This window comes from Bubalus kerabau, chromosome 1 (assembly GCF_029407905.1).
Source record: "Bubalus kerabau isolate K-KA32 ecotype Philippines breed swamp buffalo chromosome 1, PCC_UOA_SB_1v2, whole genome shotgun sequence".
Taxonomy (NCBI): Eukaryota; Metazoa; Chordata; class Mammalia; order Artiodactyla; family Bovidae; genus Bubalus; species Bubalus kerabau.
Window position 1 is genome coordinate 200,677,976 of NC_073624.1, and position 144,179 is coordinate 200,822,154.

At 38.3% G+C, this 144,179-nt stretch overlaps 1 protein-coding gene and 1 pseudogene across 1 annotated transcript; one reads left to right on the plus strand and one right to left on the minus strand.

Annotated features, from left to right (window-relative positions):
- Window positions 1–57,474: 57,474 nt before the first annotated feature.
- LOC129629676 (uncharacterized) lies at window positions 57,475–117,804 on the plus strand. The gene is made up of 5 exons (XM_055549812.1): window positions 57,475–57,830; window positions 58,039–58,185; window positions 102,084–102,197; window positions 116,220–116,278; window positions 117,105–117,804. Exons 1-5 carry the CDS (start codon window positions 57,506–57,508, stop codon window positions 117,147–117,149), a joined length of 690 nt encoding a protein of 229 aa, XP_055405787.1. The 5' UTR covers window positions 57,475–57,505; the 3' UTR covers window positions 117,150–117,804.
- Window positions 117,805–131,720: 13,916 nt separating this feature from the next.
- On the minus strand, window positions 131,721–134,511 carry LOC129625737 (PRELI domain containing protein 3B-like; annotated as a pseudogene).
- Between the last annotated feature and the right edge of the window lie 9,668 nt (window positions 134,512–144,179).

Genomic DNA, 144,179 nt, shown 5'->3' on the forward strand with positions numbered 1-144,179 from the left:
TGGCTTCTCCAGAATTTGCTTCTATTCTCATCTCCATTTCCTTGTTTTTGCTGTTGTTCAGTTGCTAAGTCCTGTCCAACTCTTTTCGATCCCATGGACTGCAGCATGCTGGGTTTCCCTGTCCTTCACTGTCTACTGGAGTTTGCTCAAACTCATGTCCATCGAGTCAGTGATGCCATCCAACCATCTCATCCTGTCCCGCCTTTCTCCTTTTACCGTCAGTCTTTCCCAGAATCAGGGTCTTTTACAATGAGTCGGCTCTTTGCATTGCCTCAGTTCAATGAGCCACTCAGACACCGCAGTAGACAGTGCTGGAGTCCCACTCCCATTCCCCCTGCTCACCCGACATTCACCTGCAGGGAGAATGTCCATGGCTTTCTGACTCTGTGCTTGGGGTATTCTTTGATCCTGGGGGTATGCTGTGGCCCCTGACCAGCAGTTCTGGGGAGTTACCTGCCCCATGGCAATCCTGAACCAATGAAGGATAGGAGTTGGAGAAACTACCTCAGCTTTCTTACCCAGCAGGAGGCAACTCTGAGGGAGTGATCTATTCCATCTCTCAGAGGGTCCCCAGTAGAAATATGTTCCAGTTTTCCACAGGGCAACATGACCCTTATTAGCCTTCTTCCTTTCCCTTCTCACATCCCCATGAGCTTCCTACAGTAACTTTCAAAACAAACTCCTTGAATCCAAAGGCTTAGCTCAGTCTTTGTGTCTGGGGAAAATGCTTATTTGTGTACTGTCCGCTCCTTCCTGCTTCTGAGACTGCACTGCTTGTTTGCAGTCTTAAGTCATCATATTCTTATGTGTCAGTCAGGACTCACTCCCTTTACCCCAAATTTGTAGTCAGCATCTCTTCAAGAGTTACTACTGCAGCCCAGGCTCTTCTCTCCTCTGGGATTGCCCTGCCCTTCTGGAGAAATGGCTTTTTCCCATGTCTCTGTTCGACCAGTTTTTCTCTCTCCCACAAAGCAAGAAACAATTTACTTAACCAACTCTTGCTCATCCTTGTTAAACATTCCTTCTTTAGGGAAGTCTTCCTACACACTTTAAAGAGGATGATGCCTCCGCACCTCAGTGGCTCCCATTGCCTCCTGAGTTTCTATTCTATTATGATATGAATTACATTTGTAATTACTTATTGACTCTTTATTCCTAATGGCATTATACACTGCATACTGTTTCTGTTCACTCCTGCAGTTTCAGGATTTAGTACATTTCCCAGCCTCTAACAGACACTAAGTATACAATTACTGAAGAGTATGCAACTGAACCTAAGGAATTGCTTAGCTCAAATCTTCATTTTCTAGAAGATCAGAGCTCCAAAGATATAAAATTAAGGCAGAGAGTGGAACTAGAATTCAGAAACCCTAACTCTCAGTCCAGGGAGTATTAGCATATGCAGTGCTTGCATGCGTGCTCAGTCGTGGCCAACTGTTTGCGACCCCATGGACTGTAGCCCACCAGGCTCCCCTGTACATGGACAACTCCAGGCAAGAATACTGGAGTGGGTTGTCCTGCCCTCCTCCAGGGGATCTTTCTGATCCAGAGATCAAACCCATGTCTCATGTCTCCTGCATTGGCAGGTGGGTTCTTTATCACTGGCGCCACCTGGGAAGCCCAGCATGTAGAGTAGTCCTTCCCATCTGTATGATACGTCCCAAGACCCCAAGTTGGTGCCTAAAACTATGGATAGTACTGAATCCTATATTTACTATGTTTTTTCCTATACATATATACTGATGATAAAGTTTAATTTATAAATTAGGCAGAGTAAAAGAATATCTGAATTGCCAGCATCACTAGTCTTGCATTCAGGGGCCATTATTAAGTAAAATAGAGTCCCTTGAACACAAGCACTCTGATAACCTAGACGGCTCCTTAGGGAGTGGGCAGGATACACTGGACAAAGGATGATTCATGCCTGAGCAGGAGAAAATGGGACAGAGTGAGATTCCATCATGCTACACAGAAAATTCCTGGCAATTTAAAACTTCTAAGTTATTTATTTCTTGAATTTTCCATTTAATATTTTTGGAGCATGGTTGATTGGAGGTAACTGGAACCTTGGAAAATGAAACTGTGTGTTAAGAGGGACTACAGTATGCTACACAATACTTTTTCCTTCCCATTCGATCTGTAACCAACAACCTTCATGTGCAATGTTTTGCAAATGAAGTTTCATGAGATGACGGAGCGAGCGAGGGGGCTTGAAGCCTTGGCTGCCTCCAGTTTCCCTTGTTGGTTTTCTATGCTCCCTGACTCCCTCCTTCCTGGGCCCCACCAACCTCCTTCTTCCTCACCCTGAGGCCCTACCCTGTGATCTCTGTCATCCTTCGTCCCTGACAGGGGCCTGGCTGTAGGTGCAGGAAGGTCGAGGTGGGTGCTTGGAACTTGGTGTCTTAGAGCCAGAATGACACTAACTGTCCCCACCAATACTAGTGGCATCCGCCCTGTGCTGCGTCCACTGGGTGCTGCATCTGGCCACTTGACCGCCCTTCATCCAGGTATGAGTGTCTCCCACCACAGAAGTTTAAAGACCCTTCAGGGTCCCCTGTCTGTTGTAGAAGGGGGAGTCAATGCACCAGAGAGGCATGGAAGGGAGTTGACTTGTCCAGATCTGCCTCCTCCAAGGCACAGCTCTGGGATCTCCTACAGGCCAGCACTTATGCCCCACATCAATGGACAGCCCCATACCTGTGTCACCTGTTAGACACAGGTGGTCTAACACACTAGGTCACACTAGACACAGGCTAGTGTAAACTAGCCCCATAATCCCTGTGCCCCAGGGCACTCTCTGGGCTGGCTGTTACCCTGAAGTGGGCCAGGATCCTCTTTTTTTCCTTCTAGATTTTCTGAGTCTTGCTTGCATCTCTCACTTCTATCAGTCTGAAAGGAGCCATATAACATGAACTGTGTAATTTTGGTGATTCTGCATATAAGTTTAATGCTTTGATATTTGCATTTGAAACTAGCATCACATAATAGAAACAGTAAACATCATGCTCTCATTTAAAATGTTAATTGTTTCTTTACTGAAAATGGCATGAAATAGCAAATAAAAAAGCAAAAGGTTAAATAATCTGTGAAAGAAAGCAAGCTTCTCATGTGCATTAAGAATACTTTTCCTCTGCCTTGTGAACAAGGGTCCCCACATTTTCAGTTGGCATTGGGGCCTACATATTACACAGCCATCCCTTCTATTGCCTCACAAGCCCGTCCCTGCACAATGAGGTGGTACACATTTATCACCTGGTTGGTTTCCACAGAGCTCCTACAACTTGGAATAATTGCCTTCTGTAACAAAATCAGTTCAGGTAAAAAATGAAGCTCTGGTTGTTCTTTGCTGTAGAACACATTACCCTAAAGCCTAATGACTTAAAACAACAACATTTATTTGATCCCTTCTGGCTCTGAGAGCTGACTGCCTTTGACGTGGCTCTTCTCACTTAGGGTCTGCACGTGTTGCAGTGAGACAGTACCTGGTGAAGGCTTTGTCACTCACGTCTCTGGAGATGAGGTTGGATGTTGGCTGGGATTTCAGCTGGAGCTGTGTTCTAGAACAATTAAATATGGTTTCTGTATATGGGCCTGATTCCTCAGAGCATGGTTGCTGAGATGCTTTAGAGAAAGAGAGAGAGAGAAGCAGAAACAGTATTGTCTTTTCTGAGCTGACCCATTCTGGGAGATCACACAGCATCACTTCCTCCTCATTCTATTTATTAGATGTATGGAGGCTGTGATTATTAGAGCAGAGGCCCATATAATAATGTATGGTTCCTAGGACTCACCAGCAGGACTCGGCGACCTCTCAGAGAGGAAAAATTTTGTCACATGGTTGGTGCATAACCAATGGCAGGTACTTTTGTCTTCAAAACTCATTTTCTGATGTTAAATATAAACCAGGGAACACCTTTACCTTTGGTTCTTCAAAGAACACTATTTCTAATATTTGACTTCAAGTGCTGGCTCTATACAAGGCTTCCCTGATGGTTCAGACCGTAAAGAATCTGCCTGCAATGCAGGAGACCTGGGTTTGATCCCTGGGACAGGAAGATCCCTTGGAGAAGGGAATGGCAACCTATTCCAGTATTCTTGCCTGGAAAATTCCATAAATAGAGGAATCTGGTGGTGTACGATCCATGGGGTCATAAAGAGTCAGACACAACTGAGTGAGTAACACTTTCACTTTCTGGCTCAATCTAATATCTAGCTGTTAGCCTTTACTCATGCCATTTAAATTTTCTGAGCAACTGTTTCTACCTAATTTGTTGTGCAAATTAATAATAAAATGTGTGCAAAATCACTTTGTAAAGTGTAGGTAAGAAATTGCAGTTCCATTGACAAACTCGGTGGCAGTTCTAATTAGTTCTATAGACTTGAGTTTTGCTTTTATGGTGAACCATTGATTCTTCATATAGAATTATTACCTTCTGCCCTCTCCTCTCCTTCTCTGTCCCTGCCTGCTTGATTGTTTTTAAGAACAGACTATTGATGATACTCTGTTCTCTTATTATTTACTATATTTATAACTATTCTAGTCATATTACCTTTACCTTAAAACTGTAAGCTCTTGAGTATTTGTGGTTTGGGGAGTGTGGGATGGAAAAGAAAAGCATTAAGAGAGGTAATGATTTTATCCTTAAAAGAGAGCCGAAGAAGGAATCCCAAGTCAGCTTAACTCTGATACCTCTTTACAACATAAATCTGTTTTGATTGATATTGACCTCCTTACAAGTGTCTCTGAATGTAAATTAAATTAGGAAAGTCAGTTTTTCCATTTTACATAAAAATTATTTTTATTCAAGCTCCTCTTTAGAAGAATTTTGAGGCTTTACACACATTTATACATTGGAAATGAGATTCAATACTAACCTTTTCTTCAGCCTCCAGTTTTCGGCTTCTTTCTTTGGTGGCCTTTCATTGGTACTATGTGATATTTCTTGTTCTCTTTACTAAAGCGACAGTTCTGAAAAGAAAGGAAAAAAAATGCATTTAACATAAGTTATGTGGTAACATACATAAAAACGTCCTGCCCAAGTGTTTAAAAATTTGTTCCCAGTATGACGGTACCGTTTGTTGTTTTCAGAAAATAAGACTGAGCTTGCCCTTTTGTATTTTTATTACACACTCACACCTCAGAGACAGTGCAGGTTCGGTTCCAGACCACCACAAATGAGTTGTGTGATATTTTTGGTTTCCCAGTGCATATAGAAGTTATGTTTATACCATATAGTAGTCTGTTAAATATGTAAATAACTATTTCTAAAAGAGTAATGTACATATCTTAATTAAAAAATACTTTATTGCTAAAAAATGCTAAGCCTAGTATTTCTGAGCCTAGTATTTGAGGCTCAGATACTGAGCCTAGTATTTCTGACACATAATATCAAAGATCATTGACCACAGATCACTGACCACAGATCATTATAACAAATAAGATAATAACAAAAATTTTGAAGTATTGCAAGAATTACCAAAGGTGGCACAGAGACACAAAGTGAACAAATGCTGCTGGAAAAAAATGGCACCAATAGACTTGGTTAACACGCAGTTGCCACAAACCCTTACTTTGTGAAAAATGCAAAATCCACAGTGTTCAGTAAAGCCAAGTGAAATTAAAGGTGGAATGTCTGTTTGGGAACCAGTTCCTAAAATAACTGAAGAATTGTCATTTTCATTGAATATAGAACAATGTCATTCTTTTAGAAGTCTGAAAGAAAAGCCCTGAGGAGCTCAAATTTGCTGTCAGCCAGAGATCTCTAAATTTAGCACACAACAGACACACCTGCAGAGCTGATTAACACACAGATTGCTGGGCTCACTTTCCGAGTTTCTGATTCAGCAGTTCAGGGACAGGGCCTGAGAATTTTAATCTCAACAAGTACCCAAGAGACACTGAAGCTGCCTTCTAGAGATTGCATGTTAGGGCCTACTGCCACAGGCTTGCACTGAGAATCACTTCTATGCTTACTTTTGTGGCATCATAAACTGTGAGGCTCTTTTAACAAAAATAATCTATAACAAGAATAGAAAATAGTTTTATTTGAACCAAACTAAGGACTAGCCCATGACTAATACTTTCATGACTGCAGCCATGAAATTAAAATGCTTGCTCCTTGGGAGAAAAGTTATGACCAACCTAGAGAGCATATTAAAAAGCAGGGACATTACTTTGCCAACAAAGTTCCGCCTAGTCAAAGCTATGGTTTTCCCAGTAGTCATGTATGGATGTGCAAGTTGGACTGACTATAAATAAAGTTGAGTGCCAAAGAATTGATTCTTTTGAACTGTGGTGTTGGAGAAGACTCTTGAGAGTCCTTTGGATTGCAAGGAGATCCAACCAGTCCATCTTAAAGGAAATCAGTCCTGAATATTCATTGGAAGGACTGATGCTGAAGCTGAAACTCCAGTACTTTGGCCACCTAATGTGAAGAACTGACTCATTTGAAAAGACCCTGACACTGGGAAAGATTGAAGGCAGGAGGAGTATAGGGACAACAGAGGATGAGATAGTAGGATGGCATCACCGACTCAATGGACATGAGTTTGAGTAAACTCTGGGAGTTGGTGATGGACAGGGAGGCCTGGGCTGCTGCAGTCCATGGGGTTGCAAAGAGTCAGACATGACTGAGTGACTGAACTGAACTGAACTGAAGGACTAGCCCAGAAGCCATCTTCCCAGATTACTCTGAGAAGTTGCTTTGGAGAAGCAGGTTATTCAGCACGGTTTTATATCTTGTCAGAACAAAGAACTTTAAACAAATCAGGGTTACATTATTTCAATGTTTCAAAAAAAAGACCAGCACATACACAGTGAGTCAGGATGGCCTCAGCACTTGGAAAGGGAGTGTTTTATCATCAAAGGAGTACCAGCATTGGTGTCCCAGGAAGGGGAGCATTTAATTTTTCACATGAACATTTTTTTTAACTTCTGTTCAATGTGCTCTTTTCTTAAATAATGAAAGTAGATGTCCAATGTAGTTGTGATGGGCCACGCATAGGCTATTTCAGTTAGCATAAAATTCAAATTAACTCACGTATAAGTCAGACTGACTTCCCAATAGCTCACTATATGAATATCTGCCAGCTCCAAACTTTTGGAAGCCTAAATTTATTATTAAACAAATATAATCTCTAAAGATAATTTGAAGTAAGTTATTTTTTTTTTTATAAGTAGAATTTTGTGTGCTGTTGTTCAGTGCTAAGTTGTGTCCATCTCTTTGCAACCCTGTGAACTGGAGCACACTAGGCTTCCATGTCCTTCACTGTCTCCTGGAGTTTGCTCAAACTCATGTGCATTGAGTCAGTGATGCCATCCAGGCATTTAATTGTTGCCCTCTTCTCCTCTTGCCTGCAATCTTTCCCAAAATCAAGGTCTTTTCCAGTGAGTCAGTTCTTTGCATCAGGTGGTCCAAGTATTGGAGCTTTAGCTTCAGAATCAGTCCTTCTAATGAATATTTAGGTTTGATTTCCTTTAAGATTGTCTGGTTTGATCTCCTTGTTCTCCAAGGGGCTCCCAAGAGTCTTCTCCAGCACCAGAGTTCAAAAGCATCAATTCTTCAGTGCTCATCCTTCTTTATGGTGCAATTCTCACATCCATACATGACTACTGGAAAAACAATACCTTTGACTAGATGAACCTTTGTCAGCAAAGTGATGTCTCTGCTTTTTAATATGCTGTCTAGGTTGGTCATATCTTTTCTTTCAAGGAGCAAGCATCTTTAATTTCATGGCTGCAGTCACTGTCCGCAGTGATTTTGGAGCCCAAGAAAATAAAATAAAAGGAGCTCTCATCTGAATAGTACCTATTTACCATTGCATTTTAAATATTGCCTTTAGTATTCTATAGCATCTAAAATTGCTTTCAAAATATTCAGTAATTTATTCCAAGAATAACTCACTCTGTGGCCACTGAGTCTCAATCCCCTGGGAGAGATACACCAGCACACAGCACAGGTATGGAATTTACAGGTATATTTCTATCATGATGCATTGGCTATAGCTATATGGATTCTGATAGCCATTTGAAAACAAAGCAGACTGAACATGAGGGTTATAATTAAAATATGCCTTTCACACTTCTTGTCCTTAGAGTTCATTCTCAATATAAACTACTCTGACAAAACTGCATCCGAATATTTGAAGCAGTAAAAATTTTAAGGAAGTTTGTCCAGTTACGACAACTGATTAACAGATGGAGCATGAAATTAAAAACAGGAAGTTGGCTTGCTTTTGTAATTCAATTCAGTTCAGTTCAGTTGCTTAGTCTTGTCTGACTCTTTGCAACCCCAAAACCGCAGCACGCCAAGCCTCCCTGTCCAACACCAACTCCCAGAGTTCACCGAAACTCATGTCCATTGAATTGGTGATGCCATACAACCATCTCATCCTCTGTCATCCCCTTCTCCTCTGGCCCTCAATCTTTCCCAACATCAGGGTCTTTCCCAATGAGTCAGCTCTTCACATCAGGTGGCCAAAGTATTGGAGTTTCAGCTTCAACATCAGTCCTTCCAATGAACACTGAGGACTGATCTCCTTTAGGATGGACTGGTTGGATCTCCTTGCAGTCCAAGGGACTCTCAAGAGTCTTCTCCAACACCACAGTTCAAAAGCATCAGTTATTCTGTGCTCAACTTTCTTTATAGTCCAACTCTCATGTCCGTACATGACTACTGGAAAAACCATAACTTTGACTAGACAGATTTTTGTTGACAAAGTAATGTCTCTGCTTTTTAATATTCTGTCTAGGTTGGTCATAACTTTCCTTCCAAGGAGTAAGCATCTTTTAACTTCATGGCTGCAGTCACCATCTGCAGTGATTTTGGAGCCCCCCAAAATAAAGTCTCTCACTGTTTTAATTGTTTCCCCACCTATTTGCCATGAAGTGATGGGACTGGATGCTATGATCTTAGTTTTCTGAATTGAGCTTTGAGCCAACTTTTTCACTCACTTCTTTCACTTTCATCAAGAGGCTCTTTAGTTCTTCTTCACTTTCTGCCATAAGGGTGGTATCATCTGCATATCTGAGGTTATTGATATTTCTCTTGGCAATCTTGACTCCAGCTTGTGCTTCTTCCAGCCGAGCGTTTCTCATGATGTACTCTGCATATAAGTTAAATAAGCAGGATGACAATATACAGCCTTGTATGTTGTACTCCTTTTCCTATTTGGAATCAGTGTGTTGTTCCATGTCCAGTTCTAACTGTTGCTTCCTGACCTTCATACAGGTTTCTCAAGAGGCAGGTCAGGTGGTCTGGTATTCCCATCTCTTTCGGAATTTTCCACAGTTTGTTGTGATCCACACAGTCAAAGGCTTTGCCATAATCAATAAAGCAGAAATAGCTGTTTTCTGGAACTCTCTTGCTTTTTCGATGATCCAGCAGATGTTGGCAATTTGATCTATGGTTCCTCTGCCTTTTCGAAAACCAGCTTGAACATCTGGAAGTTCATGGTTCATGTATTGCTGAAGCCTGGCTTGGAGAATTTTGAGCAGTACTAGTGTGTGAGATGAGTGCAATTGTGCGGTAGTTTGAGCATTCTTTGGCATTGCCTTTCTTTGGGACTGGAATGAAAACTGACCTTTTCCCGTCCTGTGGCCACTGCTGAGTTTGCCAAATTTGCTGCCGTATTGAGTGCAGGACTTTCACACCATCATCTTTTAGGATTTGAAAGAGCTCAACTGGAATTCCATCACCTCCACTAGCTTTGTTCATAGTGATGTTTCCTAAGACTCACTTGACTTCACATTCCAGGATGTCTGGCTCTAGGTCAGTGATCACACCATCGTGATTATCTGGGTCGTGAAGATCTTTTTTGTACAGTTCTTCTGTGCATTCTTGCCACCTCTTTTTAATAGCTTTGCTTCTGTTAGGTCCATACCATTTCTGTCCTTTATCTAGCCCATCTTTGCATGAAATGTTCCCTTGGTATCTCTAATTTTCTTAAAGAGATATCTAGTCTTTCCCATTCTATTGTTTTCCTCTACTTCTTTGCATGAGTCACTGAGGAAGACTTCTTATCTCTCCTTGCTATTCTTTGGAACTCTGCATTCAAATGGGTATATTTTTCCTTTTCTCCTTTGTTTTTCACTTCTCTTCTTTTCACAGCTATTTGTAAGGCCTCCTCAGACAGCCATTTTGCCTTTTTGCATTTCTTTTTCTTGGAGATGGTCTTGTTTCCTGTCTCCTATACAATGTCACGAACTTCCATCCATAGTTCATCAGGTACTCTGTCTATCAGATCTAGTCCCTTAAATCTATTTCTCACTTCCACTGTATAGTTATAAGGGATTTGATTTAGGTCATACCTGAATGGTCTAGTGGTTTTCCCCACTTTCTTCAATTTAAATCTGAATTTGGCAATAAGGAGTTCATGATCTGAGCCACAGTCAGCTCTTTGTCATGTTTTTGCTGACTGTATAAAACTTCTCCATCTTTGGCTACAAAGAATATAATCAATCTGTTTTCAGTGTTGGCCGTCTGGTGATGTCCATGTGTAGAGTCTTCTCTTGTGTTTTTGGAAGAGTGTATTTGCTATGACCAGTGCATTTTCTTGGCAGAACTCTATTAGCCTTTGCCGCGCTTCATTCTGTACTCCAAGGCCAGATTTGCCTGGTCTTGCCTTGCCTGATGTTTCTTGACCTCCTACTTTTGCATTCCAGTCCCCTATAATGAAAAGGACATCTTTTTTGGGTGTTAGTTCTAAAAGATCTTGTAGGTCTTCATAGCATTGTTCAACTTCAGCTTCTTTGGTGTTACTGGTCAGGGCATATACTTGGATTACTGTGATATTGAATGGTGTGCCTTGGAAACAAACAGAGATCATAGTGTGGTTTTTGAGATTGCATCCAAGTACTTCATTTCAGACTCTTGTTGACTATGATGGCTACTCCATTTTTTCTAAGTGATTCCTGCCCACAGTAGTACATGTAATGGTCATCTGAGTTAAATTCACCCATTCCAGTCCATTTTAGTTCAGTGATTCCTAGAATGTTGATGTTCACTCGTGCCATCTCATGTTTGACCACTTGCAATTTGCCTTGATTCATGGACCTAACATTTCAGGTTCCTATGCAATATTGCTCTTTACAGCATCAGACCTTGCTTCTATGACCAGTCACATCCACAACTGGGTGTTGTTTTTGCTTTGGCCTCATCCGTTCATTCTTTCTGGAGTTATTTCTCCACTGATCTCCAGTAGCATATTGAGCACCTACCTACCTGGGGAGTTCCTCTTTCAGTATCTATCATTTTGCCTTTTCATACTGTTCATGGGGTTCTCAAGGCAAGAATACTGAAGTGGTTTGCCATTCCCTTCTCCAGTGGACCACATTCTGTCAGACCTTTCCACCATGACCCACCCATCTTGGGTGGCCCCACATTGCCTGGCTTAGTTTCATTGAGTTAGACAACATTGTGGTCCATGTGATCAGATTGGCTAGGTGTCTATAATTGTGCTTTCAATATGTCTGCCCTCTGATGCCGTCTCTCAGCACCTACCATTTACTTGAGTTTCTCTTACCTTGAACGTGGGATATCTCTTCACGCTGCTCCAGAAAAGTGCAGCCACCACCCCTAACCTTGGACGTGGGGTAACTCCTCTCAGGTGTAATTAAAAATTTGTTAATTTTAAAAATGAAATGCACAGGGCTGGGTTTTGTTTCTTCTCAGAACAGTTCATGTAGAGTAGCTAATCATTCCCAGCCACTTACTGTCTACATTTAGACACATGGTACTTACATCCCCTTTCCTCTCTCCTTAGTACTTTGTATGTATTAACATTTAAACAGTTCTAGTCAATGGACTTCCCAGGTGTTGCTAGTGGTAAAGGACCTGCTGGCCAATGCAGGAGATGTGAGATGTGAGTTAGATCCCTGGGTCTGAAAGATCCAATGGAGATGGGCATGGCAACCCACTCCAGTATTCTTGCCTGGAGAATCCCTTGGACAAAAGAACCTGGTGGGCTACAGTCCGTAGTGTTGCAAATAGTCAGACACAACTGAAGTGACTTACCACACAGGCATTTTGTATATATTAATTGTCTATAATAGTCTATGAGGTAGTAATATTGATCAATATACATATTTTATAGATTAGGAAATAGGCCTAGAGAGGTAAAAAAAATTGTCTAAGCTGCACAGCAGGTAAGTGATGGGGCCAGGATCAGATTTTGACAATCCGACTCCAGAGCCTACTCTCTTCTCCATTAAGCTCTACTGACTTATATGATATGATATCTCTGGTACTTGTCATACATTATGTTTTAGTTTATCGTTTGATTTCTATAAATACATATATTTCTTTTCCAATTAATAGTAAGGTCTTTGAGGGCAATCTAGGCTTCCTATAAAGTGTCAAGCACAACACAGTACATATAACAACAGGCATTTAATAAGTACTTTTCCATGGACTTGGAGAAGGAAATGGCAAACCACTCCAGTATTCTTGCCTGGAAAATCCCATGGATAGAGCAGCCTGGCAGGCTATAGTCCATGGGGTTGCAAAGAGTTGGACACAACTGAGTGACTTTATTTTCTTTCACTTTTCAATGGACTTATTGGTGAAACTACTAATTGCTTAATATTAGAAAATACAAATGTATATTTTCCTATATAGATAAAGTTAGCAATGTGCATTTTCCTTCTTAAAATAGATATATAAAACTTCCATATATACCTATATTAAAGAATATAGTTGTATGAATTCAACTGCTATTGTAACTGAAAGTGGGGGGTTTCTGACTGCTTCTCAAAAAAGTAAGTAGGTAGGCCAGGTTGGTGGAAAGGAAGAGAGGGAGGGGTAAGGCAGGGTGGCAGACTCCTGTCCAAAGGCCAATGCCACCCCCTCCTCCACCCCCAGCACAGTGGGCCAGAGGTTTTATAGACAGAGGGAGGGGCCTATATGCAGAAGCGGCACAACCAGCTTTGGCAGTCATCTTGAAATTGGTCATCAGTGGTCTGATCAGCATCATCCTGATTGTTTCAAGTACAGTTAATCTTCAGTTCCAAAGTTGGTCTGTTTCTATTTCCTTGAGGCCAATTCTCTGAATTGTGGCAGTTTCTGTCACAACTGAGCTTCCCTGGTAGCTGGTAAAGAATCCACCTGCAATGCAGGAGACCTGGTTCAATTCCTGGGTCAGGAAGATGGACTGGAGAAGGAATAGGCCACCCACTTCAGTATTCTTGGGCTTCCCTGGTGGCTCAGATGGTAAAGAATCCACCTGCAATGTTGAAGACCTGGGTTCGATCCTTAGGTTGGGAAGATACCCTGGAGAAGGGAAAGTCTACCCACTCCAGTATTCTTGCCTGGAGAATCCTCATGAACAGAGGAGCCTGATGGGCTGCAGTCCATGGGGCCACAGAGTTGGACACAACTGAATGACTAAGCACAACACATGTCACAGCTACAGTCTGGTCATCAGGTAGTTCATTTCTCTACCTGGTAGGTGTTTCAGTACCTATAAGACAGCTCACAGGATGTGGCTCAGAACACGACCTACTGCCCTTGGGTGGTGGGTGGTTTAGTTGCTAAGTTGTGTCTGACTTTTGAGAACCCATGGACTGTAGCCCCTATGGATGGTAGCCTGCCAAGCTCCTCTGTCCATGGGATTCTGCAGGCAAGAATACTGGAGTGGGTTGCCTTTCCCTTCTTAAGGGGATCTTCTTGACCCAGGGATTGAACCCAGGTCTCTTGCATTGCATGTGAATTCTTTACTGACTGAGTCACCAAGGAAGCCCCCTATGGAGGTACTAAATGTCCTTGACTATGCTTAATGACTACCTTATTATTATTTGGTCTCCTTTGACTATTTTCCTTTGTTTATACATTTTCTCACTTATCTGATTAAACTTATCCTTTGGCTAAAGTTTTTCCACAGAAAAAAGGAAGGCTAAAGACATGAGGAAGTTGTGGGGGTCAGGGGGGCAAGAACCATAGAGTCCTGCTGTGTTTCACTGTGGAAGACATTTCCATTAGCATAATGGTCAGACAGGCTTCAAAATTTGAAATGGAATCAGAAAAGTATTTTAAAGCAAGATACAAGATCAAATTTCATTTCATCCAGTCTCCCTTATTTTACTTATTAAGCAGCAGAGAAAAAGAACTATTCTAGGTCACATATATTTAATAGTTACTGGAAAGAACTAACTCAGGTCTTTTGTTGGTTTAAAAATTGGGCCTTATATGTGGAGGACAAGGAGAGACTAAAGAAAGGCAGACTACTTCAGATTAATAGGTGGCCATTCTAATAAGCAAGGGAATTTACATATGATTCTTGTCTTCACCAACCCGCCAGAATCTATGAAGTTTATATGGATGCCTTAACTGGGTTCAGTCACATATACTATCTGAGTCCTTGAAAACACCTTCCACTGTGGAAACAGTGAACAGAGTATACTTTCCAAAAATGGGGTGAAAGTGAAGTGAAAGTGTGAGTTGCTCAGTTGTGTCTGAGCCTTTGCAACCCCATGGACCATAGCCCACTAGGCTCCTCTGTCCATGGGATTTTTCAGGCCAGAACACTGGAGTGGGTTGCATTTCCTTCTCCAGGGGATCTTCCTGACCCAGGGATCAAACCCGGGTCTCTCACATTGCAGGCAGATTCTTTACTGTCTGAGCCACCAAGGAAGCCCAAAATGGGGTGAGGAGTCTCTCATTGCCTCGGATCAGGTTTTGCATCATCAGGTGGTTACATCCTTTGAAAGACCTCCTTCAACATTTTTCAATTTTAACTGTCTGAGTCTCCCTATCCCATATAATTTATTCTTTTTGGTTTTTAAGATTGTATTTCTCTGGCTTCTCAGGTGGTTCAGTGGTAAAGAATCTGCCTGCCAAACAGCAGATGTAGGTTCGATCCCTGGGTCAGGAAGATCCCCTGGAGAAGGGAATGGCTACTCACTCCATTATTCTTGTCTGGAAAACCCCAGGCATAGTTGGTTCAAATATGGACAGAGGAGCCTGGCAGCCTATAGTCCATGGGGTCACAAAAGAATCTGACACGATTTAGTGACTAAACAAGAACAAACAAAATTTCTCAGGCTAGTGTCAATACATTTTTTTAAATAAGTTTTAACTTTTCCCCCAAAATGTGTTCCTTTTAACAAACAAAACTCCTGCTGCTGCTGCTGGGTCACTTCAGTCGTGTCCGACTCTGTGCAACCCCATAGATGGCAGCCCACCAGGATGCCCTGTCCCTGGGATTCTCCAGGCAAGAACACTGGAGTGGGTTGCCATTTCCTTCTCCAATGCATGCAAGTGAAAAGTGAAAGTGAAGTTGCTCAGTCATGTCCGACCCTCAGCAACCCCATGGACTGCAGCCTTCCAGGCTCCTCCATCCATGGGATTTTCCAGGCAAGAGTACTGGAGTGGGGTGCCATTGCCTTCTTTGAAAAAACTCCTAATCTTTACCAATCTAGATTTTTGAACTTCTCAGTTGGAGATATAGAACCCTTTAAAGTCATTCTTTTAAAATTACATATAGACATTTGTGTAGAAGTAGCTTAGTCCTGTGTATTTGTCTTTGTTGTGTAACAAATTAGTGGCTTAAAACCTTTTGCTGAACTACGTAGTTTTTGCAAGCCTTCCTTGAGCTGGGGCTGTGTGGCGCTGGAGCTGAGCTACTGTGAGGAGATACCCCATGTTCAAGGGCAGAGAATCAAGATTGCTGGGAGAAATATCAATAACCTCAGGTATGCAGATGACACCACCCTTATGGCAGAAAGCGAAGAACTAAAGAGCCTCTTGATGAAATTAAAGAGGAGAGTGAAAAAGTTGGTTTAAAACTCAACATTCAAAAAACTAAGATCATGGCATCTAGTCCCATCAGTTAATGGCAAATAGATGGGGAAACAATGAAAACAGTGAAAGACTTTATTTTTCTGGGCTTCAAAATCGCTGCGGATTGTGACTGCAGCCATGAAAGTAAAAGACGCTTGCTCCTTGGAAGAAAAGCTATGACCAACCTAGACAGCATATTGAAAAACAGAGGCATTACTTTGCCAACAAAGGTCCACCTAGTCAAAGCTATGGTTTTTCCAGTAGTCATGTATGGATGTGAGAGTTGGACTATACAGAAAGCTGAGTGCTGAAGAATTGATGCTTTTGAACTGTGGTGTTGGAGAAAACTCTTGAGAGTCCCGTGGACTGCAAGGTGATCCAACCAGTCCATCCTAAAGAAAATCAGTCCTGAATATTCATTGGAAGGAGTGATGTTGAAGCTGAAACTCCAACACTTTGGTCACCTGATGCGAAGAACTGCCTCATTTGAAAAGACCCTGATGCTGGGAAAGATTGAAGGCAGGAAGAGAAGGGGATGACAGAGGATGAGATGGTTGGATGGCATCACTGACTCAATGGACATGAGTTTGAGTAAACTCTGGGAGTTGGTGATGGACAGGAAGGCCTGGGGTGCTGTAGTCCAAGGGCTTGCAAAGAGTAGGACATGACTGAGTGACTGAACTGAACTGAATTCCAATTTCTTGAGCTGTGTTGCACCCAGCTGGGCTGACTGATTTATCAGTTGTTAATTGTCAGGCCATTTGGGGTGTGGCTGATTCTGGATAACTGGATTCACATGTTTGATTCTTGCCTAACTCTCAGATGGGGTGTAAATATAAGTAGGTCACATGCCTTTTATCAGCCAATAGGCTAATTTAAGTGTCTTCATATGGTGGTGGTAGCAGAAGGCTTTGGGGCATGCAGCAAATGGGCAAGTTTTAACATGCAAGAGGTTTTCTACTCAATGCTTGTGTCATGTGTGTTAGTGTCTTATTTACATGGCAAGTTACATGACCAACCTAGATTCAAGAGGTGGGAAAATGAATTCTGCTTTTTCATATTAATATGATAGGAAGGCTCATTGTAAGCATTGTAATAATCCACTAGAGCCTGTCCTTTGATCACAATTAATTCACTTTCCTCTCACTTTTAAAATAGCTACATGTCCTCTGAAGACTCGTCAAAAGTCTCATTCAGTTCCAGCTTTAGGTAGAAGTCTAGAGCAATATGCCAGCAAATTTGGAAAACTCAGCAGTGGCCACAGGACTGGAAAAGGTCAGTTTTCATTCCAATCCCAAAGAAAGGCAATGCCAAAGAATCCTCAAACTACCGCACAATTGCACTCATCTCACATGCTAGTAAAGTAATGCTCAACATTCTCCAAGCCAGGCTTCAGCAATATGTGAACCGTGAACTTCCAGATGTTCAAGCTGGTTTTAGAAAAGGCAGAGGAACCAGAGATCAAATTGCCAATATCCGCTGGATCATGGAAAAAGCAAGAGAGTTCCAGAAAAACATCCATTTCTGCTTTATTGACTATGCCAAAGCCTTTGACTGTGTGGATCATGATAAACTGTGGAAAATTCTGAAAGAGATGGGAATACCAGACCACCTGATCTGCCTCTTGAGAAATTTGTATGCAGGTCAGGAAGCAACAGTTAGAACTGGACATGGAACAACAGACTGGTTCCAAATAGGACAAGGAGTTCGTCGAGGCTGTATATTGTCACCCTGTTTATTTAACTTATATGCAGAGTACATCATGAGAAACGCTGGACTGGAAGAAACACAAGCTGGAATCCAGATTGCCGGGAGAAATATCAATAACCTCAGATATGCAGATGACACCACCTTTATGGCAGAAAGTGAAGAGGAACTCAAAAGCCTCTTGATGAAAGTGAAAGTGGAGAGTGAAAAAGTTGGCTTAAAGCTCAACATTCAGGAAATGAAGAGCATGGCATCCGGTTCCACCACTTCATGGGAAATAGATGGGGAAACAGTGCAAACAGTGTCAGACTTTATTTTTCTGGGCTCCAAAATCACTGCAGATGGTGACTGCAGCCATGAAATTAAAAGACATTTACTCCTTGGAAGGAAAGTTATGACCAACATAGATAGCATATTCAGAAGCAGAGACATTACTTTGCCAACAGAGGTTCGTCTAGTCAAGGCTATGGTTTTTCCTGTGGTCATGTATGGATGTGAGGGTTGGACTGTGAAGAAGGCTGAGCACTGAAGAATTGATGCTTTTGAACTGTGGTGTTGGAGAAGACTCTTGAGAGTCCCTTGGACTGCAAAGAGATCCAACCAGTCCATTCTGAAGGAGATCAGCCCTGGGATTTCTTTGGAAGGAATGATGCTGAAGCTGAAACTCCAGTACTTTGGCCACCTCATTCAAAGAGTTGACTCATTGGAACAGACTCTGATGCTGGGAGGGATTGGGGGCAGGAGGAGAAGGGGACGACAGATGATGATATGGCTGAATGGCATCACTGACTCGATGGACGTGAGTCTCAGTGAACCCCGGGAGTTGGTGATGGACAGGGAGGCCTGGCATGCTGCGATTCATGGGGTTGCAAAGAGTCATACACGACTGAGCGACTGATCTGATCTGATCTGATCTAGAGCCTCATGATTTAAAAAAGGTCTGAATATGGTTCTTGGATGTGTTTCTTTCACTCCCAGAAACAAAAGAAAAAGGAATTAAAATTACAAGTTGTCTGTCCCCCACATACAATGGTGAGACAAGGATAGATAAAGTAGTTATTAATATAACTGACTTTTCCGCTCAAACAAACGAAGAGAAGGAAGCAGATAGCAGGCACTGATTCTTGCAATTCTGAAATGCCACAGGGGAGATGCTGCTGTGTCTTCTGACTCTCGAGCCAGGGGATATTTTTGTTTTTTTGCCTAGGGCTTAGTTCTCCTTCAGAGAAGGCACTTCCCAATGCAAAATTTCTAAGTTTATTTGTGTGTAGTTTCTTTATCCATTGTTCTCCATGAATCTTGACTCTATCACATGGGCGCTTGCTTCTATCTTCTAAAATCTTGCCTTTTCCACAAAAATTGCTTTGTTTGCAACTGAGTAGCTGTCTTAGTTTACTTCCTCCCATAGAAAATCGACATAAATAGGATTTTTTTGTTGCTGAAATTTTAACAATCTCAATTTCTTTTCATCTAAAATAGTGGCCTTTTTTTTTTTTACTGATATAACTCCCATAAAATTTTTGTGTTTTTTTTTAGATTCTGGTGTACTCTAATCAATGAAATCTAAAATCTCAATTGTTTTTGAAACTGCCTCTCTCTGTAGATTTAATAAACACCTTTTTGGGTGTTAAACTTTTGTGTGTATGGGTGCATGCTTAGTCTCTCAGTTGTGTTTGACTCTTTGTGACCCCATGGGTTGTAGTCTGCCAGGCTCCTCTGTCCATGGGATTCTCCAGGCAAGCATACTAGAATGGGTTACCTTTCCCTTCTCCAGAGGATCTTCCCAACCCAGGGATTGAACCTGGGTCTCCTGCATGGCAGGTGATACTTTACCACCTGAGCCACCAGGGAAGCCCCAGACTTTTGTGTGACCACACCCTTATTACTTTTAGAAGCCTTGTGTAAATCTCAGAAAGGACATTCAGCACTCCTTGAATCTTTCAGGATTTTAACAAAGGCTTTTACAGACACACCCTTGATTTTCTCTTTGTTTTCATTTTATTTTGAAAATATTTTCCTGGTTGGAGATACTGGAAATGAAAATTGGTTTTGCTTTCTGGGCCAAGTCCTACAGCTTTATTTCCCCTTTAAATTTTGCCTGAGAACAGAACAGGTCTCTTTTTAGTTTATCTCTCTCTTGCCATACCTTATCCTAGAAGCTAAAAGAAGCCAGCTGACACTTTGAACGTTTTGCTCGAAAGCTATCTTATCAATGCCAACAAGTTGATCGGATAATTTTCTGCCTAATGTGTCACTACAGGTGACAGTTTTGCCAATTGTTCTTCTGCTTCAGCTTTTACAGCAGTTTCCTCACTGCTTTTCCAGCTTCAATTTACTATCCAGTGCTAAATCCAGTGCCATATTATTTCAGGTTAGTTGATAGCAGAACATCCCTTAAAGGTACCTATTTATACATCATCTAATTTGCTTGTGTAACAAAACCCCAAACCTCAAAACTTACTGCTTGAAAATATAGCCATTTTTTAGCTTAGGATTCTGTGGGTCTGCAGTTTGGGCTGGGTTCGGTGGTGGCTCTTTTGATCTGTGGTGGGCTTGGCTCAACTTGATTGGGTTAGCTTATGCATCTGCTGTTAGTTGGCATATTGGTTGGGGGCTGGCTGATCCAGGATGGATCAGACTTTTTCTAGTGATTGGCTGATATCTGGACAGATAAGCTGGCTGAGTAATGTGTCTCTTGTCATCTAGTAGGCTAACCAAGGCTAATGATGATGACAAGAGATCCCCAAATGGCAAATAGCTAAGCTTCAATGTGCAAAATGCTTTTCAAGTCTCTGCTTATGCCACAATTTGCTAATAACTTACTGTCAAAAGCAATTCACATAGCTCAGCCATACTCATGGATTGGGGAAATAGACTTAGTCTCTTCATTAGATAAATGAAGAATTGTTGTTACTTTAACAATCTACTACACTCTGAAAATATTCTCTATGGCTACAGTCCATTGTCCACAGTCTAATATTTTCAGTGCCTATGGAATTCAAAAGGGAAATGGGACCTGTCTCATATCTACATTTTTGAGGATGCATTTCCTAGAATAAACTTCAATTCTGTTTATTGTATATGTAAAAATAATCTGAATATGAAATAAAATCAATACTTACCTGACGTTTTAAATCTTACTGTTCTATTGATAATCAATGTATGCATTTCCTTGGTAACTATTGAGTTCCTCTCTTTGATTACTAATCTAAATATTTACATAAAACAACACAGGCAAAGCATATACATGATAAACATTGCAGAAAATACTATTATTCCATAGGAAGTCAACTTTTAATAAATATTTATGTGTAAATTTTAGTGTTTGTAGTACATAATGGTATGCTGGCTCATGAATTATCTGCTCTGTCTCCTGGTGTGTTTTCTTGAATTATTGCGGCTTAAAAGGTAAAACTAAATTTTCCAAACTCCTTGAAACTTATGTTCTTCATGTTTATCTGAGGTCTACCAGGCAGATCAACTGTTGAGGTTTGGAAGCCAGAGATACATAGTATTATATCTTGTTGAATTCAGGGAGAGATCACTTGTGGGGAGGATTTTCATTTTTCTTGGATAGATAGAGATGTCTTCAATACCAAAATGCAAATCTGGTTTTTGGATTTGAGTACCAACAAGAAACAAATGGCACACTGTCTATTTACAAAGGAACTAATTGTAAAGGTCTGAATGGTATATAAGAGATCCCAATAAATACAGCAAGAACCCTAGTTTAACAGGAGCAGAGGTGTACCCCAACCCTATCTCAAGGGATTGAGGAAAGGGGCACGGTTGCTGGGATCCAGAGGGAGAGAGAGTTGTATATGGCAAGCTGCCTTGAGGAACGCAGCCATCCAGAGGAAATCTAACAGAACAGGAAGGAACCTACATTATTAATAAGGTTACATACTTTTTATATTGTATGTATACTTATTATGTATGTATTACATACATAATAAGGTTACATACTCGTACATAAAGAGTATGCCATACACACACTCTTTATTCTTTCCAGTAATTCTTTCCAGTCTTCTCCCAGTATCCTCCTGGACTATCCAAGGAAAATAAACAGAGGTCATTAGCTTGTGATGGAGTCTGAAAGACTAGCCTCTTACGGCAGAGGGAAGAGTGAAATAGAGCAGAGTGGATCAGGAAGAGCAAATAAGAACCCACCTGCCAATGCAGGAGACATAAGAAATGTGGGTTGATAATGGTGAATACAGTGGATGTGAGAAATAGATTCAAGGGATTATATATGATAGACACAGTGTCTGAAGAACTATGGATGGAGGTTTGTGACATTGTACAGGAGACAGGGATCAAGACCATCCCCAAGAAAAAGAAATGCAAAAAAGCAAAATGACTGTTTGAGAAAGCCTTACAAATAGCTAAGAAAAGAAAAGTGAAAAGCAAAGGAGAACAAGAAAGATATACCCATTTGAATGTGGAGTTCCAAAGAATAGCCAGGAGAGATAAGAAAGCCTTCATCAGTGATCAATGCAAAGAAATAGAGGAAAACAATAGACTGGGAAAGACTAGAGATCTCTTCAAGAAAATTAGAGATGCCAAGGGAACATTTCATGCAAAGATGGGCTCAATAAAGCACAGAAATGGTATGGACCTAACAGAAGCAGAAGATATTAAGAAGAGGTGATAAGAATACACAGAAGAACTATACAACAAAGATCTTCATGAACCAGATAGTCACGATGGTATGGTTATTCACCTAGAGCCAGACATCCTGGAATGTGAAGTCAAGTGGGCCTTAGAAAGTATCACTACAAACAAAGCTAGTAGAGGTGATGGAATTCCAGTTGAGCTCTTTCAAATCCTAAAAGATGATGGTGTGAAAGTGCTATACTCAACATGCCAGCAAATTTGGCAAACTCAGTAGTGGCCACAGGACTGCAAAAGGTCAGTTTTCATTCCAATCCCAAAGAAAGGCAATGCCAAAGAATGTTCAAACTACCGCACAATTGCACTCATCTCACATGCTCCAAGCCAGGCTTCAACTGTCCATGAACCATGATCTTTTAGATGTTCAAGTTGGTTTCAGAAAAGGCAGAGGAACCAGAGATCAAATTGCCTACACCTACTGGATCATCGAAAAAGCAAGAGAATTCCAGAAAAACATCTACTTCTGCTTTATTGACTATGCCAAAGCCTTTGACTGTGTGGATCACAATAAACTGTGGAAAATTCTGAAAGAGATGGAAATACCAGACCACTGACCTTCCTCCTGAGAAATCTGTATGCAGGTCAGGAAGCAACAGTTAGAACTGGACATGGAACAACAGACTGGTTCCAAATAGGAAAAGGAGTATGACATGTATTTTGTCACCCTGCTTATTTAACTTCTATGCAGAGTACATCATGAGAAACACTGGGCTGGAAGAAGCACATACTGGAATCAAGATTACTGGGAGAAATATCAACAACCTCAGATATGCAGATGACACCACCCTTATGGCAGAAAGTGAAGAAGAACTAAAGAGCCTCTTGATGAAAGTGAAAGAGGAGAGTGAAAGCATTGGCTTAAAGCTCAACATTCAGAAAACGAAGATCATGGCATCTGGTCCCATCAGTTCATGGCAAATAGATGAGGAAACAGTGAGAGACTTTATTTTTTTGGTCTCTAAAATCACTGCAGATAGTGATTGCAGCCATGAAATTAAAAGATGCTTACTCCATGGGAGAAAAGTTATGACCCACTTAGACAACATATTAAAAAGCAGAGACATTACTTTGTCAACAAAGGTCCATCTAGTCAAAACTATGTTTTTTCTAGTAGTCATATATGGATATGAGATTTGGACTATAAAGAAAGCTGAATGCCAGAGAACTGATACTTTTGAACGTGGTGTTGGAGAAGACTCTTGAGAGTCCCTTGGACTGCAAGGTGATCCAACCAGTCTATCCTAAAGAAAATCAGTCCTGAGTATTCATTGGAAGGACTGATACTGAAGATGAAACTCCAATTCTTTGGACATCTGATGCAAAGAACTGACTCATTTGAAAAGACCCTGTTGCTGGGAAAGATTGAAAGTGAGAGGTGAAGAGGATGACAGATGATGAGATGGTTGGATGGCATCACTGACTCAATGGACATGAGTTTGAGTAAACTCTGGGAGTTTGTGATGGACAGGGAGGCCTGGTGTGCTGTGGTCCACGGGGTTGCAAAGAGTCAGACAGGACTGAGTCATGAACTGAACTGAAAGGATGAAATATTAAAATTAAATATACTTATAAAATATTATTTAAAATGACCAATGTGTTTAAGTAAATCTTGGAAAATGTCCAAAAAAATGCCTCCTATAAAATTTCAGACTTGAGGAATCCTTGAAGTGTATCTGTGAACTCAAAGTTAACATTCCTTGTTCTGAAGAACCATGAATAAATGACATAATTAGATATATATGAAGGTTGTAGTTACAATATTCAATGCTACTACCCTTGGCTATACCAATGATAGTTATTGTAAAGAGGCACTCAGTTTGTCCAATATGAGCTGGCATATTTTGTGGCACTTATCCTAGTGAGAAAGTACCTTGATCTAGGGGTTTATCAGCCTATATATAGGAGTCTCTCTATATATATGGAGTTTGCTAATGGAAACTGAGATGCCTCTAAAATTGTGAAATAAAAGAACTGATCATTTTCTTCTGAGTTTATAAAAATTTGAGAAGTGCATGACTTTGCATCAGAAACTATAATTTGCTTTTACTTAAGTTTTGAGCTCAGCAAGTCACATATTTCCTAAAGTTTATTTGAAGCAAGATAGCATATCTGGTAAAATTTATATTTAAAATTAGGGAAACTATATTGAGTATGAGCTATTAAATTTATATTAAATTGTTTTTTACATTTTAAAAGTGAGCAGTAGAAAGAAAATATGTGGTAATGAATATACATACATAATGGCATATTTCGTGTACATTTGAGCATTCTTTTGTCACTTATAAATCAGCTTTCAGCAACATGTCTTCAATAACATAAATGCAAAATATCTGCTATTTTAAGTAATCTTAAGGCAAGTAATAGGATATGTGGTGCATATAACTGTTTTTCCCCTTCCCCCTCCATGATCCACCATCTGGGCTTTCAAGTAGACTTTAGGTGGTTGAATAGGCTTTTGCTCTGCATCTTCTGTTTAAGTTGTTAAGCGAAGTCACTCAGTCGTGTCCAACTCTTTGTGACCTCATGGACTTCAGCCCACCAGGCTCCTCCGTCCATGGAATTTTCCAGGCAAGAGTACTGGAGTGGATTGCCATTTCCTTCTCCAGTGGATCTTCTTGATTCAGGTATTGAACCTGGGTCTGCTACATTGCAGGCAGATGCTTTACCTTCTGAGGCACCAGGGAAACTCTGCATCTTCTGTTTACTTCTGTTTAAATTGTTGATCTGTTGAGAATCAAGACGAGTAAAGATGAAGTGAACTAAAAAATGAAAAATAGTAGAACTGTGCATTGAAAAATGATGTTTTCTGGACTAGAAACTAAAACACAAATTACAGGAGCAAGGGGGATATGTAAGGAATATAATTATTTGATAGGTGGTAATAGTGTCATAATAGTGCCTCCCACTATGTTGACAAGAGATATTATTTTTGCTTTATCAGAACAGCCAAGTTGTCATTTTTAAAAAAATAATCTTTTATCATAAACTTCTGAATTGGCCAAACTGTTGATTTATTATTCTCTGTTTAGCTGCACTGATCTTCCCACATTATAACTTCTTTTGGAAATTAAACAAATTTTCGTTAGCTAATGACTTCTTTTATATGTATGTTTGAAAACCTTAGGTTAGATGCACTTTATAAAAGAAGGAAAATGGAAGGGCAAATTAGTTGGACTTTGAAACTAACTTGTTAATTAAATTCTTCATCACCATCAATATGCACTTGAGAGACTGAATACAGAAGTGAAAGTGAAATTCATTCAGTGGTGTCTGACTCTTTGTGACCCCATGGACTATACAGTCCATGGAATTCTCTAGGCCAGAATACTGGAGTGGGTAGCCCTTCCCTTCTCCAGGGGATCTTCTCAACCCAGGGATCTAACCCCGGTCTCCTGCATTGCAGGCAGATTCTTTACCAACTAAGCTATCAGGGAAGCCCTGAATATATAAGTAGGCAATGTATAAAAATAGATCTCTAACCCACAATTTGCAGCAATCAGTTAGAAAGCTAAACAACAACCCCTATAATAATGAGCAACCAACCAACCAACCAGTTCTTGATCAATAATTGACAGCCTCCCTAATTTTTACCCCTGCTTCCAACTTAGGATCAACTGGAGAGAGCCAATCAATCACAAAGCATGCCCCACTTTTAATTAGTCCACTTATAGCTTCCCCCTGCCAATAGCCTCCAGTTAGGGCATACCTGAAACTGTCCCTTTTCCTACTATAAAGCTATTCTTTTTTCCTCCCTGTCTTTAGGTGGCTGCCAAACACAAGTGATTGTAGGTGGTGGGGTGAATTCCTTTCCATACCAAACAATATTGTAATTTGTGTAATCTTTAATTATTTCCATGTTTATTAAGGTTTTCCTTTCTTGGCACTCTGAGAATACATCTTCATTGACTCTCATCATTATAGAGAGAAATAATCTGCTTACCTACCTTCCCCATGAGCATGAGATACCCTACAAGGAAGTGTGTCTCCCAATGCCTGACAATGTCTATTATGTAGTGTTTTTCTAGTGCTCAGTCTCTCAGTTGTGTCTGATTCTTTGCTACCCCAGGGACTATAGCTTGCCGTACTCCTCTGTCTATGAGATTTCCCAAGCAAGAATACTGGAATGGGTTGTCATTTTCTCTTCCAGGAGATCTTCTCCACCCAGGGATCAAACCTGTGTCTCCTGCATTGACAGTGGATTCTTTACTATTGAGCCATCTGGGAATCCCTCTAATTAAATATTAGGTTCTCAGAAATGCTTATCCATTTACTTGTTGAATGGATGGTATTAATAGCAGGAAACCAAGTGCTATAATGTAAGGACTCTAATCTCAAAACACTTAAAATTCTCATTATTTTTCCAGGTAAAGCTTGCATATGCAACTTTTGATGATACCCAAAGATAATTGGCTAATTTCCGAAGACAAGATAGCATCTTATTGGATTTGAGGACTGCTATTTGGATACAGTGTTTTTACTAGCCTCATAAAATTTCATGACTCATTAGACCATTTTACTCTTGCTCAGTTTTAGATCAACATCCTATTTAGTAGTTTCATTTAGGTTTGCTCTTAATGGAAATTTATTCCTGCCAGCCCTTTAAAATCCTAGTGTTTTGAAATTGCAGGTTTAGAACCATATCTATTCTGTTCTCTTCTCTTTTGTAAGGTAGTTTTATGCTAGAATTTATTTATAAATGACTTTAAGTGAAAGAAGTTGATCAACATTTTCAGGAAAGATATTATTCCTTGAAACTGCTTCTTCTGTATTCTTTCTTTGAGGATGTTCTGTTTCTATTCTGTCCATAGCAATAAACCACAGAGGAGCAAAGCAAACATTTTCTTTGGCTGTGTTCATTCTTCTCCTCTGCCTAAAAATATTTTTCTCCCAATTTCTTGTCTATTGAAAATACCGCTTTTTAAAAATTTTCTTTCCCAACCTCCCTACTTCCTGTTATTCTTCAAATATATTTGAGCACTTACTATTTGGTGATGCAGGAATGAACAAGACAGATCCAATCCTTGTCATTCTGAAACTTCTATCAGAATGGAAAAACATTCACAATAAGTTGACAAATACAACAGCTAAAAATTGTGGAAATTTTTAATTAAATAAACAGGATAATGCAATAGACAGGATCTGAGAATTGGTTGTGATAGTTCTTGAAAGAGTGTAAGAGAAAGCCTTTTAGAGGTATAGATATTTAAGATAAAAACACTTTTCCCTTTTTATTTTTCTTATTCATCAGTTTCAAATAATACTTTTCAAAATACAAGGTTCATAGATTATTTTAAATTTTCTAAAATTCACATATTATGACTTGACTATTGCAGGATGTGAGCCACAGAGGGAAACACTACCTGTTTTCTTCCTTCTTGAGAGAGCTATTATATGGTCATTATTTAACCAATGATTTTTTAAAATTGTTTTTTAAGTACAGTTATAGAACATTGCCTACCTCAGTAGACTGGATACTTTTGTTTCCTCAACTGAAGAAAAGCAAAATCAAACCTTTCCTATAGTGGGCCATGTGAGCAATTTAGGCTTTCTAAGAAGCCTAAATCATGGTCTGCTACAGCTGTCCAAGTCTGCTGTTGTAGGATGAAAACAGCCATAGGCGATATGTAAATGAATAAGGACGACTGTACTACAATAACCATTTAATTACAAAAACAGGTAGCAGGTCATATTTGGCCCTCAGGCTCTAGTTTGGCAACCCCTCACCTATCTGATGGTGGTTGCATACTTAGTTGCTCAGTCGTGTCCGACTTTCTGTGACCCCATGAACTGTAGCCTGCCAGGCTCCTCTGTCCATGGGATTCTCCAGGAAAGAATACTGAACTGGGTTGTGAGTAAGAGTAATAACTGAGGTAGTGCACTTAAGATACTAATCTCAGTGACTTACCAGTGTTCAGTAAATATGTTCTCACAGATAGTAAAATTATGATTAGCATCATTATAGATATTACAAAGACTATGGATGTCAAATGTTGGGCAAAATTCTTAGCTTGATTTTGTTCTCTCTCTCTGGTTTTTCTCTCATTAAATTTCAGTCATTGATCACTATTGTATCATACAGACTCTCAGCTCAATCTCACTCTTTTGTTTGGCTGTTGTCGGTCAAAAGTTTGTCAAAATTTGAGTCATTTGGGAATCCATCTAAAGATAAAAATAGAAAATAAAGTCCACTAAGTTTTCCTGGTGACTCAGATGGTAAAGAATTTGTCTGCAATTTGGGAGACTTAGGTTCAGTCCCTCGGCTGGGAAGATCCCCTGGAGGAGGGCATGGCAACCCACGGTGGTAGTCTTGCCTGGAGAATCCCACAGACAGAGGAGACTGGTGGGCTACAGTCCATGGAGTCGCAAAGAGTTGGACACGACTGAGCGACTAAGCATAGCAAAGATCCTTCTTAGTCTACCATCCTTCTTAGCCTAAATGACTACAATAGGCAAAATGTGAATCATGTAAAATTTTTTTTTGAAGATAAAAATGACAACACACAAACAAACATATTAAAGTAGAGCAAAAAATGAGTGAAACCATGACAGGAGGTATAGAAGCACCAAAAATTTGAATAACAACTGGATTTTTAAAGAACAACTTTATTCAATTTAAAGCTTACTTGGCATCATCAATAAATGTCTCATACAAAAGAAATGAAAAGAACCATTTTTTATATCTTAGAGAACAAGCCTAGAGGTGAACATATTTATTGAAAACATAAAAATGAATCTCTCCAAAAACAGAGACACAAGTCATATAAGTGAACTCATTTTTTTTAGAAGAAAGCAAAGACTCTGTACAATGTTATACTTGCTTAAATATTAAATGTTTTCTGACTAAAAAATCCAGTTATATTTGAGTTTCTTTTTTGTATTAGCCGATTGAGCAATAGATAAGTGTTGAGGAATTAGTGAGTAGTCTTGAATCACTGTTAACCTAAATATATTTTTACTTGTTTTTATAGTTAATTTTTAATGGCAGATCAATACTTTAAATAATATTAAGGATAATAAATGCCTTCTTGTCTTGTTTGTGATCCCCAAAGGGCAATGCACTATAGTTAGTATCCCTGAAAAGAGTACAGTTTGTAGTCTACCTGGCAATTCTCTGTCCTCTCTGTTCTCTGGGTCCCTTTTTTCTTTATATGTATCAGCTCTTAAAATATATATTGTCCCTGGACACCTTACATTTTCATTGCCTTCATGTATGCCTCTCCTTTAACCTCATCCATACTATGCAGTTTAGAAACAGCCAATTTAAAAACTGCTGCCACAGATTCTTTGAAAGATCCTTTCAAGTTAGGAGAAAAGATTAAAAAACTTTTGCTGTTAAGAAAAACAAACTGCTTAATTAGATTAAGCAGGAGTGTTTCTACCTGTACCAATGTTAGATAGCATCACTGACTCAGTGGACATGGATTTGAGCAAACTCTGGAACACAGTGGTGGATAGAAGAGCCTGGCATGTCACAATCCATGGAGTTGCAAAGAGCTGGGCACAAGTTAGTGATTGAAAAATAACACAACAATTAATTAATGTATTTTGTGTGGCTATATTATTTATTATGAAATGCATTTGAGCTCATTGAAATATTTGATCCAGAGTGTAATAGGTGGTGGGCTTCCCAGGTGGCACTGGTAGTGAAGAACCTACACGCCAAAGCAGGAGACATAAGATGTGGGTTCCATCTCTGGGTGGGAAGATCTCCTGGAGGAGGGCATGGAAACCCACTCTAGTATTCTTGCCTGGAGAATTCGGAAAATGTAAAATATTTTCAGAATTGTTTGAAGATTTTTTTCAGCATGAGATTAAGCAATAGGCCAAATTGAACAGTGCTAAAGTTAGAGAATATACAAAAATTTACTTTTAAAAGATAAAGTTGATATCCTTGTTTATTATTATAAATCCTGGTGAAACAATAACTTATATATAATTATACTTGATTACTTGATATATTTTACAATCATGCATATTCAAAAGCAGAGACATTACTTTGCCAACTAAGGTCCGTCTAGTCAAGGCTATGGTTTTTCCAGTGGTCATGTATGGATGTGAGAGTTGGACTGTGAAGAAGGCTGAGTCCGAAGAATTGATGCTTTTGAACTGTGGTGTTGGAGAAGACTCTTGAGAGTCCCTTCGACTGCAAGGAGATCCAATCAGTCCATTCTAAAGCAGGTCAGTCCTGGGTGTTCTTTGGAAGGAATGATGCTAAAGCTGAAACTCCAGTACTTTGGCCACCTCATGCGATAAGTTGACTCATTGGAAAAGACTCTGATGCTGGGAGGGATTGAGGGCAGGAGGAGAAGGGGATGACAGAGGATGAGATGTCTGGATGGCATCACCGATTTGATGGATGTGAGTTTGAGTGAACTCTGGGAGTTGGTGATGGACAGGGAGGACTGGTGTGCTGCAATTCATGGGGTCGCAAAGAGTCGGACAAGACTGAGGGACTGAACTTAAATAAATTGAAAATTAATTACATAAATTCAGTTGTTCAGTTTACTAAAAATGCTGTGGTTAGTTACATACCTGAAAATAAGTATTTAGCAAGTCTGGATGAAAGTAAATCCACAACTGTTTAGAAAGCACATCAAATTGGACTGGCGGGGAAAATCTTCAGTCTGTAAAAGAGAAGACTTTTCAGCTGGGAGAGGACAGGATTGCTGCTTTCAAGTTAACAATAATAAAAAAAAAGCCTGATACATTGAAGAGGTATCAAAGTTTTAGAGTATAGAATTCTCAGGGGTATAACTGTGATGTGTGAGTTTTTGCAGTAAGACAGAATTCATGAAGTAAATCAGTGGTTCTGAACCTGTTTTGAGTCACTGAGTTGATGGAAGATGTACTTGTCAACAATATGGCAAATATTTATCTAGGATTTCAGGCTTGTAGATTAAGTACTTTGGGGAAGGGGTTTCAATAGATGCCAGATTAAGGATCCCCCTAGAGTAAACGAGAAACCTTTCTAACATATGGAACTGTTGAAAAACTTAATTGTGGACTCTTTCTTTCATTGCTCTTCATTTGATCAGTAGATACAGATAAATTTAAAAAGGTAATATGTTCTATGCATGAGGTTTGTTGAATCCTTCCCTTGAAGCATTTAAGAGTAGGATAACTGAATACCTCCATTTAGGAAAAAGTGCTTGAATATAAATGAATCAATCAGTGAGAATTCATACCAAGAACCATTTGAAATTATTATGGGTACTGAGTGTGCTTTGTATCTAAAACAGTGGAGACAACAGCATTCTAGCATGGATATTGTGTTCATTTGCATTATCTTATCAATTATTTAATTTTAAAGAGAGAGTTCATAAACTCTTCCTATTTAGAGATTTCTCTGAAGATTCTCCCATTTGACTTGCTAGAGAATTTACAAAACCAATATTGGTTTGAGAATGATTTTTTATTGGAGGGAAGAGGATTCAGAACTCCCATCTAATAAAGAGGCAATGCAATTTGCTTAGATACTAGATTAAGCCAACTTTCGCTTGAATTTTTAAATGGTAAAATTGAACGGAGATGCATTATTTAGCATTTTTATCAGTCTACAGTTTTTCATAAAGGTACCTCACACAGGGAAGTAATTACTACCAATTTCTTAGGCATATTCTGAGAGACCACGTTCAGTCAAAATGTAGTCCTTAGACCAGGAGCATCAGCATCACTTGTAAGCTTGTTACACTGCAAATTTATGATTATTGCCTCAACCTTCTCCCTCAGAATCTCTCCTGATGTGAACAAGCAACTATTTTAACAGGTTCTCCAGGAGATATTAATGTATGTTAAGGTTTGAGAACCACTCATATAGTTGAACTTGTATGGGCTTTGGGGTCAGATAAACAGCCTTTTAATTCTGATTTCTCAATTAACTAATTTTGTAAACTATTGAATCTGTCTACTGAGTGACTGGCACCCCACTCCAATATTCTTGCCTGGAAAATCCCATGGACTGAGGAGCCTTGTAGGCTGCAGTCCATGGGGTCACTAAGAGTCGGACCCAACTGAGTGACTTCACTTTCAGTTTTCACTTTCATGCATTGGAGAAGGAAATGGAAACCCACTCCAGAGTTCTTGCCTGGAGAATCCCAGGGACGGGGGAGCCTGGTGGGCTGCCGTCTATGGGGTCGCACAGAGTTGGACACGACTGAAGCGACTTAGCAGCAGTAGCAGCAGCACTGAGTGACTTCACTTTCACTTCTCACTTTCATGCATTGGAGAAGGAAATGGCAACCCACTCCAGCGTTCTTGCCTGGACAATCCCACAGACGGGGAGCCTGGTGGGCTGCCGTCTCTGGGGTCGCAGAGAGTCGGACATGATTGAAATGACTTAGCAGCAGCAGCAGCATACTTGTTTCCTATAAAGAAGGGGTAATAAAATTTTTCAAGGCTGCTAAGAGGATACGTGAAAATGTGTAAAAGTAATAGAATCCTCCCACAGAATAATAGGGTGCACAGTAAATGGCAGATTTTTCATACTGGCGTCATGATATATGCTATTAGTTGACTATTTACCTAGTACCAAGGTAACTGCTCTACATGTATTGACTTACTCGATCCTCATAGCAACCTTATTTGGTATGTATTTTTATCCATTTACAGAGGAAAAAATTGAGGTATAGAATACTGAATTTTCAGCTCAATGAACAACTGAAAACTGAACAAAGTTTAATGTAAAACTCAGTGATAAATATTTGCTTTAACTTTGCAATGGTACTTGTGCTTCTTTTTTGAATCTTAAAAAAAAAAAAATTTGTTATTAAGTGCTGATTTCAAATTAATGTTAACCTGCTCATGTCACTGTCATGTCATCTACACGATGTTTTTTTCTAGTCATTTACTTATGTTTAGCTTAATTTCTGATAGCCTTTCCATGAGATCTAAATCAGTGTCGATGCAGTCAGTTAAATAATATCAGAAATCTGATTGGTTGCTACATTTAATCATTTTTAATATTTGTAATTTGAATAGAACTTCTTTAGTGCATTCTCTATTTTGTGGTGTACGGATTGAACCTAAGATAAATTATCTGTTTTAGGCTTAACCACCATCTTCAATTTCAATATATTTGAATTAGAAAGTTCCCAGACTATTGGGTTCTTTGCTGTCATACTAAAAGGATAATTTATTTTCATGAGAAATATGTCTTAAAATCATGGCCTTTTGATGGAAAAAATGCTAAGTTCAAGGCAAATAAATATGCAAAATATTTCTTCAGGACTGGGTCATGCACTTTTCAAATGAAATGCTCACATGATATTGCTGTGAATTGAAAATTAGTGCCCTCTCACCTGACATAGTTCTGATGGCACTCTGAGCACTTTTAATCAACACTGCTTTCCTGATGGTGAATAGTGAGAGCTCAGTGATTAGGAGTTACTTTTTTATTGATTCCTAATTTTTCCCCACCTCTTGGCTGCAATTTTTGCCAGCTCTGTGGGATATAAACTTGCATTAGTCTCAAATTTTTCTGCAATACAGATAGAAAGATTTAATTACTTCTTTTGTTTTGAGTCTGTGGGAAACTAAAAAAATTTCTAAGAGATCATTCAAAGTTAACTAGGAACTGGTTAAACAAATACATTTTGTGTATTCTCTTGAATGTAGGAACAGTAAAAATGAAAACAAATTTCTAGAAGAAACGACTTCATAATTTCGTGTTCTCAATTAGCAAATTAATTTCTTCTGTTCTTATTTGAAGCAAAACAGCAAACTATCCCATTGTTGTAGTCAAAATTAATATCCTTGTTGCTGATTTAATATTTGATAAGCACTCATTAATTCTTACTGAATGTATGATTCTATTTTTTTTTGCATAATCTTCTAAATAGTATATTTTTATATGCAATTTTGATTTTCACCATATAGGAGATCTTGTTCTTAAGTATTTATCCAAAGACATTACTTTTATCTATAAATTCATTTTTATTGTTGGGTTTTATTCTTTTATGCTTGAAATTGTCTTCCTTTTTAATTTTTAGCTTTTTCAAAGAGAATGATTAAGATGGTATTTACAGGTAGTATTGTTTAACTATGATAATGATGAGCTACACACTGATCTTTTTATATTCTTATGTTTATTTCCATCATTGTCCTTTGGAGTGGGAATATTTTATACAGAATAGTTTGGTAGAATAGCAGGTTAATGTTTGTGATGAACACTTGAAATCAGAAAGCAGAGAGGAAAAGAGAAAGGAAAAAGATGAATTAAAAAATCATAGTATACAATCTGTGTGAGTGACATGGGTGACATGAATGTACTCTGCAGTGCAAACTTTGTGGCCTTATGTTAATCTAATCAAGAAACTATTTCCCTCTGGTACTGTGTCTATTTCAGGTTGTGAAAACAAAATATGAGTCAACAGTGCTGAGCTCTCTTCAGATGTCACCGTTCTAGGCATGTTGTCATCCCATTTAGAGAATAATCTTACCTTGGCATTAGAAACTATAGCTAAGATTTCTACTTACTACAAAAATGACAAAATATGTATCCAAAGCATGCACACTAGAAAGTTCTTCTATCATTACTAAAGTTTGGCTCTTGAAATTAGTGTGTTATAAACATCTTCAGTTCAGTTTAGTTCAGTCACTCAGTCGTGTCCGACTCTTCGCAACCCCATGAATCGCAGGACACCAGGCCTCCCTGTCCATCACCAACTCCCGGAGTTCACTCAAACTCATGTCCATCGAGTCGGTGATGCCATCCAGCCATCTCATCCTCTGTGGTCCCTTTCTCCTCCTGCCCCCAATCCCTCCCAGCATCAGAGTCTTTTCCAATGAGTCAACACTGCGCATGAGGTGGCCAAAGTACTGGAGTTTCAGCTTTAGCATCATTCCCTCCAAAGAAATCCCAGGGCTGATCTCCTTCAGAATGGACTGGTTGGATCTCCTTGCAGTCCAAGGGACTCTCAAGAGTCTTCTCCAACACCACAGTTCAAAAGCATCAATTCTTCGGCGCTCAGCCTTCTTCACAGTCCAACTCTCACATCCATACATGACCACAGGAAAAAACATAGCCTTGACTAGACGGACCTTTGTTGGCAAAGTAATGTCTCTGGTTTTGAATATGCTATCTAGGTTGGTCATAACTTTCCTTCCAAGGAGTAAGCGTCTTTTAATTTCATGGCTGCAGTCACCATCTGCAGTGATTTTGGAGCCCCAAAAAAGAAAGTCTGACACTGTTTCCACTGTTTCCCCATCTATTTCCCATGAAGTGATGGGACTGGATGCCATGATCTTCATTTTCTGAATGCTGAGGTTTAAGCCCACTTTTTCACTCTCCACTTTCACTTTCATCAAGAGCTTTTGAGTTCCTCTTCACTTTCTGCCATAAGGGTGGTGTCATCTGCATATCTGAGGTTATTGATATTTCTCCCGGCAATCTTGATTCCAGCTTGTGTTTCTTCCAGTCCAGCGTTTCTCATGATGTACTCTGCATAGAAGTTAAATAAGCAGGGTGACAATATACAGCCTTGACGAACTCCTTTTCCTATTTGGAACCAGGCTGTTGTTCCATGTCCAGTTCTAACTGTTGCTTCCTGACCTGCATACAGATTTCTCAAGAGGCAGGTCAGGTGGTCTGGTATTCCCATCTCTTTCAGAATTTTCCACAGTTTATTGTGATCCACAGAGTCAAAGGCTTTGGCATAGTCAATAAAGCAGAAATAGATGTTTTTCTGGAACTCTCTTGCTTTTTCCATGATCCAGTGGATATTGGCAATTTGATCTCTGGTTCCTCTGCCTTTTCTAAAACCAGCTTGAACATCAGGAAGTTCACGGTTCACATATTGCTGAAGCCTGGCTTGGAGAATTTTGAGCATTACTTTACTAGCATGTGAGATGAGTGCAATTGTGCTGTAGTTTGAGCATTCTTTGGCATTGCCTTTCTTTGGGATTGGATGAAAACTGACCTTTTCCAGTCCTGTGGTCACTGCTGAGTTTTCCAAATTTGCTGGCATATTGAGTGCAGCACTTTCACAGCATCATCTTTCAGGATTTGAAAGAGCTCAACTGGAATTCCAGCGTCTCCACTAGCTTGACTTCACATTCCAGGATGTCTGGCTCTAGGTCAGTGATCACACCATCGTGATTATATGGGTCATGAAGATCTTTTTTGTACAGTTCTTCTGTGTATTCTTGCCATCTCTTCTTAATATCTTCTGCTTCTGTTAGGTCCATACTGTTTCTGTCCTTTATTGAGTCCGTCTTTGCATGAAATGTTCCCTTGGTATCTCTAATTTTCTTGAAGAGATCTCTAGTCTTTCCCATTCTGTTGTTTTCCTCTATTTCTTTGCATTGATTGCTGAGGAAGGCTTTCTTATCTTTCCTTGCTATTCTTTGGAACTCTGCATTCAGATGCTTATATCTTTCCTTTTCTCCTTTGTTTTTCGCTTCTCTTCTTCTCACAGCTATTTGTAAGGCCTCCCCAGACAGCCATTTTGCTTTTTTGCATTTCTTTTCCATGGGGATGGTCTTGATCCCTGTCTCCTGTACAATGTCACAAACCTCAGTGCATAGTTCATCAGGCACTCTATCTATCAGATCTAGGCCCTTAAATCTATTTCTCACTTCCACTGTATAATCATAAGGGATTTGATTTAGGTCAGACCTGAATGGTCTAGTGGTTTTCCCTATTTTCTTCAATTTAAGTCTGAATTTGGCAATAAGGAGTTCATGGTCTGACCCACAGTCAGCTCCTGGTCTTGTTTTTGTTGACTGTATAGAGCTTCTCCATGTTTGGCTGCAAAGAATATAATCATTCTGATTTCGATGTTGACCATCTGGTGATGTCCATGTGTAGAGTCTTCTCTTGTGTTTTTGGAAGGGGTGTTTGCTATGACCAGTGCATTTTCTTGGCAAAACTCTATTAGTCTTTGCCCTGCTTCATTCCGTATTCCAAGGCCAAATTTGCCTGTTACTCCAGGTGTTTCTTGACTTCCTACTTTTGCATTCCAGTCCCCTATAATGAAAAGGACATCTTTTTTGGGTGTTAGTTCTAAAAGGTCTTATAGGTCTTCATAGAACAGTTCAACTTCAGCTTCTTCAGCATTACTGATTGGGGCATAGACTTGGATTACTGTGATATTAAATGGTTTGCCTTGGAAACAAACAAGATCATTCTGTCCTTTTTGAGATTGCATCCAAGTACTGCATTTCAGACTCTTTTGTTGACCATGATGGCTACTCCTTTTCTTCTGAGGGATTCCTGCCTACAGTAGTAGATATAATGGTCATCTGAGTTAAATTCACCCATTCCAGTCCATTTTAGTTCTCTGATTCCTAGAATGTCAACATTCACTCTTGCCATCTCTTGTTTCACCACTTCCAATTTGCCTTGATTCATGGACCTGACATTCCAGGTTCCTATGCAATATTGCTCTTTACAGCATCAGACCTTGCTTCTATCACCAGTCACATCCACAGCTGGGTATTGTTTTTGCTTTGGCTCCATCCCTTCATTCTTTCTGGAGTTATTTCTCCACTGATCTCCAGTAGCATATTGGGCACCTACTGACCTGGGGAGTTCCCCTTTCAGTATCCTATCATTTTGCCTTTTCATACTGTTCATGGGGTTCTCAAGGCAAGAATACTGAAGTGGTTTGCCATTCCCTTCTCCAGTGGACCACATTCTGTCAGATCTCTCCACCATGACCCGCCCATCTTGGGTTGCCCCATGGGCATGGCTTAGTTTCGTTGAGTTAGACAAGGCTGTGGTCCTAGTGTGATTAGATTGACTAGTTTTCTGTGAGTATGGTTTCAGTATGTCTGCCCTCTGATGCCTTCTTGCAACACCTACCATCTTACTTGGGTTTCTCTTATCTTGGGCGTGGGGTATCTCTCCACGGCTGCTCCAGCAAAGCGCAGCCGCTGCTCCTTACCTTGGAAGAGGGGTATCTCCTCACTGCCGCCCTTCCTGACCTTCAACGTGGGATAGCTCCTCTAGGCCCTCCTGCACCCGCCCAGCCACTGCTCCTTGGACATGGGGTTCGTCCTCCAGGCTGCAGCCCCTGGCCTTGGGTGTGGGGTAGCTCCTCCCGGCCACCGCCCCTGGCCTCGGGCGTGGGGGCATGGGGTAGCTCCTCTCGGCATCTGCCCCTAAACATCTTACTGTTGACTAAATTACAATGAGTTAAAACAACTGATATTGGCTTGAGAGATTAACATTGGGTCTGTTTCTTCAACTTCTGTTTTCCTTCTTTAGTTTGAAAACTCTAAAAATGACTCTGTAATCTTTTATTTATCTATGGGTTAGAATTTTGCTATTTATATACTTAGAGAATATATGACTGACTAATGGGAGTACAAACTGTAAGATTTTAATCTATTATCATGCTTATCTGTTAATTAGGTAAATGTGAAATAATTGAATAGGTCTGGAATTATTGAAAGTAGTTTAGTCTCCACCTTCTTTAAACTGTGTGCAATTTTCCTACATCATTATAAAAGAATACCTTTCAATTTATGCTTTTATCTTTAGACTCAATAATTCTAGATATAATTGAAATCTGTTATTTTTATATCACTGAATTGAAATGAAACTTTTAAAGCAATTAGGCAAATGTTTCTTCTCCAGACAAATAATCCTATTCCTTGTATATCCTTGTGTGGTTCAAGTTAGCTCTGTTTAACTAGTCTTAGAAAATCTGACTTTACTTACTATTGCTGGGTTATTATAAAGGATGCAACTCAGGAACAGCCAGGTGGAGGCAAGGTATGTGGAAAAGGGAGTGTACCACCCTGCTGACATCGTCTTGTGTTCACCAACTTGGAAGCTCTGCAAACCCCATCATTTAGGGGTTTTCGTGGAGGTTTTATTTCATAGGCATAGTTGGTTAAATAATAATGCACCACTGGAAAAAAGAGAAAGTCACTCAGTTGTGACTGACTCTTTGTGATCCCAGGGACTATACAGTCCACGGAATTCTCCAGGCCAGAATACTGGAGTAGGTAGCCTTTCCCTTCACCAGGAGATCTTCCCAACCCAGGGATCAAACCCAGGTTTCCCACATGGCAGGTGGATTTTTTGTTTGTTTCTTTTTTATTTTTTAAAATTAATTTATTTAATTGGAGGATAATTACTTTACAATATTGTGGTGGTTTTTGCCATACATTGACATGAATCAGTCACGCATGTACATGTGTGCCCCCATCCTGAACCCCTCCTCCCACCTCCCTCCCCATCCCATCCCTCTGGGTTGTGCTAGTGCACCGACTTTGAGTGCCCTGTTTCACACACCGAACTTGGATTTGTCATCTGTTTCATATATGGTAATATACATGTTTCAATGCTCTTCTCTCAAATCATCCCACCCTCACCTTCTCCCACAGAGTCCAAAAGTCTGTTCTTTATATCTGTGTCTCTTTTACTGTCTCTCATAAAGGGTCATTGTTACCATCTTTCTAAATTCCATATATATGCACTAATATACTGTATTGGTGTTTTTCTTTCTGACTTACTTCACTCTGTATAATAGATTCCAGTTTCATCCACCTCATTAGAACTGACTCAAATGCATTCTTTTAATAGCTGAGTAGTATAACATTGTGCATATATACCACAACTTTCTTATCCATTTGTCCACCAATGGACATCTAGGTTGCTTCCATGTCCTAGCTATTGTAAACAGTGGTGCAATGAACACTGGGGTACACGTGTCTCTTTCAATTCTGGTTTCCTCAGTGTGTATGCCCAGCAGTGGGATTGCTGGATCATAAGGCAGTTCTATTTCCAGTTTTTTAAAGGAATCTCCACACTGTTCTCCATAGTGGCTGTACTAGTTTGCATTCCCACCAACAGTGTAAGAGGGTTCCCTTTTCCTCCACACTATCTCCAGCATTTATTGTTTGTAGACTTTTTGCTAGCAGCCATTCTGACTGGTGTGAAGATGGTACCTCATTTTGGTTTTGATTTGAATTTCTCTGATAATGAGTGATGTTGAGCATCTTTACATGTGTTTGTTAGCCATCTGCATGTCTTCTTTGGAGAAATGTCTGCTTAGGTCTTTGGCCCATTTTTTGATTGGGTCATTTATTTTTCTGGTATTGAGCAGCATGAGCTGCTTGTATAGTGTTGAGATTAATTCTTTGTCAGTTGTTTCATTTGCTATTATTTCCTCTCATTCTGAAGGCTGTCTTTTCACCTTGCTTATAATTTCCTTAATTGTGCAAAAGCTTTTAAGTTTAATTAGGTCCCAATAGTTTATTTTTGCTTTTATTTCCATTACTCTAGTAGGTGGGTCATAGACGATCTTGCTGTGATTTATGTCAGAGTGTTCTGCCTATGTTTTCCTCTAGGAGTTTTATAGTTTCTGGTCTTACATTTAGATCTTTAATCCATTTTGAGTTTATTTTAGTGTATGGTGTTAGAAAGTGTTCTAGTTTCATTCTTTTACAGGTGGTTGACCAGTTGTCCCAGCACCACTTGTTAAAGAGATTGTCTTTTCTCCATTATATATTCTTGCCCCCTTTGTCAAAGATAATATGTCCATAAGTGCATTGATTTATTTCTGGGCTTTCTATTTTGTTCCATTGATCTGTATTTCTGTCTTTGTGCCAGTACCTTATTGTCTTGATGACTAGCTTTGTAGTATATTCTGAAGTCAAGCAGGTTGATTCCTCCAGTTCCATTCTTCTTTCTCAAGATTGCTTTGGCTATTCAAGGTTTTTTGTGTTTCCATACAAATTATGAAATTACTTGTTCTAGTTCTCTGAAAAATACCATTGGTAGCTTCATAAGGATTGCATTGAATCTATAGATTGCTTTGGGTAGTATACTCGTTTTCACTATATTGATTCTTCTGATCCATTAACATGGTATATTTCTCCATCTATTTGTGTCATCTTTGATTTCTTTCACCAGTGTTTTACTGTTTTCTATATATAGGTATTTTGTTTCTTTAGGTAAATTTATTCCTAAGTATTTTATTCTTTTCATTGCAATGGTAAATGGAATTGTTTCCTTAATTTCTCTTTCTGTTTTCTCATTGTTAGTGTATAGGAATGCAAGGGATTTCTGGTGTTAATTTTATATCCTGCAACTTTACTATATTCATTGATGAGGTCTAGTAATTTTCTGGTGGTGTCTGTAGGGTTTTCTACATAGAGGATCATGTCATCTGCAAACAGTGAGAGTTTTACTTATTCTTTTCCAATCTGGATTCCTTTTATTTCTTTTTCTTCTCTGATTGCTGTGGCTAAAACTTCCAAAATTATGTTGAATAGTTGTGGTGAGAGTGGGCACCCTTGTCTTGTTCCTGATTTTATGGGAAATTCTTTCAGTTTTTGCAGGTGAATTCTTTACCAGCTTAGCCACAAGGGAAGCTCAGGGATATTTGAGTTGGTAGCCTATCCCTTCTGCAGTGGATATTCCTGACCCAGGAATCCAACTGGGGTCTCCTGCATTGCAGGCAGATTCTTTACCATCTGAGTTATCAGGGAAGCCTAGAATGTACCCCTGGTGATAAATAAACCTCCAGTCTCTCTCCCCTCTCAGAGATCAAGGGGTGGGGCTGAAAGGTCCAAGCCTCTAATTATGCCTGGTTTTTCTAGTGACAAGTTACCATCATGAAGCTACCTAGGGGCCCACCAAGAATCCACTCATTAAAATAAAAGATGCTTCTGTCACTCAGGAAATTACAAAGGACTTGAGAGCTCTATGTCAGGAATTAGGGAAAAAGACTAAATACCTGTTTCCCATAATATACCTTCCACAATCAGAAAGTATACAGAGAAAGGTTATTGCTTGTCCAATGCATGTTGAAACTTCCAGAATGCACAAGACTCTTCTTTTTATTGTTGGTTACAAAAATGACAAACAAGTAACTAGTTTTTATTCTAGCTAAGTCCTCTCATCCCTTTTCAATTCCACATTTACAATAGGATGGAAACAAATTCCCTGTTTTTTTGTTTCTTTCACAGCTCTTAACCCATTGTCTTGTATAGAACATATTCCCAAAATATGTTGAATGGATGGGGTCTAAAATAAGCACCATAACAGCTTATTGAGATTCTAATTCCTCATGTTAGAAAAACATTAAAAACAACCATAACAACAATAAATGCTTGAAAAAATTGAATGTCACTTATGCATCAAGAACTATGCTAGGTTTTTATATGCTATCTCTCTAACTCATCAATATTTGGAGATATGCCTTACTTTCTTCCATTCTATATGTGAAGCTCAAACAGTTTAATTGACTTTTTCCATAGCTGAGTTCAAATAAAGGACTATTTGTAACTATTCCTCATGCCAGAAGGTTTAAAAAATGTTGTGTATATATTAAATGAGTTTTTCACAAAGTGAAACAGAGTTGAGAAAGTCACAGCAATATTTTTACTGCCCTACATTCTCATTCCTCAAAAACTTCAGTCCCTCTCACCCCACGGATTACTTCCTTATTGTTCTACATCTGGCTTATTTTTATCAAACCTAAGATTGATGCCGAGGAAGAAAAATGAAAATAGATCTGTGTCATATGGTATCACATTGGAAAGCTGATGTCAATTAATTGAGTATTTTGCTATAAAATTTAAGGACAAAAATGACATTCTCCCTCCTTTTGCAGCTTTGCATTTGAATGTAAAGTAACAAAACATAGAGGTGAATGTATATACAGTACAGATCTATTTCTTGTTCTATTTCTAGAGGCTGCAATCAGTGCCTTCGTGGCATTTTTTTTTTTTTTTTGGCAACAGCTATACTATATGCTTTTATAATAGAAATCATTAAATAATCATTGCAATGTATTTTATTCCTATCATAGCTAGATGAGGACACCCTTTGCATCATTTATTGTTTGGTAGAACCAGAATTTTAACAGTAGACAGTCTGTTGATCAAAGACAATAGCTATTTGAATAAGAGGCATGGGCAAACTCTCCCTAATAAATGTGGTACAACGATATTGACAAAGTTTCAGTCTACAGTCTGACTTGCAGAATCTCTGCATATAGAGAAAAATCACATAGTCTGACAAGCTCTAATGTTTTATACAAAATTCTTTTCTGAGTTTTACTTTGCATGTATCTGATTAGAATTAAATAGCTCTTTCTAGTCAACTGAGAAATCGATATTCAGAACTAATCTGGTATCAAATTTGGCTCCCAGTTTTAATCCTACACTTAATTAAAGCTTCTCATGTATGTCTTATCTCTCATTGTCTTTTTAAAATAATTCTATATAGAAATAATATTCATGAATTAATAATTTCATCATATAATTAAAGGATAATTTGAAGTGATATCAGTTTAATGAAAATACAGAATTTTTTGTGGCGTTAAAGTGGATTTAAAAGTTTCATTATTCGGTTTACTCATCTGGACTTTTGGCAGGTATTCAGTTCCTCCAGCTTTCCAGCTGCTCTGAGGAATACTCATCATCTTGTCTATAACCTCAGAATATCTTCCCAGGTAGTATGACAACGTGAAGTTAAAGGGAACGGAAGGGTTTATGGAAGATTGTATCAGTGTTCCCTCAAATTTACTTCTCCTTTTTCAAAGAAAATTATGATTCCCATTTCTTTTAAAAAATTTTTATTTTATATTGGAGTATCATTGTATGGAGTATATTATGTTAGTTTCAGGTGTACAGCAAAATGATTCAATTATACATATACATGTATCTATTCTTTTTGAAATTCTTTTCCCATTTAGGTTGTTGCAGAATATTGAGCAGAGTTCCCTGTGTTGTACAGTAGGTTCTTGTTGGTTATCTATTTTAAAAAGAGTGGTGTGTATATATTCATCTCAAGCTCACAATTTATCCTTCCCCACAACCTTTCCCCTTTGATAACCATTTGTTTTCTGTTTGTGAGTCTGTTTCTGTTTTGTAAATAAGTTTATTTGTATCATTTTTTTTAGATTCCATATATAAGCAATATCATATGATATTTGTCTTTGTGTGACTCACTTCACTTAATTTGATAATCTCCCTCCAGTCAATTCACATTGCTTCGAATGGCATTATTTCATTCTTTTTAATGGCCAAGTAATATTTTATTGTATATGTGTACCACATCTTCTTTATCCTGTCATTGATGGATGTTTATGCTGTTTCCATGTCTTGGTTATTGTAAACAGTGCTGCAGTGAACAGTGGGGTGCATGGATCTTTTCACATTATTGTTTCCTCTGCATATATGCCCACAAGTGGGATTGATGGATCATATGGTAGCTCTAGTTTTAGTTTCTTAAGGAAACTCCATACTGTTTTCCATAGTGGCTATACCAGTTGGGAATGTAATTGCCAGTATAGAAGGGTTCCCTTTTCTCCAACTTTCTCCAGCATTTGTAGACTTTTTAATGATGGTCATTCTAACCAGTGTGAGGTGATATCTTATTGTGTTTTTGATTTGCTTTTATCTAAGAATCAGTGGTGTTGAGCATCTTTTCATGCGCTTTTTGGCCGAGTGTATGTCTTCTTTGGAGAAATATCTATTTAGATCTTCTACCCATTTTCTGATTGGGTTGTGTGGGGAGAGAGCAAATTAGCCAAGATGGTATGTTCAGGCTCTCTCACCCCACCTTTTATAAATAATGACTGTGTAACAACTGAGATCATTTATAGCACTGTGCATGCACGTCACGAGGTACTCAGTTAGTCATGGGCTACTTTGTACACAGGGTTACTTTGTGTGTACATGTATATGATCACCTAAGAAGCGGTGACATTACTGCTGCGTCATGCCTGCATCTTTTGGGTCAACCATGAGAGGTGAGAAGATAGTGTGTCTGCTGCTATGGCTGCTGCTATAGCCAGGAGAGAATAGAGTCATCTGCAGTTCCTAGAGCTCCTTGAGTTTTCTTCCAGCTTCCCTGCTTGCACCTTGTCTACCATGGGTTCAATGAACAGTGCCCACAGTGAGACACAGTGAGACAACTGGCACTGTTAACAGGATCAGCAATTCAGGTTGTTTGCTGTTTTTTGATATTGAGCTGCATGAGCTGTTTGTAAACAGTTTTGGAGATTAATCCTTTGTTGGTTGCATCATTTGCAAATGTTTTCTTCCATTTTGTGGGTTTCTATGTAACTTATTGTTCTTACTGTGTGAAATAGAGATTCTTATTCTATGGACATTGACCTTTGTCCAGTGGAATGTGGTCAGCAGGTAAATATGCTACATCTAAGCAGACATCTTCAACAGCCATTGTGTCTTATTCCCACCAGTTCTCTTGTGCTTTCCTCCCTGCTTTGGGAATTTGATGTCCCAGGAAGATATGTCATCTTTGGCCTGAATCCTTGAATGACAGAACATGTAGAGCAGAGACCCACAACTGCCAACATGAAAAGTAAAAAGTAAAAGTAAATATTTATTATTATAAGCCATTGAGATTTATAGCTTATTTATTACCATAACACAGCTAACTGATTCAAAATGGTTGTATGTACCTTAGGGAAATTACAAACAGATTGGGTTTATATCAGTAATGAAAACAAGAAAATGGTTAATTCTTTTTAGTGTTTGAAGTAGAGACGTGGGATTAATCTCATTTTAGAGCTACTCCACTGTGAACATGGATTCAAGAGTTATAAGTCCAACCTTCAATTGCAAATATGTAGAAATAATGGTTTATTGTTTAGAAATTCATTATGTTGTGGTATGAACAATGAATAGTTGCTGTTTCAAAGGGATTTGTTTTTCAGTCCCAAAGGCAAACATTTTCAAGTATAATTCCAATCAAATCTAAGAAACTGTCATAGCCTTTTGTTGAGCCAAAATGGAATTTAACTGTATTGAATACTTTAAAATAAGTAGAAACTTAACTGTAGTTTGTAAATCTTTTCTTATGCTTCATTGTATTTCTTTTTTCTAAATTTAATTTGCATGTAGTGATTATCTAGTCTAGTACACCAAAACTAACAAATCCATAACAAAACAGTTATTGAGGTTTAAAACAGTTGTGGAACTATGCATATTTTGCAGTCATTGGAGTTCCCAATCTTACAGTAGCTGTAAAGTAACTTATTTACATAGTTAAAAATAAACACAAACTACTAATATACAAAGAGTGGAAAATGAAAAGTAAAATATTCTATTTAATCCTATAATCTTACTTCTAAGAGGTAATAATCAGTAAACATTTCTATTTTTAGTTCAAGTTTTTGTTCCCCATGCCCATAATTCTAAATATCATTCTTGAACCTTTATTTCTTTCTTGATTTATCAACTTTAGATCTTATCAGTTTACTTGTGATATGGTGAGCCACTAATTTAGATCATAACCACTTTTTCTCAAGCTTTAATGTAAATACACATCCTATGGTGATCTAACAGAAATGTGGATTATAATTAAGTACACTCAGCCTTTTAATCATACTTCTTGCTATTTGGTCAGGTTGGGATGGACTGTTGTCTAAATCTGACAGAAATGGGTTCTTCTGCAACTTCTTGTCAGCTGTCTGTTGAGTTAACGTCATTGTTTCTTGGCTCTCCTATTTCTTTTCTGTTAGATTTTCTGTTTTAATTTTTTTTCTTGGTTTTTACGTCAAATAATTTCTCTTTGTCCCTTTATAGCTTCAAATGTCTTTATTTTGTTTTCAAAATCAAAGCTACTAATACTTTAAGTGTAGAATTTAAGATTTAAAATTTACTGCTTTTGGACTTTTAAAGACATTGCTCTGGTTGCCAGTAATGCTGATGGGAAATTAGGTGCAGAATCATTTTTATACTTTTGAAGGTAAGTTTATTTTTTAGATACTTTTAAAACTTTAAATTTATTCTCAGAGGTCCGAATCATATGAAGAGGAATCTAGGTTTGGGTTGTTTCAGATTCATTATGCTATGCGTTTAACTATTCTTTAGAGGGGAAGACGTAGTTAGGGAGTTAGGGAGTTTGAAATGGATGTGTACACACTGCTTTATTTAAAATGGATAAACGACAAGGTCCTATTGTATAGCATATGGAACTCTGCTCAATGATATGTGGCCGCCTGGATGAAAGGGAACTTTGGGGGAGACTGGAAACCTGTATACGTTTGGCTGAGTTCCTTCATTGTTCACCTAAAACTATCACAATATTGTTAATAGACAGTACCCCAATAGGAAATAAAAAGTTTAAATTACAAAAACCCCCCCCCAAAACCGTTAAATTCTGAAGACTGAGTCTGGCTTTCGGCTATTGCTTCTTAGATGTCTCTTATTCCTGTTTGTTGTCCTCTACTGTACAGTCCAACATCGAAATAGTCTGCCAGTCCAATTCTGTGGATTTCTTTTTGCCTGTTTGTTTTTTCCTGTGAGTGTCTCACAATTTTTAATTGATTTTAGACATAATTGCTATAACTGACTTTGGACATACTGTCATAGTATAGGGCTTCTCTGGTTGCTCAGGTGGTTAAGAGTCCACCTGCAATGTAGGAGACCCAGGTTTGATCCCTGGGTCAGGAAGATCCCCTGGAGAAGGGAATGGCTATCCACTCCAGTATTACAGGAAAGACTCAGTGAAATCATCTTAACGCCTGGCAACGGGCAGGTCTCTTCTACTATACCCTTGGAATAAAAGGTTGAGTCCACATTGCAGGACTTGAGTGAGTCTGGAATTTTTTGTTGCTATGTTTACCCTCAGGGCACAACCAGCTTCAATTGCTCTGGTGTTTCCTCCTGTTTAATCTGGGGTTTGCTGAAAAGTGTGTCTCAATGTTCCCTTGCACGTTCAGCTTTCTTTCAACTGTGCCGCAGTGCAAGTCTCTCTCCATACTTTTCCTCTCCTCCAGCAGTAGACAGATGTTGCACATTCTAGGTGTTTTCTAGGCTGGTGGTGGGGGATGGGGAACAAAGAGTATTGTCTCTTGTCCTGATTCAGCCTGAGTCTTATATATGCCCTGGGTCCTTGGGTGAGGGGTGTGCCCTCTGATCTCCCTCTCTGTCCCCCTGACATCTAATGTATGACTTTTTTATTTTGGAAATGTTGGGCTTTTTTTTTTTTTGTCTTTCTCCATAAGTAGGAGACCCCAGCTGATACGGAATTTGAAATATTCCTTGCCTCTCTCTCTCAGGGTAGGATTTTCCTCTTTTTTTTTTCCTGCAGCCACACTGAGTCTTCTGTGCCCGGGGTGCAGGGCTTTCTTTTATCCTTCAGACAATTCAGGATTCTGTTTCATAGCTGCTGCTGCCGCTGCTAAGTCGCTTAGGTATTGTCCGACTCTGTGCGACCCCAGAGACGGCAGCCCATCAGGCTCCGCCATCCCTGGGATTCTCCAGGCAAGAACACTGGAGTGGGTTGCCATTTCCTTCTCCAGTGCATGAAAGTGAAAAGTGAAAAGTGAAAGTGAAGTCGCTCAGTCGTGTCCGACTCTAGCGATCCCATGGACTGCAGCCTACGAGGCTCCTCCGTCCATGGGATTTTCCAGGCAAAAGTACTGGAGTGGGGTGCCGTTGCCTTCTCCGTCTGTTTCATAGAGAGGGGTCTAATTAGAACTTCAGGCTTCACTCCTACAGACCTGCAGCACCAACAAAGGCTCTCTTTGGTGTTCCACTTTGCCCCCAATCTTTTTCATGAGCCCAAGGTGGAGGTCAATGGAAAGGAGCCTGTGAATGGAAATAAAATCCCTTTGTGTATACAGCTTTCCAGGGTTCAACATGCTCCTGCTAGGCTAGTTCAGGTTTTTGTAATTGTGATGGTTAATCTGATGGGTCGACTCAGCTAGATATGTAAACACAGTGCCTGGATATTTGGTCAGACATTATTCTAAATGTTTCTGTGAAGATGTTTTTGGATGAGAGTGACATGTAACTAGGTGAATCCTCTGTAAATCCAGGTTGCCCTCTGTAATATGGATTAGCCTTATCCAATCAGTTGAAGGCCCAAATAAAACAAAAGTCTTATCTTTTCGAGTAAGAAGGAATTCTGCCTGCAGATGACCTCTGTAATTGAACATCGGCAGCAGCTCTTTCCTGGGTTTCCAGCTTACTGGCCCATCCTATAGATTTCGGGATTGCTAGCCTCCATAACTGCATGAGCCAAATCATTAAATTGTGTGTCTGTCTGTCTCTCTCCAATTAGTTCTGTTTCTCTGGAGATTTCGGACTACTATAGCAATGAAAAACAAATTTTCCTGAATTTTAAAAGTCTTAAACTTTGATGGTGCCTGATTTCTTCTTCCCCTGTTCTGCTACAGGTGAGCAGGAACTCCTGGTTCATCTCTCTGAGGAAAGACCCATCTTCCCTTGGATTTCAGGCTTCTTCATTACCTTGCAAACTCAATTCAAGAAAAATTCTCATTTTTTGAAGTTTATCTAGCATTTTCTAGTTTTTATTGTTGGTACAATGTTCTTTCCAGCTCTCTAAATCCTAGACTTAAAAAGAGCTTTCAGTAATGATTGTCTTTAATCTCTCTTAGCATAAAACTAGAGGTATTTATTTTAATTCCTTTCTGCTCCTTGTTGTTGTTATTCAGTCACTTAGTCATGTCTGGCTCTTTGCAACCCCATGGACTGAAGCACGACAGGCTTCCTTGTCCATCACCAACTCCTGGAACCTACTCACACTCATGTCCATTGAGTCGGTGATGCCAACCAACCATCTCATCCTCTGCTGTCCCCTTCTCCTCCTGCCTTCAATCTTTCCCAGCATGAGGGTCTTTTCCATTGAGTCAGTTCTTCTCATCAGGTGGCCAAAGTATTGGAGTTTCAGCTTCAGCAGTAGTCCTTCCAATGAATATTCAGGACTGATTTCCTTTAGGATGGACTGTCTTCATCAAGCTAAACAATTCCCATTGCTGTGTTAGTCTTTTCTTTTTAGGGCTTGGGTTTGTAATTTTCTGTGGTCTGATTTTTCTACACTTACACTCTCAAGTATATTCTGTCTGCCAGAAAAATTTTCCTTCTTCAATGGCATATTTCCTATTTTTAGATTATATATTTTCTTTTTTATGGTATATCTTCACTATCATCCCAGTGTAATTTTGGGGGTCAATAAAGAAAAATGCTAACAATAAATCCATTATCTTGAACCAGAAGTTTCCTTACAGACTTTTAGCAAAGGATAAATAAAACTACTTTTGGTAAGTGTGATTTCAGTCCTGCTTAAATAATAATATGACAGTCCCTCCTACTATCTGTTTGCTATTCATTCAATAAACATTCGGGGCTTTTTAATTTATAAGGCACTGTCTAAGGTATATGTATTTTTGTTGCTGTTTAGTCCCTATGTTGTGTCAGTCTCTTTGAGACCCTATGGACTGCAGCATGCCAGGCTTCCTTCAGTTCAGTTCAGTTCAGTTGCTCAGTAGTGTCCAACTCTTTGTGACCCCATGAATCGCAGCATGCCAGGACTCCCTGTCCATCACCAACTCCCGGAGTTCACCCAGACTCACGTCCATCGAGTCAGTGATGCCATCCAGCCATCTCATCCTCTGTCGTCCCCTTCTCCTCCTGCCCCCAATCCCTCCTGGCATCAGAGTCTTTTCCGATGAGTCAACTCTTCATATGAGGTGGCCAAAGTACTGGAGTTTCAGCTTTAGCATCATTCCTTCCAAAGAAATCCTAGGGCTGATCTCCTTAAGAATCTACTGGTTGGATCTCCTTGCAGTCCAAGGGACTCTCAAGAGTCTTCTCCAACACCACAGTTCAAAAGCATCAATTCTTCGGTGCTCAGCCTTCTTCACAGTCCAACTCTCACATCCATACATGACCACGGGAAAAACCATAGCCTTGACTAGACGGACATTTGTTGGCAAAGTGATGTCTCTGGTTTTGAATATGCTATCTAGGTTGGTCATAACTTTCCTTCCAAGGAGTAAGCGTCTTTTAATTATCCTTCACCATCTCCTGGATTTTGCTCAAATTAATATCCATTGAGTTGGAGATGACATTCAACCATCTTATCCTCTGTTGCCCCTTTGTCCTCCTGCCCTCAATTTTCCCCAGCATCAGGGTCCTTTTCAATAAGCCAGCTCTTTGCATCCAGTGGCCAGAGTTTTATATGTATAGTGGAGAGCAGACAGATAGAAATTAGCTTATGTTTTATTAGGAAAGTAATTAATTATTGATGATTTAATTACAATTGTAATAGATTCTACAAGAAGAAACTAGTTTGGAATGACAGTATTTAATAAGAAACCTAATCTAATCTGGCAGACAGGAGAGATTTCTTCTATAAAGTAAAATATGAGTTCCACTCTAAAGAAGAATGTGTAAAAATTTTTAAGAAAGCAGAGGCTCAGGAAAAAAAGTATTTTAAACCATAAAAACAGCATTGAATGAGGTCCCCATTGTCCCTGGGATTTAGTGAAATCTACAACCCTCTTCTTTGTAAAGCCTATGATTTCCTTTTTTTTAAAAAAAATTATGTATAAGTGTATGCAATAAATTAATGTCAGGGAGTCAAGAGGTGAGTCCTAAAACCTGCTCTGTTACTGATGAAGTCCTTTATTTTGGGTAAGTTAACTTCATTTTTTGGTGATTTGCTGCCCTATTAAATGGTTTAAATTATTATAGTTGCCATGAGAATTTTGGAGAGAAGATATAATAAAGATATTAATAATAATCAGGAGACATAGAAATGTTTGTATGTTTTTCTTAAACACTACTACAGTTATTTAACTCCATAGAAATAATTCAAAAATAGTATAAAGCTAAAAGTGTGCCAAATATTTTTTGAAATATTGTCCACAATAGCAAAAATATAGAAGTAACCTTAATTTAATAACATAAAGGTAAATTATGTTACATCAAATTAGTGAAAATTATTCAGCTACTGAAACGAATGGCTATATAGAAGCATGGGAAACTATATTCTAAACTAAGTCAAAGCAGCAGATTATATTAATAAGTTTGTATGGGTTTGAATTTGCCAAAGTGAATAAAGTTCTGTTGATGCTGCGGCTTCTAGAATTGTATCTTTTTCTCAAAAGAGTCTTTGATCTGAATATACTCATTTAGAAGGAAAAATGACAGGATAGCTATGAAAAGCATGCCCCTTCTGACTTGGCTTCTGAGGCCTAATAAAACAAAATATGTCAAGATCTCTGAGCTAGAAATGGCAATTTTTCAATGCTCATGGATAACATAATTCTCATGCTCCAAATACAGAAGATGATATAAAATGAGAGATGGTTACCAAATCTCTTTCTGCATGTGTCAAATTCAATCATCTGAAAAACATTCCTTTGGGCCTTGAGCCTATTTGTTTTTATAGATTTCTACTAAAATATAAATGGTCCTGGAAAGAGTAACTCCTTAAGGCATTATTAACTAGCATCTTTGCTGACCCCAGTTGGTTAAGCCCATAATTCTGTGACAAAAAGTTATAAGGAACTCTAGGGTGAAAATGGAAAGAAGCCAAGTTGATAAACAGCAGAGAGTAGGAACTACACTCAGTCTAGTAGAATGCCCAACAAATGTTGTCCCAGTGAATAGTCTTGCCTTAGGATCAGTTTCATATTTGTGTTTGCTTTTGCAAAAACATTAGTACCCATCTACCAATCTAGTATACATCAATTATCTACTTTCTTTTGAACCATGCAACCTGAAGGATATAGGGAGGTATTATATTTTAAAAGAAGTCTAAGTGGGAAATGAAAATCTGGAAAAAACCTTCTAGTAGGAAATCTAAATCCTATTTTAAAAAACCGTAATTATGCTAACAAGGTGGATTAGCAAATATATCACAGTTGTGCCTTATCTTTGGTTTGATGTTTTCAGCAAGCCAAAAATAAAATAAATGGAGACATCATTCATCATATATTTCTGATCATAAAACCAGCAGAAAGGAAGCATGCTTGTTTGACTAGAATCACAGCATCTGATTCAACTGAATGATGAAATATTTCTTGCTCATGGGAGGGAAAATCCATTTTAATTCTTTTCTCAGGCTACTTTTCTTTAAGTGCATGCTAGTGTACTGTCCCCAAGTTCTGTACGTTGGGAGAATTAGCTCTGGCCACTGACTTGCAAGCCACCTCTTGAGTGAGGATATTATAACTGCTGTCCATTTTTGGCTGCCACCCACATACTAAGCCGTTCCATCTCTGAACCAAGCTCGGGCTTTTCTTCCTTGGTCAGCCGGTTGTAAGAGAGGCCTCATGTGGCCTCAGGCATGAGCTGAGGGAGAGTTAGTGGTGCAGCAGTGATGACATGAGGTGTGGGCTACAGGCTCACACAGCGTGCTTGTTACCTCTGGTTCTGCTTCTGCTTAGTCCCATCTTAAGAGAGATGGCCCACTTTTTCATATGACTTGATGGGTCTGAAAATACCAAACTCATGTTGGGCAGATTTGGCAACAAGATCACTTAGTACCACATGGGTAAACTATCTTAGGAGCAAGCCAGGAGGTATTCTTCAAAAGGTGCATAATTTCAGCTACAGGTAGCATGGTTTTGCCCAAGACTTCTAGCACTATCTATTGTGATTTCCTAGGAGTTTTCCTAAGTTCCACGTGAATGTTTTCCCACCACCAAAATCTTTAATACCATAGGTTTTCCAGTTGATTTGCTCAAGTACCTGAGCTGCTTACATTGCAGCCTGACAGCTCAGCAGGGCCTTTCTTGCTATGGGTCCCAAGGCAAGCTGCCTGGCTTTCATGGTTTAAAAACTGAGTTCTAAGAAAATCTTATTTTGGCAGAGCAGATCTTTCTTGGTTGAAGGTTTAACCTTCTTTGAAGTTTGGTTACCCCAGCTATTAAGTGTTGGGCCTGGGCCTCAACTTTCTCTGCCCTCTACAAGAGATTAGCTCTGTGAGCTTCTAAGGAGGCCCTCTGGTATTTCACACTTAACTATTAATCAATGATTAATTACTCAGATTTTCTTTATCTTTTCTCAGAATATCAATTGTTAGTAATAACAACCCAATTGCATAGTCTTATTTTTAGTTGCTGTTACTCCCATATTTCTTAGATGTTTGATACAGGGCTTCCCTGGTGGCTCAGAAGGTAGAGACCCAGGTTCAATCCCTGGAGAAGGGAATGGTTACCCACTCCAACTATTCTTTTCTGGAGAATGTCATGGACAGAGGAGCCTAGTGGGCTATAGTCCATGAGGTTGCAAAGACTCGGATATGACTTAGTGAGTAACACTTTCACTTTCTTTCACCAATTAATGTATTTTCCTCCACTGGAATAACATTCAAATTTATGGCTCTGGAGAGTTTTAACAATTGGACTGCCACTTGTGTCAGAGACTACAGTGCGCCATCTGTAACCAACAGTGGAGATCCCTATCACCAATGAGTAGCAATTGATTTAGTTACCAAACTCTAGCTTAGCTATCTTTTTCTTGGACCACGTCAAGAACTGTTGTAGGTGTGTTCCCTGGGATGCACCCTCTGAGATTCAGTTTTTCTTTTTAAATTTATTTATGATTTATTTGGCTGTGCAGGGTCTTAGTTGTGGCATGGAGGCTCAGCGGTTCCTTTGCGCATGTGGGATCCTAGTTCCCTGACCAGAGTTTGAACCTGTGTCCCCTGCATTGGAAGGCAGATTCTTAACCACTGGACCCCTAGTGAAGTCCCCTGGGATGCAGTTGTAACATACTCTCGCTCAGTCTGTCCAAGATTGGCTTAGCTTTCCTCTATCATTCTTGAATTCCCATCTTTCTGATTGGAAGTTCACAAGTTTTGCTGTGAATTCATTTACCACAGAGAACTCCCAGAAACCTGTGCTAAAAATCTCAGGAAAACCTTTAAAGTACTATAGTAAAAACTAGTTAATTAAAATAATAATTTTGTCCATCCAATGTGGACACATATATACTTCCTCATATACAAATGCTGGAAACGTTTACCTGACTGTGGTTGCCAAATTCATGGTGATTAGAAGCATAAATACAGGCTTTCATTATCAGGATTTCAGAAAGCTGTTAACATTCATAGAAACTCTCCTATTATTATACTTAGGGGAACTTATTATAGACTCTGGCCATATACAGGCAGTGTGGTCAAGTGTTAGGTTCTGTTTATAGTTTAGAAAGTTGTTTTCCTAGAAAAATGACTGAATACCTTTATGGGTATTTTTGGTCTCTAATTATGCAGTAGGGAGCATAATTTATATGCTTACTTATTTCCAAAGAGTAATAACATGACTTATATTACCCATAAAGTATTTGGAGCTTTTAAATGATAAATAGAAAGTATTGTTTGTAAGGATTTTATTTTTTAAGTTTGTTCCACAAGTCTAAGCTAATAGTGATTTAAAATTTTTAGTAAAAATTTAAAAAATAAATTCTTGTGAGGTGCTATTAGTTCCTTTGATTAACCCCACTTCTTGCTTTAAGAGCTCACCTCTTAAATTCATTTAAGATTAAAATGTTAGAAGTCAAAATCTTCATGAAACTATAAACTGATTTGGGTAACAAATCAGTTAAAATGGGTTATTTTATCAAAAGTTGAAAAAAATGTGGTTTATAGATATTTTCTGCAGTACAGAGGCTGTCAAATTTAGAGAAAATCCAGCATGAATACTGAAAATATAAAAATGGTCCAGAACAGAAGTGTGGTGTCAAAATAATAATTTGGTGATACGTCTGCCTTGGGTAATACCAGACTCTCTTATATGTTGCCATTCCTACCATTTGTGGCTCTGAGGTATATTTTCCACAATATCCTTAGAATTGTGCTCCTGTGTTCTTTTTCTTTCCCTATGTGATAACTTTTTTTTTTTTTCTCTCTGGGGATATTTGCAGTTAACCAAAGCATAGGAGTCAATCTAGAGAATGGAGTGAAATATTGGGTGTCAGAGAGCAGTTGGGAGAGTTTGTGAAGGTATTTGGACTTCAGTTCAGTTCAGTTGCTCAGTCGTGTCTGACTTTTTGTGACCCCATGAATCACAGGACCCCAGGCCTCCCTGTCCATCACCAACTCCCAGAGTTCACTCAAACTCATGTCCATCGAGTCAGTGATGCCATTCAGCCATATCATCATCTGTCGTCTCCTTCTCCTCCTGCCCCCAATCCCTCCCAGCATCAGGGTCTTTTCCAATGAGTCAGCTCTTCACATGAGGTGGCCAAAATATTGGAGTTTCAGCTTCAGCATCAGTCTTTCCAACGAACACCCAGGACCGATCTCCTTTAGAATGGACGGGTTGAATCTCCTTGCAGTCCAAGGGACTCTCAAGAGTCTTCTCCAACACCACAGTTCAAAAGCATCAATTCTTCAGCATTCAGCTTTCTTCACAGTCCAACTCTCACATCCATACATGACTACTGGAAAAACCATAGCCTTGACTAGACGTACCTTTGCTGGCAAAGTAATGTCTCTGCTTTTGAATATGCTATCTAGGTTGGTCATAACTTTCCTTCCAAGGAGTAAGTATCTCTTAATTTCATAGATGCAATCACTAACTGCAGTGATTTTGGGGCCCCCAAAAATAAATTCTGACACTGTTTCCACTATTTCCCCATCTATTTCCCACGAAGTGATGGGACCAGATGCCATGATCTTAGTTTTTTGAACGTTGAGCTTTAAGCCAACTTTTTCACTCTCCTCTTTCACTTTCATCAAGAGGCTTTTTAGTTCCTCTTCACTTTCTGCCATAAGGGTGGTGTCATCTGCATTTCTGAGGTTATTGATATTTCTCCCAGCAATCTTGATTCCAGCTTGTGCTTCTTCCAGTCCAGCGTTTCTCATGATGTACTCTGAGTATAAGTTAAATAAGCAGGGTGACAATATACAGCCTTGATGTACTCCATTTCCTATTTGGAACCAGTCTATTGTTCCATGTCCAGTTCTAACTGTTGCTTCTTGACCTGCATATAGGTTTCTCAAGAGGCAAGTCAGGTTCCTCTTTATGGTCCTTTTTTTCTGTCAAGATCCATGAAGGGTCTGAGATTTTACTCTGCTTGCCAGTTAACAAGTTTTCCTGCCACAGTTCATAGATGATGGCAGAAAACATGAGACTCCTAGGTCAGGGACAGATAAACAGTAATGTGGGATGAATGAGCAAATATCAGAAGTAGGCCTGTGGGTGACAAAACAGAAATGTTCAGCCCAGCTGTGGAGGGGGTAAGGGATGAAAGAGTGGCGAGAGAAAAGGTTCCATGCAGAACGAAACCTGTGCAAATGCATGAGTGCACCAGAGAATCTTGGAATGATCAGCTTCAGCTGTCTCCTGATTTTTTTTTAATACTTATTTGTATATGTATTTTTCAAAAGAACGCAATGCACAATACACTGATCTGAAGGTCAAAGACAAAACAAGGAAATTTGGAATCTCTTTCAATAATCATCTCCCTTTTGGGTGTGATAACTTAAGACGCAATGTAGGCATCTTCTGGTTTCTCTAACTTCTATTGTATTAGAATCACTTGGGGCACTTGGTAAAAATAACGTCTTGGGTCCTTCAATGAACCTGTCTCTTTATCAGCTTTCAGGTGATTCCCACACACACACCAGAGTTTGATAATTCCTGCTTTAGAAGATGGCTAGAAATAGCTTAGGCTTAAGTAGTCTCAGGCCAACTCATACACTGTTAACCCCCGACCCGCCAGGGGCAGGCCCAATCTGCCAACCACAGGACAGAGCCTTCCAGACTTCCGTAAGAGGTAGCAGAGTCTTCAGCTTCTCAGAAGAAGGCTTAGTGATCCAAATAAGTCCCTGGCAGTGGTCAGGAGAGCTCAGATTTAATCTTGTGGTCGAAAGACTAATCTTAGACCAGTCCTCTACCCTTCGTATTGGTATTGCTCACTGTCTGCATACTATGGAAAATTACGCATTGTTTGTATGGATGCTGCAGGAAGAACGAGGTTGGTCTCTCAAATTACTGTGTAAAATAAGTTACTTTTGGCCCTAAAGCTCTGACTTCTCAAGTTTGAAGGGGCACAAGTCAAGAACAGGCCCTCTGGGGGACCCTGAATTGTTAGGGAGCAAGCTGGGGTGGAGGAGGGTTGGAGAAGCGCCGGGGGTTGGACTAACTCCCCCGCCACTCCTGGGCTTTCTCTTCCTCACTTCCAGCTCAGGGCACTGCAGCCATAGGCCAGTGCCAGGTGAGAGCCCTGCAGCCCACTGAGTCCAGTGAGGGCATGGAGCATGACTGGGGACTGAGGCATCAGAGGAGGAGGGGCAGCGAGGATGGCCTGGGAAGGAGCTGGCAGCAGGCAGGCAAGTGACCTATTCTTTCATGAATTTTGAGAATTGCCTTGCTAGGCACTGTAACCTGTCAGAAGCAAGATTTAAAAATCAGTGTTGAGCGATGAGTGCTGTAATGCAGTTGGCTCCATGTTCAGATTTGGTGAAGGGAGTTGGTTGATGAGAAGGGGGCAGTTTCTGCCGCCTCCTCTATTTGTTAACTGTGCCGTGACTGAAGCTTGGAGGTTAGTTTCATTTTTAAAGGGTAATGTAGCACTTCAATAGCTATCCTATTATACAGAATCACACTTGAGGGCCAAAAAATAATAATGGTAACTGCTTGAAATCAAATTTTGTTTTCTTCAGAGATTTCTGCTTTTGTATTACACAAAACTTTGAATTTTAATAACAAAATCATCATTCTGCTGAACTTTTTTTTTTTTTAGCATCCTATACTTGACACCCTGCTATCTGTTCTTTAATTTTCCTGGGAGCCATGATCCATATTCATGGCTTAATTTATGGCCTCCCAAATGTTCATGGTTCCCAGCTCCTTAATTCACATTCTTAACTGCTTTTTCAACATATCTATTATAGTTAGTTGTACCAGTGGCACTTAGCATTATAAATATCCCAAACTAGATTTATCTATTCATTAGAAGATGTTCAGCTATGTTATTTATTTAATCTGTTACTGTTATCAGCATGTTACCTAATATTCTTTCATCCATGTACACCTCCCCTCCCCAATACTTTCTTTAATTCATATTCTGTATCGCTGGCTGCCTTGGCAGATTCTCATTTTCTTGCCTATACCACTATGTTGAGAAATTTAAACATGGAAAACATTAAGGAATTAATTAATTATTGTGCTAGTACTCTGAGAGAGGAGATATAATTAGAGGAAAGGCAGGGAGGGGAGTCAGCTGCAGGAAGAGAAGAAGCAGGGGAGAGGCAGGACCAGGTGGTGTTTAGAGGCCTTAGCCTGGTGTCACCAAAGGACTTCTCTGCCACATTGTCAGTAGCTTTGGGAGACAAAGTCCCTTCTAGCCTGGCACAGGGATGTAGAGTGTGATAGTGTCACTATCTTTAGCGATAGGCAGGGTATTATATTGGAATGCAACATCTAAGAGTTTCTACTCTGTCGTCAGCATGTCAATGGATGAGAACAGGGAACATTAACAAAAGGTGGGGATGGTAAAGGAAGAGGTAGCCACATGGATGTTTGTGTAGCACATGTAAGGGCAAGGGATGCATTGTGTTACGTATACAAGGTGGATCGTGAGGGACACCAGGACATTTGAAACAGAGTGGTAGTCTTGGCTACAACCCAGTGATAATACATCCTTAAACAATATGTGGATTAACTGAGTTACTCAGCACATGTTTAGGGACTGACTACTACCATGTGCCAATTGCTTATCTAGGGCCTGTGGAGAGACAGCTATGAACAAGACTGTGTTACAGCCCTTAAGGAGCTGACCTTGGGATGGAGAAGTCTGACAGTAAACTAGTCTTTTCTCTCCAGAATATAATTTCAAGCAGTTGTAAGTGCTATTTTAAAAATGTAGGCAGAGAATGATGTAGAAGAGGGGCTATTTTGTATTTGGTGTTGACAGAAGCCTTCATACAAGGTCATGTTGGCAGATACCTGAATGAACTGTGGAACCAAACCATGCAATGATCTAGGATAAGTAGGTTCCACATAGAATGATTAGAAAGTTCAAAGGATTCTTTGTACCCTGATTCTGTTGAACAGATCAGGATGCTGTTTGAGAGACTGAAAGAAATAACAGGTGTGAGATACCTGGATTTTCTCCTGCCTTTTTGAGAAAAGAAATAACACAGAAAGTTAGGACAATACAGAGGAACTATGCTGCTGCTGCACTTGATTGCTCTCTCAGATTCCTTATTTTCATGTTGTTTCATGTTGTTTCTTCATATGAAAAGCCAAATGCACACTTCGTCACCTACATGGCTAAAGATACATATGTGAGAAGACTTAGTACGGCCTTCCTGTGTGCTCCTATCCCTCAGTGAACATTCATTTTTCATAAATGTTCTCACACCATAATTCAGTGGTTTCATGACTTGTGTGTGCTCTCTACTCTACCCTTCCCTACTCCTAATACTACCAACACAGTGACCTCCTTGAGGGGAGCAGGTACTCACTACTAACCGTTTGTATTATTTTCATTTTGAGTATAGACACACAATAGGATGAGAGCATCTGTGTCTTTGTCATTAGCAGAAATAACATTTTTTTTCCTGCCATATTCCAGTTGTTACAGATACTACAAAATATCATTTATGCTTGTCAGCACTTGGAATTTATGCTCGTTTCTAGACTTACCTCCATAGTTAGTGTATTAAAAATAAATAACTATTTTAAATTTAATTTTTATAGTTGGATAAGTGTATTTCAGAGTAATTGGTTTCCTTGTTATCCTGTGCATTTTATTTTATACATAAAGAAAAATTATTATGAAAAGTGTGTCCAGAGATGTCATCATTCTACCAAAGGAGTCTGTGACATGAAATATGTAAGTTTTTGTTTTACAACTCAGTTGATTTATATAAAAATGATCTAGGTAAACCAGAGACAATATTATTTTCTCATAACAGTTAGGTGATCTCATTAAATCCTCTGGCATGGTGGTAATTACGAATACATTCTGATGACTCTTATTACAAGGCCAGACCATTTGTTTGAGCTAGGATTCAAAGTATATATTTGCTTATTTGACATCTTCATGTCATCTCAAACTCAGATAGCCAAGACTAAGCCTCTAATTTTCCTTTCTGAAATCTGTTTCTGCCTAGTCTTACCTGTTGAGAAATATTCAGCCTATTGCTCAAGCTGGTAATCTGATGTCATTTTTGATTTCTCCTTTCCTATTTCCCCAACATCAAACCCAGGAGAAGGTCCTGTCAGCTCTACCTTCAACTTGAATGCGCTCACTTCCCTCTATCTCCACTCTTTCCACCCTAATCTAGACCTCTGTCACACTTTTTGTCTAGTTTATTGCCATAGCTTCCATATGGGTCTCCAGAGTTCTACTATTTTACTTATGAGGACTCTGAGATACACATGACATTAAGGACTTTCTCCAAGGTCACAAACTAGCTAGTAAGTGATTTAGGTTGGAGGCTAATATATAAAGATACATTGTGCTTGCCGGAGCCTGTATTTTGTGTTGTTAAATGTCTTCTAAATGTGAAGACAAATCTTGTAAGTAACAGGGTATACTTTGAATGTTAACTAATTTTTTTTTTTTTAACATCTCCAAGGTGACTTGTAAACGTAAAGATGTAAATAAATGGCTTATTTAACGCCTCTCATTTTATGACTTTGAATCATTTTAAAATGCTCAGTAAATTGTATTATATTGCATTTTTCCAAATAAGCTTTCACTCCAAATAAAACTATGACCCCAAACACAATCATAAAATCTAAAATTCTACTGTACTCCTCTTAGCTTTTCCTTTGTACAAATATGTGGATTAGAGGGCCCATAAATCCTTTTCATATCTATCTACAGAAACTGTTGGGCAAAAAGTTAAGTTGTCTTTGTTGAAAGAATCCGCCATCAATTAGTTTTCATCAACTTGCAGAGTATAATTGCATTTCCACATGTTTGGACCAAAGACCTTTCATTTTGTGTGATTATTAAATGTGTGTGTGTGTGTGTGTGTGTGAGAATCACTCAGTTGTGTCTGACTCTTTTTGACCCCATAGACTGTAGCCCACCAGGCTCCTCTGTCTATGGAATTCTCCAGGCAAGAAGACTAGAGTGGGTAGCCATTCCCTTCTCCAGGGGATCTTTCTGACCCTGGTGTCTGGCATTGCAGGCAGATTCTTTACTGTCAGAGCCACCAAGAAAGCCCAATTAAGAGTAGAGCTACTCTATTTCACCATCTCTTACAACATGTAAGGAATAAAGACTGTGTAGGTTTGCCATTGTACTTTTACCTGTTTTGGATTTATCTCTTTCATGAATAAGTAAACAGTAGTTACCAAAATGATATCACTGGATGGATGCTCATGGTCATGGTTTCCTGATCAAATAGATATGAAACTCTGTAGAATCTGTTACCTTTTAAATTCATTAAATTCTTGGGCACGTCAACTGCTCTGATATAGTGTTTTTAAATTTAGTTGAACAGAAAATTTCCATGAAAGACACCTGTAAATACTGCTATTTGTTGTTCATTTGCTTAGTTGTGTCCAACTCTTTGCGATCACATGGACTGCAGCAAACTATGCTTCCCTGTCTTTTGTCATCTCCCAGAATTTGCTCAAACTCATGTCCATTGAGTCAGTGATGCCATCCAACCATCTCATCTTCTGTTGTCCCCTTCTCCTCCTGCCTTCAGTCTTTCCCAGCATCATGGTCTTTCCTAGTGAGTTGGCTCTTTGCATCAGGTGACCAAAGTATTGGAGCTTCAACATCAGTCCTCCCAATGATTATTGAGGGTTGATTTCCTTTAGGATTGACTGGCTTGATCTCCTTGCTGTCCAAGGAACTCTCAAGAGTCTTCTCCAGTATACTGCTATAGGCTTGCTGCTGCTAAGTCACTTCAGTTGTATCCGACTCTGTGCAGCCCCATAGACGGCAGCCCACAGGCTCCCCTGGGCCTGGGATTCTCCAGGCAAGAACACTGGGGTGGGTTGCCATTTCCTTTTTCAATGCATGAAAGTGAAAAGTGAAAGTGAAGTCACTCAGTCGTGTCCAACTCTTAAACATTAAAAAAAATTTTTTTTACAAGGTATTGGTTTCTGCCATACAACAATGGAAATCAGCCATAATTATACATATATCCCCTCCCTCTTGATCCTTCCTCCCTTCCCCCATCCCACCCTTCTAGGTCATCACAAAGTACCAGACTGGGCTCCCTGTGTTATATAGCAACTTTTCACCAACTATTCATTTTACACATGATAGTGTCTATACGTTGATGCTTCTTGCTCCATTCCTCCCATTCAGTCCCTCACCAGCTGTGTCCACAAGTCCATTCTCTACACCTGCCTCTCCATTCCTTCCTTGAAAACAGGTTAATAACATTTTTCTAGATTCCATATGTATGTATTAATTTACTATATTTTTTTTTCTGACTTCACCCTATAACAGGCTCTAAGTTCATTTACCTCACTAGAACTGACTCATTTGTGATTTTTTTATGGCTGAGTAATATTCCATTGTACATATAATATGTACCACACATCTTTTATCCATTCATCTGTCGACATCTAGGTTGCTTCCGTGTCCTGATCGTTGTAAATAGTGCTTCAGTGAACATTGTGGTACTCGTCTCTTTTAGAATTCTGGTTTTCTCAGGGTGTATGCCCAGTAGTGGGGCTGCTGGGACATATAGTAGGTTTATTCCTAGTTTTTTTTTTTTAATTTTTTTTATTAATTTTATTTTATTTTTAAACTTTACATAGTTGTATTAGTTTTGCCAAATATCAAAATGAATCCGCCACAGGTATACAGGTGTTCCCCATCCTGAACCCTCCTCCCTCCTCGTTTTTTAAGGAATCTCCATACTGTTTTCCATAATGGCTGTATCACTTTACATTCCTGCCAACAGTGTAGGAGGGTCCTCTTTTCTTCTTATCCTGCCCAGAATTTGTTTGTAGATTTTTCTGATGATGGCTATTTTGACCGGTTTGAGGTCATACCTCATTGTAGTTTTGATTTGCATTTCTCTAATAATGAGTGATGGTGAGCATCTTTTCATGCATTTATTGGCCATCTGTATATTTTCTTTGGAGAAATGTCTGTTTAGTTCTTCTGCCCATTTTTTTGAGTGGCCTTTTTGTTTTTCTGATATTGAGCTGTATGAGCTGCTTTTGTATTCTGGAGATTAATCTTTTGTCAGTTTTGTTTGAAAATATTTTCTTCCATTCTGAGGGTTGTCTTTTAATCTTGTCTATTGTTTTCTTTGTTAATTTGGTCCCATTTGTTTATTTTTGTTTTTATTTCCATTACTTGGGGTAGGGGCGGGACACTAATGGTAAAGAACCTGCCTGCCAGTGCAGGAGACATGAGTTTGATTCCTGGGTGGGGAAGATCCCCTGGAGGAGGGCATGGCAACCCACTCCAGTATTCTTGCCTGGAGAATCCCATGGACAGAGGAACCTGGTGGGCTACAGTCCATGGGGTTGCAGAGAGTTGGACTCAACTGAGTGTCTGAGAACACACACAAGGAGGTGGGTCAAAGAGAATCTTGCTGTGATGCATGTCAAATAGTGTACTGCCTTTGTTTTCCTCTAAGAGTTTTATAGTTTCTGGTCTTACATTTAAGTCTTTAATCCATTTTGAGTTTATTTTTGTGTATGGTGTTTGCTATAGGCTTTTAAAATATGTTTACATATCAGCTTGAGTACTGTATTGTCTTATAAATATGAGAACAGAATTGACCTTAAAATAACCAATGGAAAAGCCTGAGAAATTCCCTGAACTATTGTAGGAGAAATACCCACAACTCTGATTATTCTTACTGTTTGTATTCTCCTTATAGTAGCTGTGAACTCTGGTTTCTATGAAACATGACAGTTACCCATAATTAATTTTATGTGTGTCATAGAAGTATCCTCCCATAAAAATGTAAAGGCAGATTGATTACATGTAGTAAAGATGACCATTCTGCTTCTATTAATATGTGTTAGAGGCCAAGAAATACAGTTCTAAATTGCTAACAATAGTAATTTGTCAATGAAATACTTTGGTTTTCTTCATTTATTATTTGGAGTGATTTTGAGGGAAAGGAAAATGGAAGAGAGTGATATCTGTAAGTCTTGGAACATTTTCAGAGAAAAACATTAGTCCAATTATTGAGTTGAGAATTACAAAGTTTTTAAATGTAAGACTTAAATACGGCCTCAGAAGCATAATTGTTACTTTCCATGTAACTGGATGGTAATAATTTTTAAAGCTCCCCTTTCTGATCGACTACTTTTACCCTTCTATTTGACTTCTGGACATCTTTATCCTGCATTCTTCTAAACTCTTTCTCTATTGACTAGATTATCTAAGTCTCTACTGCAGTATCTTCACATTGGCTCGTCATTTCTTTCCCTGGCTTCCAAGATAAATACCTCCCCAAACTGTGTTATATGCAGGTTGTGTGAAGGACAGCCTTTCTTACTGCAAACACCCAAACTGTGGTATGTCCTTTGGACTCTTCTTATTTCTGTCTACCTTTTTCAGTCCTCAGTAGCTGCACCTGTGCCTGATGAATCAAATATTCAGAAAGCACAAATTGAGAGATGATTATGTTTTTGTAGCTGTTCTGTTGATAAGACTGAGTCTCTGTATGTCATTTGCCACTTATGAAAAGGGTGCTTATATTAGGCAGGTGTTTTGGGTTTGGGTGATTAAATGAATATTATAGCTTCTTGACTTAAACAGAGGTAAACTGGGGAAAGCAAGACCAAACCAGTCAATCCTAAAGGAAATCAACCTTGAATATTCTCTGGAGGGACTGATGCTGAAGCTGAAGCTCCAGTACTTTGGCCACCTGACGTGAAGAGCTGAATCATTGGGAAAGACCTTGATGCTGGGAAAAATTGAAGGCAGGAGTAAAAGTGGACAATAGAGGATGACATGGATGGCATCACCCACTCAATGGACATGATTTTAAATGAACTCTAGGAGATGGTGAAGGACAGAGAATCTGGGCATGCTGCAGTCTGTGGGGTCGCTAGGAGGTCAGACATGACTGAGCAACTGAACAATAGCAGCCAGAAACTGGGGACATTCAGTTATTGTATTAACAGTAGAAACCTTCTCTTATGAGCCACATGACTTGTCTATTTAATTTTAAATTATGTACATTTAATTATGTACAATATATCCTTATAGCATATTTATCTTATACATAGTAATCTGTGCCTCTTAATCCCCTATATCTTGCCCATCCCCTCTTCCCTCTCCCTACTGGTAACCACTCATTTGTTCTCTGTATCTGTGAGTCTATTTCTTTTTTGTTTTATTCACTGGTTTTATTTTTTTTTTTTAGATTGTACATATGAATGACATAGTGTTTGTCTTTCTCTGCCCGACTTCTTTCACTTAGCTTAAGACCCTCGAAGTCCATCCATGTTGTTACAAATGGCAAAATTTCATTCTTTTTTTATAGCTGACTAGTATTCCATTGTGGACTTCCCTGGTGGCAAATGGTAAAAAATCAATCTGCAATGCAGGAGACCTAGATTCAATCCCTGGGTTAGGAAAATCCCCTCTAGAAGGAAATGGCTACCCATTCCAGTATTCTTGCCTGGAGAATTCCTTGGACAGAGAAGCGTGGTGGGCTACAGGCCGTGGGTTGCAGAGTCAGGCATGACTGAATGACTAACACTTTCAGTATTCCATTGTATATGTACACCACATCTTCTTTATCCTTTTGTCTACTGATGTACACTTAGATTGCTTCCATATTTGGCAATTGTAAATATTTGACAGTAAACAGTGAGGTTCATGTATCTTTTCAAATTAGTGTTTTGGCGGTTTTGGGATATATACCTGGTAATGAAATTACTAAGTCATAAGGTAGCTCTTGGAGAAGGAAATCGCAATCTACTCCAGTATTTTAGCCTGAAAAGTCCCATGGACAGAGGAGCTTGGTGGGCTAAAATCCCTGGCGTTGCAGAGAGTCAGATATGACTGAACACACACACATGCATGGTAGCTCTATTTTTAGTTTCTGAGGAAATTCCATACTGTTTTTCACAGTGGCTGTACCAATTTATATTCCCACCAACAGTGTACCAGGGTTTCCTAGATTCTCATTATTAGAACGTTGTAAGGAAGTGTGAGAATTATCAAAGAACAAACCAAAGAAGTATACAGAGACTAGATCATGTTTGGTTTTGTAGATCAAGGTTAAGAGTGGGTTTAAGTGTTAAGGGAAGCTGTTGAAAGATTTTATGTATAAGAATGATAAGATCTTAATTTTAAATGATTATTTAGGTTGATTATTTCATCATAATTATTTCTGGCTTCTGTGTCATATGTAGGCTGAAACAGATTAAGAGTCTATGGCAGCAGTCCTTAGACTATTAGTCCTTAGCTAAGAGTCTATGATGAAGAATCTATGGCAATTTGGAGAAGAGAAGATTTGAGGATTTGGAGTTGACTTTGGATATTTATGTTTTTGTTGTGCTTGTTAGACATCAAAGGTTGATACCAAATTAACCTTTGGATATACAGGACAGAGATCAGGTAAGAGCTTAGGACCAGTGATAAAAATAAAGTTTTTAGTGTGGAGACTGATTTTAAAACTGGAATGAATCTGATCCCAAAGGGAATAAGTGTAAATAAGAGAAGAGATGAGAGATGAAGGTCAAGAATTAAATTCTTGGGTGAAGTCAAGGAGACTATAAAGAAACAGCTGGCAAAGTAGGAGAATCAAGAAAGTGTGGTGTCTAGAAAGTCATTTTAAGAAACAATTTCAAGGGGAAAATAATGACTGTGCTAAAAACACTGAGAGATGGAGGAAGATGAGACAGATAAGTAATTATGGATTTGGCAACATGGAGATCAGTGGTGATCTTTGTAAGAGCTTTTAGTGAAGTGTTGAAGAGGAATAGGACAATAGGGAAGAAGAAGTGCAAAACAATTGTTAATTCTTACAAGATTTTTGCTATTAGTATTTGGAAGTAAGAGAAATGAAGGAGTCACTTGTAAGGCATAAAGTCAAGATTGTTTACTTATTTTGTTAGATAAGCAGTATTTTTTTTTAAATTTTATTTTATTTTTAAACTTTACAATATTGTATTGGTTTTGCCAAATATCGAAATGAATCCGTCACAGGTATACATGTGTTCCCCATCCTGAACCCTCCTCCCTCCCCATACCATCCCTCTGGGTCGTCCCAGTGCACCAGCCCCAAGCATCCAGTATCATGCCTCGAACCTGGACTGGCGACTTGTTTCATATATGATATTATACGTACTTCAATGCCATTCTCCCAAATCCTCCCACCCTCGCCCTCTCCCACAGAGTCCAAAAGACTGTTCTATACATCTGTGTCTCTTTTGCTGTCTCGTATACAGGGTTACCATCTTTCTAAATTCCATATATATGTGTTAGTATACTGTATTGGTGTTTTTCTTTCTGGCTTACTTCACTCTGTATAATAGGCTCCAGTTTCATCCACCTCATTAGAACTGATTCAAATGTATTCTTTTTAATGGCTGAGTAATACTCCATTGTGTATATGTACCATGGCTTTCTTATCCATTCGTCTGCTGATGGACATTTAGGTTGCTTCCATGTCCTGGCTATTATAAACAGTGCTGCGATGAACATTGGGGTACACGTGTCTCTTTCAATTCTGGTTTCCTCAGTGTGTATGCCCAGCAGTGGGATTGCTGGGTCATAAGGCAGTCCTATTTCCAGTTTTTTAAGGAATCTCCACACTGTTCTCCATAGTGGCTGTACTAGTTTGCATTCCCACCAACGGTGTAAGAGGGTTCCCTTTTCTCCACACCCTCTCTAGCATTTATTGCTTGTAGACTTGGATCGCAGCCATTCTGACTGGTGTGAAATGGTACCTCATAGTGGTTTTGATTTGCATTTCTCTGATAATGAGTGATGTTGAGCATCTTTTCATGTGTTTGTTAGCCATCTGTATGTCTTCTTTGGAGAAATGTCTATTTAGTTCTTTGGCCTATTTTTTGATTGGGTCATTTATTTTTCTGGAGTTGAGCTGTAGGAGTTGCTTGTATATTCTCGAGATTAGTTGTTTGCCAGTTGCTTCATTTGCTATTATTTTCTCCCATTCTGAAGGCTGTCTTTTCACCTTGCTTAGAGTTTCCTTTGTTGTGCAGAAGCTTTTAAGTTTAATTAGGTCCCATTTGTCCATTTCTGCTTTTATTTCCAATATTCTGGGAGGTGGGTCATAGAGGATCCTACTGTGATGTATGTTGGAGAGTGTTTTGCCTATGTTCTCCTCTAGGAGTTTTATAATTTCTGGTCTTAAGTTTAGATCTTTAATCCATTTTGAGTTTATCTTTGTGTATGGTGTTAGAAAGTGCTCTAGTTTCATTCTTTTGCAAGTGGTTGACCAGTTTTCCCAGCACCACTTGTTAAAGAGATTGTCTTTAATCCATTGTATATTCTTGCCTCCTTTGTCAAAGATAAGGTGTCCATATGTGCGTGGATTTATTTCTGGGCTTTCTATTTTGTTCCATTGATCTATATTTCTGTCTGTGCCAGTACCATACTGTCTTGATGACTGTGGCTTTGTAGTAGAGCCTGAAGTCAGGTAGGTTGATTCCTCCAGTTCCATTCTTCTTTCTCAAGATCGCTTTGGCTATTCGAGGTTTTTTGTATTTCCATACAAATTGTGAAATTATTTGTTATAGCTCTGTGAAGAATACTGTTGGTAGCTTGATAGGGATAGCATTGAATCTATAAATTGCTTTGGGTAGTATACTCATTTTCACTATATTGATTCTTTCAATCCATGAACACGGTATATTTCTCCATCTATTAGTGTCCTCTTTGATTTCTTTCACCAGTGTTTTATACTTTTCTATATATAGGTCTTTAGTTTCTTTAGGTAGATATATTCCTAAGTATTTTATTCTTTCCGTTGCAATGGTGAATGGAATTGTTTCCTTAATTTCTCTTTCTGTTTTCTCATTATTAGTGTATAGGAATGCAAGGGATTTCTGTGTGTTGATTTAATATCCTGCAACTTTACTATAATCATTGATTAGTTCTAGTAATTTTCTGGTGGAATCTTTAGGGTTTTCTATGTAGAGGATCATGTCATCTGCAAACAGTGAGAGTTTTACTTCTTTTCCAATTTGGATTCCTTTTATTTCTTTTTCTGCTCTGATTGCTGTGGCCAAAACTTCCAAAACTATGTTGAATAGTAATGGTGAAAGTGGGCACCCTTGTCTTCTTCCTGACTTCAGAGGAAATGCTTTCAATTTTCCCCATTGAGGATAATGTTTGCTGTGGGTTTGTCATATATAGCTTTTATTATGTTGAGGCATGTTCCTTCTCTTCCTGCTTTCTGGAGAGTTTTTATCATAAATGGATGTTGAATTTTGTCAAAGGCTTTCTCTGCATCTATTGAGATAATCATATGGTTTTTATTTTTCAATTTGTTAATGTGGTGTATTACATTGATCGATTTGCGGATATTGAAGAATCCTTGCATCCCTGGGATAAAGCCCACTTGGTCATGGTGTATGATCTTTTTAATGTGTTGTTGGATTCTGATTGCTAGAATTTTGTTAAGGATTTTTGCATCTATGTTCATCAGTGATATTGGCCTGTAGTTTTCTTTTTTTGTGGGATCTTTGTCAGGTTTTGGTATTAGGGTGATGGTGGCCTCATAGAATGAGTTTGGAAGTTTACCTTCCTCTGCAATTTTCTGGAAGAGTTTGAGTAGGATAGGTGTTAGCTCTTCTCTAAATTTTTGGTAGAATTCAGCTGTGAAGCCGTCTGGACCTGGGATTTTGTTTGCTGGAGGATTTCTGATTACAGTTTCAAGTTCCGTGCTTGTGATGGGTCTGTTAAGATTTTCTATTTCTTCCTGGTCAAGTTTTGGAAAGTTGTACTTTTCTAAGAATTTGTCCATTTCTTCCACGTTGTCCATTTTATTGGCATATAATTGTTGATAGTAGTCTCTTATGATCCTTTGTATTTCTGTGTTGTCTGTTGTGATCTCTCCATTTTCATTTCTAATTTTATTGATTTGATTTTTCTCCCTTTGTTTCTTGATGAGTCTGGCTAATGGTTTGTCAATTTTATTTATCCTTTCAAAGAACCAGCTTTTGGCTTTGTTGATTTTTGCTATGGTCTCTTTTGTTTCTTTTGCATTTATTTCAGCCCTAATTTTTAAGATTTCTTTCCTTCTACTAACCCTGGGGTTCCTCATGTCTTCCTTTTCTAGTTGCTTTAGGTGTAGAGTTAGGTTATTTATTTGACTTTTTTCCAGTGTCCCACAGGTTTTGGGTTGTTATGTTTTCATGTTCATTCGTTTCTATGGAAATTTTGATTTCTTTTTTGATTTCTTCTGTGATTTGTTGGTTATTCAGCAGCGTGTTGTTCAGCCTCCATATGTTGGAATTTTTAATAGTTTTTATCCTGTAATTGAGATCTAATCTTACTGCATTATGGTCAGAAAAGATGCTTGGAATGATTTCAATTTTTTTGAATTTACCAAGGCTAGCTTTATGGCCCAGGATGTGATCTATCCTGGAGAAGGTTCCATGTGCGCTTGAGAAAAAGGTGAAATTCATTGTTTTGGGATGAAATGTCCTATAGATATCAATTAGGTCTAACTGGTCTATTGTATCATTTAAAGTTTGTGTTTCCTTGTTAATTTTCTGTTTAGGTGATCTATCCATAGGTGTGAGTGGGGTATTAAAGTCTCCCACTATTATTGTGTTATTGTTAATTTCTCCTTTCATACTTGTTAGCATTTGTCTTACATATTGCGGTGCTCCCATGTTGGGTGCATATATATTTATAATTGTTATATCTTCTTCTTGGATTGATCCTTTGATCATTATGTAGTGACCATCTTTGTCTCTTTTCACAGCCTTTGTTTTAAAGTCTATTTTATCTGATATGAGTATTGCTACTTCTGCTTTTTTTTGGTCCCTATTTGCATGGAAAATCTTTTTCCAGCCCTTCACTTTCAGTCTGTATGTGTCCCCTGTTTTGAGGTGGGTCTCTTGTAGACAGCATATATAGGGGTCTTGTTTTTGTATCCATTCAGCCAGTCTTGGTCTTTTGGTTGGGGCATTCAACCCATTTACGTTTAAGGTAATTACTGATAAGTATGATCCCATTGCCATTTACTTTATTGTTTTGGGTTCGAATTTATACACCATTTTTGTGTTTCCTATCTGAGAATATCCTTTAGTATTTGTTGGAGAGCTGGTTTGGTGGTGCTGAATTCTCTCAGCTTTTGCTTGTCTGTAAAGCTTTTGATTTCTCCTTCATATTTGAATGAGATCCTTGCTGGGTACAATAATCTGGGCTGTAGGTTATTTTCTTTCATCACTTTAAGTATGTCTTGCCATTCCCTCCTGGCTTGAAGAGTTTCTATTGAAAGTTCAGCTGTTATCCTTATGGGAATTCCCTTGTGTATTTGTTGTTTTTCCCTTGCTGCTTTTAATATTTGTTCTTTGTTAATTTGATTAATATGTGTCTTGGGGTGTTTTGCCTTGGGTTTATCCTGTTTGGGACTCTCTGGGTTTCTTGGACTTGAGTGATTATTTCCTTCCCCATTTTAGGGATGTTTTTCAACTATTATCTCCTCAAGTATTTTCTCATGGTCTTTCTTTTTGTCTTCTTCTTCTGGGACCCCTATGATTCGAATGTTGTAGCGTTTAATATTGTCCTGGAGGTCTCTGAGATTGTCCTCATTTCTTTTAATTCGTTTTTCTTTTTTCCTCTCTGATTCATTTATTTCTACCATTCTATCTTCTAATTCACTAATCCTGTCTTCTGCCTCTGTTATTCTACTATTTGTTGCCTCCAGAGTGTTTTTGATTTCAATTATTGCATTATTCATTATATATTGACTCTTTTTTATTTCTTCTAAGTCTTTGTTAAACCTTTCTTGCATCTTCTCAATCCTTGTCTCCAGGCTATTTATCTGTGATTCCATTTTGATTTCAAGATTTTGGATCAATTTCACTATCATTATTCGGAATTCTTTATCAGGTAGATTCCCTACCTCTTCCTCTGTTGTTTGGTTTGGTGGGCATTTATCCTGTTCCTTTACTTTCTGGGTAATTCCTCTGTCTCTTCATCTTGTTTAAATTGCAGAGTTTGGGGTGTCCTTTCTGTATTCTGGCAGTTTGTGGAGTTCTCTTTATTGTGGCGTTTCCTCACTGTGTGTGGGTTTGTACAGGTGGCTTGTCAAGGTTTCCTGGTTAGGGAAGCTTGTGTCGGTGTTCTGGTGGGTGGAGCTGGATTTCTTCTCTCTGGAGTGCAATGAAGTGTCCAGTAATGAGTTATGAGATGTCTATGGTTTTGGGGTGACTTTGGGCAGCCTGTATCTTGGAGCTCAGGGCTGTGTTCCTGTGTTGCTGGAGAATTTGCTTGATATGTCTTGCCGTGGAACTTGTTGGCCCTTGTGTGGTGCTTGGTTTCAGTGTAGGTATGGACACGTTTGATGAGCTCCTGTCAATTACTGTTCCCTAGAGTCAGGAGTTCCCTGGAGTCAGGGTTTGGACTTAAGCCTCCTGCTTCCAGTTATCAGTCTTATTTTTACAGTAGTTTCAAAACTTCTCCTATACAGCACCATTGATAAAACATTACAGGGTTTTAATCTATTGCCTGTAGCTTCCAAGGCGGTTCCCTCTGTTATAGCTTCTTCTGTTTGCTGGTCTCTTCAGTGTCTGGTTTCCACCCTCCTTTTGAAGACTTGGGTTGCTTTTCTGGGTGCCTGATGTCCTCTGCTGGCATTCAGAAGTTGTTTTGTGGAATTTACTCGGCGTTTAAATGTTCTTTTGATGATTGTGTGGGGGAGAAAGTGTTCTCTCCGTCCAACTCGTCTGCCATCTTAGCTCCTCCTCCTAGATAAGCAGTATTACAATATGTTTGTATATTGATGGAAATAATCCTATCAATAGGAAAGGTGATGTTGCAGGAGAAAGTAATGAATTGCAGAAGTCCTTGAATAAGCCAGTAAGGATTGGACCTATTGCTAAAGTAGAGAGCTTATTTTTTAAACACTGTGACAGAAGTGAAGACCACCTATGGAAAGATACAGAAATTCTCTTTCAATTGTTTATATTTTATCATTGAGATACTTGGGATTCCCAGGTGGCTCAGTGGTAAAGAATCCTCCTGTAATTCCGGAAGCACAGGTTCAATCCCTGTGTCTGGAAGATCCGCTGGAGGAGGAAATGACAACCCAGTTCAGTGTTCTTGCCTGGGAAATCCCACGGACAGAGAAACCTGGTGGGCTACAACCCATGGGGTTGCAGAGTTGTGCACAACTTAGCAACTGAGCATGCACACACATCGAAATATTTAATAGTGTCTGTTGAGAGGGAGGAGGCTTGGGAAATAGAATGGATAAGAAGAGAGAGTAAATGGTCCACTCTGAGAGAGGCAGTATGGATTGGCTGAAAAAAAAAAATAAGGGAGTGTCAGGGCAGTTTAAACATCTACTCAAATTTCACGGTCTTTAAGTCAGAAAGGTTAGGTGGCTTTGTTCTAGCCACAGGAACAAGATCAAAGTCATCAGAGTCAGAGTTAATCTTAATTGGAGTTTTTCTACTTGAGTTTGAAATACAAAAGAGTAATGGAGATGTTGAGGGTGAATGAGAAGGTAAATAAAATGATTAACCATGGGAAACCTACTTAGGTAAAAAAGAGAATTTGTGTTTCTCCAATGTACTTATTGTAAGCCCCAGGTGGCTCAGTGGTAAAGAGTCTACCTGCCAATGTAGGAGATGCAGAAGACATGGGTCCAGTCTCTGGGTCAGGAAGATCCCCTGGAGGAGGAAATGACAACCCACTCCAGTATTCTTGCCTGAAAAATCCCATGGATGGAGGACAGGCCACAGTCCATGGGGTTGTAAAGAATTGGACTCAACTGAGCAACTGAGCAGTGCAATGCAATGTGTTTAACATAATTTTATAACCTTTAATTTCTTTCTTTTTGTGTAGTGCCCTCTGAAATCAAAAGTAGACATTAATCTTACTAGCAGACAGTGCCTAAATTCAGCTCAGTATCCTCCTGTCCAGTAGACTGAGGACTCTACAATGTGTTGACAAGGTCACTCAGGAAATTCTTACATTCAATAGAGTATAAGAATTATGAAGATGTTTCATGAAATTAGGTTCTTTTAGGAACTATGAAGTGTAGCAGTTTTAGACTGAAAAATACATTTTGATTTTTTTTTAAAATCATGACTCATGAAGGCAACTTGAGCATGCTGAAGAATCTTCCAGCTCAAGGAGATCAATCCACTGGTTCTTAGATGTGTCACATCTAAGCAGGGTGTTATTTCCTGGAGCTTGATTTTCTTTTGATGAAACAAAAAATGTTTGTTCTAGTGAGAGCTGTCAGCCCTGAGTTCTATCATCTGTGAAGCAGTAGGGAGACATAAAAACAGCAGGTTTTTACGTGAGAGGATGTTTGAGGATGAAGTGGTGAAGTTGCCGCTCACTGCAGCACACAGCTGGATCCATGCTGTCACATGCAGGCTTTGCGTTCTGGTCTAGTGTTCGGATGTGGGAGACTTGGTGTGTGTGCGCCTGTGCTCAAATGGGCTACTCCATAGTCCTCCATGTGAAACTTCTGAATGTCATAACAAATTGGTATATTTTGTAACATAAATTGATTAAATACCTTTTGATTCTTTAAAGGATCAACAGCTGTGCTCTTTTATAACTACACAAAAACAATTGTTTTGTTCTATTATTTGAAAAAAGCTAGTAACAAGGCATTTGTCTTTCTCTTAGCTAGTGGCTTAGGAATAGGATGAAGGGAGCAAACTCTAAGTGTTTTATTATAAAGGTGGAAATGTCTTTTCCTAATGACACTTCTTTTTGAAAGGGGATTTTTATAAACTTATTAGTGCCAAATGGAGTGTCCTAAATTGATCTAGAATTAAAAATAGATAGCTATTATATTCAGTTTAATGTATTTTATATTGGAATCATTTATTCAGCCCTTAGAGCAGCCATAAAATTACCCTCAATAAAGCAACATATTGTACCCTCTGTGATATTTTGCCAACAAAAATGCTCATAGAGAATCATTCTTATAACAAAATAATTTCTGAGTTTGTATAGTGGAAATGTTCTCAAACTGTGGCTTCTCCTGACATTGGAATCCCTGAAATTTTATGTATAATGTTGTGTATGTCCATATTTTCAGAAGAGAAAAGCTAAAGCTTTTATCAGATTCTCAAAGAAGTCTCTACCTATTTAAAAATATTAATAAGTATTCTAGTTGTAGAACTAAGAAATTATTTCTTTGGGGATGTCTGGATCTACATACAAGAAATATTATGTTAAGAGAAAACTACCACTACCTAGGACATAATAGACTTTCAATAAATGTTGGCTAAGTTTCCACTGATAATGCTAAGGCAAAAGTTGCTAAATATCATTTTGAAATAAGCTATATCAATACATTGGGAAATAAGAGAGAAATGGAGTTTTGAATAAAGGAATTTTGAAAGCAAGGACATTTTAAATAACAAAACTATATTTAAAAAATACAGAAACATAGAAAGAAACAGAAAGGGAACAATGACTTCTTTCCATTAATCTTAAAATCCTGTTTCCATTTTTGAAATTTGATATTTAATAAATGTATTATTTATGTATCAGTGGGTTTATATTTTTCCAAATTAAGAGTTTAAAGTTGTGATTGTAGACAAGTTTAAAAGGAAGATGCTAGATTATTACCAGGTTAAGTATCATTAAAAAAAGTTTGGACATATAGTGGAAAAAAGGACAGATTTTCAATAAATATTTCTGGATTGATTGGATATTTATAGTTTAAAAGTATCTTTATTCCTGTATTATACTATACACAAAAATCAATTTTGGATGGCTTGCAATCTAAATGCAGAGGGCAAACCACTGAAGATTTATAAGTACACAAGAAAACACTTTCAGGATCCTTTGTAGGCAAGAATTTCTTAAATTAGACACCAAAAAGTGCCCATGATAGAAGAATTTATAAATTGATCTATAGTAAAATTAAACAACTTCTATTTATCAAAAGACAATATTAAGGGACTGATAATACTCAGAATAGGAAAAGATACTTTAATATTGATGACGTTTATCTATAAGGTACTTATAGCCATAATTTTTAAGAAATTATTATGAATTAAAGAGAAAGATGGATGACCCCATAGGAAAATTGACAAAACACTTGAAACAACAAAAATATGGCAAATTAACCCAGGAAAAGTATTCCAGCTCAGTTATCAAAGAAACACTATTTAAACTGCAATGCCATACCACTGTATACCTGGCAGAATGACTAAAAAATAACATGAAGTGTTGATAAGCATGTAAAGCAACTAGAACACTCAATCAACTACTTGAGAGTGAAGATTGATTTAACCAATTTTTTAAACTGATGCATGCATGCTAAGTTGCTTCAGTTCAGTTAAGTTCAGTCACTCAGTCGTGTCTGACTCTGCGACCCCATGAATCACAGCACGCCAGGCCTCCCTGTCCATCACCAACTTCTGGAGTTCACTCAAACTCACATCCATCAAGTCGGTGATGCCATCCAGCCATCTCATCCTCTGTCATCCCCTTCTCCTACTGCCGCCAATCCCTCTCAGCATCAGAGTCTTTTCCAATGAGTCAACTCTTCGCATGAGTTGGCCAAAGTATTGGAGGTTCAGCTTTAGCATCAGTCCTTTCAATGAGCACCCAGGTCCGGTCTCCTTTAGAATGGACTAGTTGGATTTCCTTGCAGTCCAAAGGACTCTCAAGAGTCTTCTCCAACACCACAGTTCAAAAGCATCAATTCTTCAGCATTCAGCTTTCTTCACAGTCCAACTCTCACATTTTGCTTCAGTCATGTCCAACTCTTTGAGACCCTATAGACTGTAGCCTACCAGGCTCTTCTGTCCATGGGAATTCTCCAGGAAAGAATAACGGAGTGGCTTGCCATTTCTTCTTCCAGGGGATCTTCCTGACTCAGGGATTGAAACTGTGAATCTTATGTCTCCTGCATTGGTAAGCAGGTTCTTTACCACTAGTGCCACCTGTTAAGCCCATTTAAACTGGTTTTACTCACTGATTTTGAACATGCATACACTATAACTCAGCACTTCTACTCTTTGACAAACATCCAACAGAAACACATACTTATATTCACTGATAGAATATAAGAATGTTCAGTAAAGCACAATTTGTGATAATCTCAAACTGAAAGCTATCCAGCTAATCATCAATGGGATAATGGATAAATAAGTGATGACATATTCATCCAATGGAATACTATGTATAGAATGAGAATGAATGATCTATAATACAGAATATGGAAGAATCTCATAAACATAATGTTGAAAGAAAAGTCATATACAAAATATGTGCTGTGTGATTCTTTTTATATAAAGTATTAGTTCAGTTGCTCAGTCATGTCCGACTCTTTGCGAACCCATGAATCACAGCATGCCAGGCCCTCCCTGTCCATCACCAACTCCCGGAGTCTACGCAGACCCATGTCCATGGAGTCAGTGGTGCCATCCAGCCCTCTCATCCTCTGTCATTCCCTTCTCCTCCTGACCCCAATCCATCCCAGCATCAGAGTCTTTTCCAATGAGTCAACTCTTCGCATGAGTTGGCCAAAGTATTGGAGGTTCAGCTTTAGCATCATTCCTTCCAATGAACACCCAGGACTGGTCTCCTTTAGAATGGACTGGTTGGATCTCCTTGCAGACCAAGGGACTCTCAAGAGTCTTCTCCAACACCACAGTTCAAAAGCATCAATTCTTCAGCGCTCAGCTTTCTTCACAGTCCAACTCTCACATCCATACATGACCACAGAAAAAACCATAGTCTTGACTAGATGGACCTTTGTTGCCAAAGTAATGACTCTGCTTTTGAATATGCTATCTAGGTTGGTCATAACATTCCTTCCAAGGAGTAAGCGTCTTTTAATTTCATGGCTGCAGTCACCATCTGCAGTGATTTTGGAGCCCCCCAAAATAAAGTCTGGCACTGTTTCCACTGTTTCCCCATCTATTTCCCATGAAGTGATGGGACCAGATGCCATGATCTTCGTTTTCTGAATGTTCAGTTTTAAGCCAACATTTTCACTTTCCTCTTTCACTTTCATCAAGAGGCTTTTTCATTCCTCTTCACTTTCTGCTATAAGAGTGGAGTCATCTGCATATCTGAGGTTATTGATATTTCTCCCAGCAATCTTGATTCCAGCTTGTAGTTCTTCCAGCCCAGCGTTTCTCATGATGTACTCTGCATATAAGTTAAATAAGCAGGGTGACAATACACAGCCTTGACATACTCCTTTTCCTATTTGGAACCAGTCTGTTGTTCCATGTCCAGTTCTAACTGTTGCTTCCTGACCTGCATATAGGTTTCTCAAGAGGCAGGTCAGGTGGTCTGGTATTCCCATCTGCTTCAGAATTTTCCACAGTTTGTTGTGATCCACATAGTCAAAGGCTTTTGCATAGTCAATAAAGCAGAAATAGATGTTTTTCTGGAACTGTTGCTTTTTCAATGATCCAGCAGATGCTGGCAATTTGATCTCTGGTTCCTCTGCCTTTCCTAAAACCAGCTTGAACATCTGTAAATTCACGGTTCACGTATTGTTAAGCCTGGTTTGGAGAATTTTGAGCATTACTTTACTAGCGTGTGAGGTGAGTGCAGTTGTGTGATAGTTTGAGCATTCTTTGGCATTGCCTTTCTTTGGAATTGGAATGAAAACTGACCTTTTCCAGTCCTGTGGCCACTGATGAGTTTTCCAAATATGCTGACATGTTGAGTGCAGCACTTTCACAGCATCATCTTTTAGGATTTGAAATAGCTCAACGGGAATTCCATCACCTTGACTAGCTTTGTTCGTAGTGATGCTTCCTAAGGCCCACTTGATTTCACATTCCAGGATGTTTGGCTCTAGGTGAGTGTGAGTGATCACACTATTGTGATTATCTGGGTCATAAAGATCTTTTTTGTATACTTCTTCTGTGTATTCTTGCCACCTCTTCTTAAAATGTTCTGCTTCTGTTAGGGCCATACCATTTCTGTCCTTTATTGAGCCTATCTTTGCATGAAATTTTCCCTTGATATCTCTAATTTTCTTGAAGAGATCTCTAGTCTTTCCCATTCTATTGTTTTCCTCTATTTCTTTGCATTGATCCCTGAGGAATGCTTTCTTATCTCTCCTTGCTTTTTTTTGGAACTCTGCATTCAGATGCTTATATCTTTCCTTTTCTCCTTTGCTTTTCACTTCTCTTCTTGTCACAGCTATTTGTAAGGTGGTCTCAGACAGGCATTTAGCCTTTTTACTTTTCTTTTTCTTGGTGATGGTCTTGATCCCTGTCTCCTATACAAGGTCATGAACCTCCATCTATAGTTTATCAGGTACTCTGTGTATCAGATCTAGTCCCTTAATCTATTTCTCACTTATAGTGTATAGTCATAAGGGATTTGATTTAGATTTAGGTCATACCTGAATCTTCTAGTGGTTTTCTCTACTTTCTTCAATTTAAGTCTGAATTTGTCAATAAGGAGTTCATGATCTGAGCCACAGTCAGCTCCTGGTCCGATACAACAAAATAATCTATTGTGATAGAAGTCAGCATAGTGGTAAACTTAGAGACAATGATTGGAAGCAGGGCATGAGAGCATCTTCTAGGTGCTGGTCATGGTCTCCTTTTGATCTGGGCATTGCACAAATGCAGGTAATTTGTGAAGGTTCATAGAACACTATGCTGTGCTGTGCTTAGTCGATCAGTTGTGTGCAACCCCATGGATTGTAGCCCACCAGGCTCCTCTGTCGTAGGGAATCTCCAGGCAAGAATACTGGAGTAGATTGCCTTTCCCGTCTCCAAGGGACCTGCCCAACCCAGAGATTGAACCCAGGTCTCCTGATTTTCAGGAGGATTCTTTACCAGCTTAGATACCAGGGAAGCCCAAGAATAATGGTTGGGTAGCCTATCCCTTCTCCTGGGGAACTTCCCGACCCAGGAATTGAATTGAAGTCTCCTGCATTGCAGGCGAATTCTTTACCAGCTGAGCTACCAGGGATACTTTTAAAATATATATATTCTCCAATAAAAAGTAACAAACTAATTCAAAATTACCTGGAAATAAAACTAATACTTAAAAAAAAATTGGTAATTAAAAAATTGAAGAGCTTTGCTAGATTTTAGTACTTTTTACCAGTGAAGAAGGCTGCAGCGTTGGGCAAAGTATAAACGTGCTTTATTATGACCTTCTTTTGCACAGTGGAATAGAGGCCACAATATGTCACAAGGGAAGTTTCCTAGGAAAGACTTCGGTAATGATTTACGCTTCTGCAAACACATTATTTGCTGAAATAAACACTTCAACTGCTCTGAGGATTTGGAGAAACTGTTCATTAAACTGCAAGAGAATGACAAAAGAATTCACTGAACAGAAAATAAATAGCTTGCTATGTAGCTTTTCTCTCTCAAATAACTTGGAGATTAATGAGATTAGATTGCTAAGAATTGCTCTGTTCCTCCCAGCCCAAACCAAATATAAACAAACTAATTGAAAACATCTCATATCTGATGTGTTTGAAAGACTTTTTATTTTTTTGAGTAAGAAAGTAACTTTCAAAATGTGTAGTATATTGAACACTCTTAGAAAAACTACTTGGTAATGGGGTGAGTGGGAATACTTATCCAGAGATGAATTGTGGCTTTATTGATGTAACAACTTGAGGCTAACAGTTTCTAAGAAATGAGCATCAGTATGATTCTTGAGCCCTTAGAAAAAGGTTTTTCTGTGTACTTTACTATCTGTATACTTCTATCTGTGTGGTTCTTTCAGCTAGCCAAGTTTATGCCTATTTACGTAGAACTATTTTATATGAACTGTCTTGGGAAAACCTGACTGAATTTCTTGTTTTGTATTTGTCTGCATGTTAATTGAAGTTTATGCTACTAGTAAAGGAAAGTAATAATATAATAAATATCAATATTCAAGCAGGTAAAAGGAACCAGTTAATGAGAAGATCAAGTGAGTGAGTGAAGTTGCTCAGTCGTGTCCGACTCTTTGCGACCCTGTGGACTGTAGCCCAGAGAAGATCAAATTATGTTATAAATCCTGTTTTTTTTTAACTTAAAGTACTGCAGTTGTCTATTCTAAGGCTTGGCCACTTCCCTTGTAGCTCAGTTGGTAAAGAATCCACCTGCAATGCAGGAGACCCGGGTTCAATTCCTGGATTGGGAAGATCCCTTAGAGATGGAAATGACAACCCACTCCAGCATTCTTACCTGGAGAATCCCATGGACAGAGGAACCTGGAGGGCTACAGTCCATGGGGTCACAAGAATTGGACACAACTTAGCAACTATACCATCTCCACCACCACCCGCCTTCTAAGGCTTAGGCATGAGGAATGAATGACAAAAGTAAGCCTGAGAATTAAGAGATCAGTAGGTAAGGGTCAATAGGAGTAGCACTTGGAGATTTTCTTTAAGAAACTTGGGAAATGCTTTGTTTTAATTCAAAATTTTTGAAGCGTGAATTATTACATGTAACTTTTAACTGCTAGTTTTCTGAAATTTTTCTCTAGAAAGCTCGGAAACCCCTTTAGCATCTTTTAACATTACTGAATAATAAGCCACTGAAAATAATACGTAACGGCTGCTGTTTTGGACAAAACCAGAAACTGAACCAGGAGTGAGCAGAAATAGATAAGCCTGGGAAGAGAATGTGAGTGGGGACCAGAAAACTGCCATTGCAGCTCCTTGTACTTGCCTTCAGCTCATTGAAGAGAACCCCATTCTGAGGTCAAGCGAGAGAGAAGTCTTTTTCACTGGCAGTACAATGAATAATTCTCGAGGAACCCATCTTCATTAGTCTCCTGAGGCTGCTGTCACAAATTACCAGGAACTAGGTGGCTTAAAACAGTAACAGTTTGTTCTCTTACAATTCTTGAGGCCAAAGTCTGATGCTCTAGGGCAGAAAGAAGTCCTTGCTTCTTCCACTTTCTGGTGACCCCATTTTTGGCTTCTTCCATCCATCTTCCTTGCCGTGCGGCCACATCACCCTAGTCTCTGCCTCTGTGGTTACAACACGTCATCCTTTTTTGTGTGTCTTTTCCTCTATGCATCTGTCTCAAAACTCTCTCTCTTTCTTTATATCATTATATCTAGAGCCCACCTGGGTAATCCATGTAAATCTATATATTTAAAAAAAGCATATAGCTTCAAGTTTAGAAGCCAAGTGAAAACAATTTGATTTCTTCTGACTCACATTATAACCAACTCTGGTCCTATTTAGATACCTTTTCATAGTATTCAAAAGTCTGAAATAGTCAAGTCTGCAGACTTAGGCAGGGACTAGGAGGTAAAGTCGTTTGCCCATTTCATGAGAATACCACTGGCAGCTACTTGGTCAGTGGCAAATAAAACAAGGTTATCTGAAGACATGGAATTCCAGTTGAGCTATTTCAAATCCTGAAAGATGATGCTGTGAAAGTGCTGCACTCAACATGCCAACAAATTTGAAAAACTCAGCAGTGGCCACAGAACTGGAAAAGGTCAGTTTTCACTCCAATCCCAAAGAAAGGCAATGCCAAAGAATGCTCAAACTACCACACAATTTCACTCACCTCACACGCTAGTAAAGTAATGCTCAAAATTCTCCAAGCCAGGCTTCAACAGTATGTGAACCGTGAACTTCCAGATGTTCAAGCTGGATTTAGAAAAAGCAGAGAAAACAGAGATCAAATTGTCAACATCTGTTGGATCATTGAAAAAGCAAGAGAGTTCCAGAAAAATATCTACTTCTGCTTTATTGACTATGCCAAAGCCTTTGACTGTGTGGACCACAACAAACTCTGGAAAATTCTGAAAGAGATGGGAATATCAGACCACCTGACCTGCCTCTTGAGAAATCTGTATGCAGGTCAGGAAGCAACAGTTAGAACTGGACATGGAACAGCAGACTGGTTCCAAATAGGAAAAGGAGTATGTCAAGGCTGTATATTGTCACCCTGCTTGTTTAACTTATATGCAGAGTACATCATGAGAAACGCTGGGCTGGAAGAAGCACAAGCCAGAATCAAGATTGCCAGGAGAAATACCAACAACCTCAGATATGCAGATGGCACCACTCTTATGGCAGAAAGTGAAGAACTAAAGAACCTCCTGATGAAAGTAAAAGAGGAGACTGAAAAAGTTGGCTTAAAGCTCAACATTCAGAAAACTAAGATCATGGCATCTGGTCCCATCACTTCATGGCAAATAGATGGGGAAACAGTGGAAACAGTGAGAGACTTTATTATTTTTTTGGGCTCCAAACTCACCGCAGATGTGGTTGCAGCCATGAAATTAAAAGACGCTTTCTCCTTGGAAGAAAAGTTATGACCCACCTAGACAGAGTATTAAAAAGCAGAGACGTTACTTTGTCAAGAAAGGTCTATCTAGTCAAAGCTATGGGTTTTCCATTGGTCATGTATGGATGTGAGAGTTGGACTGTAAGGAAAGCTAATGCCAAAGAATTGATGCTTTTGAACTGTGGTGTTGCAGAAGACTTTTGAGCATCCCTTGGACTGCAAGGAGATCCAGCCAGTCAATCCTAAAGGAAATCAGTCCTGAATCTTCGTTGGAAGGACTGATGCTGAAGCTGAAAATGCAATACTTTGGCCACCTGCTGTGAAGAATTGACTCTTTTGAAAAGACCCTGATGCTGGGAAAGATTGAAGGCAAGAGAAGGGGATGACTAGGATGAGATGGTTGGATGGCATCACTGACTCAACAGACATGAGTTTGAGTAAATTCTGGAGGTTGATGATGGACAGGGAGGCCTGGCATGCTGCAGTCCATGGGGTCTCAAAGAGTCGGACACGACTGAGTGATTGAACTGAACTGAACTGAATCTGAAGGAATAGTACTCAGGACCATGAACTGTTCTTTCTACTTCATGAAACTGAATGATCATGCTAATTGGTTTAAGTAATTTGTTCCTGAAAGGCATTCAGTAAATATTTTCTTTCTTTTTATTTATCAAAAGAAACTAACATATGATATTTTTATGATTAAGATAATTTGATAATAATAAATGACCTTAATAATGATTATAATAATATCATAATAATAATGATTGGAAAAGACAATGATGCTGGGAAAGATGGAAGGCAATAAACGAAGACGGCAGCATAGAATTAAATAGTTGGATGGCATCACCAACTCAACAGACATGAACTTGGGCAAGCTCCACGATATAGTGAGGGACAGGGAGGCCTGGTGTGCAGCAGTCCATGTGGCCACAAAGAGTTGGACACAACTTAGCAACTGAACAACAACAACAAAAATAATGATTAGGATAATGTGATAATAAATGACTTTAATAATACTTAAGGACAAAAGTACAAGTTATGTGTAGTAATAAATGAAATTATAAATTAATTTATAGCACTGTCTCTAAAATGGAAAGTATACTAAGCAAACTTTTCAAAGGCATTTCTATATTTGTCACTTCTCATTTTTAGTTTTCTTATCCATTCAGGCTTTTGCAGTGTAACTTCAAAAGATGCATTACTTTGAAGAAGTTCTTAGATAGTTTTTGTTTTTCCCTTTGTAAGGTCTATTACTAGCCCACTAGGAAAACTAATATGAATTGCTTTGTAAGAATTGCATTGCTCAGAGAAACCATCAATATCTGAACAGAGCATACATTTTCATAATGTTAAATTATGCCATCTATTTTCAGAATTATAGGAACTTGTTACTCCACATAAAAGCACACGTGGTTGTCTTTTCTCATCATGAACAACTTCTTTTGAAATCAGAGATAAAAGTGAAAGTCAAAGTGAATCCTATCTACCCATGGAAGGATTTTGGTGTCCACAAGATGAAAATGGAATCCAGTTAGAAAAATAATGAGAAAATGTGTATGCCAGTGAGAGAGGGGAGAAGAGAAGGAGTGATAGATATACTAAAAGAAAAAGAGAGAGGAACCAGAGCATTATAAATTTGGAGTCCCAAGGAAAGAGTTGTTTAAGGTACTTTTATAAATCATAACCAGTCTGTATATTTTAATGCTTATTTTAAGAGTATCATTTGTAAGTTACTTTTGTAAATAAGTTTAATTTGATTGAGTAAAAGACAATATGATAAATATTGATGTAGATCTGGAAGTATCCTTTGCCTTCCCACCCCACCTTCAACAAACACTCTGAGATGAAGGAAGTAGATTGGTTTTTGAGAATTAAACTTTTATGCAACACTGTAGGTATTAGGAAAAGTATGCCTAAAAGTGTTTTTTATGTCTCCCAAGCTGCAAGACCTGATATAATATCTCAAGGAACATTTTACAGATAGATTGTGTCAGTCTGAAGTGGCTTTGGAGATGAATCAACTAAATATACCTAGAAGAAAAAGTTACAAGAGACACGTGAAGTTTTTAGTCTTCACATTAGCATTGTCCAGGAAAAAGACTTGGCCCACAAATTTTCAATTTGTATTTCCATTTTGTTATTTATTGACTTCACAAATTTACTTATACTGAAAGATGCAAGAAAAGAGTCTATTAAATTTTTTTTTTTTAAATTAGCTAGTTGGATTTTCCTCATGAAATTCTTAATCTTGCTGAATGTGGTCATTTTTTGGTATCCTCAGGGTATTCTCTCCAGAATCTGTTTTAGATACCAAAATCCAAGGGTGCTCAAATCTCTTATATAAAATGGAGTAGTATTTGCATATAACCTACGCACATTCTCCTGTATACTTTAAATTATCTCTAGATGATGTATTATAGTACCTAATGCCATGTAAATGCTATGCAAATAGCTCTTAATACAATGCAAATTATATGTAAATAGTTGCTGAAATGCAGCAAATTCAAGTCTTGCTTTTGGAACTTTCTGGAATTTTTTTTTCCTCTGAATATTTTCAATATGCAGTTGGTTGAATTCTTAGTTGTAGAACCTGCAGATATAGAGGACCAACTGTAGTAAATATATGGGCTGGGCAACTGAAGATTTGACTCCAAAATAGTAATTCAGTGTAATATAATAATGAAAGAAACTTTTAGATAAATGCTCCATATTAGAGTTTATTCTTTTCCCCATTTTTTTTCAAGTGGTATCTGGTCATATGGAGGGGTAAATGACATGTGCCAAATGACACTTGGCAATAAAGGGGAGGAAAGGGTCCTCTGACTTGTATGGCATCCGCTAGAATCTTGCCAATCTCTGTTGGATATAGCTAATCTGGGTTCAGTTAGCTATATCTGGGTTCAGTCACTCAGTCGTGTCTGACTCTTTGCGACCCCATGAATTGCAGCACGCCAGGCCTCCCTGTCCATCACCAACTCCTGGAGTTCACCCAAACTCATGTCCATTGAGTCAGTGATGCCATCCAGCCATCTCATCCTCTGTTGTCCCCTTTTCCTCCTGCCCCCAATCCCTCCCAGCATCGGAGTCTTTTCCAATGAGTCAACCCTTCGCATGAGGTGGCCAAAGTACTGGAGTTTCAGCTTTAGCATCATTCCTTCCAAAGAACACCCAAGACTGATCTCCTTTAGAATGGACTGGTTGGATCTCCTTGTTACTACCTGACTAATGACAACTAGCGCCTTTCTGTATTGTGTCCAGGCATTTCCCAGGTTTTTCCCAGCTGACCTTGGTTACTGGTGGTACAACCAACTCCCTAATGAAGTGATATGTTCACCCTTAGTTTTTTTCTTTGGGATCGCCCTCTCTTTTGCTACAGGAGACTACCTAGGACAGGTTCATAAACTCTCAACTCACTTATCTTCCACGACCTTGGGTCATGTGGCAACCTCTGGGTTTCTATACTCTATGCCACATGGGAACTAAAACGCCCAGCCTTTACCTCATTACTCAGTTTATTTTGAATGGCTGCTTCTAGGTTTGCTTGGGTATAGTCTCTAAATTAACTTCTGGGATCCCAAACTTTCCCCTTTCTGGGATTTTGACCTTGAGACACGGTATCATGCATGGGTTGTTTCATTACTGAATCCTTACCATCTTCTGCTTGTGATTTGGCCAGCATCTCCTTAAAATAAAGCTTCTGTATCAAGGCCCTGGTGGCTCAGACGGTAAAGCGTCTGTCTACAATGTGGGAGACCTGGGTTCCATCCCTGGGTCGGGAAGATCCGCTGGAGAAGGAAATGGCAATCCACTCCAGTACTATTGCCTGGAAAATCCCATGGACAGAGGAGCCTGGTAGGCTACAGTCCATGGGGTCGCAAAGAGTCAGACATGACTGAGCGACTTCACTTTCCTTTCCTTATCAAGGCCACCAAGTCAGTATCCTTATTACAAAATGGTGATAAAGAGATTTAGAACATTCTTGTTCTGTAATAGGCTTTTGAACATGTTATCTTATATCAGAGAGAAATGGATGATCCTTTTCTGTTTATATTCTTACTATGGCAAACTATTAACACTCTCTCCATCTCCATTTAGTTAGACAGAAGCCTTAGGCTGACTTGATGGGTGTCATTAGAGATACAAAAGAGAAAAACATAATTTAAATAATTCTGAAAATATTCCCTACCTTACAAAATCTGAGAGCACCTCCACTGAGATAACTGAAGTGGGATATTAGAAGGTCAGGAGTGATCAGTGATGGTTATCATGAGTTTCAGAGAGAAATGAAGGAGAAGAGGAATACCTGTCCTTAATTTTCCATCCTTGAGATAGTTTATATATAATATTGGTATAAATTTCATTTCTTCTGATAATCAGAAAGCATTTCATATGCCTGCTCTGAAAAATGTTTTACAGCTGAAAGTTTTCCTACACATGCAGTTTGGTTGGGTTTTCACAGTGTGTTTAATCCTGTTGATGTGGGAGTTGAGGTGATGGGAAAGCATTTTTGTGTCATTGTTTTATTTTTCTTCTTCTTTTAACCATTAACTCCCTTATGTTATTTGAGATCATAAACACAATTTTGGAAACATGCCTTTCAGCACAAATTGCCTAATTTAGTGTTTTTATGACTCTGTTCTCTACTTCCCTGAATCAATTTTTATTTTGTGCTTCTTCCATATGGCACTGTATTTTCTATATCTTTCAAAGATAATCAACTTATGATGGACAATATAAGATACTATTTGGGTGATGAAACCTGTCAAATTCTCAATGTGGTTTTTATTATCATTTACAGTTTGAGAATAAAGTGTAGGTCGTAAACTCTCAGTTAACTTTCTGCCTCATTCCTGACTTTGATAGCCTAGAAGATTACTTATATGTATTCCAAAAGTGAGAAGCATGTAGAACCAAGATCTTTAGGCTTTGGTATATTCTCCCTGTGTTTCATCTATTCCAAATATCAAGGAACCAAATTTAAGTATGACCTCTCCAAGACCTCTCCATCTCAAACCACGCTATCCTATTCTTACTGTCTTAAACCCTGTTGGCCTCGTTTATGTCCTTTGGGAGTTTTGCGATTCAGTATTCTCTGTCAGGCTTCTGGGTGGCTTGGTGGTAAAGAGTCTATCTGCCAGCGTAAGAGATGTGCATTCAGTCCCTGGGAGGGAAAGATTCCCTGTAGAAGGAAATGGCAACTGGCTCTAGTATTCTTGCCTGGGAAATTCCATGGACAGTGGAGCCTGGTGGTCTACAGTCCATGGGGTTGCAAGAGTCAGACATGGGCTTTTGTTTGCTGGAAGATTTCTCATTACAGTTTGAATTTTTGTGCTTATGATGGGTCTGTTAAGATTTTCCATTTCTTCCTGGTTCAGTTTTGGAAAGTAGTACTTTTCAAAGAATTTGTCCATTTCTTCCAAGTTGTCCATTTTATTGGCATATGGTTGGTGGTAGTAGTCTCTTATGATCCTTTGTATTTCTGTGTTGTCTGTTGTGATTTCTCCATTTTCATTTCTAATTTTGTTGATTTGATTTTTCTCCTTTTGTTTCTTGATGAGTCTGGCTAATGGTTTGTCAATTTTATTTATCTTTTCAAAGAACCAGCTTTTGGCTTTGTTGATTTTTGCTATGGTCTCTTTTGTTTCTTTTGCATTTATTTCTGCTCTAAGTTTTAAGATTTCTTTCCTTCTACTAACCCTGGGGTTCTTCATTTCTTCCTTTTCAAGTTGCTTTAGGTGTTCAGTTCAGTTCAGTTCAGTCACTCACTCGTGTCTGGCTCTTTGCGACCCCATGAATTGCAGCACGTCATGCCTCCCTGTCCCTCACCAACTCCCGGAGTTCACTCAAACTCATGTGCATCAAGTCGGTGATGGCATCCAGCCATCTCATCCTCTGTTGTCCCCTTCTCCTCCTGCCCTCAATCCCTCCCAGCATCAGGGTCTTTTCCAATGAGTCAACTCTTCACATGAGGTGGCCAAAGTATTGGAGTTTCAGCTTCAGCATCATTCCTTCCAAAGAACACCCAGGACTGGTCTCCTTCAGAATGGACTGGTTGGATTTCCTTGCAGTCCAAGGGACTCTCAAGAGTCTTCTCTAACACCACAGTTCAAAACCATCAATTCTTCAGTGCTCAGCTTTCTGCACAGTCCAACTCTCACATCCATACATGACCACTGTAAAAACCATAGCCTTGACTAGACGAACCTTTGTTGGCAAAGTAATGTCTCTGCTTTAGAATATGCTATCTAGGTTGGTCATAACTTTCCTTCCAAGGAGTAAGCGTCTTTTAATTTCTTGGCTACAATCATCATCTGTAGTGATTTTGGAGCCCCCCAAAATAAAGTCTGACACTGTTTCCATGGTTTCCCCATCTATTTGCCATGAAGTGATGGGACCAGATGCCATGCTCTTCATTTCCTGAATGTTGAGCTTTAAGCCAACTTTTTCAGTCTCCTCTTTCACTTTCATCAAGAGGCTTTTTAGTTCCTCTTCACTTTCTGCCATAAGGGTGGTGTCATCTGCAGATCTGAGGTTATTGATATTTCTCCCTGCAATCTTGATTCCAGCTTGTGCTTCTTCCAGCCCAGCATTTCTCATGATGTACTCTGTATATAAGTTAAATAAACAGGGTAACAATATACAGCCTTGACATACTCCTTTTCCTATTTGGAACCAGTCTATTGTTCCATGTCCAGTTCTAACTGTTGCTTCCTGACCTGCATACAAATTTCTCAAGAGGCAGATCAGGTGGTCTGGTATTCCCATCTCTTTCAGAATTTTCCGCAGTTGATTGTGATCCACACAGTCAAAGGCTTTGGCATAGTTAATAAAGCAGGAATAGATGTTTTTCTGGAACTCTCTTGCTTGGAGAATTTTGAGCATTACTTTACTAGTGTGTGAGATGAATGCAATTGTGTGGTAGTTTGAGCATTCTTTGGCCTTGCCTTTCTTTGGGATTGGAATGGAAACTGAGCTTTTCCAGTCCTGTGGCCCCTGCTGAATTTTCTAAATTTGCTGGCATATTGAGTGCAGCACTTTCACAGCATCATCTTTCAGGATTTGGAATACTTCAACTGGAATTCCATCACCTCCACTAGCTTTGTTTGTAGTGATGCTTTCTAAGGCCCACTTGACTTCACATTCCAGGATATCTGGCTCTAGGTGAGTGATCACATTATCGTGATTATTTGGGTCGTGAAGATCTTTCTTGTAGAGTTCTTCTGTGTACTTTTGCCACCTCTTCTTAATATCTTCTGCTTCTGTTAGGTCCATAGAGTTAGGTTATTTATTTGACTTTTTTCTTGTTTCTTGAGGTAAGCCTGTATTGCTATGAACCTTCCCCTTAGCATTGCTTTTACAGTGTCCCATAGGTTTTGGATTGTTGTGTTTTCATTTTTATTCATTTCTATGCATATTTTGATTTCTTTTTTGATTTCTTCTGTGATTTGTTGGTTATTTAGCAGCATGTTGTTCAGCTCCATATGTTGGAATTTTTAATAGTTTTTATCCTATAATTGAGATCTAATCTTACTGCATTGTGGTCAGAAAAGATGCTTGCAATGATTTCAATTTGTTTGAATTTACCAAGGCTAGATTTATGGCCCAGAATGTGATCTATCCTGGAGAATGTTCCATGTGCACTTGAGAAAAAGGTGAAATTCATTGTTTTAGGATGAAATGTCCTATAGATATCAATTAGGTCTAACCGGTCTATTATATTATTTACAGTTTGTGTTTCCTTGTTGATTTTCTGTTTAGTTGATCTATCCATAGGTGTGAGTGGGGTATTAAAGTCTCCCACTATTATTGTGTTATTGTTAATTTCCCCTTTCATACTTGTTAGCATTTGTCTTACATATTGCTGTGCTCCTGTGTTGGGTGCATATATATTTATAATTGTTATATCTTCTTGGATTGATCCTTTGATCATTATGTAGTGTCCTTCTTTGTCTCTTTTCACAGCCTTTGTGTAAAGTCTATTTTATCTGATATGAGTATTGCTATTCCTGCTTTCTTTTGGTCTCTATTTGTGTAGAATATCTTTTTCCAGTCCTTAACTTTCAGTCTGTATGTGTTCCTTGTTTCAACGTGGGTCTCTTTTAGACAACATATATAGGGGTCTTGTTTTTGTATCCATTCAGCCAGTCTTTGTATTTTGATTGGGGCATTCAACCCATTTATATTTAAGGTAATTATTGATAAGTATAATCCCGTTGCCATTTACTTCATTGTTTTGGGTTCGAGTTTATACACCCTTTCTGTGTTTCCTGTCTAGAGAAGATCCTTTAGCATTTGTTGAAGAGCTAGTTTGGTGGTGCTGAATTCTCTCAGCTTTTGCTTGTCTGTAAAGCTTTTGATTTCTCCTTCATATTTGAATGAGATCCTTGCGGGGTACAGTAATCTGTGCTGTAGTTTATTTTCTTTCATCACTTTAAGTATGTCCTGCCATTCTCTTCTGGCCTGAAGAGTTTCAAGATCAGCTCTTATCCTAACAAGTGGTGCTGGGAAAACTGGTCAACCACTTGTAAAAGAATGAAACTAGAACACTTTCTAACACCATACACAAAAATAAACTCAAAATGGATTAAAGATCTACATGTAAGATCAGAAACTATAAAACTCCTAGAGGAAAACATAGGCAAAACACTCTCCGACATAAACCACAGCAGGATCCTCTATGACCCACCTCCCAGAATATTGGAAATAAAAGCAAAAATAAACAAATGGGACCTAATTAAAATTAAAAGCTTTTGCACAACAATGGAAACTATAAGTAAGGTGAAAAGACAGCCTTCAGAATGGGAGAAAATAATAGCAAATGAAGCAATGGACAAAGAATTAATCTCAAAAATATACAAGCAACTCCTGCAGCTCAATTCCAGAAAAATAAACGACCCAATCAAAAAGTGGGCCAAAGAACTAAACAGACATTTCTCCAAAGAAGACATACAGATGGCTAACAAACACATGAAAAGATGCTCAACATCACTCATTATTAAAGAAATGCAAATCAAAACCACAATGAGGTACCATTTCACACCAGTCAGAATGGCTGCGATCCAAAAATCTACAAGCAATAAATGCTGGAGAGGGTGTGGAGAAAAAGGAACCCTCTTACACTGCTGGTGGGAATGCAAACTAGTACAGCCACTATGGAGAACAGTGTGGAGATTCCTTAAAAAACTGGAAATAAAGCTGCCATATGACCCAGCAATCCCACTGCTGAGCATACACACTGAGGAAACCAGAAGGGAAAGAGACACGTGTACCCCAATGTTCATCGCAGGACTGTTTATAATAGCCAGGACATGGAAGCAACCTAGATGTCCCTCAGCAGACAAATGGATAAGAAAGCTGTGGTACATATACACAATGGATTATTACTCAGCCATTAAAAAGAATACATTTGAATCACTTCTAATGAGGTGGGTGAAACTGGAGCCTATTATACAGAGTGAAGTAAGCCAGAAAGAAAAACACCAATACAGTATACTAATCCATATATATGGAATTTAGAAAGATGTAATGATAATCCTGTATGTGAGACAGCAAAAGAGCCACAGATGTATAGAGCAGTCTTTTGAACTCTGTGAGAAAGGGAGAGGGTGGGATGATTTGGGAGAAGGGCATTGAAACATGTATATTATATGTGAAATGAATCACCAGTCTAGGTTTGATGCGGGATACAGGATGCTCAGGGCTGGTGCCCTCGGATGACCCAGAGGGATGGGATGGGGAGGGAGGCGGGAGGGGGTTCAGGATGGGGAACACATGTACACCCGTGGAGGATTCATGTTGATATATGGCAAAAACAATACAATATTGTAAAGTAATTAGCCTCCAGTTAAAATAAATAAATTAAAAAGAGTCAGACATGACTTAGTGACTAAACATTCTCTGCCATAAATGTGGTTACCTTCGGTTTTGATAAGGTTTGTTCAAATCAAAATGTCATCTCTTCACACAGTTCTTCTCTGACTTCTCTAACCAAACTGTGCAGCTTTCCATGCCAAGCTCCTTTCACCAGTCACACTTTATTAAGTTGTGGTTTTTATTTCCATATAACACTTATCACTGTTGTTTGATAGCATTGCCATAAAAAAGTGCCACAGACTGAGGAAACTTAACATACTTTTATTTTCTCAGTTTTTGAGGCTAAGAAGTTTGAGATAATTCCTTCTGAGAACTATTGAGAACTATTCCTTCTGAGAACTACATGGCTTGTAGATAGCCATCTCCTTTGTCTTTATATAGTCTTCCCTCGGTGTTTATGTCCTAATTTCCTCTTTCTATAAAGAAACAATAATAACTGGATTAGAGCCCACCCTAATGACCAGATTTTAGTTGAATTAACTCTTAAAGTCCATATATCTGAGAGTAGTCATATTCTGAATTTGTATTCCAACATCAGAATTTTTCAGGGTGGGGACACAATTCAACTATCAATAACAACTAGTAGAATCTAAAATAATATGGTCCTCTTCTTTATTTACTTTTCCCCCCTTTTTACCCATCATCCCCACTGGAAATGAAGCATCATGAGGTCAGGGCTTTACCTGTTTTTCTCCTCAGTCTACCACTACTACATATTACTAATACCTGACTCAAGAGCAAAGGGTCAAAGCTTAATCTAAATTAAACAGAAATATGATACATCATCTTGAATTCTAAGATTTACTCATTACTGGCATTACTAAAATTCTCTGGCTGCTTCCTCTGCTTTGTGAATATAATGAAACATAATACAGGAACATTATGTGAAATTTAGGAATTTCTTTTTTTTAATTTATTTATTTTAATTAGAGGCTAAATACTTTAGGAATTTCTTGTTCTGAGCTTATAACCTGAGATAAGTGGTTAATGCTCAAGCAATAGCTACCTTTCCCCTCTGTTGGCACCCATTCTTTGTGATTTGATACTATTATAGATTTCTACAGGCCAGATGGCTGGTAAAACATTATTTCTGGGTATATCTGTAGGGATGTCTCTGAAAGAGATTTGCATCTGAATCAGTAGACTGAGTACAAGAGACTGCCTTCACCAATGCAGGTGGACATCATCCAACCCACTGAGGGTCTGAATAGAACAAAAAAGTGAATTTGTCTCTCTGAGCTGAGATAATCCATCTTCTCCTGCCCTTGGATGTAAGTGCTCCTGTTTCCTGGGATTTTGAATCAGCAGAGCTTGTAACAGAGACCACATGATTGTTAATCCTCCTGATTCAGAATGAATCACACCACTGGCTTTCCTGGTTCTCCAGCTTACTCTTACACATACCTATATAGCTATATCTATCATATTGGTTCTGTTTCTCTGGGACATCCTGAAAAATCTAGCATCTCTGGTTCTTTCTCAGTTTATTTATTCTTCCTTATAAAAGACCTTTCTGTTTAACTTTTGAGAGTCTTGAAAATCTTAGGTGAAAGATTTCTCCCTATTGGAATTGTCTTCCTCCCCTTATTGATATTTTTAATATATAAAGTCTCTCCTTAGCTAAGCTTGAATTTTTTTTTTTTTTGGCATGCTGTGCAGCATATTCCTTAATTCCCAATCAAGGATTGAATTCAAGCCCCATAGGTGGGGTGCACAGAGTCTTAACCACTGAGCCACTAGGAAAGTTCCCTGAATTTGTTTTTTATTTTATAAGTGTGTCATTGAAAATTCATTTGTGTATTCATTTCTTTGCATGGAGATTAGTGTTAAGATTTTGCAAGGAATTGGTTTTAACATGATGAAGAACCAGTGACCCTTGAAATAAATTTATTCTTTCTTAATAAAATTGAAGTTATATGTCTATTACATAAATATTTAATGGCAGTCCCCATTCTTATGCAAATAAATTTATGTTTTTCTCTTAATGATATTAATCTGAAATGAGGTTACAGAATGAAGGGTATTTAATTAATTTGGCAATGCTGATAATTATGTCTCATGGTCGTCATGGCCTGTTTAGTTCTTTGAGATATCCTTAATTCTCTTTCATGAATTAATCAAAATTTAGGCTCAGTATAACACAAAATTTTGAACACAGAGAAATTTTGTTATGTGAGGTTTACATATCATAAGCCATCAGAGAAACTATATCATTTGGTTTTATATTCTAAATAGAATTAAGAAATAACAGTCTGAAACCACCCAATTGTTTCTCTAGCACAGAGGATGCGATTCTACTGATGAGAATCTGTGTGTGATAAGAATAACTTGATACAAAGAGCTTGAAACTCTGGCCTTGGGTAAGATAATGAATTTGGACATATTTTATTCTTTGCTGAGCCTCAATTTTCTCTTCTATACTGCAGATAATATTGTTCTCATAGGTTTGTGAAAGGATTTAATAAAAAATAATTTAAGATTCTGGGTACATAATGAAAACCTAATTGTTATTATAACTGAAATTTGTTGAGTACTTACTGTGTACTAGGTACATTGCTAAAGTACCTTGTATGCATTTTTTGTTTAATCCTCACAAGAACCCAATGACGCAGGTTCTATTGCTACTCCCATTTTATAGATCAGGAAGTATGATTAGTGAGATTAGGAATTGAGCCAAATCAAACAAACTGTCAGCAGCTGTTAGCTGAGCATTTAGTCTTTCAGTTGCTAAGTTGTGTCTGACTTTTGGCAACCCCATGAACTGCAGCACGCCAGGCTTTTCTGTCCTTCACTATCCCCTGGAGTTTACTCAGACTTATGTCCCTTGAGTCCGTGATGCCTTCCAACCATTTCATCCTCTCTCACCCTCTTCTCCTCTTGCCCTCAACCTTTCCCAGCATCAGTCTTTTCTGATGAGTTGGATCTTCGCATCAAGAGGCCAAAATATTGGAGCTTCAGCATCAGTCCTTCCAATGAATATTCAGGATTGATTTCTTTAAGGATTGACTGGTTTGATCTCCTTGCAGTCCAAGGGACCCTCAAGAATCTTCTCCAGTGCCACAGTTCAAAAGAATCAATTCTGTAGCACTCAGCCTTCTTTATGGTCCAACTCTCACATCCGTATATGACTACTGGAAAAACTATAGCTTTGACTATATGAACCTTTGTTGGCAAAGTGATGTCTCTGCTTTTAATATGCTGTCTAGGTTTGTCATAGCTTTTCTTCCAAGGAGCAAGGGTCTTTTAATTTTGTGGTGCAGTCATCATCTGCATTGGTTTTGGAGCCCAGGAAAATAAAATCTGCCACTGCTCCCACTTTTCCCCTGTCTATTTGCCATGAAGAGATGGGACCAGATCTTCATTTTTTGAATGTTGAGTTTTGAGCCAGCTTTTTCATCTCTTCTAGCTGAGGAGTGAATAATTCCATTTAGGGGAGGTGAGTGCTCTATAGTTTATCACCAATCCTTATTGCCTCTGTTGGCCACTCGAGTCTTTCTTTTATCTACTATTTCTAAGGAATTTTGGAAGCTTTGCTCTGTTAATGCCCCAGTTTCTTTCCATCAGAGAAGTTAAATGCCTACCTTATAACAAGTTATAAAATCTCAAAGTAGGAGAGGTTCTCCAGTATCTTGTTTGGTGACCTCTAAACTTTACGATGATATATCTCTATCAAAAATGGTTTTAATTTGAACTTTCAATGTGTATGTTTCATACATATATTTGCTACCATCAATTCACTAAGTGTCCATAAAATATTTCTTTTTAAACTTATTTTACATAATTTTTTCCTAATATTTTCTTCCTATGTTCGAATGATTGTGTTGCCTAGCTCTGGAAAAGTATGCTCCTGCTTTGAAGTTCTCTAACTGGTCTAATCATGGAAGCTAGTGTCTTATCTATAACTAGGTCTAGCATTACAGATTTCTAATCCAGTCTCTTTGGTTTTGCTCTCTGATCCCCTATAGAATAGTAAAATTTTGTTTTCAGAATCAAAGCTGTGCTATATGATAGGAATGTTCCAGCCAAAGTTTATTTTTAAAATTTGCTGGTAGAATAAGCCTTATGCTTGTTTTGACAGGAATATAAAAAAAATCAGATGATATATTATTACTTGTTTATTATTACCAACTTAAAATTGTGGCTAAGTTCTAAAATAATTGTTCAAAGACAGATCTTTTTTGAAAATCCGGTAATTTTATCTTAGGATAGTATTAACTATCTTGGCACAGTTTGAGACAATGAGAGAAGAAATAGTGTTCTTGACCACTTTCTTAACTGTTAATTTGAAAAAAGCTTTCAGGATAATTCATGGTATTACAGTTGGCTCGCGTAAAACTGTCAGTTTTATGAATTGATGATACTATCATGCCACTGTCTTTATTTAGTACACAGACCACAGCAGCTCTTCTGAAAGAGTTCAGTCAGTGGGCCTGTATCAGTCTCCTAGGATGGCCATCAAATTTGTTTCTTGAGTCTGCCACAGATGATCAGTGGTGGTGGCTGCCTAGAGCACTCTTATGAGGAAGGTTCTAAAGCCTCATCTAGACATGATGTCATTATAGGTCTGCCTATTGCACATGGGCATGTGCATAATTACAAGGGGGTATACCACACTTCCGGAGAAGGCAATGGCGCCCCACTCCAGTACTCTTGACTGGAAAATCCCATGAACGGAGGAGCCTGGTAGGCTGCAGTCCATGGGGTCGCTAAGAGTTGGACACGACTGAGAGACTTCACTTTCACTTTTCACTTTCATGCATTGGAGAAGGAAATGGCAACCCACTCCAGTGTTCTTGCCTGGAGAATCCCAGGGACGGCAGAGCCTGGTGGGCTGCCGTCTATGGGGTCGCACAGAGTCGGACACAACTGAAGTGACTTAGCAGCAGCAGCAGCATACCTCACTTCCCACGTAGCTCAGTTGGTAAAGAATCTGCCTACAATGCTTGGAACCTGGTTTGATTCCTGGGTCTGGAAGATCCCCTGGAGAAGAAAATGGCAAACCCACTCCAGTACTCTTGCCTGGAGAATGCATGGACAGAGGAACTTGGCAGGCTATAGTCCATAGGGTTGCAAAAGTCAGACCCAACTTACTGCTATCTTTCTTTCTTATACCACACTTCACAGAAGTATATTCGGGAGATACGTAGTCTATTTTCATTTAATTGTAAAGCTCTTTTCTCTTAATTTATTTTTAATTGAAGGATAATTGCTTTACAACGTTGTGTTGGTTTCCTTCACATCAACATTAACCAGCCACATGTACACACATATCCCCTTTCTCTTGAACTTCCTTTCCACTTCCCATCCGTATAACCCTTCTGGTTGTCACATAGCACACTGCACTGGGTTTGAGCTCCCTGCTTCAAACATCTAATTCCCATTGGCTATCATGGGGTCTCACAGAGTCGGACACGACTGAAACGACTTAGCAGCAGCAGCAGCAGTGTATATGTTCGGAGAAGGCAATGGCAAGCCACTCCAGTACTCTTGCCTAGAGAATCCCATGGATGGAGGAGCATGGTGGGCTGCAGTCCATGGGGTTGCTACGAGTCGGTCGCCACTGAGCAACTTCACTTTCACTTTCACGCAATGGAGAAGGAAATGGCAACCCACTCCAGTGTTCTTGCCTGGAGAATCCCAGGGACGGCAGAGCCTGGTGGGCTGCAGTCTGTGGGGTCGCACAGAGTCGGACACGGCTGAAGTGACTTGGCAGCAGCAGCATATGTGTTTCAATGCTACTCTGTCAATTCATCCCACTCTCTCCTTCCTTCACGAGGTTTGCTCTATCTCATCTTTTCTGAATGATGATGTTGTTTAATTATTTTATCTTTGATGTCTAAGTTAAATAAAATTGATCATTCCTATCTCAATAGCAACATTTACACATAATGTGATGTTGAATTAGCTTTTCATAAACCTTAAAAACTCCATGTCCTCCGTTAATAAAATGAAGCTAATATTACCTGTTTCATAATGATTTTATAATGATCAAATTAAAAAATATATAAGGCACTTTACACTGTTGGTTAATTATTAATTAACTGTTGGTTAATTAAATGCTTGGTTAATAGTCCATAATAAATGTTAGCTGTAATAATTTTATTCTCCTATTAGTGGTTTCAAGTTTTAAAGAGTATAAGGAGTCTTTACTACTAAATAGGTCTTTGGATTTTTTTTTTTTTCTCTTGAGGTCATGCTTCCAAAAGTAAGCAATTTCACACAGAGAACTGCTAGGAAGGTAAAATTTGATTTTGTAAAAAAGTAAATTGGAAAGTGTCTGTGAGAGATGAGTCTTTATTATAAGTGTTTTGGAGAAGTAAAATAAAAGTAAGAAATTCCAAAGTTTAAATTTGGTAAACTCAAAGATCTGAATGAGTTTTGTAATTTTAAGTATTAAAGCCACTACCAGACCAAGGATATATCTGCGTGCTTAGACCAGGTATATAGCAAGCAGCTGGACACTAAGATGGGTAATCTACCATTTTCTCATAGTCAATTTAAAGAGAGTAGGCAGAGAGAGACCGCTGAGCCTTCAACTGAGAAATTGACATTCTATATTGAAATAGATGCATGAGCCTTCCTGAGTTGGCACAGAATAATCTGACCCAATGTAAAACTGACATAGTTTGATTGCCTTGCATTCTTCAATAGATGGCAAAGGTAAGTACTCTGCAGAGAAAAATGTCTCCATCAAAACATTTTAAAAAATATCTGAAATTATGTTCTGCAGAGAATTGATGACAAGTTAAATATGTATTTCCTCTAAAAGGTGATAGTAGGACATTATATACCTTTTGTCATTCACTTAATGAAACATTATGAAGCCATGAAAATAATTATTCAGACTATGTATTAACGTGAAAAATTACAATTCAGTTCAGTTCAGTCACTCAGTCGTGTCTGACTCTGCGACCCCATGAACCGCAGCACACCAGGCCTCCCTGTCCATCACCAACTCCTGGAGTCCACCCAAACCCCATTCTATAGAGTTGGTGATGCCATCCAACCATCTCATCCTCCTGCCCTCAATCTTTCCCAGCATCAGGGTCTTTTCCAACGAGTCAGCTCTTCGCATGAGGTGGCCAAAGTATTGGAGTTTCAGCCTCAACATCAGTCCTTCCAAAGAACACACAGGACTGATCTCCTCTAGGATGGACTGGTTGGATCTCCTTGCAGTCCAAGGGACTCTCAAGAGTCTTCTCCAACACCACAGTTCAAAAGCATCAATTCTTCAGTGCTCAGCTTTCTTTATAGTCCAACTCTAACATCCATAAATGACCACTGGAAAAACCATAGCCTTGACTAGACAGACCTTTGTTGACAAAGTAATGTCTCTGCTTTTCAATATGCTGTCTTCAGTTCAGTTCAGTTCCATCACTTCATGGGAAATACATGGGGAAACAGTGGAAACAGTGTCAGACTTTATTTTTTGGGGCTCCAAAATCACTGCAGATGGTGATTGCAGCCATGAAATTAAAAGATGCTTACTCCTTGGAAGGAAAGTTATGACCAACCTAGACAGCATATTAAAAAGCAGAGACATTACTTTGCTCACAAAGGTCCGTCTAGTCAAGGCTATGGTTTTTCCTGTGGTCATGTATGGATGTGAGAGTTGGACTGTGAAGAAAGCTGAGTGCCGAAGAATTGATGGTTTTGAACTGTGGTGTTGGAGAAGACTCTTGAGAGTCCCTTGGACTGCATTTTTATACTGCTGTGGGATGCTGCATCTACAGTCATTTTGAGGTCTGAGGAGAGTGAGACAAAAAAAAGTGGGAGAGAGAGAGTTGAGTAATTATAAAGTAGGAACTGCTTTGATGCCATGTCTTCTAGATCAAAGATTCAGAAGACATTGGTGCAAAGTTTTGAAGAGGACATTGTATAGTCTGATTTTGATTTTGTTATGTATGGGCGCTTTAGGATTTTTTTAGAAAATGTTGTACAATCCAATTTAAGAAAATCAAATGAATAATTTGATTCAGGGTTTAAAGATCTCACCAGAACACATTTCTCTCTTTTTGTTTAAAGAAAAAAAAATTAATTTTATTGAAGGACACACAGACTTGAATTTGTATTTTCACCCGGTCTTCACAAAGATGCTTCAGATGGGTATTATTTCATCCTTTTGTGCCTGGAGATCAGGTAAGTGGCTCCAGTCTTCAGAGTGGCAGAGCTCAAGTTCAAACCTGGGTCAGCCAGAGTCTCACGTTGGTGCTCTGTATGATAATTTACACTGGCTGAAAGGAACTGATTAACAAAATGACAAAATGTAATTTCAAGTCTTCCTTTACCCCAAATTATTCTGTCATGCACACTCACAATGACAGACTCACAGTTACAGGCTGTAACTGTGAGTACACAGTTTTGGCTGTAAACACGATATGAATCTTATATTTGTGGCAAGACCCATCTAACACTGAAAGGAAATTTAGAGGTTTTTGGAGTTAATGTTGATAAGATTCTAAAATGATAATTGATAAAGAAGTGCCTCAGGACCTTTGTACTTGTCCTTCCCTCTATCTAGAAAGCTTTCCTCCTAGATGTTGACATCACTAGCTTCTTAACTTCTTCAAGACTTTGTTTAAATATTACCTTCACAAAGAGTTCTTCCCTGATCCCCCATTTAAAACCATAACTTCTCCTGGCCTTACTAGACAGCTTATTAAAAAGCAGAGACATCACTTTGCTGACACAGGTCCATATAGTCAAAGCTATGGTTTTCCCTGTAGTCAGGTATGGATGTGAGAGTTGGACCATAAAGAAGTCTGAATGCTGGATCATAAGGCAGTTCTATTTCCAGTTTTTTAAGGAATCTCCACACTGTTCTCCAGAGTGGCTGTACTAGTTTGCATTCCCACCAACAGTGTAAGAGGGTTCCCTTTTCTCCACACCCTCTCCAGCATTTATTACTTGTAGACTTTTGGATTGCAGCCATTCTGACTGGTGTGAAATGGTACCTCATAGTGGTTTTGATTTGCATTTCTCTGATAATGAGTGATGTTGAGCATCTTTTCATGTGTTTGTGAGCCATCTGTATGTCTTCTTTGGAGAAATGTCTATTTAGTTCTTTGGCCCATTTTTTGATTGGTTTTGATTCATTTATTTTTCTGGAGTTGAGCTGTAGGAGTTGCTTGTATATTCTCGAGATTAGTTGTTTGTCAGTTGCTTCATTTGCTATTATCTTCTCCCATTCTGAAGGCTGTCTTTTCACCTTGCTAATAGTTTCCTTTGATGTGCAGAAGCTTTTAAGGTTAATTAGATCCCATTTGTTTATTTTTGCTTTTATTTCCAATATTCTGGGAGGTGGGTCATAGAGGATCCTGCTGTGATGTATGTCAGAGAGTGTTTTGCCTATGTTCTCCTCTAGGAGTTTTATAGTTTCTGGTCTTACGTTGAGATCTTTAATCCATTTTGAGTTTATTTTTGTGTATGGTGTTAGAAAGTGTTCTAGTTTCATTCTTTTACAAGTGGTTGACCAGATTTCCCAGCACCACTTGTTAAAGAGATTGTCTTTAATCCATTGTATATTCTTGCCTCCTTTGTCAAAGATAAGGTGTCCATATGTGCATGGATTTATCTCTGGGCTTTCTATTTTGTTCCATTGATCTAGATTTCTGTCTTTGTGCCAGTACCATACTGTCTTGATAACTGTGGCTCTGTAGTAGAGCCTGAAGTCAGGTAGGTTGATTCCTCCAGTTCCATTCTTCTTTCTCAAGATCGCTTTGGCTATTCGAGGTTTTTTGTATTTCCATACAAATTGTGAAATTATTTGTTCTAGCTCTGTGAAGAATGCTGTTGGTAGCTTGATAGGGATTGCATTGAATCTATGGATTGCTTTGGGTAGTATACTCATTTTCACTATATTGATTCTTTCAATCCATGAACATGGTATATTTCTCCATCTGTTAGTGTCCTCTTTGATTTCTTTCACCAGTGTTTTATAGTTTTCTATATATAGGTCTTTAGTTTCTTTAGGTAGATATATTCCTAAGTATTTTATTCTTTCCGTTGCACTGCTGGGCATACACACTGAGGAAACCAGAAGGGAAAGAGACACGTGTACCCCAATGTTCATCGCAGCACTGTTTATAATAGCCAGGACATGGAAGCAACCTGGATGTCCATCAGCAGATGAATGGATAAGAAAGCTGTGGTACATATACACAATGGAGTATTACTCAGCCATTAAAAAGAATACATGTGAATCAGTTCTAATGAGGTGGATGAAACTGGAGCCTATTATACAGAGTGAAGTAAGCCAGAAAGAAAAACACCAATACAGTATACTAACGCATATATATGGAATTTAGAAAGATGGTAACAGTAACCCTGTGTACGAGACAGCAAAAGAGACACTGATGTATAGAACAGTCTTATGGACTCTGTGGGAGAGGGAGAGGGTGGGAAGATTTGGGAGAATGGCATTGAAACATGTAAAATATCATGTATGAAACGAGTTGCCAGTCCAGGTTCGATGCACGATACTGGATGCTTGGGGCTGGTGCACTGGGACGACCCAGAGGGATGGAATGGGGAGGGAGGAGGGAGGAGGGTTCAGGATGGGGAACACATGTATTCCTGTGGTGGATTCATTTTGATATTTGGCAAAACTAATACAATTATGTAAAGTTTAAAAATAAAATAAAATTAAGAAAAAAAAAAAAAAAGAAGTCTGAATGCCAAAGAATTGATGTTTTCGGATTGTGGTGCTGGAGACGACTTTTTTTTTTTTTTTTGCCTTGCTTCCTGCTTCCCCACTAAGGAAAATTAACACTATTTTCAATTTGGTTGTCTACTTCTGACTCCATAGTTGGTTTATAGAGGTGCCAGGAGCTACATTGTACATTTAGAACCAGCAGAAAAGAATACAGCCATTGGGATACTTTTTGATAAGGAAGGAAAAAATTTAATCCACACGAAATGTCTCTCCAAATCCATTGGATTCTGAATAACTTAATATCCCCATTCTTGTACCAATCATTGTGGCTAAGAAAATGGAGATATGATTATCTTAAACTATGGAAAATTGTCCACTGGAGCAGGGAGTTGGTTTAGGTGTATGCTGTGATGTTGTTTAAAAGTTCTGTTGGCAGAAGAAAGGGGATATGGATGCAGAGAAGACCACCCACAAAAAGTCAAAGTGAATCAGCTATGTGTGTACATATATCCCCTCTTTTTTGGAATTCCTTCCCATTTGCCACCATAGTACATTGAGTAGAGTTACCAGTGTTATACAGTAGGTACTCATTAGTTATTTTACACATAGTGTTGATAATATATGGACTTCCCAGGTGGCACCAGTGGTAAGGAACCCACCTGCCAATGCAGGGGATGCCAGAGACTGGGGTTGGATCCCTGGGTCAGGATGACCCCTGGAAGGAGGGCATGGTGACCCACTCTACTATTCATGCCTGGAGAATCCCATGGACAAGAACCTGGGGGCTCCTGTCCACAGGGTCGCAAAGAGTTGGACACGACTGAAGTGACTGATCATGCATGCAAGCATCAATTGTATAAATGCACCATATACATAGTTATTTTTAAAAATTTCCCTTAAATTTTAATCTCTGAATTTGTTTTGATATGGCTTTCTTTAGCTAATTAATTACCTCCCATGCAATGTAAACTCCATGAGAGCAGAAACTATACCTTTTTTATTCTCCTCTATAGCCCCACCATTTCTACCAGTGGTAGCTCTTAGTAACTTTGTAAAAATATTGAATAATGAATGAGTGGAATAGATTTTGGGGTAACAAATGTAGTGATATTATTCTAGGTTGAATTTTTATGACATTTTTCATTGCTAAAGCTACCATAAATAAAAATAAAAGTCTTTATAGGTGACCCATTTTACTCTTCTAGAGTTTACAAAATATTTGAAGTTAAGCTTTTAGAAAAAAATCTGAATTACTTTGGTTTCTATTCTGGTAAATTACTCATCTAGCAGTTTTCTAGTGAAGTACTATGATAGCACAACACACAATTAAAAAGCAACTAAAATGGTCATTTGTAACATATATATGTATATATATGTGGGTATATATGTGTATGTATGTGTGTGTGTGTGTGTGTGTGTGAATTGTTTTTCTGTGCCTATCAGAGGAAATTCTTGAAGCTGCTTTTCTATCTCTCTCTTTAACATCCTTTACTTTTAGATCAATTTGGATTGTTTTACATATTTATACTATTTTTATTTTTAAGAAATTAACAAGTTAGCTGAGGAGATAGCTAGTTTTCAAATATCCCAGTTTGGTGGTCAGCATTTTTTTTTATATTCTAAAATTTGAAAACAGATGGATTCACTAGGAGAATGTGATTACGTGTCACACATAAATCAATGGCAAAGATTAAAATAGATGCTAGATTCCTTACTTGCAATTCACTTTCTTCTAAATATGTATTATTGAACTGTCATTAATACTAGATATCTAATTGTAGTGGACTTTAAACAACCTGTGTTTTGTAAAACTCATTTATTAAATGGATTTTATATGAATTTAACATTGTTTATATATTTAGGGAGTTTAAGGAAATCTGTTATAAATTTATTTAAAAGAATATTTTACAATATAAATAGTATAGCCTTAAATTAGTTACTTTGTAAAAGATAGGTTAGTATGGAAAGAACATGAGATTTGAAGTCAAAAGGCTTTGTATTATGTACTGTTCCATTGTTCCATTGTTTCACTTGTGATCAATCATTTGCCTTGTAGTTTCCTCACCTAAAAAATTGTAATAATCACATTTTAGGTTGTGCTTATGAAGATTAAATTATATAATGTATTTAAGATGCCTGGCATAATAGGGACTCAACTGTAAAATTATTCTTTTACTTTGAAAATTTTTGATTTTAACTAATATATTTTCTTTGCTATAACAAAAATAAAGTAATACAAGAAAATTGTGCATCACCAAGTTGCAGGAGAAAGAAAAAAAGCAGTGGAGGAAAAAGAAAATGAAGAAAGAAATGGGTGGAGGAGAGGGAAATATCTATTTCCCTTCTCTAGTATCTTTCTTCAATACTAAATTATTTCAGTGATTCTTGAGACTAACTTATTTAACTTATTTAAGATCATTCAAGATTTTGAGGTCTGAAATCTTTTCCTGTTTGTGGAAAGCATATGTGTGTTTTATACTTTTCCATTATTTTTTATTCAGCATATTTTGTTTGGTACCTACTGTGTGCCAGGCACTGCACTAAACACTGAAGGTGTAAAATGATACAGTTTATCATTCATGCCTTTTAGGGACTCACAGTCTATTGTTCTGGAAAGAATACACTTCCAGCAGCAAATGAGGTGTTTGCTCACTTGGCCTTTGTAGTTTTGTGTCCCTAATTGAACTATCAGGCATTCCTGGTTTCTGTTATTAGTTTCTGAAGCCCACTTTCTGAAACAAACATTCAGATATTTATGTGAAATCAACTCAGGCCAAAAGGCAATATGGCTGGGTAGATAGATGTGTAATGACTGCTGTGATCAAATACACATGCTTGTCAAGAGAAGTAAATTCATAAAGTGACTGAGTATAAAATATGGGTACTAAAAGCTGGAAATTGGAGAATATTTATGGGGAAATCTGAAGTTACAGAGTAATAAAAAAAAATCTCATTCCTATTTATTCCATATAACTGAAAGCCAACCCTTTCCCTTGAATTTCTAGAACTTTTATGAGTATAATCAACTAATTTCTTGTTTCCAGGTAACAGATTATCATCATTGCATCTTAGAATTTGGATGAGTTGAGCTTTACTGGAATTCACCAAAATATCATTATTTCATTTGTATTTGTGGCTCAGCGGGTAAAGAATCTGCCTGCAATGCAGGAGACCTGGGTTCAGTCCCTGGATATGGGAAGACCCCATGGAGAAGGGAACGGCTACCCACTCCAGTATTCTGGCCTGGAGAATCCCATGGACTGTATAGTCTATGGGATCGCAAAGAGTTGGACATGACTGAGGGACTTTCACTTCAGTTCACTTCATTTGTATTTGTAGTTGAAAGGTATAGCACGTTTTCCTTCTTTTTCCTTCCTTTCTCTTTCCCCTTTTTTTCTAAAAAATAAAACCAAAGAAAACAATCCTTCATTGTTGCTTTGAGAAAACATATCTTGGGAATCAAAGCATATCTTACCTAACTCAAATTTTTGCTTTTTATTCTTAGTACTAGGATTGGATGCTGTTCTTCCAGGAGAATGTAAGAATGGTTATAGCAAATAGTATTGTTTATGTATATTTGTGGTATTATAAGGGCCTTAAATAGTCATCCAATAACACTTGGGTGTTAATTTCTAGTATCTGTGTTATTACATGCATAACTTAAGCATTTTAAAGAGAATTTATAAACCAATATTATTTAAAAGTTCAGAGAGATTATTTTTGAGCATCATTTGAGTCCTAAATATTAGAAATACATGTGCAAATATGCAGATAGATAGAAGCAAATGACTGATTTCAGAGAGGATTTAGAGAATTACTTATTTCAATCTAGAATGGGTATGTTTTCCCATTATACAGTCCCAGTGTCTTTGAATGTGGCTAATCTCTTTCAGTGTAGACCAGTCTAGATCTGAAAGCTGACTAATGATGGAAATTCTTTGCTGTAGTAGTTAATGAAGAATCCCTAGAACTCTGTCACATAGATAAGTAGCTTATATTATCAGCAACTTTTGAAATATTTTTTTAAGAAAAGACAAGGTGAAGGACACCATGGAACTCCTCCTTTCTTCTTCTAGACTGAATTTTCATATGGATGTTCATGAATGTGTTCCTCAGGACCAGCATTGCAATTATATTAAAATGCTTCTTACAGCATTACAGATTTTCTTTTTGGACACAAATATCTGTAAATTATCTTGGCTTACTTATCCTTGGTCATTCTGGGGGGTCTCTGGAGCTTCCACTTCATATCAGCATAAAACTAAGAGCCATCCTGGTTAGTGTGGCTATCTTGCAGTTTTGATTTTACTCCCAGCATTTTCTTCTTGGTATTAGGTCCTGTCAGCCTGGAAGGGAGCCATTTCTGGTCAGTTCTGAGACTTCTTGTTAGGTAGTCCACTTCAGGTCTTTCTATTTTACAGTAATTCTTTCGCATTTACCCACTAATGGAGTGGGTTAAATCCTTGGCAGTTCAGATACAGCTTTCAAGATGGCTACTGTTCATTCCACTGAAAATGGAATGAACAGCAGCCATCTCGATGGCCATTTTTATATAAATTTAATTTTTTATTATTTTTTTAACTTTTACTATGTGTATGGAATAGATTTCAGGTACCTATACTGTGTACCTAATGGGGATATACCTGTGTAATTGACTTTTTAGTCACCTAAAAGTCACCTTTTAAAACAAACTAGGGTTGTTATCATTACTTTTACCACTTGGGCAGATTTTTCCAGAAAAAGTCATGTGGAGCCAAAAGGTTATAAAAGCCCTCATGAGAATCACGGAGCCTTCTTAAATACTCATCGTATTCACTGGTTTTATTGGCAATAGAGTGATTTCATGGTGACTTAGGGTATAGGGTAGCTTCTTTCAAATAGGAAGAATGCTTCTGAGCTTTTGTTTTGAACAGTAATTTTCAAGATATAAATTCTCATAACTTTTACTTCCTTAAAGAAACCTGTAATTTGCCTGTGTTTGGTATGTTTCTATCAATTGCCTTGCTTCTGTGATACACACAAATATCTATCTATCTATCTATCTATCTATATGTATATGTATATACACACACACACAGTATTCTGTATTATATATATATATGTATATACACACACACAGTATTCTGTATTTTCAGTATTTACATAAGCAGAAGCATGCTGTGTCTTTGCTTTTGCCTCTTGCTTTGCTATCCTGATATTTTATTTTCAAATATGTTAATTTGATGTAGATCAAGTTCAATTTACCTGCTATCTAGAATTCTATAAAAATGCCCTACAGTTTATCTGTCCATTTTTCCTACTAATGTGTGATTTAATATACATCCTTTTATATACCCTCTGATGAACATAACCCAGGAGTTTCTCCATATTATATATCTGAAAATCTAGGGCATGCATATATTATAATTTTTTATTTCTAATTTGTTATTACTGTCCATAGTGGTATAATTTAAAAGCCATTCAGCAAGAATTTTTCCAAGTTTGAGCATAGTTCTTATTATTTACTAAATTTGATTATAGTTCTTATTACCACTCTGCTGCTGCTACTTCTGCTAAGTCCCTTCAGTCGTGTCTGACTCTGTGTGACTCCATAGACGGCAGCCCACCAGGCTCTGCCGTCCCTGGGATTCTCCAGGCAAGAGTACTGGAGTGGGCTGCCATTGCCTACTCTGACTTACTACTCTAATATGTTTGAAATTGTATCCCGTTGTTGCTTTAATTGCATTATCTTATTTAATGATGAGGCTGTCCATCTTTTATATATGTTTATTACAATTCAAGTTTCTTATTCAAAAAGTGAATTTTTTAAAATGTATGTATTTTTAATTGGAGGATAATTGCTTTACAGTATTGTATTTCTGCCATTCATCAACATGAATCAGCTATAGGTATACATATGTCCCATCCCTCTTGAACCTCTCTCCCACCACATCCCACCCATCTAATTGTCACAGAGCACTAGGTTTGAGCTCCCTTCATCATACAGCAAGCTCCCACTGGCTATCTGTTTTACCTATGGTAATGTGCATGTTTCCATGCTGCTGTCTCAGTTTGTCCCACCCTCTCCTTCCCCTACTGTGTCTACAAGTCTTTTCTCTATGGCTGCATCTCTATTGCTGCCCTGATACAGGTTCATCAGTACCACCTTTCTAGATTCCATATATGTGCTTTAATATATGATACTTGTCTTTCTCTTTATGACTTATTTTACTCTGTATAATAGGATCTAGATTCATCCACCTCCTTAGAACTGACTCAAATGTGTTCCTTTTTTATGGCTGAGCAATATCCCATTGTATATATGTACCACATCTTCTTTATCCATTCATCTGTCAATGGATATCTAGGTGGCTTCCATGTCTTAGCTACTGTAAATAATACTGCAATGAACATTGGGGTACATGTGTCTTTTTCAATTATGGTTTTCTCAGGGTATATGCCCTGTAGTGAGATTGCTGTGTTATATGGTATTTTATTCCTAGTTTTTTTAAGGAATCTCCATACTATTCTCCATAGAGGCAGTATCAATTTATATTCCTACAAACAGTGCAGGAGGCTTCCATTTCCTCCAACATTTGTTTGTGGATTTTTTTGATGGTGGCCATTCTGACCTGTGTGTGGTGATACTGCATTGTAGTTTTGATTTGTGTTTCTCTAATAATAAGCGGTGTTCAGCATCTTTTCATGTGTGTGTTAGCTGTCTGTGTGTCTTCTTTGGAGAAATGTCTGTTTAAGTCTTCTGCCCATTTTTTGATTGGGTTATTTGTCTTTCTAATGTTCTGAAAGAGATGGGAATACCAGACCACCTGATCTGCCTCTTGAGAAATTTGTATGCAGGTCAGGAAGCAACAGTTAGAACTGGACATGGAACAACAGACTGGTTCCAAATAGGAAAAGGAGTACGTCAAGACTGTATATTGTTACCCTGTTTATTTAATTTCTATGCAGAGTACATCATGAGAAACGCTGGACTGGAAGAAGCACAAGCTGGAATCAAGATTGCCGGGAGAAATATCAATAACCTCAGATATGCAGATGACACCACCCTTCTGGCAGAAAGTGAAGAGGAACTCAAAAGCCTCTTGATGAAAGTGAAAGTGGAGAGTGAAAAAGTTGGCTTAAAGCTCAACATTCAGAAAATGAAGATCATGGCATCCTGTCCCATCACTTCATGGGAAATAGATGGGGAAACAGTGGAAACAGTCTCAGACTTTATTTTTTTGGGGTCCAAAATCACTGCAGATGGTGACTGCAACCATGAAATTAAAAGACGCTTACTCCTTGGAAGGAAAGTTATGACCAACCTAGATAGCATATTGAAAAGCAGAGACATTACTTTGCCATCAAAGGTCCATCTAGTCAAGGCTATGGTTTTTCCTGTGATCACGTATGGATGTGAAAGTTGGACTGTGAGGAAGGCTGAGCGCCGAAGAATTGATGCTTTTGAACTGTGGTGTTGGAGAAGACTCGTGAGAGTCCCTTGGTCTGCAAGGAGACCCAACCAGTCCATTCTGAAGGCGATCAGCCCTGGGATTTCTTTGGAAGGAATGATGCTAAAGCTGAAACTCCAGTACTTTGGCCACCTCATGCGAAGAGTTGACTCATTGGAAAAGACTCTGATGCTGGGAGGGATTGGGGGCAAGAGGAGAAGGGGACGACAGAGGATGAGATGGCTGGATGGCATCACTGACTCGATGGACGTGAGTCTGGGTGAACTCCGGGAGTTGGTGATGGACAGAGAGGCCTGGCGTGCTGCAGTTCACGGGGTCGCAAAGAGTTGGACACGACTGAGCGACTGATCTGATCTGATCTGAATGTTGAACTGCATGAGCTGCTTGTATATTTTTGGTGATTAATCCTTTGTTAGTTGTTTCATTTGCTATTATTTTTCTCTTATTCTGAGTGTTTTTACCTTGTTTATAGTTTCCTTTGCTATGCAGAACTTTTAATTATGTTTCATTTGTTTATTTTTGTTTTTATTTCCATTACTATAGGAGATAGGTTAGAGGACTTTGCTGTGAGGTATGCCCGAGTGTTCTCCCTCTGTTAGAAAGCACATGTTTTTAACTTTGCCCATTTCCCTATAGAATTGCTTCTTTTTTTCTTACAGGTTTGCAGAAGTATTTGTTGATTTGAAGGAGGTTTTATGTTTTGGATATTGAACTTCTGTTAATGTGTATCATTGTAAATTGCAAACATCTATATGCTTAACTCCTCAACATTTCAGCACACATATCATTAACTACACTTAGATATTCACTTACTGATCCTGTTTTTAGGTAAAATTTACATTAAATGAAATGCAAAATCTAAATATAACATTTTATGTGTTTTGAGAAGTGCACAAACCTATGTAAGTGAAACCTCTATCCAGTACATTCTGTATGGCTTCTGTATAGAACACTGTCGTCAGTCTAGAAAATCACCTGATAATCCTCCGGACCCACAGAAATAGCTATTTCTTCTTAAATTTTTTCTCCAGGTAAAATAGGTTAATTTACCTATTTTAGAACTTCATATAAATGGAAAATAAAACTTATAAACCTTTATAAAAGGCTTCATTCCTTTGGCCTATTTTTGAGATTATTCTGTGTTATGGTATGTTGGGAGTTCCTTGTATTACTGAATGTTACTCTTGTTTTATGGGTATCAGTTCAGTTCAGTCTCTCAGTTGTGTCCGACTCTTTGCGACCCCATGAATTGCAGCACGACAGGACTCCCTGTCCATCACCATCTCCCGGAGTTCACCCAGACTCACGTCCATCAAGTCAGTGATGCCATCCATCCATCTCATCCTCTATCGTCCCCTTCTCCTCCTGCCACCAATCCCTCCCAGCATCAGAGTCTTTTCCAATGAGTCAACTCTGCATGAGGTGGCCAAAGTACTGGAGTTTCAGCTTCAGCATCATTCCCTCCAAAGAAATCCCAGAGCTGATCTCCTTCAGAATGAACTGGTTGGATCTCCTTGCAGACCAAGGGACTCTCACGAGTCTTCTCCAACACCACAATTCAAAAGCATCATTCTTCGGTGCTCAGCCTTCTTCACAGTCCAACTCTCACATCCATACGTGACCACAGGAAAAACCATAGCCTTGACTAGACGAACCTTTGTTGGCAAAGTAATGTCTTTGCTTTTTAATATGCTGTCTAGGTTGGTCATAACTTTTCTTCCAAGGAGTGTCTTTTAATTTCATGGCTGCAGTCACCATCTGCAGTGATTTTGGAGCCCAGAAAAATAAAGTCTGACACTGTTTCCACTGTTTCCGCATCTATTTCCCATGAAGTGATGGGACCAGATGCCATGATCTTTGTTTTCTGAATATTGAGCTTTAAGCCAACTTTTTCACTCTCCACTTTCACTTTCATCAAGAGGCTTTTGAGTTCCTCTTCACTTTCTGCCATAAGGGTGGTGTCATCTGCATATCTGAGGTTATTTGCCGGGGTCCAGCCCCGGCTGATCCAGGGTATTCAAAGTGGGGATGGCGTCGGTGAGGTTCAGGATACAATAGTTTCAATTAGATATTAATTAGAGATATAAAGAGTAATAGAATGAGGATAGCTCAGTAGGAAAATTCAGTGGAGAAAAGAGGCTGAGTAGCTTGGTTTACGAGGGAGACCAATAAAACTTCAAGACAAGAAGCTTGCACCACTTACATAGGCCGCAGTCATCCTTCCGTTCTCCCGAAGGAGAGGAGACACTGAGGCCTCCCCGGTCGGATCTTAGAAGCCCAGGCATAATTAGTAAGCATGGCGGGTCCCGCGCTCCAGATGGAGACTCAGCCAGAGTTTGAGAGAGAGAGAGACATGGGGAGAGCAGTCTTTCGAGCAACTGATCCCAATTCTTTATTTTCCATGGTCTACTTTTATACACTGAGATGTTATGCAAAAGTCACAGGGGGTCAGCAGTCCTGACTTTTATCAAAGTCAGGTGCTTCATACAACTGTATACAGAGATCTTAGGGGTGTTACATCATCTTCTGGCCAGGGGGCCTGCTGACAATTTATGACCCTCTCCTTGTGACAGCGGTCAGTCAACCAGGACACTTATTTCTCCAGGGGTGATTATTCTTAAAACAAACGCCACCCAAATAAAGTTACGTTCCTATAGGGTGAAGGTATAGTGGGTTTTAGTTAAGGAAAGAATTTACTTAGCCTAAGGTCTAACGTGATTTATATCAAAGGTTAATACTTTTTTCTTCTATATATTCATTAATGTGTGTAAGGGCAGGGGATGTGGAGACTTAGCAACAAACATTGGCTCAACAAATGAAAAACCCTTCACCAATACAATTTCTAATCAGCCCACTATACTTATACTAATGGTTTTCTAACTTTTCTAAGGAACCTGTTTTTAGAAGGTTTAAAGCAGCTCGTGCCTCTCACGGTTGGGAGGCTGTGAGCAATCACATGTGGTTGGACAAGCCTGTCAGGCAGGCTAGAGAACCTTCAGAGGAGTTTCTAGATTAAAACACTCTTGCCACACCCAGGAGTTTTTAACTGGAGCTCTAAGTTAACTCCTTCTCCGAAAGAGGTGGTGGGGGACAGCCCCCTGTAAAGTCAGAGGTGTAGGTGAGAGCACAAAGTAGTACAGTAGGCAGGCTCTGGTTATGGGGGTAGATGCTCGAGGATTTCCAGGGGGACCCCTGAGGCTCGATCCTGCCTTTGCGTATGTCGAGACTCCTTCCTCATGATCTTTGCCACGGGCAGAGTGCCTCACGCCGGCCCCCAACAGTTATTGATATTTCTCCTAGCAATCTTGATTCCAGCTTGTGTTTCTTCCAGTCAAGCGTTTCTCATGATGTACTCTGCATATAAGTTAAATAAGCAGGGTGACAATATACAGCCTTGACGTACTCCTTTTCCAATTTGGACCCAGTCTGTTGTTCCATGTCCAGTTCTAACTGTTGCTTCCTGACCTGCATATAGATTTCTCAAGAGGCAGATCAGGTGGTCTGGTATTCCCATCTCTTTCTGAATTTTCCACAATTTGTTGTGATCCACACAGTCAAAGGCTTTGGCATAGTCAATAAAGCAGAAATAGATGTTTTTCTGGAACTCTCTTGCTTTTTCCATGATCCAGTGGATGTTGGCAATTTGATCTCTGGTTCCTCTGCCTTTTCTAAAACCAGCTTGAACATCAGGAAGTTCACAATTCACATATTGCTGAAGCCTGGCTTGGAGAATTTTGAGCATTACTTTACTAGCGTGTGAGATGAGTATAGCCCAACTTTTTCATCCATTCTTCTGTTGATGAATATCTGACCTTTTCCAGTTTGGGGGTATTATGATTAAAGATTCTAAAAACATTTTTTAGAGTGTTTTTGTTAACTTTCATGTTTATTTCATGTCTCTTGGTTAAGTACCAAGAAGTGGAATTTCTCATTTAACAGAGTCAATTATCCCTTTTCAAAGATAACTTCCCCTAGTATATTATAGTGGTTAGCCCAGACATACTGTTATTATTAGATACATAACAAAAAATGACTCTATTTTGTTATTTTTGGTAGAAAGAATGGTATCCAAGGACAGAGGACGAGAGATAATCCAAGAATGCCGGGTATTGCTGGTATGTACAGTACAAGATGTGAGGAATAATGGAGCATAAGACTGGAGAAGACGGGAAATACCTTGAGTGACATATTTAAACAAATATGGATTTTATTTTGTAGATTTTTTGGAGGATATTAATGTTTTTAATGTAGAAAAACAAGGGTAAGCCTCTTTGAAAAATAATTATATTAGCAGTTTAACAGGACAGTTCAGCTAGAGACAAAGAGCAATTAATATTAAAGGTCTAACGTCTGACCTATTTTCCCATACTACAAATACAACATAGATAACAATCTTTGTATAAAATTCAATTATTTATACCTACAATATTAATAAATTAATATGTATAACAATTTATAGCAACATTGTCTCTTTTTAGTTTTATGAATTGTATTTTTGACATCTTAACTTAAAATCACTTTATGTAACCCAAGGCCAGACATATTTTCTCCTAATATTTTATCCAATATTTATAGTTTTGGGTTTTGTAACTAACATTGTGGTCCATCTACATTGTGAGCTAATTTTTGGTGATGGTGCAAGATAATGATTAAACTCAATTTTGCTTGTATTGATAGTTGTCCAGCATTATTTGTTGGAAGGAATACCCTCTTTCCTTTAAACTGCACATCTATACAGAGTCAATTGATGATAAATGTAGAGATCTATTTATGCAGTCTGTCTTCTATTCTGTTGATGTGTGTGTCCATTTTTTTCTCTAATACAAAACTGTGTTGATAATTTTAACTTTATGCTAAGTTTTGAAATCCAGTGCAATTTCACCATCTTTGTTGGTCTTCTTCCAAATTATTTTGTCTATTCCACTTCTTTTATTTCTCCAGATTTTTGGGATCAGCTCGTCAATTTCCACCAAAAAATGCTGCTGATACTTTAATTGGAATTACTAAATCTATAGTGTCTAGAGAATTGACATTTTAATAATATTAAGTCTTGTAATCCATGATCATTTATTTGTACTGTTTAGACTTTTAAAATTTCTTTCATGTGTTCTCTAGTTTTTAATGTGTAGTTCATACATACATATTACATAATATATTACATACATTTTGTTATATTTATAACCAAATATTTAATGTTTTCTGGACTCTTCAATTCCAATTTCTACTTTTTAAAAGTGGTATTCCTCCTTAGGAGGAAGAAGTTTGTCTTGGTGAAGAATGTAGTTGGACTTAGAGCTGAAATAAGTGAGGTTTTCAGGTATCTTTAAGTGGTCACTCCCCATGAATTGTCTGGTATGGCTGCCTTAGTCTGGCTAACCAGCCAGATTTTTCAGGATTACTTTGGTGTATATTTCAAGACAGAGAAAACTAGAGGATATCATTTATTGCCAAGTCCCAAAAGACACACAACAGACCTTTTGATATCAGAGTCCCTAGACTCTTGAGCCCTATCAAGAGTCAGGAAGAAAACATGTGGGATGAAAAATGTAGGTGTAATAATATTTGGAGAATACAATCTGCCATAGTTTTGTTCACCAATGCATTCTAAATGTTTATGTCAGTGCTTGGTACAGAGGAGGCACTCAATAAATATTTTTGAAATGAATGGATCATTCATTCATTGTGCCCAGCTGAAACTGAGTGGAAATGAAGGTCCCATTCTTTCTGGTAGGACCATGGTCTAGAAAAACAGAGACTTATTCCAAGAAAAGTTATGACCAACCTAGACAGCATATTAAAAAGCAGAGACATTACTTTGTCAACAAAGGTCCATCTAGTCAAAGCTGTGGTTTTTCCAGTAGTCATGTATGGATAAGAGTTGGACTATAAAGAAAGCTGAGCACCAAAGAATTGATGCTTTTGAACTGTGGTGTTGCAGAAGACTCTTGAGAGTCCCTTGGACTGCAAGGAGACCCAACCAGTCCATTCTAAAGAAGACCAGTCCTGAATATTCATTGGAAGGAGTGATATTGAAGCGGAAACTCCAATACTTTGGCCACCTGCTGTGAAGAACTGACTCATTTGAAAAGACCCTGATGCTGGGAAAGATTGAAGGCAGGAGGATAAGGGGACGACATAGGATGAGATGGTTGGGTGGCATCGATGACTCAATGGACATGAGTTTGAGTAAACTCTGGGAGTTGGTGATGGACAGGGAGGACTGGCATGCTTCAGTCCATGGGGTCGCAAAGAGTAGGACATGACTGAGCGACTGAACTGAACTGAACTGAACTCCCTAGTGTCCTGAGTAGGTTGGTTTGGTTTTATAGCAACCCAGGCAATTTGTTGCTGAAATTTCTTATTCTCCTTTCTATTGTCATGAAGGTTTTGCCCCACTCAGAGGTAGGAGTAAACAGGGAGTCAAAGCGTTAGGTAAATTTATCTTTTATTGAAAAATGCCTGGAAATGAAATAAAATAACACTCTCAATGAAACTCAAAGTAAAATATTTCATAGCATTTTAATGTCACTTTAGTCAAGGGAAAGATTTTTCCTATACGTAATCACCTTTCCTCCAGGAGTCTAATTTGTTCAAATGTCTTGGTTCTCTGGATAGCACACTGGGATGGGTCTGATGGAGCATGTGGGAGGGCTGAAAGTCCCAAACTAGTCAACCGATGAACCATGCTTTGCTGTTGGCAGTTGCTCGTACCAGAAAGTTATGTGTGAAGTCACACAGTATGGATTCTGCTTGCATTCCTGCCATTGATATGGTTGATGCTATTGGATTCTTTCTCTCTGTTTCTTATATATGTGGTTTCTCCTTCCTCTATTTCACCTTTTCTTGGGATATTTTAAAAATCTGGCCTCCAAAATCAGGAAGAGGGAAAGTTTGCTCTATGTTGTTTTGAACCTTTTAGTTCCATACTTGATCTGATAGTTTTTAAGCTTTGAAAAAGAGGATTTGTAGTCTCCACTTTTGGTTTTATAGTCACTTGTAGTTATATAGACTGAGAAGGGTGAAATGGCAAAGCAGATGAGGTATGGATTGGAAGGAATCCCATGATCAGTAACACACACACACACACACATACACATTCATATATATGCACAGCATCAAGATTATTATTGGAATTTCTCTTCTTTGTGCATGCCCAAATCAAATAATCAATTTATCTTCTAAGCCAAAATATCTGAGTTAAACAGATATTAAAGGGACTATTATTAATAGTTAAATGCTGATAACAAGCATAAACTACTGCTGTATTTGGCAAACTGGGGCTGTGGTAACCTTAATAATAGGGCTTCCCAGGCGGCGCTAGTGGTAAAGAACCTGCCTGCCAATGCAGGAGACATAAGAGATGTGGGTTTGATCCCTGGGTTGGGAAGATCCCAGGGAGGAGGGCATGGAAACCCACTCCAGTATTATTGCCTGGAGAATCCCCATAATATGATGCTGAATTCCAAATGGAAATTCCTTCCATAAATGCATGTTTTTAATGATAAAGTCCTTTAAGGATGGATATGTTTTATGAATTTTGTATTGAAAGTTCTAAGAGAATCATATTGGCTGGTTGAGCAATGATTCCAATGCAGCAAGGAGATTTCTAAATGAATCTGATAAAGTTTATTGAAACAAATACCTTTGGGTGTGCATCTCTCCTCAAGAATGGTATAGAAATTACGGCTCCAATTTAACATTCTCTGAAACCATCATGGACCAAAACAAAATATTGGAAAGTAGGCTTTCCAATGTATTTTTAATATACTGGCCAAGATTAGTATATCTGGAGACAGATGCTTGTACTGAAATCTGGGCTCCAATACCTATATAGTTGTGTGATCTTAATTCTTTAACTTTCCACGTCTTTGTTGCTGCAGTAGTTAAGTTGGATAGTTACAGCACTTGCTTCATATGGTTGTTTTAAAGGTTAAATCGCTTAATACAAAAAACAAGTACAATGCCTGGTACAGAGCAGGTGCTTGATTTAGCATTTATTATGATCTGCCTTAACAACTGGCACAACCAGCTATTTATTGCCAGAGCAAGAAACCAGGAAATCATTACCACATTCTCTTTTTACTCCTTCTAATCACTGATGTGATTTTTAAGGTGTACTATTCTCTCAGTGAGTTTTCCTCAGTCCACTATTGTTCCCCAACAATAGACATATTGTCATATCCCCTGTCATATCCACAGGCAGCCAGAATGACTTTTATAATGCGTAGTGTGATAAGTCCCTTTTCTATATAAGTTCCTTCAGTGGCTCCTCATCCTTGGAATGGGTGCACCAGGCTCTTCAAAATATGACTTCTGTTTACTTAATTCCCCAGCGTCATTTCTTGCCACATTTTCCTCATATTTACAGACTCATTAGACAAACTTTCCTGAAGCTCTATGAAAGACCGCCTCATTTGAGCCTTTCTTCTTTCACATAATACTGCTTGTTTTATTCCTGCTTTCTCTTACGTTGGCCTTAACACCCTTCAGGGCTGAGCTTGTCTATTTCTTCCTTCAGAGCTATCTGGCACTTAAATGTGGTTAGGTGCCTTCTCAATGGCCTGTGTATACTTTTCTCAGAGCTTCTTGCGCATTTCTGATACGAGTACAAAGAGTGCACAGTCTGTTTCTTCAATAGAGTGTGAACTACTAGGCAGGAGCTAGGATCTTCTTTATTGTTATTTCTGTTCTCTGTGTGCAACATACGGCATGTAATGTCTGTGCAAAAGATGCTGGTTGAGTGAATGCATACCTGTGGTATTGATTAATAAATTATAGGAGGTCATTTTTGGTGTTGGTTTTTGGCTTTTTAAAATAAAAATGCTAGATTTTTTCCTACAGATTTAAAGGTTTTTCTGAAACTGCCTTTTAAAAGGTTGAGTTTTTCTCCTTAAATTTGTATGATGAGATCGATCCTCATTAAGTTTGTAGAGTCTCTCAAGAGATAAGGAGAGAAGAGAGCATAAAAAAGTTAATTAAGGAAATACAAATTTATGGAAATGGTATGTCATCCTTGAAATTGCAAATGGGATTGAAAATAACACTAATTCTTATGCCCTGTTGCTGTATATTCTTTTCATTGCATGTACTATTTCATTAGCTTGTCTCGTCTCGTCTCGGAGCCTTATTTCCATAGAGAGGATTGGGACATCTTTAAGTAGAATATGCAGCCAGCTAGATGTCTTGAATGAGAGGTCTCAAATTTTTATCTGACAGCCATAGGAATTCAAAACTACAGCTTGTGACTACATGTTTATACTGGATAACTGAGTATATAAACTTGTTTTGGTAAGAATTAAAGTGTTTTAAATTATTTTCAGATATTAATAAGCATAAACTTTGTCTTTTTTCTTTCAATATATTTTCATTATAGAAATAATTATTTTTATAGGAAATTGCAAATATTCATTCCCCTAAGGCTACACTTTCAATATGTTAGCCACTAGCCACATATATTGAACAGTTGAAATGGGCTAGTCCAAAATTAGATGTGCTGTAAAGTTTAAGATTTCAAAGAATTCGTTTAAAAAGCAATGCAAATTATTTCAGTAATTTTATATTACCTCAATAATTTTATATTTTGTTACATTTATATAGTTATTATATCTATATATAATTTATATGTTTATTTGCAGGAGTATTTTTAATATATTTAGTCAAATAATTTTTTCTTCAAATTAATTTCACCTCTGAATTTTTATTTATTTATGTATACTAGAAAATTTAAAATTACCTATGTGGCTCATATTATATTTCTATCAGACAGCTCTTCTCTAAAGTGCTTTCCATTTTGTAGCTTGTTTTGTGTGTGTAGAGTCCTGAGGAAGTTTGTAATAAAAGGACTTCATGCCAAATACCACTAATAAAGCTATTGTAATACATTAGTGTCAGTATATACAATACTGTGAATGAGCGTGTCTGCTGTTACTTCAGTCCTGTCTCTTTGCGACCCTATGGACTGTAGCCCACCAGGCTCTTCTGTCTATGGGATTCTCCAGGTAAGAATACTGGAGTGGATTGCCATGCCCTCCTCCAGGAGGTCTCCTTTACCCAGGGACTGAACCCCTGTCTCTAATGTCTCCTGCATTGGCAGACCGGTTCTTTACCACTAGCGCCACCTGGGAAGCCCAAAGTTAAATGCACCTGGTACTTAATTTTTTTCTTAAGAATATTTGAAACATATCAATTATATGATCTAAATTTGTGAATAGCTGTAGTCTACAGTTTATGTCTTGGTCAGAGATTTTATGTTTCAAATATTTTGATGTAAAATTATCCTTCTGAGTCTTCAGTTGAATTATTATTTCTTTTATTTACTCTAAAATGCTGAAGGAAGTTGGAAACTGGCAAAAAATTTTTTGCACCAACATTTGCTCATCACTGTCAGTTTTCCTCCACTCTTTTGAAACAGTGAGTGCATCAGGCTTGGGAATGCAGACCAGGGAACTTTGTTGGTAAGAAGGGACTTGCCTCCTAGGGGCAACGTATGAAGCAAGGCTGCCTGGAGGCATGCCAGAGGAAGCTGAAACCAAAGCCCAGCAGACAGTCTGACTGTGCTATTATTACAGAGTGGCAGATTCCATATAGGCTGCAATGGTTGGGAACCATGGAAACCAGACTAGAGTGAGAGTACACAAGGGTGGCAGACAGAGCTGGAGAAGTCCCAGGAGCTGCAGGACCACAGGCAGATGGTACTTTTATGGGGCATTAGAGGCAGTGGGCTGTGTGGTCATTAGGACATCAGCCCATTTCAGATAACCAATTACAGCTTGTACAGGTTTAAGTGTATTTTACAATATAATTAATGTTTGATACAAACAGTGAATTTAATTTGTGAATTGTGTCAAGTAGCTTTCCTGTATTATCAAACTGAACCAATGGTTTTACGTAATAAAAAGCTGAAATTATGCCCCACACAAGAAAGAAATCAAATGTGATCTTTGGTTCAAAATTCTTCACTTGAGCTCTCATATTTGCTTTCCATTTCAGCTCTCAAATGTCAAATTTCAGCCCTCTGGGTTCATTTATACTTGTTTTTGTAAAATAGATAATAAGCCATTTGGTATCTCTTTAATAATATACTTGTGTAGTCGCAGAAAAACCCCACCACCAACGATTTTTGTTGCTTATTTGTGTTTGGCTAACATGATAGCCATTTCATTTTTACTTCTTATTTTATACTGGAGTATAGCCAGTTAACAATGTTGTGATAGTTTCAGGTGGACAGCAAAGGGACTCAGCCATACATGTACATGTATCCATTCTCTCCCTGTGTTATTAGGACCTTGTTGGTTATCCATTTAGATATACCAGTGTGTACATGTCCTCAAACCCCTAACTATCTCTTTCCTCCATTTCTTCCCCCAGACAGTCATCAATTCATCGCTAACTCGGTGTCTGTTTCTGTTTTGTAAATAAATTCATCTGTATCATTTCTTTTTAGATTTCACATATAAGAAATGTCATATGATATATCTTCTTCTCTGACTTACTTCACTCAGCATGACAATCTCCAGGTCTTCCCATGTTGCTGCAAATTGCATTATTTCATTCTTTTTAATAGTTGAGTAATATTCCATTGTATGTATGTACCACATCTTCTTTATCCATTACTCTCCTGATGAACATTTACATTGCTTCCATGTCATGTTTTGGTTGTTAGAAATACTGCTGCAATGAACACTGGGGTGCATGTATCCTTTTGGATCATTTTTTTTTTCTTTCTGGGTATGTGCCCAGGAGGGAGATTGCACAGTTATGGTAGCTCTAATAGCAATTTAAAACCTATTTAGATGTATGCTGAAAAGAAATGGCAATCCACTCCAGTATTCTTGCCTGGGGAATTCCATGGACAGAGGAGCCTGGTGGGCTACAGTCCATGGGGTCCCAAAGAGTCGGACTTGATTGAGCAACTAACACAGACTTCTTGAGGCACAGCTTTAACACAATCAATTTATGCATGGTAATATTTTAAATCTTAACCAGTTTCTTGGTGATTAGTCTAAGAACATGTAATAAATTATCCTAGTTATTGATAAAAGGATAAGATGGTCCAAAGCAAATGATTCATTCATTGGGTGATAGGAAGGGTAGAGTCAAGCTGGAGAGTGGTTTTGGAAGAGTTTCCCATTGGAGTGCTGCATCTTAATTTTGGGTTGACTTGTTGATAAATTTAGATTTTAATCTTTACAAATGGGAGAGATTTTTTTCTTTATTGACAGTGCCTCCATGAAGTCATGGAAGTATACTCATGGAGATGTCTTCTTGTAGCTCTTAGGAGAGGACTGAGGAGTTAAGCATTCTATGGCTTCTGCAATGAAATTGAGACTCAGAAGTCCAGGTCATCAAACTTTTTCATTTATATCTCAGCATGAGATGGCCAAAGAGGAAGACAGAAATTCTGGGCCCATCTCTCTGGAATCTTAGGAGAGAATTCCTACTGCCAGTCTGGTCTCTATTTTTCCCACACCACAGAGTTCTGATTCCAAGTGGCCTTGGGTGTGTGGTTTCCCACTCTTTTGCATATTTACTTTTTATCTTTCAACATTTAATATGCAGATGGATATAATATGGTGGCCCAGTTTAAGATGGACCACAGATGGGTTTTGTTCACTTCCTGTGGCTCTAGGCCAGGAGTAAGGAGAGAGAGAGGCTTTCACTGGGTTGATAAATCATGAACAGACTCATACATATTGGTTAGAACTTGACTCTTAATATTTCTTAGTTGGGTAAATTAACTTCCTTGTGTCTGTTTTATCTAAAAAAATGGAATTAAAAATAACACATGTCTTATAAGGGCTGCTTGAGAATAGACTGATGATTAAATGAAAGATGTTTAGCCAGTTTCTTCCATGTAATATGTATTCAAAAAGGCTGGTTATTGTTATTATCAAAGAGAAAAAATGTCTCAATCTACTGCTACATTTTCTTTGACCTCTTATGGGGCACCTCCTTAGGTAGACAAGGCTGTAAAGAAGGTTGAATGTTATGCAATGTAAAGATAGTAAGCAGTTGATAGACAAATTAAGTTCCATGTATTCTTAGGGGAATCCTATGTCTAGCATACTTATAGACCCCACATAAAAGCTTGATAACTATCATCAAGTTTCTGTATCTGAAGAAACACCATGGAACTCAATTATTTTTAATGAAATTCCCACTTTTCCAAAACATAAATCATGAACAAGTTTTAAAAAATGAAGGTTGCCTTGGAGACTGTCAAAATGTGACTCTACACTGACTTACATTTATCAGTCCTATTTATTACATATTTTCTCTTTTAATAAAAAGCCGTTGGTTAGTCAATCATACAATTAACTGTACACTGTATCTCTTCTATCAAAACCTTCAATATGAGACAGAAACATTTTCAGTGTTAGAGATATTTTTCCATTGTGTTGGCATCATTTCCATTTATCAGATGAAATACTGCAAAGAAAATAATGTTTGGTGGATTGAACATCTATCTTCAGAAAAAAACTTGATAAATCATGGCATAGCAGGAAAGTGAAACCTGAGAAATTACAATTTGTCTAATGACAAATTAACAGCTAACAAAAAAGACAAATGAAACTATGACATTATTTAAATAAGTATTCAGGAAAAATTACTAGCATATTTTATGTTATTAAATCTGAACTAGTTCAAAAAGGGGACTGATGGATTTTACAAATCTGCTATTATCTCGTTATTATAAAATATATTTAAAGACAATTAGCTCCAGATATTTTCAACTTTTTTAGAGAATATTTGAGGACTAAAGAATGATAAACTATCTACTCTGTTCTCCATTTTTAGAAATACAAATCAGATGCTCCCATAGAAGTAAGACTGCAGTTCTGAGAGATGGTATAGTGGATAAAAACAATCCTTTGAGGCAGTAGTTTGAGTTAGAAGATACTTTGTTCCCTTGAACAAGTTTAGTAACCTTGAAGCTTCATATTTCTCATCTCTACAGAATCCACCTATAATTCTATATGATTTTTAATAAATCAATTCATTTGAAGTTTTTAGAAAAATTTGCCACATATAAGCATTCTGCCAGTTAATATTATCATTATTTTTATTATTGTTATTGCTACTACTGTTATTCTATATAAAGCTATTGGTTGGCCAAATTTAGGAACTCATTCTTGGCAATTCAAAATTTGCTTTAAAAAAAAAAACTTACTTTAGGATTAACTTATAAAGTGTTTGTTCTAACATATCAAGGTTAAAAGAAAAAAAGAGGTGAGGTTATAATAGACCAGAGGCTTCTCACTGTCCAAATAAATCACCACTGAAATTCTCATCATTATTAATAACTTTAGAAAAATATGCATTATCATTTAAATTGGTGGCATGTTGTTACATGTATCTTGGACTAGTTATGAAGAAAGTTAGTGATTAATATTTCTTAATTTCATTTCCTACAATGTATATATGTTGGAGTAGTTGGCAACTTAGATTCTGGATGTTGTAGCAAAAACCCTGGACAGCTAAGAAATGAGATCCAGATGAAATACTTTCATTTCATAACTACATGCCTTCAGAAACAGTCTTGAGTATTTATCAAGCCTCTTACAGTTCAAAATTCTACAAGTCTGAGAGTAATGATGGAACTGTGGTAAGGATACTAATTCAGAGTAATAACTTAATCTTACATAATTAACTCAAAGCCAAGCTCAAAAAAGCCTTCAGTATAAAATATAGGAAAACTCGTTTATGATAAAATAATGTATTGTGTGAATTTTAAAGTTCTGTTGTAAGTGTTTTAAGTTTGTTCTACCACCGCATGTTGTGTACAGAGGCAGAGAGTTGTGTGTGTGTGTATACACACACACACACACACACACACACTTAACTTTTAAGTAAATATATTCTATTTCTCCAATTAGGTGGTACATACCTCAAAAAAGGAAGCTCAGGTATGTACCACCTAACAGATAAAATAGAATATATTCTTAAAAGTTACATATCCATAGTTTTTTTCAACAAGTAACTGATATTCTTTTTAAAAGATATCTCTAAAGTTGTGAAAATATTTTGTATACTTGAAATTGAATTTTTTTACTTAGATACATTTAGTGCAGGAAGTATACATCCCAGGCAAGGAAAATGGTGTGAACTACAGCTTGATAGTAGGGATATATATGGCTTGTGTAGGAGTAGTGTGTAGACTAGTTTGGAAGGAACAGAGGGCTTGGGGGAGTGAACAGAGAGCTTCAAACTAGGATGGAGAACATATTGCTGACTGCCTTGACTACCTGTTAAAAACATATAACATAGTTCGCTAGAAAATGTAGAATGATCACAAGTTTTTAAAAAGATTGTAATATATGCAAAGTGTTTTTTTTTATAGTGAAATTAATCTGGCAGCACTGTGAAGGTAAATTGGATATGAATGAGAATAGAGTCAATGAGCTAGTTAAGACTGGTTTAGCAGCAATAGAAATGTAGAAGGAGGAATAAATACAAGTGATGTGAGTCCTGTAGTGCAAATATAATCTTATTCATCATTGCATCTTAAGCACACAGTATAACAGATGCTTTATTTAAGCACAAAAATTTGTTTATTAAATAGGTATTGGAAAATTTTATTTTAAACAGAAAAAATGTTTTAATTTACACATGAATTCTAAAAAAAAGGAGACCTAAGAAGTGGCAAAAAGCACTTTTATACTTTTTAGACAGTTCAGTTCAGTTCAGTCACTCAGTCGTGACCAACTCTTTGAGACGCCATGAATCGCAGCACGCCAGGCCTCCCTGTCCATCACCAACTCCTGGAGTTCACTCAGACTCACGTCCATCGAGTCAGTGATGCCATCCAGCCATCTCATCCTCTGTCGTCCCCTTCTCCTCCTGCCCTCAATCCCTCCCAGCATCAGAGTCTTTTCCAATGAGTCAACTCTTCGCATGAGGTGGCCAAAGTACTGGAGTTTCAGCTTTAGCATCATTCCTTCCAAAGAAATCCCAGGGCTGATCGCCTTCAGAATGGACTGGTTGGATTTCCCTGCAGGCCAAGGGACTCTGAAGAGTCTTCTCCAACACCACAGTTCAAAAGCATCAATTCTTCAGTGCTCAGCCTTCTTCACAGTCCAACTCTCACATCCATACATGACCACTAGAAGAACCATAGCCTTGACTAGACGGACCTTTGTTGGCAAAGTAATGTCTCTGCTTTTCAATATGCTATCTAGGTTGGTCATGACTTTCCTTCCAAGGAGTAAGTGTCTTTTAATTTCATGGTTGCAGTCACCATCTGCAGTGATTTTGGAGCCCCAAAAAAGAAAGTCTGACACTGTTTCCACTGTTTCCCCATCTATTTCCCATGAAGTGATGGGACCAGATGCCATGATCTTCGTTTTCTGAATGTTAAGCTTTAAGCCAACTTTTTCACTCTCCTCTTTCACTTTCATCAAGAGGCTTTTGAGTTCCTCTTCACTTTCTGCCATAAGGGTAGTGTCATCTGCATATCTGAGGTTATTGATATTTCTCCCGGCAATCTTGATTCCAGCTTGTGCTTCTTTCAGTCCAGCATTTCTCATGATGTACTCTGCATATAAGTTAAATAAGCAGGGTGACAATATACAGCCTTGATGTACTCCTTTTCCTATTTGGAACCAGTCTGTTGTTCCATGTCCAGTTCTAACTGTTGCTTCCTGACCTGCATACAGGTTTCTCAAGAGGCAGGTCAGGTGGTCTGTTATTCCCATCTCTTTCAGAATTTTCCACAGTTTATTGTGATCCACAGAGTCAAAGGCTTTGGCATAGTCAATAAAGCAGAAATAGATGTGTTTCTGGAACTCTTGCTTTTTCAATGATCCAGCGGATGTTGGCAATTTGATCTCTGGTTCCTCTGCCTTTTCTAAAACCAGCTTGAACATCTGGAAGTTCACGGTTCACATATTGCTTTTAAACAAAGAAACCACAAATTTCTGAGGAAGTGGCAGGATCGAGAAACTTGGGCTTTTGGTGCATATTTAGTGAAGAATTGAAACAGTTTGGGCTTGAGGCAGTAAATAAAGAAGGAACATGGTTTGTTTATTTGACCTCTTTGACTGAATTCCCAGCTCTGGCAGTAAGAGTGTCCTTCTACCGCAAGATGTAGGGAGGGCACCTTTCACACGGGGATTCATTTCTGGCTTTTACAGAGACAAGAGAGGAGAGTCAGGGTGTCATTCTTTCATAGGCCATTATTATGTAGTTTTAACTTGACATAATATGCCACTTTGGCATTTTTAGGGATGGCCCATTCTAAGCCCCCATGTTGATGAGGATTCACCTCCCCTCTTATTTTGTTCCTCAGCCCTGGGGAGGGAGTGGCTTTCTCTAGTTATTGATCTGGGCTGCCTTGACATTCCCCTTCATATCCCATTTCCTGCATAACCAACTTTCTGCCTCAAATATCTTCTTTTTAAAAAGTTTTTATTTATATTAGAGTATATGATTTACCGGAGAAGGCAATGGCACCCCACTCCAGTACTCTTGCCTGGAAAATCCCATGGATGGAGGAGCCTAGAAGGCTGCAGTCCATGGGGTCGCTGAGGGTTGGACACGACTGAACGAATTCACTTTCACTTTTCACTTTCATGCATTGGAGAAGGAAATGGCAACCCACTCCAGTGTTCTTGCCTGGAGAATCCCGGGGACGGGGAAGCCTGATGGGCTGCCATCTATGGGGTCACACAGAGTCGGACACGACTGAAGCGACTTGGCAATTAGCAATATGATTTACAGTGTTGTATTAGTTTCAGGTATACAGCAAAGTGATACAGTTATCTGCATACAAAGAACTTAATCATGTCCAACTCTTTGCGACTGCACAGACTGTAGCCCATCAGGCTCCTCTGTCCATGGAATTCTCCAGGCAAGACTGGAGTAGGTAGCCATTCCCTTCTCCATGGAAGCTTCCAACCCAGGGATCGAACCTGGGTCTTTACTGTCTGAGCTACCAGGTTATACGTGTGTGTGTGTGTGTATACACATATATTTTACATATATATAATATATATATACACACACACACATATATTCTTCAGATTCCTTTTTCATGTAGGTTATTACAGAGTATTGAGTAGAGGTTCCTGTGCTATACAGTAGGGTATTGTTATCTATTTTATATGTATTTTTTTTGTGTATTAGTATTAATCTCAACCTCCTCTAATTTTCCCCCACCCCCTCATTTTCTGTTTGGTAACTATAAGTTTATTTTCTAGGTCTGTGAGTCTGTTTCTGTTTTCTAAATAAATTCATTTGTTTCATTTTTTAAGATTCTACATATAAGTGATATCATATGATATCTGTCTTTCTCTGACTTCCTTTAGTATGATAATCTCTAGATTCATCTATATTGATGGAAATGGCATTATTTTTATTGTTTTTATGGCTGAGTAATATTCCACTGTGTACATGTATCACATCTTCTTTATCCATTCCTCTGTTGGTGGGCATTTAGATTGCTTCCATGTCAGCTATTTCAAATAGTACTGCAATAATTATTGGTTGCATGTGTCTTTGCAAAGTATAATTTTCTCCAGATATATACCCAGGAATGGGATTGATGGATTACATGGTAGTTCTGTTGTTAGTTTTCCATATGTATATTTTTCATAGTGGTTGGGAAATTTACATTCCCACCAAAAGTGTAGGAGGGTTCCCTTTGTTCCACATCCTCTCCAGCATTTATTGTTTGTAGACGTTTTCATGATGGCCATTTTGACTAGTGTGAGGAAATAGTTCCGTGTTGTTTTAATTTGCATTTCTCTGATAATTAGCACTGTTGGCAGTGTTGAGCACCTTGTGCTTTTGGCCATCTATATATCCCACTTTTTTTTTTTTTTTCTGGTAATGACTTTATTTTTTCAGTTAATGTAACCAACCCATGATACAGCATACTAAATCCTAAAGTACAAATCCAAGTAAGGTAATACCTTTACTAAGTTACAAAACTTTGGCAAATCAGTACAGTACTCTTTAACACAATATAATGTACTTTTGTTGGAGTCATTTATTACTTTTGTGATAATTTTTACTCCAAAATAATGTTATCTGGGTATGAAATGAAAAGATAATGATTTTTAATGGTGGTTTATAGCAGAGCAAATTATTTTATGCAGTTAATGTCTTTTTAAAATGATACAGTTTCTCCTTTAAAAGTGAGTTCCCTCATGTAAGCTGTCCAAGATTACTGAAACAGGGCAGTTGTGCATATACAGAGGGGGCTCTGTTTGCTTCTGAGGTTGGTCCAAAGACAGATAGAATTCTAATGAATGAAAAGCTTTAAAATTCTACCTTAAAGAGGTTTCACCAGCCAATACCAATTTCCAAACATACTTTGCAAAAATTGTTAAAACTTTGCATGTACTGAATTCTCAAAATCAGTCATTTCTGACCATATGAATTTCAGCTGATCCTTTTTATTTAGAAACCCTGACCTCTTTGGTTTGATCAAGTCACATAGCTTTAGCTTATTAAAAAGAATTCTACCTAAAATAGAGTTGTATTTTTTAAATAACAAATAAATATACTGCCAGCTTGTAGAGACTTGGGGAACTGGGTGTCATGTATCAACTTTCATTATAATTTCTTCACAAATGCTGCTGCTGCCATTGGTGTCTGTCTTGCCAAAGCTGTCAGTTCCTCAACTTCAACATTTAGTTTATGTATTACACACTCCATTGATTCTCAGCCTTTATTCAATTCAGTTCATTCTCTCAGTTGTATCTGACTCTTTGTGACCCCATGGACTGCCGCATGCTAGGCCTCCCAGTCCATCACCAACTCCTGGATTTACTCAAACTCATGTCCATTGAATCGGCGATGCTATCCAACCATCTCATCCTGTGCCATCCCCTTCTCCTACTGCCTTCAATCTTTCCCAGCATCAGGGTCTTTTCAGATAAGTCAGTTCTTCCCATCAGGTGGCCAGAGTACTGGAGTTTCAGCTTTAGCATCAGTCCTTCCAATGAATATTCAGGGCTGATTTCCTTTAGGATGGACTGGTTGGATCTCCTTCCAGTCCAAGGGACTCCCAAGAGTCTTCTGCAACACTACAGTTCAAAAGCATTAATACTTCAGCACTCAGCTTTCTTTATAGTCTGACTCTCACATCCATACATGACCACTGAAAAAACCATAGCTTTGACTAGATGGACCTTTGTTGGCAAAGTAATGTCTCTGCTTTTTAATGTACTGTCTAGGTGGGTCATAGCTTTTCTTCCAAGGAGCAAGCATCTTTTAATTTCATGGCTGCAGTCACCATCTGCAGTGATTTTGGAGCCCCCCAAAATAAAGTCTGTCACTGTTTCCACTGTTTCCCCATCTATTTCCCATGAAGTGATGGGACCAGATGCCATGATCTTAGTTTTCTGAATGTTGAGTTGTAAGCCAACTTTTTCACTCTCCTCTTTCACTTTCATCAGGAGGCTTTTTAGTTCTTCTTCACTTTCTGCCATAAGGGTGGTGTCATCTGCATATCTGAGGTTGTTGATATTTCTCCCGGCAATCTTGATTCCAGCTTGTGCTTCTTCCAGCCCAGTGTTTCTCATGATGTACTCTGTATATAAGTTAAATAAGCAGGGTGACAGTATACAGTCTTGATGTACTCCTTTCCCGATTTGGAACCAGTCTGTTGTTCCATGTCTAGTTCTAGCTGTTGCTTCCTGACCTGCATACAAATTTCTCCAGAGGCAGGTCAGGTGGTCTGATATTCCCATCTCTCTAAGAATTTTCCAGAGTTTGTTGTGATCCACATGGTCAAAGGCTTTGGCATAGTCAATAAAGCAGAAATAGATGTCTTTTTCTGGAACTCTATTGCTTTCTTGATGATCCAGTGGATATTGGCAATTTGTTCTCTGGTTCCTCTGCCTTTTCTGAATCCAGCTTGAACATCTGGAAGTTCACGGTTCATGTACTGTTGAAGTCTGGCTTGGAGAATTTAAAGCATTACTTTGCTAGCATGTGAGATGAGTGCAATTGTGTAGTAGTTTGAACATTCTTTGGCATTGCCTTTCTTTGGGATTGGAATGAAAACTGACCTTTTCCAGTCCTGTGGCCACTGCTGAGTTTTCCAAATTTGCTGGCATATTGAGTGCAGCACTTTCAAAGCATCATCTTTTAGTATTTGAAATAGCTCAACTGAAATTCCATCACCTCCACTATCTTTATTTGTAGTGATGCTTTCTAAGGCTCACTTGACTTCTCATTCCAGGATGCCCGGCTCTAGGTGAGTGATCACAACATTGTGGTTATCTGGGTCATGAAGATATTTTTTGTACATTTCTTCTGTGTTCTTGCCACCTCTTCTTAATATCTTCTTTTTCTTTGTTAGCATTTGATGATATCATACTTGCCATCAGCCCTTCAAGGTAACTGCTGAGACTGATCTCTTTCACGGTAATTATGGCTTCTCGAATCAAGTATTTTTTTCTGGGTCTTGAGGATGTGGTTTATATATGTCTCTCATCTACTGAAACCATATTTGTAAATGAAATATTTGTAGATTTAAGTTCCATTATGGATCCACTACAGAATATTCTTGCATATATGTTTTGGTTCTTGCTGCACCAATAATAGATTTCACAATGGAAGGCAGTCCCCACTCTGCTGAGAAGTCTATGGCTGTGCAACCTTCCAGAGGTGTATATGTGTCTGTCCAGTACATCAGCTCCAACCACACTCGGGTTCATAGGGTTTGGGTGTTTCTGCATTGCAGCTGTTGTAACAATTTCCCATGGGTGGTCAAAGACGTGCTCTGAAGTCCAGATCTTCAAGGTGATGGTGGCCAGTACAGTTTCCTGGTGATGCTAGGTCACAAATGAGGCAAAGAGACCACTCTTGCCCAAGCTCTGCCCCTCAGCCACCCTGCCAGCTGCCCAGTGTATATCTTCTTTTTTTAATAGAAATGTCTTTTTAGATCTTGTGCCCATTTGGGGGTTGGGTTATTTGGCTTTTTGATCTTGAGCTGCATGAGCAGTTCATACATTTTGGAGATTAATCCCTTGTTGGTCACATCATTTGCAATTATTTTCTCTCATTCTGTGTGTTGTTTTTCTGTTCTGTTTATGGTTTCCTTTACTGGGCAAAGGCCTTTAAGCCTAATAAGGTCCCATTCATTTTTTATTTTTGTTTTTATTTTCATTATTCTAGGAGGTGGATGCAAAAAGATACTGCTGTGATGTACATCAAAGACTGTTCTGTCTATGTTTTCTTCTAGGAGTTTTATAGTATACAGTCTTAATTTAGGTCTTTAATCCATTTTCAGTTTATTTTTGTGTATGGTATTAAAATTTTAATTTAATTCTTTTACATGTACCTGTCCAATTTTCTCTGCGCTACTTTTTGAAGGGACTCTTTTCTTCTTGTACATTATTGCCTCCTTGATCATAGATTAAGGTGATCATAGGTGCATGGGTTTATTTCTTGGTTTTCTATCCTGTTATATTGATCTATATTTCTGTTTTTCTGTCAGTGCCATACTGTTTTGATGACTGGAGCTTTGTAGTATAGGCTGAAGTTAGGGAGACTGACTCCTCCATCTCCTCTTTTCTGCCGCTAAGGGTTGCTTTGGCTGTTTGGGTTTGTGTGTGTGTGTGTGTGTTTCCATACTAACTTTGAACTTTTTGTTCTTGTTCTGCAAAAAATGCCATTGTTAATTTGATAGGCATTGCCCTGAATCTGTATATTGCCTTGGGTAGTATAGTTATTTGACAATACTAATTCTTCCAATCCAAGAATATGGTATATCTTTCCATCTGTTTGTGTCATCTTCAATTTTGGTCATATCAATGTCTTACAGTTTTCAGAGTATAAGACTTTTGCCTCCTTAGATAGGTTTGCTCCTACTTTTTTTTTTTTTTTTTTGATGTGATGGCAAATGAGGTTGTTTCCTCTCAATTATCAAAGAAATCAGATAATTTCTTTCTGAGCTTTCATTGTTAGTGTATAGGAATGCAACATATTTCTGCGTATTAATTTTGTATCCTTCAACTTTACTAGATTCATTGATTAGCTCTAGTAGTTTTCTGGTGGCATCTTTAGGATTTCCTATCTATAGTATCATCATCTGGAGACAGTGACAGTTTTACTTTTTTTTTTTTTTTTTCCCGATTTGGATTCTTTTTTCTTCTTTATCTTCTGATTGCTGGCCTAGGACATCCAGAACCAAATTGAATAGAAGTGATGACAATGGACATCCTTGTCTTATTCTTGATCTTAGAGGGAATGCGTTCAGCTTTTCACTGTCGAGTATAGTATTAGCTGTGGGTTTGTAATATATGACCTTTATTATGTTGAATTATGCTCTTTCTCAGAGAAGGCAATGGCACCCCACTCCAGTACTCTTGCCTGGAAAATCCCATGGATGGAGGAGCCTGGTAGGCTGCAGTCCATGGGGTCGCTGAGAGTTGGACATGACTGAGCAACTTCTCTTTCACTTTTAACTTTCATGCATTGGAGAAGGAAATGGCAGCCCACTCCAGTGTTCTTGCCTGGAGAATCCCAGGGTCGGGGGAGCCTGGTGGGCTGCCGTCTATGGGGTCGCACAGAGTCAGACACGACTGAGGCGACTTAGCAGCAGGAGCATGCTCTCTCTATGCCCGCTTCCTGTAGAGTTTTTATTTTAAATAAGTGTTGGATTTTATCAAAAGCTTTTTCTGCATCTGTTGAGATGATCAGATGGTTTTTATTCTCAGTTTGTTAATGTGGTATATCATACCGATTGATTTGCAGATATCGAAAAAGTTATTACATCCCTGGGATAAATCCAACTTGATCATGATGTATCATCCTTTTAATATATTGGATTAATTTTTAAGGGTTTTTGCATCTATGTTCATCAGTGATATCTGTAATTTGTGTATGTGTGTGTGTGTGGGGGGGGTATCTTTGTCTGATTTTGAAGGTGATGGTGGCCTTATAGAATAAGTTAGGGAGTGTTCTTTCCTCTAATTTTTGGGATAGTTTGATAAGGATACATTTTAACTCTTCTCTAAATGTTTGATAGTATTTGCCTGTGAAGCCATCTGGTCCTGGACTTTTGTGTTTTGGAAGATTTTTAGTCAGTTTCAGTTTTAGTGCTTGTGATTGGTCTGCTCATGTTTTCTATTTCTTCTTGGTTCAGACTTGGAAGGTTGTATGTTTCTAAGAACTTTTCCATTTCTTCTAGGTTGTCTATTTTATTAGCATATAAATTCTTTTTCGTAGACTCTTGTGATACTTTGTATTTCTGTGGTGTCTATTGTAACTTCTCCTTTCTCATTTCTAATTTTCTTGATTTGAGCCTTCTCTGTTTTTTTTTCCTTGATGAGTGTGGCTAAAGATTTATCAATTTTGTTTGTTTTTTTCATAGGACCAGAGTTTAGTTTTATTGATCTTTTCTATTGTTTATTTCTGTTTCATTCTGTGATATGATTGTTTTCCAGTTTGTGAGTCACCCACCCAGTGGGTATAGGATTTGATTGTATCTTACCATCTCATTGTGGCTTCTACTTTGTCTTTGGAAGTTAACTACCTTTTGCGGTAGGTTCCTGTCCTTTTTTGAATGTTTTTTTCAGCAGTTAGTTGTGATTTTGGTGTTTTTATGAGAATAGGTGAGCTTAAGTCCTTCTGCCCCATGATCTTGTCTCCTCTTTCTCCCTTTTCTCTTTTTCTAGAAAATCCCAAAATTTTCCAGTCATGTGATATGGGTGGGATTAAATCCACACAATCACCTTACCAAAACAGAGGATCACATTCCCCTGATCCTCACAATCAGAGGTTGACAAAGGAAGGGTTGGCTCAAGGAAGTTCAAGATTTTGTGTGGGGTTTGCAAGAAGAGAAAATATTTCCGCCTTCCTATAAGAGACATGTAACTCTTGTCAAAGCTATCTAACCTAAAAGTACAAGGATATTCATGTTTAGATAAAATATATACTGTGGAAAAGAATGGAGGGTCAGAATGAAATCAAGAGCTTATTAGTATTATTGGGTCACTACATCTTTAATTTTTCAGTTACCTGAAGCACTAAATACCTTTTTTCCTAATACTTTCAACTGAAGGGACTTTACCTAATATAAAGTCAAATTGGGATTAAATTTCCTGCTTCCTCTAATGCCTTATGAGAATTGGTTTTTGAACACTATATATTTAAACAAATTGAAACAAGATCTCCTATTTATTAGTCTTTCCCTCTTCCTCTTGAATTAGAAATGAACCTTCATAATTGAACAGGATATATGGGAAACAGAAAATAATAGATAATTTTATGGCTAGAATAAGGTATCAGGTGGCATTTTCTATGTACATGGTGATGATTTAAATAAATAATGATGATTTTATGCATAGCAAAATACAAGGACAGTTTTATTTGTTGACTAAGTTATACCAGTGTCATCAAATTTGGTTTGTGTGCCAAAATAGCCCAGGTTGGAGGGCATAATTGCTGATAGCAGTTCAAAAGTGATTTTAAAATGTGCCAAACAACCAAATTCAACTTGAATTTTCAACTCAATTTATATATGCAAACATAGAAGTTATTTCTTCAAACTTTATAAACTGGTGCTGAGTAGATTTTTTTTTTCCACATGTAAAAAGAAATAATTTTGTATATATTCATTGACTATTGTCACCATATATGTTAACTATATGTGTGTGTATATATATATATATATGTATGTATATACACATATGTACCTATACATGTCTATTTATATAATCTCTTTACACATATAAAATATACACATGGTATATAATATTTCTCTATAAAAATATATTTACCTGAAAGTATGCTATTTTCTAGTCTCCTTATACAAGTCTAAATAAATTGTTTTTATACAGCTATTCTTCTTCTATAAATATGCATAAATTTCGGAGAAGGCAATGGCACCCCACTCCAGTACTCTTGCCTGAAAAATCTCATGGACGGAGGAGCCTGGTAGGCTGTAGTTCATGGGGTCGCTGAGGGTCGGACATGACTGAACGACTTCACTTTCATGCATTGGAGAAGGAAATGGCAACCCACTCCAGTGTTCTTGCCTGGAGAATTCCAGGGACAGAGGAGCCTGGTAGGAGGCTGTTTATGGGGTCGCACAGAGTCAGACACGACTGAAGCGACTTAGCAGCTGCAGCGTACATAAATTTGATTTTGAGAGAACATATTTGAACAGTATGGCACTGACTCACTAATATGGAATATTATCAAAGTAAACTGTAAGGAAAATTGTGCAATAAACTTTTTGACAATTTTTTTCTTTTAGAATCAAGTTAGACTAAAGTGTAATGTAGAAAAAAAGATATGTGGCCTCAAGTTGTACTCAGTAATTCTATGCATACTTATATAGATATGACAGAAATATTATAATAATAAAGATAATATTTTTTATAGAAAACTTCAAATGGGTGTGAAGTTAGAGAAGTCATGGGAGTTTTGATTTTCAAAATGATTTCTAGAATACTTTTGTCATCTTAAATTTTTAATCAGTTTAATGAATAGCTACTGTAAAACTTATGAGGAAAAAATCTGCAAATGAGATACATTTTTATTCTGAAGAATGTTTTTTCAAAGAGATAGCATTCTCATGTTTATCAAAAGATTATGGGTCATTGTTTTTAGAAGAAAACCATTTCCTTCTCTCATACTTTTTAGTCATGTCCCAATGATCCTCTGGAGGAGGTGCCCCCTGAGAGCAAACTGGGTTCACAATTAATGTACTGACTCCTCCAGGAAACAGGGCTGTGGCGGCTGCTTAACTATTCTGCTGCCATATTCCACAATGACACTTTGGGTCCAAAGAAAGAGAATGAAACTGCTTGTCCCCAGGTATAAATAACAATTTGGGTGATGAAAAATGAATGAAAATAGCTCAAATCCACCTTTCCCATAAGTAATGAAATAATTTGTTCCAACAATAAAAGAATCCATTGACAAAGATAACAATTTATAAGCCTCCTAGAAATTTGCAGTCTAATATAATATGTGTTTCCCTAATTTTGAAGTCTTCCCTTATGGCTCAGATAGTAAAGAATCTGCCTAAAATTCAGGAGACCCAGGTTCAATCCCTGGGTTGGGAAGATCCCCTGAAGAAGGGCAAGGCTATCCACTCTAGTATTCTTGCCTGGAGAATTCCATGGACAGAGGAGCCTGGCAGGCTGCAGTCCATGGGATTGCAAAGAGTTGGACATGGCTGAGCGACTAACACTTTCTCCCTATTTTTAAGAAAAATTTTGAAGGCTAATTTTTTTGAAAAAACTGCATTTATGTGTGTTAGTTGCTCAATCGTGTCTGATTCTTTGTGACCCCATGGACTGTAGCCCACCAGGCTCCTCTTTTCATGGAATTCTCCAGGCAAGAATAGTGGAGTGGGTTACCATTTCCTTCTCTAGGGAAAAAATGCATACATTATTTCAATTTTATTGTTTAAATTTTTATTTATATTTGTCTTTTTATTAAAAAATATATGCAATTTAAAACAGTTGAAGATCCCCAGTGAAAACAGTGCCACTTCAGTTTTCTGATCTTGATTATCAGCAATGATCAGAGTTGTTGGCTTATTGTGTATCCTATAAATATTCTATAAAAATCCTTCATGCATCTTAGTTCAGATATGTAAATATATTTGTTAAATGATTTTGCAGTGGATTTCTAGGTCAAGGGTGTTTAAGTCAGGGTAGGGTAAGTTACATTACAGTAACCAATAATATCAAAGTGTAAGAGACATAAAACACCAAAGTTTAATTTTGACTCATGTTACCTGTTCATTTACGGTCAGTTGAGGTCTCCATGCAGCCTGAAGTGATGAAGCAGCCAGTGTCAGGAACATTCAGCTGTGGAGTTGGTTTCTATTTCTAGTCTGTGGTCTGCAAATTTGCCTCAGTAAGTTTAGTTCAGTTGCTCAGTCATGTCTGACTCTTTGCAAACCCATGGACTGCAGCACGCCAGGCTTCCCTGTCCGTCACCAACTCCTGGAGCTTGCTCAAACTCACGTCCATCCAGTCAGTGAAACCATCCAACCATCTCATCCTGTGCTTTCCCAGCATCAGGGTCTTTCCCAATGAGTCAGTTCTTTGCATCAGGTGGCCAAAATGTTGGAGCTTCAGCTTCAGCATCAGTCCTTCCAGTTGAATATTCAGGACTTATTTCCTTTAGGATTGACTGGTTGGATCTCCTTGCAGTCCGAGGGACTCTCAAGAATCTTTTCCTACACTACAGTTCAAAAGCATCAATTCTTTGGTACCCAGCCTTCTTTATGGTCCACCTCTCACATCCATACATGACTACTGCAAAAACCATAGCTTTGACTAGACGGAACTTTGTCAGCAAGATAATGTCTCTGCTTTTTAATATGTGGTCTAGGCTGGTCATAGCTTTTCTTCCAAGGAGCAAGCGTCTTTTAATTTCATGGCTGCAGTCACCATGTGCGGTGATTTTGGAGCCCAAGAAAATAAAGTCTGTCACTGTTTCCATTGTTTCCTAATCTATTTGCCATGAAGTGATGGGACTGGATGCCATCCATGATGTTCGTTTTTTGAATAATGCGGTTTAAGTCAGCTTTACACTGATATTTCTCCTGGCAGTCTTGATTCCAGCTTGTGCTTCATCCAGCCTGTCATTTTGCATGATGTACTCTGCATGTAAGTTAAATAAGCAGGGTAACAATACATAGACTCAATGTACTCCTTTCCCAATTTGGAACCAGTCCATTGTTCCATGTCCAGTTCTAACTGTTGCTTCTTAACCTTGACAGATTTCTCAGGAGGCATGTAAGGTGGTCTCACATTCCCATCTCTTTAAAAATTCTACAATTTATTGTGACCCACATAGTCAAAGACTTTGGCATAGTCAATAAAGCAGAAGTAGATGTTTTTCTGGAACTCTCTTGCAAATTTCCCTATTTGCTCAAATTTATTTGTATCCAACCACCAAGACCCATGGGACTGTTGCAGCCATTCAGACATGCACAGAATGGCAAAAAAAATCAGGTTGCCCAACATACATGTTTTCCAGCTGCGATCAAACAAGGTGATGCAGTGCCCTCTTGTTCAAGTCTTATACTGTAAACAATTGACTTTTAATGAAATCTATTTAGTGCCATTTTTTTTGTTTTTTGCTTTGTTAGTGATTTTGCTTTTTAAGATGGCCACAAGCCTAGTGCTGAAATGCTCTCTAATGTTCGTAAGCATGAGAAGGCTGTGATGTGCTTTATAGAGAAAATAATGTTTGATAAATTTTATTCAGGCCTGCGTTATAGTGCTGTTGGCTGTGAGTGCAGTGTTACTGAATCAACAGCACAGTACATCCAGGAAAAGAAAAAGAGGTTTACATATCTGTATGTGAGCCTGCTCCAGAAAGAGCTAAAGTAACACCTACAGTATTAAGATTCAAGCTATATGGTAACATCTGAAGCTAAAAGAAAGATGAAAAATAGTTAAATTTGTGGACTCATGAGAGGACAATCAATTTAAAAAAAAGAATATTGCATAGTATTGTTACAAGGCTGAAAAATAAGATAATTTACAGTCATGTTATCCAGTAGTGAAAACACTCAATTTAGCTACTACTATTTTACTATAAAGAAAAATTGGATTTAAATTTTATAAGAAATATATATTCCAGAATATCTTTAGGCAGAAACATATATAAAACATGTATTATTAGTTGTATTGATCAGTTGATAGAAAGGAACCTAACCATGTATTTCTCCTAGGAGCTGTGATGTAGGATTTGTTACTTCAATATTCATAGAGATTTAAAAAAAAATTATTTATTTTAATTGGAGGCTAATTACTTTACACTATTGTAGTGGTTTTTGCCATACACTGACATGAATCAGCCATGGGTGTACATGTGTTCCCCATAGAGATTTTATAGAACAGAACTACTGTAAGTTGTTGACTATAGCTTGCATTTGTTCTTAAAGACTAGAAGTGACACACATCCTTTCTGTTCATATATCATTGCCCAAAGCAAGTCACATGACTATTACTGGCTTCCAGGGGGTAAGGAAGGATAATTTTCCCCCAGGAAAGGAAAACTCAATATTGGTGAATGGCAATCCATCTACTAAAAGAGGTTTGAAATAGCCACGTATCTTCCAACTTCCAAGCCACTTGTATTCCTAACAGCATTTGAGAGTGCCTGTTTCCCCACACACTCACATACTGATACTAGGGAATTGAAAAAGTAGGTCAAATAATGCCTCTCTTTCTCCACACCCTGTGTAACTTCTGTAAATATGTTTCTGACCAAGGAGAAATATTATTGTTTCTTAGAGTTTCTGATAAATTGTTTCCCTCATTGTCTTTTTTTTTCTTATAAGACTACTCCTACTTCTGTCATGAATGCAGGAATACTGGAAAGCGATTATTTTTCTGGCTAGCAAAATAAGATTACCTATATTTATATATTTTACCTAGATGAATATCCTTTTAAAAAATTCTGAACAGATTTAGAATCTTAGATTTATTTTGGTATGTAACAGTGTATATGAATCGTTGGAAAGTTGTGGAAGAAATAGATCCTGAGCCTGGTGTCTGTTCAATGTTTTAAGATCATATAATCATTTAAAAAATTCTTATTCAGAGTGATAATCTGTCCCAACATCAGCCTTTGTTCTCAGGAATTCACAATCCATCTTGTCAGCTTGTTCTATCAGTTACTGAATGAAATATATCAATCTCTCTTTGCAGTTTTTGTACTTGTTTGTTGTAGCTTTTTTTTTCATTTTTTCTTTGTATGTTTTGAGACCATGTTATTCTGTGGGAAGATTTTTTTTTTAATTTTATTTTATTTAACTTTACAATATTGTATTGGTTTTGCCATATATCAAAATGAATCTGCCACAGGTATACATGTGTTCCCCATCCTGAACCCTCCTCCCTCCTCCCTCCCCATACCATCCCTCTGCGTCATCCCAGTGCACCAGCCCCAAGCATCCAGTATCGTGCATTGAACCTGGACTGGCGACTCGTTTCATATATGATATTATACATGTTTCAATGCCATTCTCCCAAATCATCCAACCCTTCCCTTCTCCCACAGAGTCCAAAAGACTGTTCGGTATCGTTTTGGTGAGCTGAGTCTTTTTACTTCATTTTATCCTCTTAAAGTCCTTTTGTTTGTAATTAATAATTTTGATTAATATTTACATGATATACCTGATTTCCTTTTTTCAGTTTCAGTTTTTCTCTAATTTTGTGCTGTTAATATATCAAATGCATTTTAATACAGTTTGAAAATCTTTGTATTTTTATTGGAATACTGACTACATTTATTGCAATTACTAATATATTTTAAATCCTGCTACCAAACTATGATCTTCCTTGACTTTCCCAAACTCTTGTTCAGCCAGATAGGCATAGCTTCTTAGCTGTAAATTCCTGAGGTGTGCTTCATATACCAGTCTTCTGCATCAACTAAATTATGGAAGCTATGTAGAATGTCCTTGAGAAGCCTCTTCCTTTGATTTAATGTAGAAGGAAGCCTTCTCTCCCCATCGCCATGGGGTAATACTAGCTCACTGGCATGACTTTCCAAGGCAATTCTCTCTGTGAAGATTAAGCTTTAAATTAAAAAAAAAAAAATTAGGTGAGGTGGCTAACCTTGTAGAACCTCAAATGTTTCTCATGTTCTGGCATTGGTGAACTACGTCTCACTCTAGGATATATGAGTACTTGGCATATAGTCTATAGTTATCAGCCTTGGAGGCCTTCTCTGAAGGCAAGGTAGAAAGATTATCATTTTAAACTCCTATTGTACTAGTTCCTTGAGAATGTTTTGGCATCTCTTTTATATGATTGCATATAATTTTTAATATAGATTTTTTTATATGATTGCACATTTAAGCTTAAGGATTGCAATAGTTTTTTAAAATTATTATATCATTTGCCTTGATTGGGTTGCAATCATTGTTTTTGAAATTGCAGCTATAACATATCTTTTGTAAAAAGTGTGTCAGAATAGAACACATGTTATTCAATTGAAATTATAAACCTAGAGTTTAAGGCCATTCTAAAGATTATGTTAATAGAATAAGCTTTAGATTGGTAGAAGTTCAGCTAA

What these genes read in the sequence shown, in the direction of transcription:
- LOC129629676 (XM_055549812.1), top strand. Translation starts at nt 57,506, where the DNA reads ATGGCTAGAAATAGCTTAGGCTTAAGTAGTCTCAGGCCAACTCATACA. An exon ending in AAGGAGCTGGCAGCAGGCAG is followed by an intron (nt 58,186 to 102,083) that starts GCAAGTGACCTA and finishes TTTTGTTTAAAG; the next exon opens with AAAAAAAAATTAATTTTATT. An exon ending in AAGAATGCCGGGTATTGCTG is followed by an intron (nt 116,279 to 117,104) that starts GTATGTACAGTA and finishes TTATTTCTCCAG; the next exon opens with ATTTTTGGGATCAGCTCGTC.